Source organism: Panthera leo, chromosome F2 (genome assembly GCF_018350215.1).
Source record: "Panthera leo isolate Ple1 chromosome F2, P.leo_Ple1_pat1.1, whole genome shotgun sequence".
NCBI classification, from domain to species: Eukaryota; Metazoa; Chordata; class Mammalia; order Carnivora; family Felidae; genus Panthera; species Panthera leo.
This window is the reverse complement of record NC_056695.1, coordinates 49,866,954-50,011,132: the sequence shown is the minus strand read 5'-3', so window position 1 is coordinate 50,011,132 and position 144,179 is coordinate 49,866,954. Positions and strand designations below refer to the sequence as shown.

General features: G+C 38.1%; 1 protein-coding gene across 2 annotated transcripts; it reads left to right on the top strand.

The window, feature by feature from the left end:
- The first annotated feature begins 68,139 nt into the window (after positions 1-68,139).
- Positions 68,140-143,437, top strand: LRP12 (LDL receptor related protein 12). Of its 2 annotated transcripts, XM_042923604.1 has the most exons (7): positions 68,140-68,258; positions 104,229-104,285; positions 121,553-121,688; positions 131,183-131,385; positions 133,516-134,620; positions 136,319-136,451; positions 140,539-143,437. In XM_042923604.1, exons 1-7 carry the CDS (start codon positions 68,180-68,182, stop codon positions 141,403-141,405), a joined length of 2,580 nt encoding a protein of 859 aa, XP_042779538.1. In that variant the 5' UTR covers positions 68,140-68,179; the 3' UTR covers positions 141,406-143,437. The 2 variants fall into 2 exon arrangements, with proteins under 2 accessions (XP_042779538.1, XP_042779539.1); XM_042923605.1 differs by lacking the exon at positions 104,229-104,285.
- Positions 143,438-144,179: the final 742 nt, after the last annotated feature.

Sequence of the window (144,179 nt, the reverse complement as noted above, 5' to 3'; positions counted from 1 at the left end):
TTCTCATTGCTTATTAGCATCAAACCATAATGACGCCTTTAATGACTGTTTTGGTGAAAGGGTCACATTGATCAGCCCACGCGTTTGCTTGTTAATTTTTTGTTTTGCCAGTGAATCAGTTGATATGGAAATGTTCTTTCATTTAAGTAGCTATATCTCAACAGTGTACTTTTAAAAAATACCAAGTATTCACACATATCATCTCTCTCTCCCCCTTTCACACATGCACACACACACACACACACTTAAATGTTCTATGTGTCTGTGTATGTATGTGTGAGAAAGATTTATTTCTGAAATGAGGGTGTGACATTGGGTTACAGATATCAAACAAGTGGTGGGATATTTGGCTCTGGAGTCAAGGGGAGAGATTCAGTATGGAGACAGAGGTATGAGAGCCATCTGTATAGAATTAACAATTGAAGATGTGTCAGTGAGTAAAATCATAAATGGAAGAGAAAGTGCCTTGGTGAGTGCCATTATTCTAAATTTTATGTTACTTTCAAATAAACAAATTGAGTTAATAATGTAGTGAGCATTCATTTTTGTTTTTACTTGGAGGGGGTGAGGCTGTTCCTTTATTTTTGGTTTTGTCTGCCCAGTATCCAATCTCATTTGAGGATCGAGTGGGATAACACCTTCCCTTTCCTGGGTGGGCACACCTGCTGGCTCCAATCTGTGCCAGTAAAAGTCAGTCCAAAGGTTTGCTATCAGGAAAGAGCATCCGCTTTTAGCTGCGGCTGCTAAGCTGGAAGACTGTGAAAGTCTGAAGCTGTCGCTCAGTCCCATCTTTTCTGCCCCTTGGTGAAAGCTTCCCCTGGGATGATGTTAACACGGAGGGAAAAAGTTCAGAGAGGTGAAGAGATGGCTTCCTGGGGGCATCATTTGGTCTGTCAGATCAAGTTGTGGTCAAAGCTGAATGACCTCTGCACTTTCCCCTTGCAGATGAAAAAATTCTAATTAATACACGTACTTGTGGAAAGAGTCAGCATCAGAATAGGAGGAAAATAAATGTGCTCTCATAGATTCATAACTGTTTAAAGAACAAAACAGCTTCTGTACAAAATGCAAGGTTTCCAGCCAGTTTTTATTGTATGGTTTTGTTTGTTTGCTTGCTTGAGTATACAAGCATTAGTCTTCCTAGATCAGAGCTATAAAGACACAAACATTCAGAATTGTGGAGAAGTAACAAAAGATGTCATCTTCCCAGAGAAGCAAAGGAAACAATGAATTGGTGATCTACTGTAATGGCCCCTCGTTTCTCAAAAGGACTCGCTCTCAGTAGCCTCCATCCAGCAAGCAAATAATCCTGGTTAGTTAACTTCTCCCAAAATCTTTAAGACGTACTTAAAATAAATACGAAATTTTTTCCAATTATCAATTTCTCAATTAAGACATTTCTCCATTCTCAATCTATCAATCTACATAATCTCTCAGGCAAAATTCATACACTACTTACAAAGTAAAGTAATGGATAAGAAATTTGAGCTTTTTTGGTACTTATAATATATAGTAAATGTTCAGAAGAGAAACATCATCAGCTTAGTTTCACAGGCCCTGCTACCAATTTGGAATCTTTACGAACCCAGAATAACAACTGCTGTCACGCAATGAGCCTTACTGTGTACCAGGCACCATGCTAAGTGTTTTCATCCCCATACACTAAGGATATATGGGATATCCTCATTCCATTATACAAGTATGCAAAATGATTTGGATAAATTGAGTGACTTGCCTAGGTCATAGACCAGTGATATAAGCCATATCATCATGTGCTGCATCTCAGACTGACATTCATAACCACTCTGTTATTTGCCTCTAGTGAACATGTCTACCTGAGGGACTGTGAGATGACCATCTTTCCTACTGGGACTTGATTTGCAAGGCTTTCCCCAGGTCTTAGGCAAAAACAAACAAACAAACAAGCAAAGCAAAAACAAAAACCAAACAAAAAAAACAAACAAAAAACAACAAAAGAAAAGCAGGAGAAACATGGGAAGAGAAATTTAGAATGCTTTCCAAGCCCTTAAATTATTGGAGCTTAAGACATTGCAAAAAGGGAGTGATGAGCTCCGAATTCATCCCCTAAAGTACAATGTCATATCTTTACTTTAGCATGTATCATATAGTTCAGGAATTAGTTATTCCCTTGTTTCCCACCCCCCCGCCGTAGGCTGTGAAGTCTTGGAAGATAGCCTGTACTCTATTCATCTCAGAATCCCTTGACCCTGACTAAAAAGCTCCCACAAAGAAGGAGTTTAATATACCTTCATTGACTAAGTGAACATACCCTTAAGAGATCCCTCCGTAGCATCTGCATGGCAGATACCCCTCGAACAAGGGTGAGTCAGTGAAACTTTTCCTCACCATGAGGCCCCAAGAACAGACCTCTCAGGCAGTCAAAGCTATGATACCATGTGGTTTTGAGTAAGTTGACTTATCTGCTGCAATGCCAAATGAATCAATTTTTTTTAGATTAGAGAAAACCTGTTCACTGTAGGAAACAAAAATAAAAATGAAGAATTTTTAAACTACCCATAATCTTACTAACCAGAAATAGACACAGTTAACATTTTAGTGTTTTTCCTCACAATTTTTTCCATATATGCATACATACAATGATATATATGCTTATATAACTTATATTTTCTCCTGACATTATGAGCATTTTTAATATGTTTACAAAATAATTGGAAACAATTTTAGCAACTCCATTAATCTAACTTGTGGGTGCTTCAGAACACATTTAATCTCTCAGCAACAATAATAATCAACAAAATTTATTGGGTACCTACCTACATAGAGAGCACCAATGCTAAGCTCTGGAGTGATACGACAATGAATGCTGTAGATATGTGCCTGAAGCTTATAATTCCCCCTTGATGAACATTTTGGTTGTTAGTGATGTTTTACTACTTTAAGAAACACTATGATGGCTGTCTAAAAATCTTTTTAGAAGCTTTTTAATAATTGTAATCTAAGTCAGTAAGGAATATGTTTTTCACCAGAAGTACATACTTTCCTACATGTCTGTGTGAGTTTGTGTACGTACATGTGCAGGCATATACAAGCACATATGTAAATAAGATAATGGAATGAAACTTTTATAAAATAATATTAGTCCTTTCTATATACAATGTATTCTTATTTTTCTACCCTATAATAGTCTACTCTTTTAAAATTTCTTTTTCAAAATGACTGATCTTGACCCACAACAGTTTTTTACCCCACTAATGAGTAAGGATCTGCAGTGGAAAACACTGTCTTAGAGGGCAGTGAAGCATCATGGTTTCACTAGAGGACCTAATAAGGACTCTAGCACCAACCAAGCACAAAAGTCAGTTATTAGCTCTAGAGGAAGCATGGAGCTTCCTGAAAAAAAGCAAGACTCCAGAAAAATTTTTAAAAAGCTGCCGTTAGGAGAATTGTTACCATCAGCCAAAGAAGCCACCAGAGGCAACTGCTGTCTCTTGAAGCTGTCACAGAGAAGAGGATCAACTAAAGGGAGGAGCCCAAAGGGAGGAGTCCTTGCCAAGAAGAACGTGGCCGGGAGCCTTCACCGTCAGGATCCTCCTCTGCTGAGAGAAACTGCCAAAAGCAGCTGAGGCATCCCTGACATGATTTGAGGTTAACAGGATAGTGGGATTTAAATGCTCAGAAACCTTTAGCTTTCTTCCTCTTTATAGACCTCGTCATCTTTGAAATTACGGCAATTGTTCAGTTTCTCAACACAGGGTCACCAGGAGGAAGAATAACAATTCTCTGCCTGGAAATCCAATAGGGTTAGAGGCCCAGGAAGCCATCAAGATGCTGAGTTGTCAGCCTTTCGATTTCCTGTGGTGCAGAAAAGAGTGTAAATGGGCTGCAATTTACAATGAATGCAATGGTGAGCAGTGGGCCGATTTAACTAGTAGAAGAAGGTGCGGCAGCAGGTGGGGGAGGATTACAGGAGGAGATGGTGGGCTAAACATTTTAGGGAGAGCTAAATATTTTAGCCTTCTAAGCAAAATGATGGAGTATAGAGTTTCTAAAGTCAGAATGACCCAGAATGACCACCTGTCCTATTTTGCCTGGGACTGTCTTCATTTTAACACTGAAAGTCCTGCATCCTAGGAAACCCCTCAGTCTTGAGAACACTAGCACAGCTGGTCACCCTGAGTTTTACTCCAGTTAGTTTGCAGCTTACTGACCACGTGACCTATTTACTCAACATCTCTAATTTGCTCAGCATCTATGTGCTTCAGTTTCCTCATCTATAAAATGGAGGGAATAGTGCTTACCCATCACCAATCAAAGAGGATCATAAGTACTTTTTACTAGTTCTATTCTTACAGGGGCTTTCCTCAGAGCCTGCCTTAACCACAGCAATGCCTAAGATAAGGAGCAGAAAGCTGACTGAGGGGTACATCTTCAGGCGGTACGAGGTGCAGAGGGATTATGGTATTCCAGCGCTAGCACCCATGGCAGCCTTTTGCACTCCTGATAAGTTAGGAGTGAGTTGGGCAGCACAAAAATGCCTTGCAAGCCAAGCTTTCAAAAACAAGGGAAAGACAGAAGTTTGTGAAAAGAAGAGTAAGTTTATTATAATTTTATACACGTGTCCCGAAATCTGTGACAAATGAGCACACTACCCAGCTTGTTTTGCCTTAAACACAGAATAAAAATTGTGGATAACTTCATTAGATGTCACCTGTCAAATATAAAGAAAATCATCTCATTCCATGGGAGATATTACAGACAGTTCCCATTGTCTTGTTCATGGTGGAGGTAGCTTCTTGCCTGGCTTGGACTCGGAGAGCCAGCTATTTTTATCTGAATAGTTTCACTCTCAGATTCCTTTGCTCCAACGTTAATGGCCCTAGTTTTCATTACTGAGATAGGCCGTGACCAAGCTTCTGCATGCTTGTATTTCTACTTCTTACCACAAATGTTTCTAAACCATGACTATAAAAATGATTCAAAATCAACTCAAACTTGCTAAGGTATTAAGAACATTCTCTCAAAGTCTTATGCCTCAACTTTTCAGAAGTATGGTTTGAGAAGGACCCTTCCAGGATAATATCAGAAGAAACCATGGCATTGATTTATGAAGGGTTAAGAGTGATGAAATGTAAGCCATTAAACAAAGACTATGGTCAGGGATGAAGTCTGAGAAGATTCAATGAAGAGAAAATGTGAACCTATCAGCCATTCTGTGGCCAAGAGATTTTCCAGACCAGTGGTGCACAACTCCTAGGAAATGAATTAGGATCTTAAACTGTACCTGAGGCAAGAAATGAAAAGACTAGAAATAACAATTTAGCACGAACACTGGAAGAACATCAAATTTAGGAAAAAATAAAACATCATAACCAAAAACTTCCCAAGCATAATACTTCAAGTAAAGGAAATCATCTTTTGCCCTGCATCCCATGTGCCAGGCACTGAATTAGCCACTCTCCTTGTAAGAATTTTACAAGATAGGTATTGGAATCCATAGTAGTCTTCAAAGGGTAAAAAACTCTTGAAGGTTACACAGGTGTTAAATGGCTATTAGGCTTTGAACCAAGTTGGTCTGTCTCCAAGGTACAGATATAATTCAAAGTTATAATCAGCTAAGATTAGCTCTTTTCAAAAATTGATTTGCATAAGACTTGTATTTATCAGGAGTTGAATATGAGGATTCAAAGCTTGACTTCTTTCTGAGCTTCCAAACCGAGATCCGCCCAATGTCCCTCAGGTGCATCCTCCCACTGAGCAGTCATTCTTGGCAGATAAACCCGATTTCCCTACAGGTCATAGGCCACATCAGAATGGGGTATCTGATCATTGCCAACTTGACAGTGAGTATCAACTTTGGGAAGGATCAGCCTGGGTTTGCATCTCTTCCCCACTAGCTGTGGGACCCAGCCAAGACACTTAACCACTGCAAGCTTTGGCTTCCTTGGCTGAAAGACGAGGATGATGGTAGCAACTACTTCTAGATGTGTTTGAAGATGAAATTAAATGGTATTGAAATAATTAGCATAGTGCCTGGTTTTATAGGGTTGTTTCTTTTTCTCGACTGGTATGTACAGTTATTTGCAGGGATCCAGAAGTCAGGTCATTGTTGAAGCAATCTACAAATACCTTCCATTGAAACAGAAATGCCCAGGATTAGCTCAGGTCGATTTAATGTCCTGGAGTTATGAGAACTACTGAGAGTGCTTGGCTTCATACAAACCAGCAATGCCTGTGGGGACCTAGCTAAAAAGATCTCTTCATGTTGGGACTTGGGCACCTGTTTAGACGAGCACTACAAGCTAATTATACCCATCTTAGTGGGCTGAGCTGGAAGAACAACACAGCAGGTGGCAAAAAGGGAGTGATGCCATATATCTTCTATCTCTCCGTGACTGGAGCCACCAGCATCCAGCATCATGCCATTTACCTAGTATGTAGCTTGAAGAATATGCAATAATTCATCCAGGCACTGTTCTAGGGTGTGGGGATGCAGAGATGAGTAAGACAAGCAAGGACAGCTGTCCTAAGTAGCTCCCATTCCAGTTAGAGGTACAAATGAATAAAGAATCTAATTTGGGGAATATAGCCAATAATACTGTAATGACTTTCTATGGTGACAGATGATAACTACATTTATCATAGTGAGTATTTTGTAATGTAGAGAAACTTTAAGTCACTATGTTGTACTCCTAAAATTAATATAGTATTGTACATCAACTGTACTTCCAAAAATTTTTTAATATTATTTTGCATAGCAATAAAAGTTATGAAGGAAACACAATAGGACATTGGGACAGAGAGTGATGGAAGGGTCTAAAGTCATCTCAGAAGGCAGATCAGAGGGATAACAGCTGAGCTGACACTGAAATGCTTTAGAAAGTAAGTGGTGATAAGTGATAAGTGGTGGTAAGAAGAAAGGAGAAGTAGGCATTAAAAGGCCAAATTACACAAAACCACTGTAGAAGATCCTGAAGTAACTCAGGGGTAGTTATAGGACTACAAAATAAATGCATTTAAATATATTCATAATGAACCATATCATCATTGGAAAGTTAACCATAATGATGTGTTCATTTGCGAAGTATTTTGTCCAAACATAGCACTCTGTCTGCTTATATTTCCATGCAGTTCTGTTAAAGACCAAAATACTGCCCTTGAGTAAAAAGGACTTTAAATCTATAAACCTCTGTATTCTTATCTGTAGAATGGCAATAACAATCCCTCAAATTGTTCTATGAGCTTCTGGTAAGGATTAAAAGAGAAAATGTATCCAAAATGCCTAGCCCACAGTAAGTAGGTCAACAATGGTAGCCATCTACAGATCCTATGCTTCCCAATCCACCCAGAAAAAAAAAAATGACAAAATTGTGTGGCTTTGAATAGATATAGGAGAAACTCAGAGTGATGGTTTTTTAAGGTTTCTATGTGGAATTTTTTTTTCATATTAACAAAAATAAAGAACCATAGGACCAAATAAGAAAAAAAGAAATTGGATGAACACTAGAAGGTCAGGAAAGAATGGGGAAAATAAAAAAATAGGGACATCAAGCCTCCAGAAAAAAGAATGCAAGTCCCAGAAGGATCTTGATGCTGTCTCACATCCAGGAAAAGCACCATGTTTCTGAATCACAGAGTCTCACAGGACTTGTTCCTGAAAGATACATCAAAGGGCCTTACTAGAAAAACTAACAGGCCTGGATTCATGTTTTCTCATATACAACATTACTTTCCATCTCCTCCGGATTCAATCGATTTGGATGTTTTGCAAGCAGAAACATTATGACAGAGAATTGCACTGGTTGTTTTTCATTCATTCCACAAACATCCACCGCGCCTCTCTTCTGTTCTAGGTATCACGGAGGGCTCTGAAGTCGGGAGGGCAATGCTTCAGGATGCGAATTCCCAAATTCCCGGTAGAATGAAATCAGCGTACACAGTGCTTGTGCACAAGTTACTGAGTGCGTTGTGAATTAGAAGAAATGGAATGTTAAGCCATTGCCGTAAAGTTAATAGTGAATTAGCGTATTCCCTTTGGAGTGTGAAAAAGGGAGTAAGAAGCCTGGTTAATTCTCAGCCTCCCAGAGGAGTGTTGAGAAAACTAGTCAGTTATCTAACAACCTAACATTTTTCAATGCTGTTTAACATTCAACAGCTGTAAATGACAGCCAGCCTGGCTACTGCTTAATAAAACTAACAGAGCACTATCGACCAAGATTTATGGTTTTAGCATCATCAAAACATGCATTTACAACAAAAATAAAAATAAAATGAAAAGAAAAAAATGCTATTTGGGGCCTAGCAAATGCTTTGGTATCATCTATAATTCACATTACAAAGGCTTTAAAAACAGAGCATATCAAAAAGCAAAACACCCACTCAGTAGTAAAATCGATATAGCATATACCATTTCAATATTATGCATTACAAATACCTTAGCTTTCTTTTCCGTGGCCTTAGTGTCTGCATTTTAAACGGTTGTATTCTCAACCTAAGTCAGAAGTATGCATTTTTTCCCTATTAGTCTTTGGTAAACACCAATTTCCCATTGTTGCCACTTATTTTGCTCAAATAAATCTAAACTCTCATCGCTACTAAAAATGTACCTGTTTGGGGAGAGAAGGAGTCTTATGGCAAAAGATGCAACAAAAAGATTCATTCTGGGCTTGAATGAGGGAGTCATTTACACAAAATCATAACAGGTAATTTCTGAAACTTTATTTATAGCTAAGTCACTTTCATACAATGTAAAGACAAAAGCTGGAATTCTATGCATCAACTACATTAGATTTAGTATATGGTATTTCAGTTGGTCTTTAATAGTGGAATAGATATTGCTATCCTCATTTTACAAATGACAAAACTGAAATGCTGAGTGGTTAAGAAAAATTTCCTAGGTCATGTAGCCAGAATTCAAATCCATGTCTGTCTGGCTCCAAAATCTATGTATATTGTACAATATCACATCACTCATATTGTCTCTGGCCCTCTTTTAATCCTCCCCACGTGAGAACACTATGGCACAAATTGAATCATGCCCCATTGTCTACAGTTTGTGTAGAATAAAGAATTGGAAGAGACTCTATAAATAATCTGATTAAACACCTGATCTCAGATAAATTTGTGGCATTTATCTTCAATGCCCAAAGGCAATAATAATACACTGAAAATTGCAATCATTTTAGTGTATCATTTTAAATGTTGAAAGGAGCATTGTGATGTTTTTAGCTCTGAATTCTTTTCATCTTAACCACAGACAGGAACTACATTCATTCCTCATATTTATTATTTGGATTTTTAGCAATTTAGAGGAGTCTTCATTTCAATAGCATTGAGTTTAGTTTTGTACTTCAAAAACTTCAAGGACCCATCTACCTTAGTCGGAAATCTTTGACTGCAAGTGACAGAAATACCACAGAAATTGGCATAAGCAAAACAAAACATGTAATGGCTTGCATAACTACATAGTCCAGAGGCGGTGTGACTTTTGGCACAGCTTGGCTAAACAGGCTTTCCCCATATCTTGGCAAGATGACCACTAGTATTCCCAGGCTTATGTTCTACAAGTTTAAATAACCACAGCAGAAGGAGAAAGTCCCTTTCTTAATAGTTCCAGAAAAAGTCTCAGGATTGAAATTCATTGGATCAGTTCACTGTTGAACTAAGTGCAATGACAACAACTGAAATATGCCAATTGGCTAGACTTGGGTCACCTGTTCATCCAACGGACTCTGGACTGGGGGTAAGAGGGGGCCTCCAAAAGGAAATTGAGATAGTTTTTTAGAGAGGAAAATGGATTTTGAGCAGACAAAAATAGCAAGTATGTGCACTGCCTGATTCTCACTTTCATTGTTGTTATGCCATTGATTTTTTGTTTGTTTGTTGTTAACATAACAAACCATAGAAATTCATAAAATACTTTCCTGAGAAATACCTTCTTGTTCCCAGGACATTATGGTCAACTCAGTCTAACCAGTTCAAGAAATACTTGATATAACTTTCAAGCAATGAATGCCAAGTTACAAACACTGATATTACCAAGCTCTGAATGGTTCTCAATGTCTGTGAGCCTCTAAGTGATAGGCTCAACCATGTCCTACCTGAGGACCAAACAAGACCATTAGGCAAAACAATTTTCAGGGATATGGGTTTAACACTCTGAAATTCAGCATCAGAGTCTGGCTTTGGCTCTGTCTCCTTCCTGGCCCAGGTCATAACTCATGTATGCTTGATTGGGGAGCATTTTGAGACTTCTTGATAACAGGTCAATAGACAGACCAGAACTAAGTACTAGGGAGAGAAGGAGAGTACTAGAGAGATTGAAATAGATATCCAAGAAGGGGCAATCCAGCAAGTTAGCCCCACATCAGGGCTTTCCAGACACTGGTGTTACTTGAATCAGACAAATGGCAACCTCAAGGTTTCCTACAGTCTTTCTAACCAACCACCCAAGAGAACACTGGCAGGAGGTTCCAGGAAATGTGGACTAAGATTTAGATATAGTTCCACTTCCAATGGGGCAACAGGAATGCGACTCAGGAAGACAAGGTATTCACGGTTTCCTGGAGCCTGGATTTGCAACTGTCAGCTCATTTCACACACCACCTGGTAACATACCCTTTGTCAAAGGAAAAATTCAGCAGTCTTTAGAAATGCCAACAAACACTGTGTATGTGTATTGCATGTGCTGCACACTAAACCAAGACCTTCACATACAATATAGGTAAAGAAACTGAGACCCATGAAGATAAAATAATTTATTCCAAGTCAAAGAACTAATCAGCATCAGGGCCAGAAGTTGAAAGTAGGTCTCTCTGATTTAGAGAACCTGAGCCTCTCCAAGGGATTGCTGGTTCCCTGCTGCCTAGTCCTGTGACTGGGTCTTTTCTTCTTCCCAATAGTTGTGTCCAATGCCAACCACCTGTCTGCTGCTTTCCTGGGTCTCCGAATATCCTCTACTCCTGAGTTGCCTCTTACTGGGCTCAGCCTTGGGCCTCCCTGGAGCCACCTGCTCTGACTACCACTATTTTATTGAATGAGACTCCTTATTCCATGACTTATAATATGGACCAGATTTTCTTCTAGAGTTTGTAGTATCTCTACACTCTCATATCTCCCAGTCTATCCTATTTTTCTGAAGCTAACAAAATTACCCTTTACCAAGTTCCAAGGTGATCACTGTAATCCTCTGTTGGCTTAATGGTTTGTCAATAGAAAAAAAAAAAAGGTCTTGAGGTTTCCTTTGTAGTAAAAAGTTTCAACTTTACGCTTTTGATCTACAAACATAAAGTTTGAGCACCAGTGCAAAACAGTAAGATTGAGACCTATGTAATTTAAAAGTATATTCCGTTATTGAGAAAACATCCAAGAAGAGAGAATTGCTGCAGCTACTCTGGAGAGTAGCCTGGCAACAGAAAGACATTTGATATACACATGGCCTTTCACCTCTCACTCCTGCTTCTGGGACTCTACAGAGACAAGAGCTGGGAGCCTAAGGATAAAAACAAGGATGTTTGTTACAGTACTAGGTAAGCTGGAAAAAACTTACAACAACCTACACAGGGGAAGAGTTGAATAAATCACATCACATTTAAGCTAAGAATGCAGCCCTTTAAAAGAAATGAGTTATATCAGTAACTATTAGGCTACAGAAATGTCTGGTTCCTTAGGCCAGCCCAAACCTGCAATCATCATACACATCCACTGACCAGCAGACAGAAGCCATGGGCCATCCTTGTATGTTCTTTGCCTGATCTCGCCCTGACCAAACTCTACCCAGCTCTAAATTCCTGGCCCATCCCTTCCTTTGATTGTATCCTTGGCCCTTTGCCCTCTGGTACGTGGTCATCTTAACATTGAACTCTCAGTGCTCTCCAACAAACTCTGAAGGTAGCCCTTCAAAAGAATGACTTCTGTCTATAGACATTGAGCTACAGCAAAGTCAAGGATATTGTAGAGAAGTTTTATTAGACAATCTCATCTTGGGAAAAATACACAATGGCCACAGATATAGATATAGCTATAGATATAAATAGTTATATTTAGGTATTTGTATGAGTTTGAAAAAGTTGTTGGAAAAAATTTTTTGTTTGTATCAGGTTGTTTGCACTGACAATCTCCAATGGTGAGGATGGGAGTGGAAACATCCTGAGGGTATATCACTGTGTTTTCTAAAAATTTAGAAATGTTTGGGGCACCTGGGTGGCTCAGTTGGTTAAGTGTCGGACTTCGGCTCGGTCATGATCTCACGGTTCATGGGTTCAAGCCCTGTGTCAGGCTTTGTGCTGACAGCTCAGAGCCTGGAGCCTGCTTCAGATTCTGTGTCTCTCTGCCTCTCCCCCACTCATGCTCTGTCTCTCTCTCTCTCTCTCTTTCAAAAATAAATAAATCACTAAAAAGATTTTTTTTAATAAATCAAACTTAGAAACCTTTGTCTCAAAAATTAAGTAATTACATATCATTAATATGATGATTTTGGAAGAGGACTTTAGTAACAAATTTTTAAAGGAAAAAAAGATACACACACACACACACACACACACACACACACACCCCTATGATGGAAAGGAGCCATAATGAAAAACACCTGTTAGTACAATTTCAGGGATACGGTTCACCTGTGTTAATGCCATCTTCCTCCCACCTCCCAGAGAACAAGTCAAGAATACAACATGCATGGTGCTCTCTGGAGTTAGACAGTATAGCAGCCCTGGATTAGTCATTTTAGGTAAAAGGAAGGGCATGGGAAAGCATGGAGAGGTCTGGCACACCTGAAGGGAAAGAGAAAGGTAAGGCTGTAGAGGACAGTACAAACTACTGAGCTTAGATTTTGCTAGCAGATTTCAACATGTTTTTCTGCAAAAGAGACATGGCAGATAACATTTTTGTTCACAACACACACCTATAGATACACCACAGTTTGTTGAAGCCCAGCACTGTAATAATTCATAATCGTGTTTTGTAATAGCTATCAGCACATTAGGAAATGTAGTAGTTCACGCAGGATTTCAGCATACCCAAGACTCACCTCAGATTATATGTAATTTCCCAAGACCTACTTGTAACACTGTACCTTTCATTTCTGCTCAAGAAAACACCCCCAAATGCAACAGAAACAAAGTGTAAATTAGAGAGTCAATCTGCTCTAATTCATATTGAAAAAAAATGTTGCATAAACTCCAGCACTTTATTATAAGCAATAAATTACATGACACATACCTACATGTGAGTGCACACACCTAGTTGGTTGCAACATGCCAAAATGTTGTGACTCTACATTGGAGAGCATTACAACAAGTAGCGGGGTTCTGAGAAGAAACCTAAGCGTGGTTTAGAAAATCCCTTTTAACAATAGTGAAGAGAACAACATATATGCTGCCCCAGTCCCAGACAACACTCCAACCACTGTCTGTTCGCACACCCATTGAGGAAAGACACGACCCATGGACCATTCCTGCATGTCCCTCACGTGATCTCACCCTGACCTAGCTCTACCCAACTCCAAATTCTTCACTATCCCCCAGCTTTGAACCTATCTTTGGCCCTTTGGCCTTAGTATATGGACATTCCAATACTGATCTCTCCACATTCCCCAATGGACTCAGATTTCAACACGCCTATTTATTTCCTCCACTTCTAGACCACCTTTGGCAGGTGAGTCTGTCTCCACCACTATGCCTTGATGCAAATCCCAACCAGGCCAGCCCCAGTCCCTCCCAAAGTAAGTAGCTGGAAATGATAAGTTAGCAAAATGGAAACTGTAGGCAAACAAGACAAAACTGATAAGAGCAAAATTCCGAGAATTCCAACCATAGATGATGGGGAATGAACTAAACTTGGAAATGTAACACTACACAAGAAAAAGCTAAGATGACAATGACTGATTCTGTGCTAAGAAATGAACTGTGAAAAGTTCAGTGAAATGCTAACTCAGGCAGATATATACCACACAGACACATGGACACACACACACACACACACACACACGATAAATAACATAAAATAAACTTGTAGTATTAACTCCAATCCCTCCACACTTGCAACTTATTGGGGAAAAAATCTTTTAGCCATACACACTTTTCAAATATGGATTCTGATACACTCTTATCTTACTTGCCTCCATTAGAAGGAACAATTTCTGATTTGGGGGCTTTTACGGTCATTGTAGAAAATTCTCTCATGCATGCAATTGCTCAAGTCGAAACTCTAAGCACAGTGTCTTAGGGGTCACAAATCAACCCCTATATATTATAGGGCCATTTTTTTTTCTTTAATCTCAAACTGTATCTTAAAAAGCATCATAACTTGATGGGTATTACGCTTGGTGGCAATAAAGACACCAGTATCTTACTTGCAGGCTGCTTCCCATTTTTATAGGACCCTCCTGGTCTCTGTTTACATTTACGTTATTTCCTTGGCTCCTGTGTACATTTCAGTTTACTGTCTCTTATATTTTCATAGCTTTACCTATATATCTTTCTATCTGCTACTACTCAGTTCTAGACAATATGGGATTTAAAGTGGCCTCACTCTCCTCCAGTATTCATGCTCCAAAGTTGTCTGCTGCTGCTGCTGCTGCCTGTTATCTCGAGTCTTTCCCCTCACCCTGTCTTTCCTCCCTCTGCATTTCTCCTTCCCTTATTCCTTCTCACAGCTTCCCCGAGGACTGTAAATAATTCAGACCAGGGACTTCCTGAAAAGCACCCCCACAGTACCAAAGTCGTGACACCAACTCACTGGCTGGTTTAAACTGTTAGGTACCAGCCTGGGTCCTGGGCTGAATGAAACTACTTTTCAAAGAGGCCAAGTCACTACAGCATTTGAAAAGTCTTTCTCCCAGTTCATCTGATTGTAAATCATATGACTGCACAGGATTAGACACATTTCCAATCAGGCATCTAACCTCACTGTATCACAAACAAACCATCAGCATCACAAATGGCTTATATTACTTATCTTCATACATAACCCATCTTTTTTTTTTTTCTTAATTCCCAATGTTTTACATCTTTCTACCTAAGGAAAAGAAACGTAAGGGCACTAAAATTTTCAGTTTGTGCCAGGGTGGAATGGAGACTGTTCTATGGCAATTACCTTACTCTCCCAGTAAAACATGTAATAATCGTAAAAATCAAAATTAATAAACTGTAGTTGCAAACCTAATGACTAGTCACCAGCACATTAATTTCCCTGTATGCCAAACTAGCCGTGTTGTTATTTGTTGGTAACGCTGAATGAAATGGGCTGCATTAAGATGGCCATCTGCTCTGTTTGATTTGATAAGTGGAATTAAGACAAGAAGCAGCCAGCTTATAGTCAGTAAGACTTAAACTTATGTAACAGAAGGTAAATGATCTTTCATTTGAGGGACTGAACAGAATGTTCTCCAAGGATATAACTTAAATTAACACTTGTTCCCACAACGATTTAAAGTGGATTTTTCATTCGGATAGTTTGTCTCCAATGGGCATAATGAAAGTTGAATATTCACACTTTTGTGACCTGTACACTCAATTGCTGCATTTTATCACCCTTTCATGCTTCATCTGTAATAAGAAGCAACAAACATTATATAAGATTTTCAAGGCCAATTAGGTTATTCGATAATTACTCTTACTTTCTGTTCTGTGTAGGCTCTTGATGGCCTCTTGTCTAAAGAGCTTCCCATTGATTATGGTATTAGAGAATTCTTTCTTTCATGGCAGGAGTGAGGCTATCCCCAGTTTTTAACATGGATGGCCATCCTTCCACAAGCTCTTTAAATAGATTGTCAGTAGTCATTCTGGCAGAAGTGGAACTTAAAAGCACTAGGAACTAACTGGAAATAGCCGCTTTGCTGAACCAAACAATATAGAGCTCTCAGAATTAAAACAACACCGGACAAGATGTGGTGTTCTTCATGATACATTGTTCCATGAGACCTGACAAATTCTTAGAAGCTTTATGTATGTGCACACAGATTTTCACTATTCACATGGCTTTATTTCTTAACTAGATATCATTTTTCTAGAGCTTTAAAAATTATGTCTTATGGGTAATTCCGTATTATTGCCTGCAAGAGTAATCAAATTATTTTTATCACTTCTTCCAGGTCATTAGGAAGGACATCCAGTGTAAGTGGCCTCATAATAATAATCCCACTAGCATTCTCCTAGACAACCTCTTGCTCTCTCAAAGCACAACAGGACCATCTTTCATTATGTTTTATGTTCCTTACCCACCCCCCCCCCAATCCATTCTCCACATGGCAGTTCAGAACAATCTTTTAAAAACATGTCACTCCTCAGCTTAAAACTCTTTATGGGCCTCCCATTATATTTAAGAGAAAGCCCAAAATCGTTAACTTTCTGAAAGCCCCTCCCTGAGCTTCTCCTTACCTAACTCTCCAGACTCACATTCTGCCAGTTCCTCTCTCATTTAATAGTCTAGACACCTGGGCTAGTTTTAGTTTTTAAAACATGCCACAGTCCACTTCACCTGAGGGTCTTTATGTACACATGGGGAAAGGAGATCGGATCCTAAAGCTTAAGCTTTATTAGCAGCACATTTACTTCCTCCTCTTCGCCCTGAATTTCTCCATCACAGGTAACACAGTTTAGGTAATTGTTTGCTGACTCTCTCCCCAATCTGACTGTGAACTCCATGAGGGCTGGTCTGTGCTTATCATCTTTCCCACAATAACCTCTTGTACAGATCCCAGGCACTCAACAAATATTCGTGGAATAAGTAAGTGAATAAGTATTTTCATAATGAGCTTATATCTGCATCATTTAGTATTTTCCTGTAGATTTTTTTTTTTTAAGACAAAGAAAACACTGTCTCGGTAACAGTAATGATGAAAGCTCTACTTCAGAAAAACACAGCTCTTTCTCCTTTCCAGTCATCTCAGTAGAAAGTGCCTGCCAAATGGACAATCTAGAGGGAATATGTTTAGGAACCAAACCCGGGCGATATTTCTATTGTGCTTGAAAGTTTTGAGTTTTGGCCACATCCTAAGGGAACTGTCTGGTTCTTCCAGGCACGTGCCTACATATATGACAGATTCCATTATCTCCTCTTTCACTTCTCATGAGGTTATGAAGGACATAATGGTTTGTACAGTCTTTGAGCATAAAAGTACTACTGAGTAAAACAGAACTGCATCCATTGATGAACCAGTAAATATTTACCAAGCAGCTGGTTATAGGGATAGAAGGGGTGTGAGACCAGCAGCGTCTGCAGGTTTATGAGATATAAATACCCCTGCCCTGGCCAATTTCAAAGTAACTGTGTTCAATAACTGGATTGCAAAACTCCTGAAAATTTAACAATTGGTTCTTATGAGCCCAGATGAGCATCTCTAGCACACCACTGGCTGTGTCATTTCACAAAATTATCCACATGCAACTGTATGGGATACAGAGTAAATTAAATTCGCATTCAAAAGATACGCTCTGTGCAACATAACACGGAAGAAAAGAAAAATAACTTGCAGGTATAAAGACTGTATTCTGTCACTTTATTATAATAAAGGTATTTTGCAGTCACTTGATTTCTTCATCCCATTCCTGTCCAGAGTTCACCCCAAGGCAACTTCACAGCCTAGACCCCATGAGTTTCGCTTTGTTCTAAACTTTTTAGTCAGATTGCAAGTGTTAAATATCACAGCAACACTTTCCTCCTAGTTACTAGGAACAACAATAACTTAGCATTCTTTATCCCCTCCCCCTGTCTTACTGTCTCGCTATAACTCATTCATTACGGGGTATACAGGAGTGCTTACCATGAACCACTTACTGGGCAGATGGGCTCTGGTATTCAGACAGACACAGCCCGGGCTTTAAGTCACTTATAGCCTGATAAGGAGATGGGCAAGGACAATCCGAGGCAGAAAGTCTGAGGACACAGGCAACCACAGGGGCCTGGAGGATACACAGAAAGTGTGTGTAACACCCCCAACACTGAAGATGCCTACAGTGAGGCTGGACTTGAAAGATAAACAGGAATGGACTGTGGAAGAAATGAGGGGAGAAACATTCAAGTATAAAACTGTGTGTGGGAAGGTGCAATTGTGAATGCTGTAACTAAAGCACAGATTGAAAGGAGGGTGAGAGGAATCCCGAGGCTGCAGACTGACGGTGGCATGCGTGGGGCTCCATAAAAATCCTCCTGTGCCATATAAAGGAGCTTGACTTTTATATTAAAGACAATGTATCACAGAGCACTGATGGCTACTAAGTAGTGGGACTTTAGAAAGATTATTTAGATTATTAGAAAGATGCTTTAGAAAGATTATTCAGGGAGGACACTGGGTTGGGGGGGGGAGAAGTAGGGGGAGAGACCACCTGCTGGGTGGTAACCCTAACCACCTCTACCTTCTCTATTGTTCTCCCCTGAGTTCTCTGTTACCTAATTCTCTGCAGCTCCCAAGTCACTTCTTTATATATTGAAACATGGTGCCACTCTGTTGTCTCCTTTGGTCCCTAAATCTGTCAGGCCTAAAAAATTATTCTCTTAAAAACATTATTCAACAGGAATCAGAGGGAGGAGCCAAGATAACCGAACAGCATGGCAGTTTTTTGTGTGTGTGTCTCGCATCCATGAAATATAGCCAGACCAACACTAAACCATCCTGCACACCTAGAAAACTGATTTGAGGATTAACACAATCTGCACAACCTGAACCACAGAATTCAGCAGGTACCGGCGCGGAAAGGTGAACTGGGGGAGAGAGAAGAACCTCGGAGGGCAGGGAGCTCTTTTTGTTTGCAGAGAGAAGATAGAGACGGGGCGGGGAGGGGGAGGAGAATAAGGGAAAAGCACCCCTCCCCCGGCCAAAAGCAGCTGGAGAGAAAGTGGAAAAGTGGGAACAGCCGCAGGGACTGAACTAAAATGGGAGAAAGGGGAGGGCTTAAATTCCATTAAGACTCTATACAGGGGGAGCACAGAGTCTGAAACGCCGCAGCTCGATACCTGGTGGTGCTCTGGTGAGAAGGGCGAATCCCCAAGAGCAGAGACAAGATCCATTGTCCTCGGGCCACACGGGGAGCGGCGGTTCCCCTGCTGGGAGGCCATCTGGTAGAGGCTGTGTGGCCCCCCACAGGCAAAGACCTCAGCAGACCCCAGAGAGCAACCACATTCACTAGTGCTGGAACAAGGTCGTTGGGGATGAAGCCTGGTGCCAGATGTGTGTTGTGATTTTCCATAATCCCTGAAATGCTGCTGCTACATGATCACATGAACTTTTTCTGGGACGGGCTGGCACCTGGCCACAGTCTCTGAGCATTGGCAGTGGCATGGTCCCGCGAATGTTCCTGGGTGTGGCCAGCACCCGGCCATTGCTCGATGAGACCCTCCTGCAGAGGGACAGAACAGGTCAAAGCCGCAGTCCCTCAGAAGTGAGGGGTCGGGAAACACAGCCGCATCGGAGATAAAACTCAGGAGGGAGGTGCCGCCTGGCAGCCTGATGGCTCGGTCACAGACAGTGTAGAAGCAGGGAATGGACACAAGCCGGAGACAAAGGAGAGGTGCTTGGTTTCCTGTCGCGGAGAGGACAGAGTTCCAATACTAGAGACCGGTGGCTGGGCGACACCATTTTCACTGCTCCCGCACATGCGCATACACCTACAAGCGCCGCAAGAATCCACCCCAGTAAGCTAAGCAGCGCCATCTAGTGGAGAACGGAGTCATTACACTAAGCCCCGCCCAACTGGGCCAACCTCGATCTTCAGGAACACAAATCTCTCTGCTTGCTTAGTTTACGGATTATAAAGTGTTTCATAGTTTAATTTCTAGGGGAAAACGAAGTAATTTCAATCGTATTTCAGTCTGTTTGCTGGTCCATCTATTTAATTTTCTTTTGTTTCTCTTTTCTGTTTTTTTTTTCTTTTTCTTGAATATAGAAAGAGAAAACAATTATTTTTATTTTTAATTTTTATTAAAAATATTTTTCTTTAGTTTTTCTCTACTATATTTTTACTTTTGTGTAAATTTTTTCAAATTCTATTTTACTTCCATCATTTCATTTTATTCTATTCCAGTGTATTCATTTTTTCAAATTTTCAAATGATTTCTTTTTTTTTTCTCTTTCCCCTTCTTTCTCTAATCTATCAAGCCCCTTTCAACACCCAGACAAAAAAACACACCTAGGATCTAGCATCATTTATTTGATTTTGTGTGTGTGTGTGTGTGTGTGTTCTTTTTAATTTTTTTATTTTAATTTTTCTTATTTTAATTTTTTTACCTCATTAATTCTTTTTCTCCCTTAAAAATGATGAAACAAAGGAATTCACCCCAAAACAAAAAGCAGGAAGAAACGACAGCCAGGGACTTAATCAACACAGATACAAGCAAGATGTCTGAACCAGAATTTAGAATCATGATAATAAGAATACTATCTGGAATCAAAAATAGATTCGAATCCTTTCTGTGGAGATAAAAGAAGTAAAAGCCAGTCAGGATGAAATAAAAAATGATGTAACTGAGCTACAATCTTCAATGGATGCCACAGCAGCAAGGATGGAGGAGGCAGAGCAGAGAATCAGCAATACAGAGGACAAGCTTATGGAGAATAATGAAACAGAAAAAAAGAAGGAGACTTAGGCAAAAGAGCATGATTTAAGAATTAGAGAAATCAGTGACTCATTAAAAAGGAATAACATCAGAATCATAGGGGTCCCAGAAGATGGAGAGAAAAAGTGGTAGAAGGGTTATGTGAGCAAACATAGTGGAAAACTTTCCTAACCTGGGGAAAGACACAGACATCAAAACCCAGGAAGAACAGAGGACTCCCATTAGATTCAACAAAAACCGACCATCAACAAGACATATCATAGTCAAATTCACAAAATACTCAGGCAAGGAAAGAATCATAAAAGCAGCAAGGGACAAAAAGTCCTTAACCTACAAGGGAAGACAGGTCAGGTTTGCAGCAGACCTATCCACAGAAATTTGACAAGCCAGAAAGGAGTGGCAAGATATATTCAATGTGCTGAATCAGAAAAATATGCAGCCAAGAATTTTTTATCCAGCAAGGCTGGCATTCAAAACAGAAGGAGAGGTTAAAAGTTTCCCAGACAAACAAAATTAAAGAAGTTTGTGACCACTAAACTAACGCTGCAAGAAATTTTAAGGGCGACTCTCTGAGGGGAGCTAAGATGAAAATAAATAAATAAATAAAGACCAAAAGCAACAAAGACTAGAAAGGATCAGAGAACACCACCAGAAACTCTAATTCTACAAGCAACATAATGGCAATAAATTCATATCTTCCATTACTCACTCTAAACGTCAATGGACTCAATGCTCAATCAAAAGATATAGGGTAACAGAATGGATAACAGAATGGTTATGTTAATGGTAACATCCATCCATATGTTGTTTACAAGAGACCCACTTTAGACCAAAGACGCCTTCAGATTGAAAGGAAGGGGATGGAGAACCATCTATCATGCTAATTGTCGCCAAAAGAAAGCCAGAGTAGCCATACTTATATCAGACAACATAGAGTTTAAAATAAAGACTGTAACAAGAGATGGAGAAGGGCATTATATCAAATTAAGGGGTCTATCTACCAAGAAGATCTAACAATTGTAAACATTTATGTGTCAAATGTGGAAGCACCCAAATATATAAATCAATTAATCACAAACATAAAGAAACTCATTGATAATATTCAACAGGCATCAGCATTTTGCATCATAAACTTCAGAGTGGTAAAGGTACAAGCTTAACAGAGTAAGACAATCAGAAGCTCGGCATAAACTGAAGACTTCCCAAAAAAGTATCATAGCTGTCCTGGTTATCTATTCCTAGATCACGAACCACCCCAGTTTTAGTGATGCCAAATTATACCAGTCATCTTCATTTTATCTCTCCTGGTTCTGAGGGTTGACTAGATTCAGCTACCCCACTGTAGTTCCAGTCTGTCATACAGTTGTAGTCAGTGGCTGAGGGTAGTGACACTCCAGAAGCCTCCTCACTCATGTCTGGTGGTCGTTGCTGACTATTGGTTGGGATCTCAATAGGGGCTATCAACTAGGTCTTTGAACATGGTGCTGAATTCCAAAGGGAGTGTTCCAAGAGAGAAACTCGGGCCTGTTCTAACCTCTTAGTTATTCACATAGTATCCCTTCTACTACATTATATTGTTTAGAAGTGAGCCCCTATAGCCACTCTGTATGCAAGGGCAGAGGAATTAGAGTCCACCTCTTGATGGGAGAAGTGTCAAAGAATTTGCAGACAAGTTTTAAAACTCTTACAGTCACTTTAGTGGTTTTGACCAATGCAAGGGATATTCCATTTTCATTTTGGTGCACCAAGCAGAAAGTGACAAAATATAACCATAACCAACAATTTCTAGAATACGTTCAAAAGGAGAAAAAACCTCTTACACATTTTCTCTTATAGACATTCAGGTCTTAAGAGATTTGACTAAAAGATGAAAACATAAGCAAAAGCTGAAACTAGGTCAGAAGGGTTCCTTTCAAGAAACAAATATGTAAAGGGCAATAAGAAGAGAATCCAAGACTGCTCCCTTAGCACTATGGAAAAAGGGCTAATTCAATGTCCATAGTGGGAAGAATCTGAAGACTGGCAGCAAAAACCTCTCGCTTTGAAGTATATACATATGTATGTATAGCACGTTGTACGTAGTTGTCAATGTAGACTGTGGGTTACAGAATTCTCAAAAAATTCTTTTTATTATCTCACAAAGGTGATAAATAATGCCTCCAGCTACCAGATGTATAGTTACCTGGGACCCAGAGTGGACAACACTAGGGAAGAACCTTCCCTAACAGAATTTTCTCTTACGAAGATTTGTTTCTGTCCAGGTGTGATATACTTTACACATCTACCTTATATGATAGGGACTATTTGAAATTCACACAGCTTGCAAGTAGGTTAGGCTAATGTAATTTACAGTACCTAAACATCAATAGTTTTGTTTTATTTTGTTTTTAATTCTCAATACAAGAGCAAAAGAAAAAGTGAACACACCAGTTATAAATGTTAAGAGAAAGCTGGAGGGAGCTGTTCTTTCTATCTGGTTTTGACAGGACTATTGAGAGATGAGAAAAAGCACTTCTATTCTTACCCCTTTATAGATTGCCCAATTTCTCAGTCTATTCTTCAAATAAGGCAATCTGGGTTAAAAGAATGGAATCTGAAATCAGAACTATTCTCCAAATGCAGCAATACTTAGTAACCTATGTGTAATGACCTGGTAATGATCATTTTGATAAATGGTTCTCATATTTTAAAGCTCATAAGAATCACCTATGGGGGGTTATTAAAAATGCAGATTCCTGTGTACCATCACAGAGATTCTGATTCAGCAGTAAGTTTGAGGTGAGAATTAAATTTTATTTGAGTGCCCGTTGTGTGCCTGTTCCAGGTGCCAATTATTCTAGATACAAGGGATACAACTATGAACAAGAAAAGTCTTTGCTCTTATGGAGCTGACATTCTAGACAGGGAGGAAGACAATAAACAAATAAATATATGATACAATTTCAGGCAATGAAGTGTTATTAAAGGAAAATAAGCATTCTAAGTAGGTATGGAGTACTGAGTGATATTTATTTTAAATGGATGTGTTATTGTTTATTGGAAATGTAACACATCTAATGATAAAACACCATATGTATAAGATAGAAGGTGGAAGTCCCTTGACAGATAAAAATGACTAAATTTTTCTCTCTCTCTTTTTTTTTGGTGCTACTTCTTGAGAAGAAAATGATGGGAAATATTTGAATATAATCATGCAGAGATCCTAAGATTTATTTGTTCATTTAACAAATATTTATTGAACATCCATATATGTCAGACACTGTTCTAGGAGCTAGGGATGAAGCAAGAAGGGAGATAAAGACACTGCTGTCTCACAGTTACAGTCTTTCTAGTGAGATAGAAAGGCAAATATGAAATAAATAATATAATTTCAGATTGTGATCAATGCTATAAGGGAAGATTAAGCAGGCATAGAATAATGTGCAAGTTTGGGTTTGAGGTGTGGTGAGCTATAAATGGAACCAAGAGTGAAAAGAGTTCTAAGTGAAATCTTACCTACCTTATAAGATGAGGAATATTTGAAATTCACACCACTTGCAAGGAGGTTGGATAATGGAACTTACAAACCCAACAGTGTCAGCTGCCCCTGTCTTTCTCACCCCAGCAGAAGGTCTTGTCCTTGGCAGTTGAAGAAAACTGGAAAGACACCTGGTTGAGGGGAAAGTTTTGAATGGCAGCAGTGGACAAGCTGACTAAGAGTCAGGATAGGAATTAAGAGATTGCTAACTAGCAGAAAAGTTCTGGAAAGCATCTCCAACCCAAAGACTTTGGTCCAAGCTCCTGCCCCCTCTCTGAACTATTCCTACCTCATCTCCCCACATCCTCCATCCCATCCTCTGCCCTCAACTGGACGATGTGTCTTAGTGTGGGTCCTTTTCTGACCCATGAGGCTGATTTCCCCCTGAGCCCCTCCAGTATGGAAACCCATGGCTGTCAACTCTAGGGAAATTTTCAAAAATAATTCTTTGATAGTTGCCTCCCTTCCATTTAATACTATTTTTCACTGTGAAATGTAACATCAATTAAAAAACCATAGGTTTATAGTGTAAAATATATTTTATAAGTAATCATGTCTGTGTCCACCACTTAGGTGAAGAACTTAGGTGCTAGAACACCAGCAGCATGTTAAGCCTGGGAAGACTAATCAGATAGCATAATCAGGGAAGGCTTCTCTGAGAGATAACATTGGATGAGAGACCTGATTTAAACTTGAAGATCTGGGAAGGATGGCATTCCAGACAAAAAGAAGAGTAGAGGTAAAGTCTCTGAAATAGGAAAAATCTTGACATGTTTCAAGAACCATAAGAAAGCCAGAAGACTAGAGCAAAGTGAATGAGAAGTGTGGTTGAAGATAGGCTCAGATATAAGTACAGACAGATCATGGGGCATCACAGACCATGGTAGGAGTTTAAATTTTATTTTAAATATAATGGAAACAATTGGAAGATTCTGAGTAGAAGATTATTATCTGATATGATATACCTTTTGAAATTATCATTTAAAGCATTATGTGGGAAATTGACAGAAGATACAATGAGGAAGTGAAGAGACCAGTCAGGAAGCTATTTCAATAGTCTAGACAGGAGATGGTGGTGGCTAGGGTGGGATTGTTGTAGATGAAAAGTGATTAGATAAACCAGTAGGACTTGCTATTAGGTTGGCTATGGGGTATGTAAAAAGAGAGAGAGAGAGAGAGAGAGAGAGAGAGAAAGGTCAAGATGACTCTAAGGTTTTCAACCCACGCAATTAAATGCTTAGTGGTACCATTGACTGAATCAGGGTACCCTTGGGAAGGAGCAGATTTAAAAGGAGACATAGACAGAAAAGTTAAGTTTGAAGTGTGTATTAGATATTCAGGTGGAAATGTTGAGGCAATCAAATATTAAAGATTGGCATTCAGGGAAATGATCAAAGGGACTCAATAGTGAAAATGTTCACCCAGGAAGTGAGAATCCATTAAGATAGCAGAGAAACAAGACCTCTGGTCCTCCACAATTTATAAATGGGGAAAACAGGGGAAAACAAAGAAAAATAAGCCACTACAATAGGAGAAAAAACAAGTCAGCATGTTGTCTCTGAAAACAGTGAAGGAAGGTTTTCAAGACTAAGAAAGTGATCAACCAGGGTGAAAGGCTGCTGGGAAGGTAAGAATTGACTGCTGGGTTTGACAAGACTGAGGCTGTTAGTAACTTTAGTAATCCTAAAAAGATCAGTTTCTTGGAGAAGTGGCAGGGAAAAGACCTGAGTACAGTTAACTAGGGAAAGAATGAGAAGAGAAAGTATAGAGAGTTTTTCAAGTGGTTTTGCTAAAAGGGGAGCAGAGACACAGGTCAGTAGTTACATGGGAATAAGGAGTCTAGAGAATTATTGTTAAGTCTTGCGATAATACAGAATGTTTGCATGCTCAAGGGCATGGTCCAGCAGACAGACAGAGTTTGATGATTCAGGAGATTTAAGGATAATTGTGAGGCATAGTCCTTGGGTGGGTTAGAAGGGACAAGACCCAGTACACAAGTGGAAGAATTGCCTTACATGGTAACAAGGACAGTTCATCTATCATAGCAGGAGGAAAGGCCCAGGAATACAGGTTTTTCATGACCCTATGTAATTCTTTTTTCTTTTTTAAGTTTATTTTTTAAAAAAAATTTTTAATGTTTATTTATTTTTGAGAGAGACAGAGAGAGCGTGAGTGGGGTAGGGCAGAGAGAGGAGTCACAGAATCTGAAACAGGCTCCAGGCTCTGAAATATCGGTACAGAGCCCAATGTGGAGCTTGAACCCACGAACTGTGAGATCATGACCTGAGCCGAAGTCAGACACTTAACCGACTGAGCCACCCAGGTGCCCCGTGACCTTACCTAATTCTGATGTGGGTGGGCCCCAAACACATTTTGAGAAATACTAATTTAGATAAGCAAGGAAGGAAATAAAATAGATTCATTCGTGTGCCAACATGAGATGAGGAGGGAGAAGGCGATGTGAAGAAGAGAGCAGGACTCCACAAAGGGCTGCTCCACTTTAGGGCCACCTGGACTATTGGCATCACCCCTAAAATGAAGATACAACTCAGAAGCAGGAATGAGGTTTTGCTCCCACCACTCAAATTCTATAGAGAGCACATTCCAGCCCTCTGCCCACCGTCATCTGTTCCTAGAGCAGTGCCAAATCCTTTCCCATCTGCTCCAGACCTGCAATGCTTAACATTCTTGTGGTCACCAATTGAACTAAAGATCCGATAAAAGTTTTAACCCTTCTTTCCAGAAAAAAAGTTATACAGTCACTAAAGCTCTTGTTTGCAAGTCACAGGCCACTTGGATTAAGCAAAAATAATTTATGAAAATATATGGGGGAGTTTACAAATACAAAGGGGAAGCTGATAAATTGACTGGAAAAATAAGAATCAAGCAACTCTAAAGGGTCCTAGTTATAGGAATTGCTTGGGGCACCTCTGCTAGAATGGATAAGCTCTAAATGATTTCAGTCTTGTATTACCTGGTTCATGATTTAAATTCTAAGTGACTATTTAGTAAGCTTAACATGGGTCATATGCCTAGGCTAGGGCTGCAGATGTATTGGGCACCTTCCTTAATAGCCTACCAGAGTATATCCAATGAGGAAGAACTTATACTCCAAAAAACAATCAGTGTATGCTATTATTAATGTGGGATACAGCATTCTAGAGTACCACAAAAACCCCTAATGTTTCAGCCCCACATAAATACAAAATTTTGCATATAATTTTGAAAGGTTCACAGACCCTCTGAAACCCATATATGTATCTTCTGCGATTCTTGCACCCACCCAGTAGGGAACCCCTAGTATCAACATAACTAATGTATATTCTTGGTTATCACCTCACTAAATGCTTAGGTTATTCTGGAAGAAGGAAAGAAAGTGATGACTTCCCTTTCTAATAACCTCCTACTCCTCCCAGTCTCAAGAGGTTGGGTTCTCCATACTCTCCTGAAGGAGAAAGATCACATTTAACTGGTGGCAAGATGTTATTACAGCATCACGTGATACAGGAAAAGAGCTCAAGCACTGACAGAGGAGGATCTGGATTTGAATCTTGCTCCTACGAATTACAGACCAAGAGAACCTCAGCTTGAGACCCTCCTTGAGTGTTAGGTCTTTGTCTTTAAATTTCCTTCAAAAGGTTTTGTGAGGCTCATTAAATACCTCAGATCACATTTTGTAATCTGTAAAGTTATGAACAAGTTTAGGATATAATCTATATGGGGCATCTGGGTGGCTTAGCCGGTTAAGCATTCAACTCTTGGTTTTGGCTCAGGTCATGATCTCATGGTTTGGGGGTTTGAGCCCCCCATCAGGCTCTGTACTGACAACACAGAGCCTGCTTGGGATTCTCTCTCTCCTTCTCTCTCTGCCCCTCCTGAAGTCTCTCTCTCTCTCTCTCAAATAAATATCAAAATAAATAAATAAATAAATAAATAAATAAATAAATAAATACTTTAAACAATAAAAAATAATAATCATATAGATATATATCAATAGATGATAGAGATAGAGAGTACTTCATTGGTTGTCAAGCCTGATTAATAATAGAAACATCTGGGAATTTTTTTAAATTCAAATTCTCAGCTTCCTTCCTAGATCTATTAAATCAAAATCTTCAGGAGTGGGGATATATATCCATGCATATGTGAAAAGCTTCTTGCTTATTCTGAAGTTATCTAGATCTGGGATCCCACATATTTCGGATCAGAATTATTCATAGTGCTTTCCTATGTGTTGATGATTCTAAGAAAAATGTCAATATTACTTACTACTTGTGAGACCATCTAGACTTTGACTGGATAAAAAAATACACAATTAACTTATTTCACACCATAACATATAGCCAATTGTATACAGCCAGAGAATCCAACAACCTTACTGAATAAGTGCCAGTGTAGCAATAACTTACTTAGAACAAATTCTGCTCTCATTTATATGCTAAGAACCATTAAAGTACGATTTTACAGCTTGTGATCATTTTACGCACCATCGATTTATGAGTATGGCTGTTTCCACAGTTTCAAAACTTTGCAGAGAATCTATAGCTTCCTGCCATCTTTTAATATGGAGATGATGTAATGATTTCCTCAGATGGGGGAAAATGAGAGAAATAAATAAGAATATAAAATATAAAATAATGGTGCTGGGCTTAGCCATAACAACATTCTTTAACATCAGATGTGGCTTTATAATTATAGTATGAGAATTTTTTTTCTTCAGTCTTCCTTAAAGGATAAAGAAATTACAAAGTATTTAAAAACCAAGGCAGAGGAGGCCGTCCATAAATACCTTTAGTTTTCTCAATCTTCTCCAGTCTCAGCTCTGAGAGACTGATGTGCTAGATTTTATGCTGGATCTTAATAATGTCTTCATGCTATTTTGCATTTTCTAAAATGTTGACTCTTATAACATGATCCATAGATAAGCATGACCTGTCAGCTTTCTTCTGATGAGTACTAAGTTTTATTCCTGAGGGCAATGTTGACTTTAGTTCTATTTTCCTGAGAGAATAAAGACAGCATATCTGCACCAAGTATTTTGTCATAGTCTTCCAAATGGCTACTTCCCGGGGCGCCTGGGTGCTCAGTTGGTTAAGCATCCGGCTTCGGCTCAGGTCATGATCTCATGGTTGGTGGGTTCGAGCCCCATGTCAGGATCTGTGCTGACAGCTCAGAACCTGGAGCCTGCTTCGGATTCTGTGTCTCCCTCTCTCTGCCCCTCCCTTGCTCACACTTTATCTGTCTCTCTCTCAAAAATAAATAAACATTTTTAAAAAAATGGCTACTTCCAAAAAGGAGCACCGATTTCTCCCTTGCTAACATCTACTAAACAGAAGGCCATCTTAGAGATACCAATGTGGAGTCAAGAATACCATAAGTCATAAGTCAAGATGTTGATCCTTGACTTGATCAATAAAAATATTTCAAGTTTTAACATCTTAAACAAAACTGACTGAAAATGTAAATTAATAAATTAAAATACCTCTTTGCAGAACTAGGACTACCCCCCTTATAGATGGAGGTGTAAAAGACAGTCCCCGATACTGCACAATGCAACAACGAGGCCTCCTCACCAGAGACTAGAAAGAGTTCAGTCTCTCCTCTGCTTGGATCCCCCTTCCCTGAATGTTCAAAAAGCCCCCAAGACTGCTTTCTAGAGTCCAAAGTTGTAACTGATCTACTCTCAAATCACACAGAGGCCAGAACTGCCTTCAAGCTACTGGAAACCCAGCAGTCATGAAGGTTGGGTTTTTCCAGAAGTTAACACAATGTTGCTTTGCCCCCATCAATGAGACAGCACGTTGGCCCCTGATGTTGATACTAATTGTTGATGCTGTTACTGGGACTAGAGCTCATAGTCACCACTGATAGAGATGCAAAGGGCCACTCCTGGTGGTTGTCACCCTGTTGTCAGACCCTTGACGCTTCCAGGGTGAACTGGAGGACTTGCTGAAACACAAAATGCTGTCTCAGACTTTGATTCAGTAGGTCTGGAGTGGACCTAACAACATGCATTTCTAGCCAGTTGCTAGATGACTCTAATGTCGTTCTTTTGTGGAAATCTGTACTTGGAGAAGCCCCTTCCCAAGATAGTCTGAGGAAATTTTCCATTTGTTTCTGCTGTTGTTTCTCTAAAGGCATAAACCCTTGCTGGTCTATCCCAAAGCAAGAGAGCTGGATTGAGCCACCACTGTGGTGGAGACTCCTGGCTGAGCCGGACTAGTTCTTCTTGGGATGAGGGAGGAAGAGCCTTATCTGGCCTAGCTTCCCTGCATTGCGATTCTTAGAATCAGCTGCTCAGCCACCTTCCCAGGACCTAAGTCTGTTACCTGGATGTAGGTATAGAGAGGTTCTGATGTCTACTGCCTCACAGACCCCAGAAAAATTATGGTTCTTATCTGTCTTGTCACCCAAGCCAATCCTGTTTGTTTTGTTTTGTTTTTGATGTCTATTTATTTTTGAGACAGAGAAAGAGAGTGAGAAGGAGAGAGATAGAACATGTGAGTAGGGAGGGGCAGAGAGAGGGAGACAGAGAATTCCAAGCAGGCTCCACACTGCCAGCACAGAGCCAGACGTGGGGCTCAAACTCATGAACCATGAGATCATGACCTGAGCCAAAATCAGGAGTTGGAAGCTTAACGGACTGAGCCACCCAGGTGCCCCACCAATCCTCTCTTTTAAGTCTTTCCACCTCCAATAGCAATTTTTCTCATAATTTGTCATTGACATTTTTTTGCCTACTCTGCCCTGGACCTTACTCAGGACCAACTAGGCTGCTTCAGCCTAGGAAGTTTTTATAACACTGACTTTTGTGGCATCTCAGTCCCTTCTGTCCTAGAGGATCCTTGGGCTCTTAATGCAGTTAAGTTCACCCTTGTCATAGCAACCTTCAAGCTCCATGTTTGAGGTGCCAGAAAGAGACACAAATGATTAAGAGCTGTTAATAGATTTTATCACTTTGGGTGATAAACTCTAGTTTAAGTACAGCACATGTTATTTATGAAGACACATGTGCACGTGCACACACACACACAGGAAAAAAGAAATTACAGATTTTATAGCAGAACAAAGAAAAAACATGCACAATTTTCCTTTGTAATGAGATTGCTATACACCTAACAGTTCCATGCAGAATAGTGGATTAAGCATTAAGTGATTCAGGAATCAATAGTTGTTGGTAACATTGTATAATACATTCTAACTCCTGACACTTAGTAGTATGCACTGTGATGTTAGCACAAATGTGAGCCTCATTACCAAGTAGGTAAGTAGACAGGTAAATCTTTTTTATGAGTGTTGACCTTTATTATTTCAGAATAGCATTGTATTATATATAGACCCCAAGTAGGCTTGGAAATAAATATTAATAATAACAAAAGCCTTCCATTCCAGCCAACATTTCCTTATTTGATATGTATAGAGTTTTAAGTGCATAACAATGGCAAAATTTGCTCAAGGTTATTCACTACCAGTGTTTACTCTGCAAAGTGCCTTAAGACATTCTCAGCATAAAGGGTATCACATAAAATATTAGTTTCTATTTCTGTTATTAACCTAATAGCTCAAACACTTTCTGACATGGTTTAAGGTGAGAATAAATCACTCATTCAGCATCTTTCACCGGTAAACAGCAATGAAGTGGCAAATAAAAAATTAATAAAATACAAGACTTTTCTACTGCAGGTAAAAATCATATTTGTATTTAATAATTTAAACATATGAATGCAAGATAAAAATCTCATTAATAACCTTTAAAATTTTCACCTTCATAATTCTTTTCATTTTTTGTATATTGACTAGTAAGCTTTGATTTGTTTTCATTCTTTGGTACAAGTAGTATTCATTTACGCATGGGTTGTGCTTTTATGAATTTTTTTCTTCTGTGAAATACAGCAAATAGTTATATGCATAAAATAAAAATGTGGAGTTCGAAGAACTATCTGACTATAGTCCATGTAGACTATCAGGATGGGGCATTATCCTGCAAGTCAGGACCCTATCAGCACCCAAAAGCCTCCCAGCTTCTGAGCACTAACCCCCTCTCCTCTAGAGGTAAATACTATCCTGGCCTAGATAGTAATCACTTCCCTGCCACCTAAGCTTGCATCCCCTAAACCCTGGAGTTTAGCTTGCCTCCTTTTTTGAGCTTTACATAGATGGACCTATACACCACGTATTCATTTGTGTCTGGTTTCTTTCACTTCACATTGTGTTTGTGAGATTCATCCATGATGAATGTGTAGATGTAGTTCATTCATTTTCATTGCTGTAAAGTATTCCATTGTATGAGGAACACAATTTATGTATGCATTCTATTGTGGGTGGACATCTGGGTTGTTTAGAGTGTGCAGCCATGAAACGGTGACACACTGTAGGTGTTTGAACAATATATTTGCCAGTAAATCAACAGCGGAATTTACCGCACAGCCCAATGTCAGGCCCTGTGTGTTGAGAACTATGAGGCTGGCACAAAGGCGAGCATCACTACTGAGGATAAAAATAGACAGACAATATTTGTACATAATTTTTGGCACAGACGTGATAGAATTTCTATTGAGCATATACCTGGGTGAGGAATTTCTGAGTCACAAAGCATGCGTCTTCAACTTTCCATAGATTATACCAAAGTGACATATTAATTTACACCTTCACCAGCATTAAATAAGTGTTCCTCCTGCTCTACCTCCAGGTCTCAGCTCAAATTTTATCTCCTGCGAGTATTCTTTCCTGGCCATTCTAGTTAAAGGAGCTGTCCAGGTTAAAGTACCCAACCCCCTTACTGTTTAGACTATTACTCTAATTTATTTTCTACAAGCCACCTCCCACCATCTGAAATTATCTTACTTGTTTCTGCTTTCCTCCAGTAGGAAGTAAACTCCACGAGAAAAGGACTTTATCTTGCCCATGACTGGCACATAATGTCTGGAACAGTCTTGATAAATATTCGTGGAGTGAATAGTTGGGAACTTCCTGGATATCGTAAATATTCACACCAATGCCAGTAGAAAAGACTTTACAGAGTGTAAACTTTGAATCTCCTCTTTGCGACAAGCAATGCTTTTTGAGTAAGAGGTTCATGCTCCATGCAGTATATTTAACAGCCAGCATTTGGGAAAATAATTATCCATTTAGCTTTTCCTGTAATATGACCATCATGACATGTTGAATAATTTTTCCAGTCTCATGAACACAGTGGACAAAGCATTTCATATTCTCTGTGAGAAAACAGGTGCCTATAAATCAAGCCTTCTTATTTTAAGTACAGTCTATAATAATCGATCGACATGCCTGCTATAAATAATAATGCATGGTTTCTCAAGGAACCTAGCATGTAATTGGTTCTCTGATCTGAAGAAGCTATAGGTCTGTGATTTTTTGATATCTATGGAAGCCCTCAACCAACTTTATTGTTTTGTTTTTAGCTAGCACTTGAAATAAAGGTTCATGAATCTTTATTGTGCATCTAGCCTCTCTTGAATAGAGAAGTAGTAGTGTGTGACTCTTGGAATATGCTCAGCCTTTATCTTTGCATTTCCACTGTAAGGTCACAGTGACAAATGCCCAGTGAGGTACCTGATCGTGTGTTCCTTTTGTGTTGAGAGCCATCCCTGAGTGAATTCAAATACTTGAGAAAGACAATCATATATTAGACTGTATTTTCACAGTAGGCTTTAAAAAATAAAAAAGCACAAGAGGCTATCCTGAAAGTTCCAAGTCACCAAATTCTAACATGGCTACATAATAGAGAGGTATATACATTCTAAATTCTTGACTGGTGCATAGTTTTTTGTTTGTTTGTTTGTTTGTTTGTTTTTAAAGGAAGCTGACCATATGACCTTACTACTCTGGCCACAGTCAATTGGAATGAGGCTGGATGCCTGATTGAAGGCAGGCTACAGCATGAGAAATGGCATGAGATCTCTGTCAGCCTGGCTACTCGACTTGGAAAAGTGACTAACTGAATAAGTCAGATTATCTCTCTTGGAGAGTTTAAATGCAGGACATGTGTAGCATTATAGCTGGGGGAAGATGGGGGAAGATGGGGGAAACGTGATAGAATTGGAGATTTTAATTACATAATCTGGAAAATGTAAATCACAGTTTTATTCAATAATCATGCAAATATTAAGATTGTTCATGAAGACTGAAAATAAGAACAAATGAAAATTATGAGCATTATCCTGCTCAAAGATCACCGAATCCCTGATTTAAGACCTTGTGCACCAACCTTCACCTGGATGATGACACAATGATCACTTGAGAGAAAAGGCAGAGCAGAAAGAAATCCAGAGAAAATGTAGGGAGCATGAGCCATGAGGGAGTAGAAGCTGTAAGGTAGTGGAAACCATGACTGAGCAATACTGAGGACGTAAGTAGAAGGCAGTGCTCGTCTTAAGAGCCAAAGAGACTGTGAGTGAGAATAAAAAAGCAGAGTCATAATGGTGAGCTATTAAGATAAGTAACAATACTGCTAAAGAGACAGAAACTATCACCAGACTGACACTGCAGCACAAAAGCTCTTAGTTTTTACATGAAGCCTGATGGTGTGGCTGTGGTGTTTATCAGTCTTCCTTTCATTAAAAATTCAGTGTGCACAAAAAAATAAACACAAAACAAAACAAAAATTCAGTGTGCACAACAATCACTTGAGATGTGAACAAAAAATCTACTATCTCCAACTCCAGAAAGTCTCTGATCTAGTAGATCAAGGGCATGATCTAGACATCTTCATTTTATATATCTGAGCCTGATATTCCAATGACTCACCTTGTAAGAAACATTAATCTAAGTTATCCTAAGGTAGTAAACCTTCCTTGAAATTGGAAAGAAAAATCTTCTTAATATAGATCCCATGTATGACTTTAATATTGCAAACATAGCCCAGAGTTGGAGCATCTAAAACACATTGCTGAACTGGTTTTAGAATTATTTTCTCATTAAATCTTATCACGAGAAATGCTACATTTCAAATCTTTCAAGCTAAAAGGCCCTCCCCATCTTGATCTCCTTAAGGGACTGTACCAAGCTCATCTTCCTCTATTCCCTCAAAGAACTCTGCTCGGGCTGAACTCACTGATTCCCAAATACACAGCACATTTTTTTTCACATCTGAACCCACCCACATCCCCACCCACCATATCCCACTATTCGGGGAAATAGTGAGGAAGCAGGCCTAAGGTTGGCATATGTGGAATACTGAGTGAGGCCAGTCACAAGACTGAGTTTGGGGGTTGGAATGGAAACTAGAACTTCCTGCTGGAGACAGTCTGAAAGGCCAAGAATCAAGACAAAAATCAAGTCAAAGTCCACTGGTAAACACATTTTAAGACTGGAAAGAGCAAGTCCAAATACGAATGCAAAAGTTGGAGGCAGCAATGAAGGCAGAGTCTCAGAGTTAGGACAGAATAGGCAGAAATAAAGTCCAAGTAAGAAAGTCTTGGGCGATTTCAGGCCAAATGGAGCAAACACTACTGGGTGGCTGTGACTTAAATTCATGGGCTGGTAGGTACACATTAAGTAGGTGATTCAGGCCAGATTAAAGGTCCTTGTGTGCTAACCCATCTCCTTCCTAACAGCCTTTCTAATTCTCAGATCCTTATGGGGCTGGAAGTTTGCCAAGATGGACTTTGTGCAGATACCAGTGCTGTTTGTGGACAGAAGTTCCTTATGCCATTTGACTGGGAAGTACCACCTCCTTGTGGATCAATGTCTCAATATCTTCATCTGTAAAATGGGAATTATAATGTAATTAATCTACACATTAGTGAGGACTAAAAGAATGAAGAGATAATGGATATGTGCCTGGCAGTTAGCACTAACACCCCAAATTGTTAATTATTGTTGATTCCATTGCTGGTGTTGTTGTCTGTCATTGTTGCTGTAATTAGTATCTATGTACAATGGATTATCTTTACATCTTTCTCCTTTATGCTGGATCTCTTAATACTGACTTTTTGCCAATACCATGTCACATGTTGGATGTTCATTTCCCTCTAGATGCTGTAGCACAGACTGAACTCCCTCCCAGCAACTTCCCTGTTTGAGCCTGGTGTTTGATCCACACTACGGTCTGAATATTCATGTTCCCCAAGATTCATGTGTTGAAATCTTAATGCCCAATGTGATGGTATTAGGAGGTGGGGTATTTGGAGGTGATTAAATCATGAGGGTGGAGCCCTCATGAATGAGACTAATGCCCTAATAAAAGATGCCCAAGAGAGCTCCCTCACCCTTTCTACCACTTGAGGATGATACAACCCATGTATCTCACAACCATGTGAGAAATCCACAGTCCAGAAGAAGACCCTCACCTGACTCTGCTGGCATCCCAATCTCAGAATATCCAGCCTCCAGAAATGTGAGAAGTAAATTTCTGTTGTTTATAAGCTACCTAGCATGTTGTGTTTTGTTACAGGACAGCCCAAATGGACTAAGACAACCCACAACCCACTACTTCCTGACAGTGTTACCTGTCCCACCAGGTAACAGGTCATTCACACTTATGTCTCCTTTCCCCTTCCCAGACACTTTTGAAGGCCTAACTGAAACATTTTCTTTTTCATAAAGCCTTACATAACCCAAAGGGTTCTCTCCACTCTCTGGAAGGTCTAACTACATGTAGTCTGCATACTTAGTCTGCCAGTTAATGACTTAACCACCCTATAAAATCTTTTTAAGGAGTCTCTTAGATTGTATTTAAATCATGTATTATTATTTAATTTATCTGCCTTGTGTTTCCAATAAGATAGTACCCTCCTTGATGATAACAACTATATCTTATTCATCATTGTATGCCCCATAGCTAAGCACTATGCTTTGCATAGAGCTCAATAAATATGTGCGATTTGATTTGAAATGCTTAAGTTAGAATACCATAAAAGACTATACTGTTCCACACTCTGAGAAAGTCATTAAGATTTAAAGAAGCCATTAAGGACTAATCCTATAACCGAGAGAAGAGTAAATTGCTTACTTTTAGGCAGATGTGCTAACTTTCTAGGCCACTAAGGTTCTATTTAAGCAATTTACTAAAAGTAAATTACTAAATGGATCCAGGTAGCTCAAAAAGGTTAATACCTGTCACTTCCTCTTAAGAGGTAAGCTATGCCTCTCTTTCTCACCCAGCCAAGTTCATCTACTGCTTAGAAGATATTGAAAATTATATTTACACAGACTAACCATTTGGACTGCACTTCTAGCGCTGGAAAAAGCAGTCCTGTAAACTGTAGGACAGAGTGCACCGCTGGTGCCCCGTTGCTACTGATTTTCCAGGATATTAACATCGCTCTTCCCCTTCTTCTTACCTTATTTTCGAAAAGGCTCATATGTAACATTGGAGAAAAGAAAAAACAGTTCATTCAATTGCATTCCCTGTTGATGCTAGAACTTCACTCAGGAATAGGGAGATAGATTTAAAACATGAAGGCCTTGCACCCGCTTCATGGAATGGCAATCCTAGTTGCAGGCGAAGGGGTGGGGAGGGGACTGGGATGGAAAACACACCAGCAATTACACACAGTGTGCCACGTCCCATCACAGTGACACTTGCAAAGAAAAGTGAGGAGCCCTGCCAGCTTTAGGGGAGAAGTGGGAGCAGCAGCTATCTGAGCCATGCCTTAAGGGGTTATTAGGAGTTCTCCAGGGGAGACAAGAGGACAAAAGGCATTCCCAAAAGAGAAAGGACAAAGAAATGATTTGATTGGGAAAAGGCAAGAATCATGGAAATCATGGAAGAATCTTTCTGCAGGGCAGAAAGAGACCTTAGATGTATGTTCATCTAAGCTCTGAATTTTATAGACGAGGAAACAAAAATGAGAATGCGGCCAAGGGATGTTAGGTGACACGTAGTCACACAATTAAAAAGAAAAGCAAATCTTGAACCTGCATCTCTCTGACGTATGTCAAATACGGTGTTTAGCCTACCTCGATAGATGTATATTTAATAGATGTTCAATGAAAGAGGGAGGACCGGGAAGAGAATGCTGCCCAAGTTCCCCACCAGTTGGGTTCATTCACTCACTCACTGGCTCGCTCACTCACTCAACAAATACTTATTGGCATCAACTATGTGCCAGGAACTCTACTTAAAGAGGTAGGAAGCTAGGACTGCAATAGTGACCAAGACAGACATAACCAGGATCTCTCGGAAGTAACAAATTTATGGAGGATATGCACTAGTAAATAGGCAGTTAGAATCAGGTTTCATTGTTGTGGCAGGGGAAACAGAAGATGTCATGGAAACACAAAGCACTTGGGAGAAACCTTATCGCAGAGAGCATCAGCTCTCTGCAGGCTCAACCCTAGAGGTTAAGAGGAGTTAGCAAGTGTTCCAGGAAGAGGTAATAGCACATGTAGAGGCCCAAAGACAAACATTTACAAATTAAGGGAGTGCAGTGTGCATAAGGAAAACTAAAATATGTTCATTTTGAGGTACATATAAAGCAGGAAAGTGTGGTTAACTTCCTTCCTCCCATGGCACCCCTTAGCCAACTCCCACTCATCCTTCAAGCTGCAAATGACATGTTGTTGCTTCCCTTCCCTGACACCCTCAAAACCAGGTCCCCGTAGTGCCATGGGCTTCTCCTCCCTGCAGACTGCACCTGCTGATTTTTACCTGCCTTTGCCACCAAGCCATAAGCTCCTTGAGAGCAGGTACAATCTCCTGGCCCACCATTGCATCCCCATACCTTGTACAGGGTCTTGCACAAGTATTTGTGGGGGGGCTGATGCATACGTTGTGGGAAACTAAAAAAGATCCCCCCAAAGATATCCGAGTCTTAATCTCAGAAACTTGTCAATGCTACCTTAGGGGGAAAAGGGGTATTCACAAATGTAAATCAATTAAGGGTTGTGAGGTGGGGAGATTATCCTGGATTATCCAGGTGAGCCCTAAATGCAATCACAAATGTCTTTATAAGAGGTGCAGAGGGAAATTTGACTCCAGGTAGAAAAGAAAAAGCCATGTGACCACAGAAGTAAAACTTTGAGTGATCAGCCATAAGCCAAGGAATACCAGCAGCTGTAAGAAGTTGGAAAAGGTGAGGAAAGGCTTTTCCCCTAGAAACTTCAGAGGGAGCACAGCCTTGCTGACACCTTGATTTCAGTTCAGTAATGACTCTGGACCTCCACTCTGCAACACTGGGAGAGAATGATTTCTGTTGTTTCAAGCCACCAAGGTTGTGATAATTCGTCCTAGCGGCCACATATACTAATACAAACACTGATACACATCTTTTCCCATAGACATTGTTTTGAGTTTGCTTTTAGCAATTAGTTCCTTTGTTTCTGTTTATTTATTTTGAGAGAGAGAGAAAGCACAAGTCAGGGAGGGGCAGAGAGAGAGAGAGAGAGAGAGAATCCCAAGCAGGCTCCACACTGTCACCGCAGAGCCCGATGTGGGACCTGAACCAACAACCATGAAATCGTGACCTGAGCCGAAGTCGGATGCTTCACTGATTGAGCCACCCGGGGGGCCCCGTTTTCATTTTTTTTTACATATTGCAAAACTTGGACCCTTTTTTCTTTAATTAGACCCTTTTAAGATTGAAATATAGTTGACACATAATGTTACATTCATTTCAGGTGTTCACTACAGTGACTCAACGACTGTATTTGTTACGCTGTGCTCACCACAAGCATGGCTACCATCTGCCACCACACAAATGCTATTGCCATACCATTGACTGTATTCCCTACGCTGTACCTTTTATCCCCATGACTTATTCATTCCATAACAGCAATGGATTCCTTTGGACAGAGTCCTAGAAGCAGAATGATGGGTCAAAATAGATGCTCATCTTTTGAGGCTCAATGAAGATTACTAAATTGATTTCCAAAAACAACTTACATAATGTAACAGAATGTCGACTCACCATACCCTCTTCATTAAATATTTTCATTAATTCTAATGTATGCTATTTTGATATGCAAAACTAGTACTTCGATCTTGTTTTAATTTACATTTCTTTCGTCGCTAAGGAAGACAAATATTTTGCCATATTTATTTATCAGTTTTATGTCTTGGGTGTGTGAACTTAATTTTTTAAAGAGAGTTTTGTATATATTCTTCCTATAGTAACGATATTAGCTTCGTTTCTTAAATTTGCTGAAAGTAATTTCCTTACTCTATTGTTTGCCAGTTTATTTAGGATGGATTTAGGTTTTTGTTTTTGTTTTTTTAATTTTTTTCAATCTTTATTTATTTGTGAGAGAGAGAGAGACAGAGTGTGAGCAGGGGAGGAGCAGAGAGACAGGGAGACACAGAATGCGAAGCAGGTTCCAGGCTCTGAGCTGCCAGCACTGAGCCCGACACGGGGCTCGAACTCATGAACCGTGAGATCATGACCTGAGCCGAAGTCGGACGTTCAGCCAACTAAGCCACCCAGGCGCCCCGTAGGTTTTTGTTTTTTTAAAGGGACTATGCAAAACTTTTATCCGAAGGAATAAGACAAAGTTGTTTATTTTTCCCTTGGTGCTTTCTTTTGCTTTTAAACTTAGAAAGACCTCCCCTTCTAGAAGCTACATAAAAAGCCAATTCTATCTTCTTTTAGGTTGTCTTTGGTTGACCCTGTTTAACTCTTCATGCTGCCTGAAATTCACTTTTGTATATGCTGCAGAGCGAATAATTAAACTGATTGTTTTCACTATACAACAATGCCAATTGTTGCACTGTTTCTTGAGTAACCAGCTCATTCCCCACTGCTCTGTAACGCCTCTTTTGTTATGTATTAAATTCTCATATATAATCGGATCTGTTTCTGGTCTCTACATTGCGTTTCTCTGATCCTACCATCTTTTACAGTAACAGTATTGTACAGTTTCAAACACTGAACTTTGACATTTTTTCAAAATGGTAGGTCTTATCCCCATCCATATTTGAAGTGTTGCTTTGCTTTTTTAATCTTCCAACAACTTTTCAAAAATTGTTTTAAAATAAGTTCATATTCTTTTAAAACAAATTTACTCCACAGCTTTCTCCATAGCAGAAGTAGTCGCAGTTCAAGAAGTGTTTGTAAATAGTAACTATTATTAATATTGCTCAAGAGCAACTCATTTAAAAACCACTTTTTGTCTATTTAGTGTCTGTGTTAGGTAGAGTAGTTTTTCATTTTGCCAGTTAAAAAACAACCATGTGCAAGGGGTTGCCTTGGTGGCTCAGTCGGTTAAGCGTCTGACTTCGGCTTAGGTTTTGATCTTGTGGTTTGGGGGTTCAGGCCTTGTGTCAGGCTCTGTGCTGACAGCTCAGACCCTGGAGCCTGCTTTGGATTCCGTGTCTCCCTCTCTCTCTGCCCCTCCCGACTTGCATTCTGTCTCTCTCTTTCTCTCTCTGAAAAATAAAAATTAAAAAAAATAAAACATGCCCAAGAATTGTAGCCAATCTTCTTTTAGTGAACAAAATTATTGCTAGCACCCCTGCACACACCCCCCCCCCCCCCCGCCACCACACACACTTGATAAGTGGTATGTTTTTAAAGACTTTAGAATACATGATTCAATGGGTGGTTCTTCTCAGAGTAAGCTGAACGGACCCAGGGTCTTTCACGGGTCTCATCAAGTTCCCCAAACTGCTGAGCTGTACTTGACTTGTAAGCCCTGAAACCACATGTGTACTTCAATAACAATTAGGTCAGTAGTGAGCTTTGTTTGACTAGTGTGAGAAACTGGTCACTTCCACACATTCCTAAACTTCTCATCATAACTTTCAAAATACAACTGTACAACCTTGCCTATTAGAGTTAGCCGATCTACTTGGCTCTGGCTTTTTCTTTTTTGCCATATACATGAACAAAGGTAATCCTTCGGGATCACCTATGCATGCAGCTAAATGTTATTAATTCTACATCTATTTGTTCTTCTATGAGCAAAACCCTGGGAATATAAAAATTAGTAAGACATGGATCCTGCCATTAAGAAGCTCAGACACAGCAAGAGAAAGAGATAAGTAAACAACCACAATGGAACCCTGAGATAATGGCTCACTTCCTTCAAATGGAGTCAGCAAAAGTTTTTATCTTGAGCACAGGGTAGGGTAGAAACCACAGGAATCCCTTCTCCTAACCCCATTTCATGTTCTTTAAAATGACAACTGGCAACTCCTATAACAACCTAATAAGATGAAAATTACAACAATACACTATGGGAGCACGGAGAAGATATTTAAACTGTGCCCTAAAGAATAAGTAGGAGGTTGTTGGTGTTTTTTTTTTTTAATTAAAATTTAAAAAGTACAAGAATAAATGAAAATAAAAATTTTAAAATTTTAAAGTTCATTTATTTATTTTGAGAGAGCGAGAAAGAGAAAGAGAGAACGCACAAGCAGGGGAGGGGCATATTGACAGGGAGAGAGAGAATCCCAAGCAGGGTCTGTGCTGCCAGTGCAGAGGCTGGCGCGGGGCTTGAACCCACTAACTGTTAGGTCACGACCCAAGCAAAACCAAGAGTTGGAAGCCTAACCGACTGAGTCACCCAGGCACCCCGTTAAAATTTTTTTAGATTAAAAAAGAGTAAGTAGAAGTTTTTTAATGTGGAAAAAGAAGGAAGGCATTTCAGGAAAATCAGATATGAGTATGAGAGAACATGGAATGTTCTGGAAAAAGAAACTGCTTTCTCCTAGTGAGTGTAGAATTTCAGTTATACACTTAAGTGGAAAAGGTAAAATACAGTGTAGGGGGTCAAGTCTTGAAAAGCAAGTTGGAGACAGATTGCAAAAATCCTCAAATGCATTTCGTCCCCATAAATTGGTGGAGTAAGACGATTCATTAACCCAGTCCTTTCTAGTTTTTGCCGCCACCACTCCACTAAAACTATTGTTGTCCAGGCCACACAGTCTCCAGGTTGCAGACAAGTATTTTTTAAAGTGTTTAAAGAAGTAATGTGCGTGGACACCTGGCAGGTTGATGGAAGAGGACCTAGACTTGTGGCAGCAGTACCAGTGGCCTTGTTGCCTCAAAGAAGGCAAGAAATGCTGAGGGTCTGAGCGAAGCAATTAGCATTGGTGTACTGGTTATAGAATCATCTACAACATAGAAAGAAGAGAAATCCGTGAGTTGGAAACGAAGGAAAGAAGGAAAAGAGGGAAAGAAGGAAAGAGGGAGGTGAGGGAGAGGGAGGAAAGGGAGAGAGGGAGGAAAGAAAGGAAAGAGAGACTATAGGTGACTAGAAACTAAGGGCTTTGATTTTCAGGAAAATGTCAGAGCAAATTATATAAGAAGAATAGCTTCAGTTTCTGTAGTTCTTAAAGACCAAAGAATAAGAACGTCTGTAGGCAGACAGTTGGGAATTGCCTTATGACACCAACGCTCATGCAACTGAGAGAATTAAAGCTGGTAATTAAGGCTGGCAATCAGGGTTTTCCAGCTCTTGTGGATTTAATAACCCTTAATTGGCAAATGCCTGTGCCAGAAAGACTGCATCTTCAAAAAAATTAAAAAAAAAAACAAACATGAAAACGCAACTAATAAACACCAATGTTTGATTAAATATCAGAGGAAGGATGAAAACCTGAAGAAAACATTCCAGTGATTCAGCAAATCCGAACAAAATAATAAGGAAAATGTGGACCAGAATACTTTGCAGGATGTTTGGACGATTTGGGGAAGAACGGTGGTTGTGCCAAATCTCACTCTGTCCCCAAAGTCTCAAAGGAAGATGTGTTGCTCTGGGCAAACTCTCTACCCAGGATCCTGAATCCATTTCTTCTCATCTCTACTGGTAACTTGCTACAAGACTTCTTTCTTCTTCCTCCAGTATTTCAACATCTTGCTGTCTCCATAGGCTCCATTCGGAAGCCTAAACAAGTTCAACTTCCTTTGTTTGAAAATACACACTTTTTGGATTTTAAGTCCCCACTAGCAATTCCTGTCCCCTCACTTGTTCACTTCGGTGAACTGTAGTCAAGACTCTGCTCTTACTACTCCCTGGACACAGTGCTCTGACAAAGGTCACTGTTGACATCCTAACCCACTGCTCTCTCTTTATTCAGCATCTTGAACTCTCTGAATCAACTGACCATGTTGACATTGCCCTGCTTAGAACAACTCTTCCTTGGTTAACAGAAAATAGCTTTCTTGAGTCCCATGCTACCAATCTTTTCACTCCTTCTTGGTGCTTTTTCCAGATCCCCTTCCTTCCCAGTCCTCTAATGTTAGCAATTGCCAAGGATGACTTCTCCACTGCTTTCCAATATTAACATTCTCCTTTGTGTTGTTATCAATCCCTGTACCTTCAACAGCTAACACATGTCAGTAACATCCTAGTCCATGTCTCTGCCTCAGACCTGTCTCCTGCGGTTCAGAGTATTTATTGTATTGCCTAGTTACTCACAGACATCTCAAAGTTCTCTCCAATCTGTACTTGCTCCTCTTCGGAAATTTCCCCATCTTAGTGAATGACCCACGATGGTGGGCCATCCATCCAGTGATCCAACCCAGAAATCTAGAATCATCTTAGACTCTTCCTTGTTCTTTATTCTAACCCACAACCAGGTCCTGGTGATTCTACCTTTTCAAAATTATTTTTCCAATCTGTCTTCTTTCCATCCTTCTGGCGACTGCCGTATTTAATTCCATAGGAACAGTATTCTCAGGCTCTCTCTACCACACATCTAAAACCCCTTTTATCCATCCACCATGTTCTTGTCAGAATTTTTTCCTCAAACTAAAGTTCCTGCTCCACACCCCACTTATTTATACTTTTGTGTCCTCTCATCACATTCTGTGGCCTGGAGCACCTTAGTGCTTGTTTACTGACAGAGCATTTAGTCACTTATCAGGTGCATTTTAAGGACATCCTTCTCCATGGAGATTTCTTAACCTTCCCAGGCCCATAAAATTGATGACTCATACTTCTACTCCCCTTGTATTCTCTGCTGACATATGTCATGCCCCCCAAACACTTCACTGCACCTAAAAACCATTCTACTCTATTCTAAGTTCCTCCAACTCTATTTTAGGTTCCTTAATGTCAGAACTGGAATTTATTCATCTTTCTACTCTCAGCACAATCACCGTGTGCAGCACACAGCTGACAAGAAAATAAGCCTGCTGAATGAGTGAGTAGCCCTTCCACGGTCAGGAGAATAAAAACCCTATCACAAAAGACAGTCAGCCCCTCTGGTTTAAAGATGGTAGTAATAGAGCACATTAAAAATTGACTATATCAACACTCATCCCTACTTCAAAATTTAATTTTCCTTTAAACTACAATCCTAACTATAATAATAATGAAATATTAAATACTCCCTGAATGATACGTTCCAAGGCAGATGGACAGCATGGGTCTTCATGATGGCCTGGAGATTTGCCGTACAGTCTACTAAGATCCTTCCATTGACCGCAACCCCTCCGCTCCTACCCTCTGTAGAAACAGTGTGCCCCGGCTGACCTTTGAGAGTTCCCTCGGGCTACAGTTACACCCCTGTGAGCCCTGAGCCATCTATTGCTTCTGAGAGCAAAGAGCAAACACCCAGAGCAGCGTTGTTTTATTGTATCGTCGCCCTGTGCTTCCAAAGGCAGCCTTGGTCTGGAACCAAACTCACACTGGGGTTCTACTGAACACCTTACACGGCGCTCATGACCTCACCTTACTTTTAACTTTCTCTTCCTTCCTGAATCTACTTTGACTATCTGAATCCGACCTACTTCTTGCGCCGAACTTTATTTAGTTCTTTCTCAGAGCTAATTCCAGGAGGATGTACACTACATCCTACAAGCAACGGGAGACAGCAGCCCAAGTAAGGCAGAATTCACTGAAATTTGGCAGAAATAACAAAACAGAGCCAGAAATGGGGTCTCCAGTGGCAGAGGTCAGAGACCAGGATTATAAGCTGCTACTTGCAGATGCAGTTCAGTCTCAGATCTGGTTCCTTGAAATGAAAGATTACCTGATTCAAGGAGGAGTTCGCTCAGTAGAGCTTCCGAAGTAGAGGTAAGAGAGTGGACGAGTCAGAATCAGAGACAAGACATTTTGGGAAGTGGCCTAGCCCCCAAGAACAGGTAGGCGTGGAGTCATACAGGAGGCCCACTGTCAGACTCCCAAGCCTGTGCTGATGGGGCACGTACTCTGAACCATCAAAGGTTATTGGTGAAGATCAGACCCTAACATGTAGGATGTGGTGACTGTTCATGCTGCCATCAGTATCTCTCACTTGACCCCACAAAGTCACCAGCTACTTTTCCCCCTGATATGTACCTTAATTGATTTAAAATTTCACCATCTGAAGAAACTTTTCATACTCCTCAAGCCCTGCACCTTCCTTATGAAGTTTTAAAAGATGCTGGTGGATTACTGTCATGACTGTTTCCTAGGGAATTCTACTGTGAATCTTTCTTTGTGCAGAGGATTTTCTGGTATACTCAGCACTTATCCAGTATATTTAAATAATAACTGTGATTTTAAAATGTCCTTATTCTACGGTGACTCCGTTCTGCTTTGTTTTGATGATCAACTCCGGCACTCTCTCTGGATACACCTTCTCAGTGTCCTCAACAGACCTCTCTTCCCCTACTTGACCTTGAACTCTTAGACTTCCAACACGGATCCTCCTCATACTCTGAAGAGTTGGGATATGATGTTTTGTCAGAGGCTTAATGAAGTTCTTAAATACTGTTTCTTAAATTGCTAAACATCCAGACGATCAATTCCTACACCTTTCTTACTAATATGCTGATAGGGTAGTAGCTGTGCTTTGGGTCCTATACATATACACCAAAAATCACACATAAAATCTATCTTATTAGCATATTCAATAAAACAAAGAGATACATTTACAGGATGAATAATCTTACAAAAAATAAATGTCCTATCATAAAAACCACATAAGGAAACAAAATAGCCTTGAGAATTTTGTCATAGTTACACAAAAGACACATACATGCATTTTAAAGGAACTTAGACAGGATCAACAAGAACTTTTGTTCGCTTCTGTCATATTTGTATTTAGAATTTCTAACAATTGATTCCACATAGACACTGCAAGATCAGAGATCTTAAAATACATTCCATGTTACATATACTGTCACTCAATAAGACCCAAATATAAATTTAGCAACACAGAATCCTTCAACTGCATTAATATTTTACCAGACTGATCAATTTCTTTTTTAATGAAATTCCTTATAGGGGCTCCTGGGTGGCTCAGTTGGTTAAGCATCAGACTTCAGTTAGGTCATGATCTCATAGTTCATGGGTTTGAGCCCCACATCAGGCTTGGGGTTCTCTCCCACTTCCTCTCTCTCTACCCCTCCCCTACTTGTGCTTTCTCTCTCTGTCTCAAAATAGATAAACTTTTTTAAAATGCTTACAATACTTGGAGAATTTTAAAATGGAAATCTGAACCATCATAACAGTATAAATTTGTTATTTTTCCTTTGTCTCATTTTGTTGTTATTGTTCCATGTGACATGTTCGTGAATGGGTACGAATTTCCATGGCTGCTGGAAATTATGAGAGATAATCAAGACTGAGATCAAGTCCTGTCTGAATGATAATTTTCTTATTGCTGAAACTTACTGATTTCTTATTACTGAATTTTCTTATTACTGAAACTTAGTAAATAGTTATGCTAAATCATTATACCTACCTCTAAAAAGAAAAAGAAGCTAAGAAGAATTTGGAGTGCAGAAAATGGACTCTTTTAGAGTCTTAAACTTTGGGTTACAAACTTCACAGCATTACAGGGATGAAGTCAAGATTGCTTGCATTTCAAAAGTTGAAAATCACTGACCAAAGTGATTTGCCTATTAAACACTGAGAAAAGAGAACAAGAAAGATGTGGGCTTAAAGGGTTATACTTATTTCACAGATTAAAAAATATCTTTGCAATTGCTGGTGACATTTGTTTCCAAAGAGCAATCCAATTTCTGATTTCTGCATGCTTGGTTGGATTCTCTTTTATTACTGTTTCTCAGCGGTCCACAGTTACTCTTCATGGTGTGAAATGGTTCTTCAGTGTTCTTAATGTGTTTCCTCTGCACCCCTATGTGCATTCACTTTGCTGAAGTTTTACATACAGTAAATGCTTAGAGTTCTCATTACATACCTCTCACATCTTCCAAGAGCCATTAAGAACTCTCTTTTTTTTTTTTAAAGTAATTTTTATATTACTCTTGTGAAAGCCATGAAATTTGGACCCAATTTTGCCACTTATCACCTTTGTAAACATGAACAAAGCATTGCTCTCTCTGAATCTCAGCTTCTTCATCTATAAAATGGGAATCATAACATCTCCTTTACTAACCCAGCATCCACCAGTAACTAGTGGTTTGAATGGGCACATTACTTAACCACTCTGTGCCTCTACTTCCTCTTTACAAAGTGCGGGTAGTAATACTACCCACCTCTTAAGGCTGGTTAAGAATTAAATGAGATAGGGGGTGCCTGGGTGGCTCAGTCGGTTGGGCGACCGACTTCGGCTCAGGTCATGATCTCGCAGTCTGTGAGTTCGAGCCCCGCATCGGGCTCTGTGCTGACAGCTCAGAGCCTGGAGCCTGTTTCAGATTCTGTGTCTCCTTCTCTCTCTGACCCTCCCCTGTTCATGCTCTCTCTCTGTCTCAAAAATAAATAAACATAAAAAAAAAATTAAAAAAAAATTAAATGAGATAGTACATGCCAAATATATAAAATATATTTTAAATGAGATAGTACATGCCAAATATATAAAACAGGTGCATGGTAATTGTTCAAAACACTCTTGTGATTGCTGAAAAGATACAATGAAACTAATATGTGTGGAATGATAGAGTAAAAAGAGGAAGGGCTTCACAGTTCAACAAACTTAGCTTCAAATCATGCCCTTTTATTGGCTGTGATATCTTACATAAGTCACTCCACCTCTCTACACCTTGGTTATCTCTATTGTAAAATCCAAAATTATGAATATTAACAACAGCATGCATAAAGAGTAGAGTGAGTATTCAAAATATAGTGGTTATTATGAGAGTAAGCGAAAGTAATTTACAAAAAATATCATTACTCAAATAGCATTTATAAGACATGAGTAATATCAGAGATATATGAAATCCCTATCGCAATCCTTATCAGAAAGAGTAAGAAGAAAGCATATTCTAAAGAAATAGGAGAAACAACGATGACAACAGTGAAATGGAACAAATCTATGACCATTACAAAATAATGAATGTGTCAGCAAAATTTATAAAATGAAGGGAAAGGCCACTGGACTCACAGCTACAGTCATCTGCTTGGTAGGGTTGCCAAATAGCAACTGGTAAAGTATACATAGATTTCTTTCTAAGAAAATCAGACTTAGTCGGTGGGTGGTCCTCACCATAATCATAACAAATATACTCACTACCCAGAGCTAAAAGGGGAAATACATATGTAATATAACATAATTCCAAACAGTCAGGATGCTAACTTTCGGTTGGCAGTCTGACATGGTAGGCTAGGATGGAGATTATATAGTAAGACATCAAGTCTATTTGCTGTAGTAAAGTTGATGGAATAGGACCTCACTTTGGAAATGGCCCATCAGGGGTGCCTGGGCGGCTCAGTTGGTTGAGCAGCGACTCTTGATTTCGGCTCTTGATTTCTCACGGTTCATGAAGTCGAGTCCCCTGTCCAGCTCTGGGCTTCCTTCTCTCTCCCTCTTTCTCTGCCCCTCCCCTGCTCATATTCTCTCTCTCTCTCTCTCTCTCTCTCTCAAAATGAATAAATAAAACCAAGAAAGAAAGAAAGAAAGAAAGAAAGAAAGAAAGAAAGAGCCCATCAATTAATGCATAATGGAATTCTTTGTGACTTGGGAAAACTGCTGATAATCATTACCATTGTTGCTATTATTTTTTTTAACTTTATTTTCTTTTTATTTATTTATTTTTGAGACAGAGAGAGACAGAGCATGAACGGGGGAGGGGCAGAGAGAGAGGGAGACACAGAATCCGAAGCAGGCTCCAGGCTCTGAGCTGTCAGCACAGAGCCTGACGCGGGGCTCGAACTCACGGACCGTGAGATCATGACCTGAATCGAAGTCGAACGCTTAACCGACTGAGCCACCCAGGCGCCCCCCATTGTTGCTAGTATTAAAATCAAATGCCCAGTATTCATTATCACATGATGATTTTCTAAAACTATTTTTTTAAGTTTTTTTAATGTTTATTTATTTTCGAGAGAGAGAGAGACATAAAGTGTGAGCAGGGGAGGAGCAGAGAGAGAGGGAGACACAGAATCCCAAGTGGGCTCCAGGCTCTGAACTGTCAGCACAGAGCCCAATGCAGGGCTCAAACCCATGAGCTGTGAGATCATGACCTGAGCTAAAGTTGGACACCCTATCAACTGAGCCACCCAGGTGTCCCTAAAACTATTTTTATATTTTAAAAACAGAAAGTAGGAAAAATATGAAAATACACATTAAATAAAAATAAGCCTAAAGGATTATTTTGTTCTATTCCATAGGATATACATTTTTTTTTTTTTTTTTTTTTTTTTTTGAGAGAGAGAGTCAGAGCATAGGTGGGTGGGGGCAGTAGAAGAGAGAAAAAGAGAATTTTTTTTTTTAAGTTTATTTATTTTTGAGAGAGAGAGACAGAGACAGAGTGCGAGCAGGGGAGAGGCAGAGAGAGAGGGAGACACAGAATCCGAAGCAGGCTCCAGGCTTTGAGCTGTCAGCACAGAGCCCAACGTGGAACTCAAACCCATGAGCAACAAGACCATGACCTGAGCCAACTCATTGCCCAACCGTCTGAATGACCCAGGCGCCCTATTTTTTCTTTTAGTATTTTTAATGTTTATTTATTTTTGAGAGAGACAGCATGAGGAAAGAGAATCTTAAGCCCCAACATGGGGCTCAGTCTCATGACTGTGAGATCATGACCTGAGCAGAAATCAAGAGTCAGATGCTTAACCGACTGAGTCACCCAGACGCTCCATGGATATGTGTCTTATTTTATGTTTTATGGTATGAGAAGAAATGAGATAAAGTGCCATAACTTAAAAACAAATTTTTTTTAATGTTTATTTTTGAGAGAGAGAGAGAGACAGAGACAGAGCGCGAGTTGGGGAGGGGCAGAGAGAAAAGAAGACACAGAGTTCAAAGCAGGCTCCAGGCTCTGAGCTGTCAGCACAGAGCCTGATGCAGGGCTCGAACTCAAGAACTGTGAGATCATGACCTGAGCTGAAGTCGGATGCTTAACCAACTAAGCCACTCAGGCACTCAAGTGCTATAACTTTTAGACAAGTATATCTAGCATATTGGCTAGAATGTCAATGACCACAGTAATCATGCCCTAACTTGCTCTAATAATTGCAGACCATGCAATGCCTACCTACTAGGGTACCTTGGTTCCTGACTCTAGAACCAGTCCCATTCCTATGGGCACAGTAAAACTCTGTAGGTAAGTAGCTAATTGATCCAGCATTGAGTCAGACTGAATGTGGTATGGATGTCCTCCTTGCTTCCCATTGCTCCCTCCACACCATTCACCCTCTCTCCTCCATTCCCTGTCCTTGTCACATTGATTCTCATTTCTTCAGACTATACCACTGTGATGCCTAATTTGGTAAATATGGTTATTCAGGGATGGTTAATTTGGTTAACTCAGACAGTACCGCTACGGTGTGTCAAATTGGCTAGGCATGGTGCCCAGTCTTCACAGTCTAGACATTGCTGTGAAGGTATTATTTTTTAGACGAGATTAACATTTAAAACAGTAGACTTTGAGTAAAGCAGTTTACTCTTCATAATGTGGGTGGGCCTCATCCAATCACTTGGGGGCCTTAAAAGCAATAATCAAGTTTCTCCAGGAAAAGGGAATTCTGCCTCTGGACCATCTTTGGACTCAAGCTGCAACATCAACTCTCTTTGGATCTCCAGTCTGTCAGCCTGCCCTGCAGATAGACTTCCAGACATGCCAGCTCCCACAGTCACATGAGCCAATTCCTTAAAAATCTCTGTGTTGATACAATTATATATATATAGCCTGCTACTCTGGAGAACCACGACTAATATGGCCAGCTGGGGGCCCATGATTAGGTCACATTTAATTTTGCTTAAAACCAACCAATTCAGATCCCTATCTTCACTTATCTCAGTAATGCATTTCCTTCCTCAATAGGAGGCTTCTTTCCCACTCCCAGCCACAAAGTAAGTCAAGAACTCCAATAGGCTGGAAGATGAGTCCTCCCTCAGCTGATATCTCACTTCCTATCTCACCGAGAGAAAACAGAAGCAACCAGAAGAGAAGTTCGTCAGGCTATGCCCACAACCTACTCACCTATCTGCTGTTGGCCCATATACCCTGCCTTCCTCCCATGTACTCCTGTCTGAGAGCAACCCTCCACTTACCCAATGACCCCGTCCCTTCTCAGCTATTCCAGAAACTCTCCCCCTCTCTTGCCTCATCAGGCTCCTCCCCTCCCTTAGGGCTCAGTGGCAACACTATAAAAATATGGTGTCACTTTTCCCATCTTAAAAAAATAAGTTTAAAAAGCCTCTCTAATTCCACATCCCCTTTTACCTTACATCTCGATTCTCTGTTGCCCTTTACAAAAAAGTGCCTCCAAAGAGTTGTCTGCACTCACTGTCTCCCACTCCTCGCTTTCTATTCTTTTAAGATCCACTCCCTTCTGCTTTTCATCCTTACCATTCCACTGAATCTAATCCTCTCAAGGTCACCAAAGACCTTCCTGCTGCAATTCTAATGATCAATACTCAGTCCTCATTTTACTTGACTTACTAGCAGCTTGTCAGTTCATTGTTTTCTACAACTGGAAGCTCTTTCTCTTGGTTTACAGGATGATGACATCCTCCTGGTCTATTTCCATTAGCTTCTCCCTCTCAGTTTCTTTTGCTGATTCTTCACAATAAGAAAGACCCCAAGGCCAAGGGGCCCCCCTTCCTTATTTCCCTCACTTCCTTGGTAATTTCATCAAACCTCAGGACTCAGCCCTTTTCACTCTTCCTTCAGATGTCCATGTGGCTCACTCTCTCCCTTCTTTTCAGTCTTGGCTGAAATGTCACCTTCTCAGTAGGACTTTCATTGCATAAAATTGAACCTTCCTCTCCCCTATTCCCAGCTCTGATAATCTGTTGGCTTGCAACCTCAAGAGCTTCCTGGGTGAAATCTGAAATGAAGCCCCTGTACATGGAGGCCAAAGAGAGGCCAAAGAGAGACACAGACCACCCCAGATGTTAGGTGGCAGGTTTAAGAAGCAAGAGAACTTACATACAAGGTTCGTCTTGGGTGGTGGCAAGACTAACAGATCCCCCCATCCACCCTCTAGAACCTGAGAAGCTTATATAGAGGGCTTAGCTGGGTTCAGTTATATATTCAGTCCAGATAGTCTCAACACACCTTACTCTCTCAAGGCTGTATCCTTGAGAAAGGGCCGCTAGTGTGGGAATAGTAGAAAGAACATATATTCTAAGGATGGGGATGGGGTTGGGGAAGGGGTGAGGAGCCTCTGATTGCCCGGGTCCAGCTCTCAGGTCAAAAAGCGACTACATCCTCTTGATGACCTCCTCCAACACAATCCTTATCTCGCCCTTCCTTCCTATTTATTATTCTTTATAACATTCATTGTGATGTCACAAACCCCATTTACTCATCTGCTTTATTGTGTGTTCTCTTCCACTTAGGACCTACATTCCCTAAGGGCAGGAACTGCAGTCCTCTTTGTTTACCCCTTTATGCCCAGAGCCTAAAACATCTGACAAATTGTAGGTGCTCAGTACACTTGCTGAATCAATGGTCTTGCCTAGCTTTGTTACCCACTTGACGTGTGGTAGAGAAACTAAGATTCTTTGTTCAGTTTTCCTATGAATTGAGGTCTTCAAAATGTATTGATAGATCTCCCTGATTCTGAACATTCCTCTGTTACCTCCCTAATTGCCTTCCATCTGGATTACACCACATATGGACACCTTTTCTGTATTAATGGGCTCTCCTGAACATTTTATTAACAGTGCTCATCTCTGTCCTGAGGTAGGAGAGTCATCGGTCTGTCCAAGGAAATCAAAGTGGCCAAGGAACATCAAAGTGGCCGGTGTGAACGGCTGATACAGACTGAGCCAGGAAGACAATGGAAGGAGATGAGGTCAAAAGTGGTAACCAAGGGGTGTAGAAGGAAGATAGAGATCAAGCAGTGGCTTGAATAACTTGAAAAGACTTTGGCTTTTTCTCAGAGTGAGTTGAGAAGTCCTTGGACAGTATTGAGTAGGTGTAACATGATCTGATGTGTTTTTAAAAATTCACTCTATCTGCGGGTTGAAAATAAATCACTATTCAAGGTCATTTAATTTTTCTGCACCTCATTTGCAAAGTGAGTAGGCTAGATTAGAGATCCTTTTAGGTTGCTTCAACTTTTAAGAAATCATACAAATATGAGTGGAAAAAGGATTTTTTTTTAAATACCTGGTTAATTAAATGTTTTGTGATTAACAACAAACAATACATCAATTGCTTCACTTGACACTATTTTTAAAAATCAGTGCATGGGGCACCTGGGTGGCTCAGTCGGTTAAGCGGCTGACTTCGGCTCAGGTCATGATCTCACAGTCCGTGAGTTCGAGCCCCGCGTCAGGCTCTGTGCTGACAGCTCAGAGCCTGGAGCCTGTTTCAGATTCTGTGTCTCCCTCTCCCTGACCCTCCCTCGTTCATGCTCTGTCTCTGTCTCGAAAATAAAAAATTAAAAAAAAAATGAAAAATAAAAATAAAAATCAGTGCTTGGCAACAGTGAAGTCATGATGATCTAGGCTGCTCATCAAAGTGCCCTTCAAATTCTCACATTCTCCTATTTGCCACGGTCTCAGATATTTCCACATGTCACTACTAAAACTTGGCTTGGAGAGACCCGAAAAGGAAACATGGCAGAGATTTGTCAGATGCAAGATTTATTGCGAGTCAAATTTGCAGAAAACTAATCAAGTCTTGACATGGGAAATTGAAGTTCAATGTATTGAGATGCGTTGTTTTCCTGACAACATTTTTAGAGAATGCAAACTCTACTTGCCTAACCACACCAAGCTAGCTACCTGAGGTATTTAAGGTTTTCTGCATTTCATGGACTGTAGTCAAGGTTCTCCAGAGACAGTGAATTAATAGGATAGCTAGCTTGCTAGATATTTATTTTAAGCAATTGTCTCATGTGACTGTGGGGGGCTGGCAAGTCCAAAATCTGTAGAGCAGACCCACAGGCTAAAAATCCAGGCAAGAACTAATGCTGAGGTCCAAATTCCCTAGGGCAGCAAAATGAAAACTCAGGCAGGGTTTCTCTGTTGCAGTCTTGAAGAAAATTCCTTTTTCAAGAAATCTGTCTTTGCTCTTAATGCCTTCAACTGATTGGACAAGGCCCACCATTACAGAAGATAATCTGCTTTTGTCAAAGTTTACAGACTTAGATGTTTAATACATACAAAAAACACCCTCAAGGCAACATCTAGACTTGTGTTTGACCAAACATTCTGGTACCATGACCTAGCCAAGTTGACAGCCTCAGTAAAGGCTGAACTGAGTAATACCAATTCTTTTTAAATTTTTTTTAATGTTTATTTATTTTTGAGACAGAGAGAGACAGAGCATGAATGGGGGAGGATCAGAGAGAGAGGGAGACACAGAATCAGAGGCAGGCTCCAGGCTCTGAGCTGTCAGCACAGTGCCTGATGCGGGGCTGGAACTCACGGACCGTGAGATCATGACCTGAGTCGAGGTCGAACGCTTAACCAACTGAGCCACCCAGGCACCCCAATACCAATTCTTAAGTAACAGAGATTATCCCACTCTCTTGAAATGTTGCATGCAATTCCAATTATAGTGTTCGTCATTTTCCTCTTTTTGCTAGTAACAAAAGCAAGAGCCACAATTCAAAGCTCTATTATTAAATTCATCCATGAGAACAATCAGTATTATTAATGAGGAAGGAAAGGGCAAGTTTTCTTCTATGTTTCCATCCCTATGTTGCTAATAATATCAGTTATATGTGAGAATTGCGAGGGTTAAATCCCTAGACCAGATTCATCAATTAAATGTGAAAAGTAAACTGATAATGCACAAAAGTATTCCAAATGAAGTTGGGTCCGCAATGCTGGAAGTGACTAAATGTATTTTCATGGAACTGCTACAGCCATAGCACCCTGGATGTGTGCCATCTCATCTGTATTTTCATGGGACTTGAAGCCCTCTTCTCCTCGCAGTTGGAACCACTGGATTTCCACATACTAGAGATGCTTAGAAAAATCTTTTCCTTAAGAGGAACTTAGGGAGTTCTATCCTAGCATCTTGGAACACACCATCTGTCTACTTGGCTTCTATCAGCTCCACCCTGTGCCCTGGTGGTAGGAATCTCTCTTGCCCCAGGGCTGCAAATCCCCATCTTGAACATCCAGTCCAATTCAAGGCTGATTCTACATTTTTAGCCGAACCGGCCCCCTAGTTAGGTATCTTTCTGAGATTGGAGCCCTGTTTGGCTCTTGTTAGACTTCCCTTCTTTCCAGGGCAGGATGGGACACCTGTGTCTGAACTGGAGATGAACCCCCGGCGCCGAGCGCAGACTGAGGCTCAGGGCGCAGGTGGCCCGAGCGAGCACGTGCGCGCGGGTGGCTGCGTCGCCAAGGCCCAAGTTACCGGCTCAGGATCCGCTACCCGCTTAGATTTCCCAATCCCAACTGCTGGCCTGCCATTACCACCTCCGTGCTATCGTACGTGCTGTCCAGCTGCCAGAATGATCCTGCTGCCCCAGCCCTCCTAGCTGAGGATACTCATCCAGGATAAGACTTTCTCTTGGGTGCTGTATCCTTGGTTGCATATGCCATGCTTTTTTCATGAGATTGGGCTTTGCTTTTGGAAGGCAGTCCCTCTTTCTTGCCCCCTTCCCCCCAAGTGTGAGGTCTAGTTCTGGTTCCCCATTTCTCCCAGAATGCCTGTCCTCTAGCAGAATTCACAGAGTATTAGTACCCTTGTACAAATGGGCCTGAGTTTTCTCACCTGTAAAATTAGGAGATTGGACTAGAAATGACCCTTTCAGCTCTGACAGGCTTATGATTCTATAAATGCCTCCTCTATTTAATGGTCCTTGACAGCACCTCAGAGAAAATAAAATCACACCAGGTCCTGAGTAGATTATTTTTATTCTGACATGTCTATGCCTGGCTCTCTTTTCTGATGATAAGTTTCTCATCATTGAGTAATGCTTCTATTTCTTAGAGAGTGCTTTTCCTTAAATACTATAGTTATTATCAGTTCACCCAATTTATTCTAGTCAGACCATTAAGGGATGTGCTAGAGATTTTCCTTCGGTTTCTTACACAACACAAATGGAATCTAAACAGAAGACCTCGCTAATCTCCTGCTTCCGGCCCCTGGGGGCTTGTCACTGAACTCTGGCCAGGACCCACACAGGCCTCTGGTACTTGGGCCTTTGCTGGTGAGAATATGCTTGGGCAGTTCCACTTCCTCCTCTCTTTTGGTAAAAGAATACTTTTACACCATGTGTTTATTAGGAACCGTGTTCCCTCAGGCTGAAGTGTAAATAGAGGATTAAGAGCATAACTAATTTACATGAGAGACAAACATACCCATGAAAGCAGAACACATTGTAAATGATACACTGAGAAAAAGTTAATCTCGTTTTCCATTGCATGTCCGAACAGGCAAATCCTCTTGCCATTTACCTTTGCTTTTAGAAACAAAGTGCAGAACGATAAAATTTTTCACTCACGGAGCCATTCTTTATTTCCAATCAAAGAACCTCAGCAGAGACCCTTGCAGGAAATGCAATATCTAGGCCACACACATAAACGGAATCTTAAAAAAAAAAATGATGAATGAGATTGTTTCCCTTTCCTTAAAAACTGAATTAAATTAAAAGCATGATCAAGCTACTTGGCTGTACAAAAGCCAGTCATTAATATTGCTTTTAAAAACTCAACAGGAAGCAGCTGATTCAGTGGACATGGACACATGGCCTCTGCAGAGTTGAACCTGTCTGTCCCAAACCACATTTGAAGTTATTCCAATAGCTCTGAGCAAAATAGTGACAGAGTAATTGGCAGTAAACAAGATAAAGTGTATGTGTTCTTTGGCTATTATGTTAGCAACTAAGTACATTGAAATACTATCAGCCAAAAATATAATTTCCAAAAAGAACATTACTGATATAATAAATGTTTGTGACCTTTAAATCTTCTAAAGGTTTAGTATGGTTCCAGGAGGAAAAATTGGGCATTCTTGCACAGCCATATCTTGGGCTGGGTACCCAAGGCAAGGATGCCCTGGATACCTCAGGCAAGGATAGCCTTGTGTTAAGAGGTCACCTGAGAGGAGCATTGGGAAAACTTCCCAGGCCCCAAATCTCTCCGCCATCCACTGACATTCCACCCTGAAATGTGTACTACAGATGTTTAATGTTTTCTCCCCTGAACTTGTCCTCCTGGGAGAGAAACCATATTTGACTTCAACATGGATTCACTTATGAAGGTGTTTCTCGAGAATTATTTCTGATGCAGAAAAGGTGAGGGTTGGAAAGCATGAACATGTCAGGAGTCTGAGGTCAGAGGAAGAGAATGTGAGCAAGGCTGGGAAGGAAGAGGGGACATAACCAAACAAGGAAATACTGCATGAGGAAGACAAACTGGGTACTTCAACGTCACGTCCAGGGCCAGTGCTGAACTTGGAAGTTTTTAAATTTGAACTTAAAATGGATTAATACTGTGACATAAAGTCTGAGGCAGGGAAATGCTAAAATGCTGGATGAAGCAAGAAAAAAAAAAATATAGATCATCCAGAATTCATCTTTGATCTAAATTCAAGGCCAAACAGTTATCTGTAGAAGGCTTCAGAAATGTACATTGGACTTTCTTGCAGCCGATTCTATTCATTCCTTTTCAGGTCTTGACCTTTTATTACTTGAGCTCTTTGGCATCTATGTTCTTTGCCCCTCCTTTGTTCTTAACATTCTCTGTGCTTGGTTTCTGTGACATCGGCTTTTCTGCATCTCCTCCTACCCTCTGGCCATTTGTTTTCCCTCTACTACCTCTATTCCCTGAATGCTGATGCTTTTCCTATTAGCTGTGGGAAAACCCATCTTCTCCAAAAGTAATCTTATCAGTGCTGGTAGTTTTCCATCTGGAGCCCATTGCTCTCCTCTGGGATCTACAGTGTATCCAACTGCTTATTGGACTTCTCCATCTGAATGTGCTGGTCCAAAGTTATACTCCCCATTTTCTCAGTCCTCTTCTGCCCACCTCACTCCCTCTCCCATATTCCTCATTATGTGGAAAGATGCTGCCATCCAGATGCTGAGACTACAAAGCATGGATTCTCATCTTCCAAACAACTGTTGATTGAGCTAACAACTCCCCATTCCTATGGCCGGTGAGCACTCACCACTCTGCCTCATTCCTCCCTGCTCTGATATCCTCCCAACTGGTCCCCAAATTCCCTCCCTGTCCCATTCCAGGCTCCATCGGAAATGGAACAGGACTCCATTGCTCACAGTTTGTTCATGACTCCCCACATCCTGCATCTTACAGAATAAAATCTACACATATTTGCAGCCATTTAAGACCCCTTATGATTTATGATTATATTTATTTCCTCCCTACCCCCAACACACACACACACACACACACACACACACACACACACACACACACACTTTTAAGTCAGCAATACCAAACTACTTACATTCCCATATTGCATCTAACTCTCCCATTTCTACTTGATGTTCTTCTGCCTGGAATGCTTTTCTGTCAACCCTGGCCTACCTCCTTTTTTATTATCGTTCTCACACTAAGGCTTCCTTTCTCAAAGCAAGTGTTTTTTCTCCATGAGGACCTCTCTAACTCTCCCCTGTGGTATATCTTATGTGTGTGCACCTCTACCGTGGCAGGTACCACGTTTGTTCACCAAGCAGGCCCAGCATCTTAAAAAAAAAAAAAAAAAATGACTGGCACATATTAGGTGCTCAATAAATACTTGCTTAATGAATGAGTGTTGTTTATATTTATTGGGATATCTGTTTCCCCACTAGATTATAATATCCCTTGTATCTGCAATGACTAGCCAGATAGAGAACCCCCACCGTTAGGTGATTGAGTTTGGCAATGTAAACTTCCACATTTTACAATCTTTAGCATATTTCAAGGATTCAAAAATATAAATGAGTTATTATTAAAATCCCAACAAGATTCTAGTTCTTAGAGAACTGATTTTATTTTGCCTAACGACCAACTTTAGCAAATTCATAGTAACGGAGAGAATATTGAAAATAGCAAATGATACGTAAAAAAAGATAACTTCCTTTTGAATTTGGAAGTGGAAAGTGCTCTTTGTACTTACATTTTAAAGATTTTATTTTATTTATTTATTCAGTTATCTCTATACCCAGTGCAGGGCTCGAACTTACAACCCTGAGATCAAAAGTTGCAGCTTTATCAACCGAGCCAGCCAGGCATCCCTGTACTTACGTTTTAAATTGGGAGTGACTGAGGACCCAGCAATTCATGATCTATTGAATAAATCTTGAATTCATACTGCAAAGGTCTGGCTGTCTGGGTTCTCTTCTTTGCCCTCTGATCCTGACTTCACATTGGGCACTGATTTCATCACCTCTTAGACTGATTAACTCCGCTTAACTTCATAGACAGATGTTAGTTTACAGCTTTCTGAAGGAGGTTTTGAAAAGTCTTCTGAGGGTTTCTGCAGGGTTAGAGAACAAAGGTCTCGTTAATAATCAATAAAATCAGTAGTGCCCAACTTACAGATCTTATAAGGCCAGTTGAGACCACTAAAAATCCATTTAGGGGCACCTGGGTGCCTCAGTCGGTTCAGTGTCCGACTTTGGCTCAGATCATGATCTTGCAGTTCTTGAGTTCGAGCTCCGCGTCGGGCCCACTGCTGTCGGCTGCTCCCCTCTCTCTCTGCCTCTCCCTGGCTCAGGCTCTCTCTCTCAAAAATGAATAAACATTTAAAAAAATCCACTTAACCTGTCATATACTAGAAATTTTAGACAATGTTCAAAACTAGAACTTAAACACCAGAATAGTTTTTTAAAACCTCTTTGAGAACTATCTTGAATATCGGCACACAAGGCGATAGGTTCTTCATCTTGCAGTGAGGTCTGCTGGCTCTTCCTAGAAGCCCAAGAACCGATGGTTCACTCCATTGTGCTTGGGCTCCAAAGCAAGCAGGCTTCTCTTCAGGCCATCTTGGACACTGATGTCAGAACAAACACAGGTTCTCTCTGTAGGACCCTAACAGCTCTGCTTCTCCTTTTCCCCAGGGATCTATTTCATTCCTCATGTCTCTTATTCATTCACTCAATACACGTTTCCTGAGCATCCGCTGGGAGATGAGCCTTCTTCTAGGTGCTGAGGATACAGTAGTGAACAAAACAGACAAAATTCCCTGTCTCACTGGAGCTTTCTCTCCCTTTCTTTATCCACCTTCCTCAGTGAAGATGGGGGAATCTGAATATGCTAGTCCTGCTCTTCAGATTAGCAAATGCACATCAGTCCATGGATTCAAAATGCTTCTCCCATTTCCCGAGATGGGTCCGTGTCTCAATTCTTTTTTTTTTTTTTTTTTTAATGTTTATTTATTTTTGAGACAGAGAGAGACAGAGCACGAAGGGGGGAGGGTCAGAGAGAGAGGGAGACACAGAATCTGAAGCAGGCTCCAGGCTCTGAGCTGCCAGCACAGAGCCCGACATGGGGCTCGAACTCACTGACCATGAGATCATGATCTGAGCCGAAGTCGGATGCTCAACCGACTGAGCCACCCAGGTGCCCCAGTGTCTCAATTCTTAACACACTTTTTCTGAGTTAATGAGGAGTGCCCATGAACTGGCTCGCCAGAATGGGTCTGAAGCCTGTGCTAGAAGGAGACTCCTGAGGGAACAGGTTAACTGATCTGATGAGGGTGAACATCACTGAGAACAGACTTCCTGGAAGACATCATTGACTGAATACAGAGAGGGGAAGAGAGTGGGAAGAAAAAGTGTGCGTGGTATGCAGCCTGGCTCTCTGCTCTGCCTGTGCGAGGCAATGAAAAAAAAAAAAGGGCAAAAAAAAAAAAATGTCCTAAGGAGCCTCATTCCCACAGATTCTAGTCCCTGGAGTACTGAAGGTTAGCGCTGCTGGGAATGTAACCCAGAGACAGCAAAGTCAGCACAATGTGCTCTGGGACTGTCCTTTTTCTCATTCACGGGCCAGCTGAAGCAGCTTCCTCATAGCTGTTTCGCCACTTGCTAATTGCCAGTAATTACCCTTAAGCCCCGCGTTGAAAGGGCTAAAACTATTTCATGAAATTTTGTACAGATGAGTATTTATAAATTGGGGTTTCCGTCTCAGCGGTGTCAGTACTTAAGCAGAGCTAATAATTGACCTGGAAAAAAAGTTTTGGTGGCTGCAGTTAAGCGACTTGGTGACTAGAACCAACCGACACGATGTTCCGAGGTGCTTAACTTTTCTTCAGTTACTTAATTCATTTCATTGGGTATGAGAATAAAATTTTTATACTGAAATGCTTTTTGACACTATTTCTTTCACGTCCCCTGCTGTGCAAGTGAGGCAGTGGACTACAGGAATCGAAAGGATTAGACTGTTCTTTTCCATCACAGCTGGTACATATTCAAAATGCAAACCCGCCTGGGTATTTCCAAGGAGAACATTCTTTTCATGATCAAGCTGGAGTAATCTATTCTTTAGTAGAAATGACCTCTGTTTTCATGGCCTGATGACTGAGCAGTTTTATATGATTTGATGTACTCTTTGGGATCAGAAAAATCTGTCATAGATCTTTTCTAAAGATTAGGGCGATAAGCAACCTAAGGTTCTCTGATCTTGAAAGGAAACTATAAATAATGACTACAAGGTCACCAAAAAAAAAAAAAAAAATTAGTACAAGCATCAAAAAGTCAGACTTATGCTTCATCTAACTGATACTCACTTGATGTTTTCCAAAATTCAAGGAAATAAATTTTTTAAAAATGACTCTTCTTTTTAAAAAGAAATCTAAAAGAGGCTTAAGTCTAACTTAAACCAAACTAACAGTACTATCAGCTACTTCCAGGAAATAAAAGGAAGACAGAAAATTCTCTGTACATTTTATTTTAAATTATATGATATTAGAGAATAAGCATTTTTTTTTTTTTGCTTATGTCATTTATATGTTTAATAACAGTAACTGCCATTTATTGAGTATCTACTAAGTGCCTAGCATTCTATTCAGTGCTTTACATACAACATGGTAGAAGGATTAAGATGGCATGCTCTGGAGTTAGACTGCCTGAGTGTAAATACTGATTATTTACTATCTGTGATCTTGATAACATTACTGAACTTTTCTGTGCCTGTTTATTCATTTGAAAAGGGGGAGTCAATAATAGTATCAACATCAGAGGATTGTTTGAGGATGAAATGTGTAATATACCATGAGCACTCAACATATATTAGCAATTATTATTATCCCACTTAAGGCAGGTACGTAATTTAATGATGCCCCATTTTTTCTCCTGATTTTGTAGGTGGGAATAAGAGACACAAAGGGTTGGGTTACTTGACCAAGGTTAACTCAGCTCTGTTAAACTCTTAAGATCTACACTCTTAACAACTATAGTCTACTACAAATACACTGGGGATCACAAATCCTTTTTGGACATGGGCAAAATATAAACAAACAACTTATACATGTCTGAAATTAGCCTATAAAGAGCCATTGTGTTGCCATTACAATTGCCAAATTCACTTCTGATGGGCTCATAGGGGATAAGATTCTATTCTATGAGCATCTCCAGCTCACATCCTCAATCAATCATAGGAAGAGCTTAAAATTAACACATCTAAATGCATTTGGAAATCTAGCAATTAAACAACAAAAACACTCAGAGTATCTATAAGTACCAATGTCTGTAGTTAATTCCCCCTTCCCTCCTTTTTCTTGGTAGGGGCAACCGCTACATATGTCTACGAGAGAGATGTTTAGCACTGTAAAATCACGCATGCTCTACAGTTGGGTTTTACAATTAAAAAGTAGGTTTACGAGGGCAAAACTAAATCTATGTGGACTGGGGCTATTTAATTTAGAGCCAGGATTATGTCTTTGACTACTTGGTACAATGCTGGGTATGCTGTCAGAGCACAGAACATAATAAATAATAACCACAATAAATGTGCTAGGGAACTGGTATAGAAGCCGCCTAGATTGATGGATCTCATTTGCTATCCTGTATTACTCAACTCCGATGGAAATTACAATTTGCTTGTAAAGTTACCTTATTTATGTAACTTCAATTTGAGAATTTTTTCTTTCCCTTTTAGTTATATGTGTTTATCAAGTTTGCTTTTCTTTTTTAAACATAATATTCCTTTGAGGAGGAGATAAAAGATTTAGCTTTGCCTGGCAGCATGCCAAGTAGAAAAACCACTATCATCAATTTTCTTTCCAATAAAAGATGATGCTCAGAGTGGTAGACTTAAATTCCCAGTCTAACCTCACAGTGTTGATGAGATTTTCAAATGCTACTAAATGGAACAGGGTCTACACTAGAAGGAATGAATTTTTATTGGTGACAAGAGTGAAAATTAAACCATTATATACGGTGATAACCGAATAAGGAAGAAGAAGTTTAAAATCAAAACAAAAGGATTATTTAAGGGCATGTCTCCATAAAATGAAGGACTGTGGCCCTTTTCAGAATATGCCAAGGGAAAAAGAAACAGTCTATATACTTCTCCACTCCTGAATGCATGCCTTTGAGGAGTTTGAGAACCATTGGAAAAGGATTATGAAGCAACACAGGGGCCCCTGGGTGGCTCAGTCGGTTGAAGGGCTGACTCTTGGTTCAGGTCATGACCTCATGACCTCATGACCTCATGGTTTGAGCCCTCCGATCGGCTCCAGCTCACAGACCACAGCCTGCTTCGGATCTTCTGTCTCCCTCTCTCTGCCCCTCCCCACCCCTCTCTCTCTCAAAAATAAATACATGTTTAAAAAAAAAAAGCAACTCAAATAGTTGCTTCATTTAATCTTTCTTAAACGTTTTAAAATGGTTGACACACACTTTAAGAATCTTCTGAAAATAATGAAACTTATGCCAATAGGAAGACATGCGCACAAAATTTTCATACACTTTCAGGAGGATTAAGGGACCCCTTGAAACCCATCTGTGGATCCAGGGATCCAGATTAAGAACCATATGAGTCTCAGGAGCACACTTTATGTTTTATAGGGTGTAGATAGGAACACTGGCCAAGCTAAACCGTCAATCCAACTGCAATAAAACTGTTAACTGATACTTAGTACTGTACACAGTTTTTATAAATTTCTAAGTGCTTTTTTTGTAGAAGTTATTTGATATATTAGCCCAGTAGACACTTAGATGCCAGGTTAGATAGATTAGGTAAGAAGGGGTAATACTGAATACGTATTCTGTGCTGTGTTGCTTACCAAATGTCTGGATAGTCTATCAGAATTAGATTTTGTATAAATAAAAATGTTCCTTCATGCAACATAAATATCCTTGGCTGGTGTACATTGAAGCACTATTCTTCTAATCCCTTAGAATAGATATTTATTAATTCTTTGCAACGAGAAACAAAATACTTAGGTTTCAAAGGTGTTAAGATAGACACCTAGATCAACAGTTCTCAAAGTTTTATCTGAGAATCCCGGAGAGGGACATGAAATCTTCCCTTTGCCAATTGTGTATCTGTGTGAGTCTGAATTCTCTTCATATACTTCAACCAAAACAACATATTGCAACAGATTGAATGCAGAAGCAGATATGAGAATCCAGCTGTCTTCTATTAAGCCAGACATCAAGGAGATTTACAAAGATGGAAACAATGCCACACTTCTCACCAACTTTTGTTTTGTAAAACGAAGTTAACTTGTAATTTTTATTTTCAGTGAATTTACAAATATTTTAAACTTCTGTTTTAATTTCTAAACGGTAAATATCCCTAGATATGAACTACATAAACAAACACTCTTTGGAGTCCTCACCAAATTTTAAGTGTTTTCAAATGGACCCTGAGACAAGTTTGAGAACTTGATACATCCCAGAAGACAGGTCTGGGTGGAGGACCAAGTATAGTTGGTGGGAAGGGTGTCAATGCATGTGTCACGGGACTGATGACACTGTGTGCCCTGTCTTGGGGATACTGTTCCTTGAATGGGAATGGTACTAAAAGTGGAGAGGGGAAGATGCAGTCTAGGCTCTCTTCGTTTTGTGTCCTGTCCTATGCACATCTATCATGGCAGCGCAATTTCTAGAAAAAGGTCTAAAGAAACAATGAAATAGAATCCAGAATCCTAAAACTAGGACAGACAACTGCTGGCTGTTTAATGAAAAACAAAGAAGCTGCTGCTTCTTCTCCAATGAGAACGGAAAACACTTTTTGGATTTCCATTGTTTTTTGTTTTTTCTTTTTGTCAGCTTATACAAAATTTATTAGTTTTTGGATTTTCTATTGTTTTCTAATAAGCTTTTTTTTTTCGAAATACCATTTCCTGGAAAAAAAAATTTTTTTTTTTTTTAAGGGGACGAATCGGTAGAGGATAGAGGCAAAGCCTAAATGTACCTTCAAAATGTATATCTTAAAATTTAACATTTACCTCCTATGCACTAAGCATTGTGCTACAGAGTAAACTGTGACACAGGGGAAACAGTCTTGAATTTGGAATGAGAAAAATTGTTTCAAACTATTTATTTGCTGTATCGTTTGGGGTAATTTCACTTCTCCGAGTCTCATTTTCTTATTTATAAAATGTGGGTAATATTATTTATCTCACGAGGCTGTTGGGGGTTAAAAAGGGTTAACCTGTGTCTAGGAGACAGCATAGCGCATTGTAGGTCTTCAATGAATAGCCAGGGGAGTGCATGTAAAGGCCAATGATATCAGTAAGGGAGAGGAGACGTATAGACACTTTAAAAATAGACAAACACTTTAAAACTACACGGCGGAAGGTCTGACGTGCCAGTGTCACTACAAAAGTATCTAGAAAGTGCTACGGAGTGTCAAGGGAAGGAGTCGCACTCGCTGTGATTGGGAGAAGATGCTTAGGGAAATTAGGGAATGTAGAAAGACACCCCACGCCCCCCACCCTCCGCACCTTCTCCAGCCGCGCATCCCGCCCTACCCTGCGAAGTCAAACTGCTTCCCGCGGCTTCCACGCTAGACTGGAAGAGCACCGCGCTCTAGGCTTGCTGGACTCTCGCCGGGCACCTTGAGCGTGGGTGTCCAGCACGAGCATCTCAGCACGCGTGCACACTAAGCCGGCCGGAGACGGCAGCACTAAGGCACCCACACACCCTGAGCTCTGCGCAGATAGTAAGCGGACGCAAGCAGGGGTAGGGGAGAGGAACTCCCAAGTTCCTAGCCGCCGTTCACCCACTCTCCCCGCACGCACAACCATCCTCAGCCTCCCAACTTGCCCTCACACCACCCGTAGGGGCAGCGAGGAGGCCTCCGACTGCGGCGGAGCTCCGCTGCGGGGCCCCGCTCCCCAGCTCGCGGGAACCTAGCGGCCGGCGTTCGCGTGCTCGCTCATCGATTGGCACTGCCTTACTCCTCTGGCTCTACTCGCGGGGAAACGGTCCCCGAGACTTGGAAAGACCGGCTGAACGCGGGGCGGGAACCAAGACAGGCGGGCCAGGTGATTGCCGATCGCACGGATGAGCGCGGGTCCCGGCTCGCGCTCCGTCTGGCGGGTGGCGGCGCCGGCTAGCCTGTGCAGTGCGAGGCCGGAGTCGGCGCTTCCGCCGCCCCCTCTCCCAGCGCCTGTGCGCGCTCGGCCTGCCCCTGCCCCGGGGAAAGCGCCCCGCGTAGGGCTGTCGCGCCGCCGGAGGTGGGAGCTGGCGTGCTGAGGAGGGAGGGCCGGAGGGAGGGAGCGCGGGCGGGCGACGGCGGTGGCCCCTCCCCTCCCCCTCCCGCCGCCGCGCAGCGCGCAGGGAGCAGCCGGGGGCTCGGTGGCGGCGGCGTCTGGCCCCAGCTCCTCCTCCTCCTCCTTCTCCTCCTTCTCCTCCTCCTCCTTCTCCTCCTCCTCCTCCTTCTCCTCCTCCTCCTCCTCCTTCTTCTCCTCCTTCTTCTCCTCCTTCTCCTCCTCCTCCTCCTCCTCCTCCTCCTCCTCCTCCTCCTCCTCCTCCTCCTCCATCTCATCCTCGCTCCCTCCATCTGCCGTGGTTATGGCCCGTCGCTGGAGCACAAAAGAGTCTCCGCGGTGGAGGTCTGCGTTGGTCTTGCTTTTCCTCGCGGGAGTGTACGGTAAGTGTCCGCGTCCCTGCGCCCCGCTGACCGAACAAAGCTGGGGCGACCCTGGGCCCCGAGGCCTCCAGGACAGGGGTTCCCCGGGAGAACCGGGGAGAGACCCCACCGCCGACGGGACAAAGACCCGGCGAGGGGTGGATGCCCCGGAGGGGTGTCCGCACACGAAGATGCTTTCGTCCGCTCACCACCTCTAGACCCTCGGGGTTGTCGGAGAGGGGTTTGGGCGTCCCGGCCGGAGGGAGTCCCTGTGGAGCGAGGGGGTGGTGGGCGGACTTCCCGACCTGGACTCGAGGGCCCCTTGCACAATCCACGCACACAAAGATGTATGACTGTGAGAAGGAAGAGGAGGTCGCCCTCGCCGCTCTCGGGACGGTCCTGCCACCCCCGACCCTTCCGGGGTGAGGAAGTTCTCTCCCCAGTGAAATTCCCACCGCACCAATTCCCCATTCTCCCCACTCCCTGAAAAAGCAGCCTACCGCTCTCGTCCCACTCCTGCACCTCGGAGGCCGAGGCTCCGCTGATCCCGGGCGTGCTGGATCCTGTCCCTTCTCTGGGAGCAGTACGCGGGAGAAGGCCAGAAAATAGTTTCCAACCCCACCTCACTCTCTCCCTTAGGGCGTAGATGTCTGCCCCGACTCCTGGTTCATTTGTCATTTCATCCATCATTGGCCGCTAATGTTGTCACTGTTGCTTCATTCCAGTCTGTGGATTGCGTCGCATATACACACTCCTTTGAGGTTGAGAGAAGGCTGGAGACTGTGCGAGGTCTAAGCTTTATGTTACATCAGGGTCTGAACTAGAGCTGAATGGAATTAATTAGAAAGAACATTCATTGCTTGAGACTTTGAGTTCCACTTCTGACTTCACCGTTCTTAGTTTATCAGTTGAACGCATTGAAAAGGTGTTTCTGTGAACACGCTTAACATTTACTACTTAGCGTGGTGTTTTGATATCTTCAGAAGGAAATACTGTAAATAAGAGTTGCCATTCCTTGAGAAATTTCACTTATAAGACATCTAAGTCATTTGCCACGAACACTAATTCCACTAATGGTATGGTGATGGGAGTTCAGTCAGTATGTACTTCATGAGCAATATTACCACTTTTGAAGCATTTATCTGTGGAATCGAATGCGAAGGTAACTGTTAGAACCTGAGAAATTACTGCAAATGAATTTAATGACCGTAAGTTAACATTTACTAGCAACCGAAATAGTTTTTCAGTGTGATTCAAAATGTGTTGCTCTCTGCCTGATCTGATTAATGTATTATTATACTGTATTATATATATTATACATTATATATAGTGTGCATTTTCGTTTGTTTAGGGCGGAGGAAGGTTTGCATTCGACGTGGTAATTGTAAATGGTATGCCTGTGTGTGATCAGAAAACCCTGTGCGTGACTTTTGAGTATTAGTTGCACCGAGTAGCTGTGATTCCCACTTGCATGATGACTTGTGGGTTTGGGTCTACACCAGAGATCAATAAGCTATTATGTTGTTTCTTCTAGCCTGAAGGTGGGTATAGTTCTGCCCTAGGTTTGGTGTAATGGCCCAGAAGAGAGAAGAAAGCAAGAAGGCATCTTTAATCTGGGGTGATTAGAAGTGTCCTGCTTTGTCCTCTGCTATAGTCAGAATTGAATCCTAGTGATGTCTGATCAGAATAGATAAATAAATGAGCTCTTTTAGCTCTTTCATGAAAATCTGTGTCATTAGTGTTTGAACTAAAAGTCTTTTTGCCTCCAGGGATAAGAGGCTGTGAACCTTGTAATTTGTCTTGGTACATTCTTTTGCACTTGTACACAAAACGACTTTCTAGTAGGTGCTTATCAAAGATTTATCTTTTTGGAATTTATGTTTAGTGACGAACTGTTGGTAGGCAAAGAAGGAAACTCCTTTTCCAGCAGTGTGGGACCATGTTATGAAACTAGCAAGTAATTGTGCCAGGGTTGATGTCTCCAGCCACAGCAAGTTTCAAAGTATAAGAAAAAAGGAGGTAGTGAGCCAGGCAGAATATTAAAACTATGTGAGCAGAGACCCTTCACCCTGCAACTGGGGAAGTTCTCTTTACAGCTATACTTTTGTCCTCTTTTGTCTCTCCAGCCGTATGTGGGTTTATATGAGGAAAAAAAAAAAAAAGCTATAACAATAATATGGGGGGATGTGCTTCTATATAAATAGTGGGGTTTGTTTAACTTGAATATGCCTAGTGAGGAGTATTACTGAGAAATACTCATCACACTGGGCCTTTAGAACAGATATTAGGTGTAATTTATGAAACTGCACCTTATGCATCAAAACGTGTTTTTAAATGGCTTCAAAAATAATTAGCAATTATTGTTAAAACAACTGAGTGTTGAGAGTAACTCTTAACATGGCTCAGTGAAAAAAAGCAAGTTGCTCAATATGTAGGCAGTTCCAAACTAACTCTTCACAGATAGAGTCTTCTGCATTAATGGCAGTATTAAATGGCTCCGGGTTGTGTCTTGAATCTTGGAACATTTCATGTATCTTTTTAAAAAATCTGGGGGCGCTTGGGTGGCTCAGTCAGTTGAGTGTCGTACTCTTGATTTTGGCTCAGATCAAGATCCCAGGGTCGTGGGATGGAGCTGAACGCAGAGCCTGCTTAAGATTCTCTCCCTCTCCTTCTCCCTCCCTCCCTCCCTCTCTCCCCTTGTCCCCCTCTCCTCCCCCACCCCCCCACCTTGCTCAGGGCTGCACTCTTTCTCTCTCAAATAAATAAAATAAATCTGTTTATTTTGGCTTTTATTCTCTTCACATGGCCATTTTAGTGGCCTGTGTTTGTGACTGTTAAATGTGACCATATTAGTGGAATGGTGTGACTGTTTGACTTCCAAGTTACTTTTCTGAATGTTAAGGCCTTACTTGAAACTCTAAATTGTGATATGGAGTATAGTAATGTTTTTTAGAAGAAGCTGTTTGGTGGGGTGCCTGGGTGGCTCAGTCGGTTAAACGTCCAACTTTGGCTCAGGTCATGATCTCACAGTTTGTGGGTTCGAGCCCCGCGTCGGTCTCTGTGCTGACAGCTCAGAGCCTGGAGCCTGCTTCAGATTCTGTCTCCTTCTCTCTCTGACCCTCCCCACTTGTGCTCTCTCTCTCAAAAATAAATAAATGAAAAAACATTAAAAAAAAAAAAAGTAGTCGTTTGAGAACCAATAATTATCTTTCAGGAGCTGCTCTATCTTAGGTGCTATAACTTAACTATTGAATGCCCCTGAGAATCAGTAAAAGTAAAAGTTGACTTCTGTCTTTGGAATTTGGAAGGAATAAGAACATTAGTGGAAACAACTGTGAGCTTTGCTGGGCACTGTCCTAGGCCGACTATAGGAGAAGGTGCTTTTTCAGATCTCACATAGGGATGTCTGGCTTTTGCAAGTGCATGGAGGTTTCCAGAAACTGTCTCCTAGTCAACAGAAGCTGTTGGTTGGCTCATCTCCCAAGCCATAAGTTGGTAATTGTAACAGTTCCATTGCTTTATCCTTTTTCCACTTCCCGATCAGTGTTTTCTAACTTTTTTTCTCCTTACTGAAACCCACCCTTAAAATACATTTTATGTTACTCCCAGTACACAGAACAAAACGAAGACCATGAGAGAACACTTTTACTACCTGTGATGCACCCAACATTCTTCATTTGCTGGTTGGACTCATTATTTTGGACCCATTAATAGATTGCAGTTCCTAGTGTGAGAACATGGCCCTAGATGAAGTTTTAAAATGTAATTTGAAATGTTTGTGGTATTTGTATATCATTTTACAATAGCCTTGGAGAACTGCAGGTGGTTAGTTTGTGGCTACTTGCTGCCAGAGCATTTGATAGCAATAAGAACTCTTCTTGGCATACATGACTGGCCTGTGATAAAATTCTTCTTTGAACTGGTTTTCGGCTAATTATAGTCAAAAGTCTTTGCCATACACAGTACTGTTACAGAGGGTTGTGGTAACATAAAATACTCTTTTTACCTTGCATTTTCTATCTAATGGTAAATCTTTTCCCATGAATTTTGTGGAACATTCAACAGCATTTTATAAATTTCCAGTTTAAGGATAGACTAGAAGTTCCAATTTTAGAAAGGTTGTAGAAATAACTGGAACGTGAGGAAAAAAATCTAAACCAGATTCCAATTACTTCTAAAAAAGTCAAGCTTGATTACATAAAATATGTTGAATAAAACTGAATTAATTGCTTAACATAAACCCTTCCTTGGGTTTAGAATCTAAATTATATCCATATCCTGGGGAGAATATGAAGGTATACAGCACATTTCTTAAAAATTATTAGCAGTTATCGGGCAGAGACTATTAAATGACCACTTTCAGAGGGCTAGCTATGTTCTAGGAAGAATATGGTGGAGATTTGAATGATGTATCATAAATGGTTTAGAAGGTTCCTAGAAAGTAAAATCTCTGACAAAAACATAAAAGTGATGTCAGGCTGAAAAGTGAGCAGCAGTTAAAGAAAATGGAAAGAAAAGACTGACTTTTGTGGTTAGACCATTTAAAGCTTATCAAGAAATTAAGGGAACAGTGAAACCTTTTTGTGTGTCTGATTTTTGTAGTTGAGGTTTTTTCTTGTTTTTTTTCTTTTTCTTTTCTCAGTGCTCTTACAGTTTAAAGAATGAAAGGTAAAAAAGGGAGGTAAGTAAATATAGATGAGATTTGTATAGATTTAAGCAAATAGAACATGTTTTTATTTTAGAATAAGTTATTAATCTTGTTCTTTCTGCAAGTCTTTATAGGTAAGTGGAGGTTGTTCTAAACCTAGGAATTGAAGTTGAGTTAATGATCTCTAATTTCTAAGGTCACCTTTCCCTCTTGTTTTCTTTTTCTCCTCCCCCTCCCCCACCCCCACCGTCTTTTGGGGAGAAGTGAGTAATAGATGTACACTACTTAGTCCCATTTTCTAAAGCATAGGATTAGATCCTGCAAGTACAAGTTACCAGTCCATCTGTTGAGATGCATACCATCAGTCTTTTAAGTATATGCAACAATAGGTTTATATATAGATCTATCTTTCTATGCATATTTTCAATACTGAATTAGTTTCAATACTGAATTAGCTTAAGGAATTCTCACTGTCTAAGCAAAAGAAACAAGGGAAGGAAACTAACGTTTATTAAATTAAGTTTGTAACATTTATTAAGTTCAGATTCTGTGCTTGGTTTTTATTTATTGCAGTTAATCTTCAGTAGGTCTTATTCAGCAGTCCTATCAGGTGTTTGCCCCTTTTCTTTTTTTTTTTATTTTTTTTTATTTTTTTTTTTTAAAGAAAGGCAGACTGCCACGTGCAGCGCCTCATTTGGATGTGTCTGGAGTCTTGGAAGCTTGACTACCCTACGTTCTCCTACAAATGGACCTTGAGAGCTTGTTTGGAGGTTCTAGCAGGGGAGCGCAGCTACTCGTATACCCTTGACCGAAGAACGGTCCTCCTCTATCGGGGAAGGTCGTCCTCTTCGACCGAGCGCGCAGCCAGCGCGCAGCTTCGGGAGGGACGCACATGGAGCGGTGAGGGAGGAAGGGGACACCCGCCTAGCCAGCCAGATCAGCCGAATCAACCCTGGCGATCAATGGGGTGACAGATGTCGCAGCCAGATCGCCCTCACATCCATGTTTGCCCCTTTTCTACAGAAGAGAAAATTGAAGCTCAGAAAGGTTGTGCCTTATCTAAGATCCAACCACTAGGGAGTAGTAGAGCTGGGATTGCAACCTAATCCTGTCTCTTTACTCATTGTTCAGTTAGCAAATATTCCTTGAGCGTTTGCTTTTGTCTGGCACTGTGTAAGGCACAACAAGCTGACGGACCTAGTTTCTGCCTTCATAAGGTTTATAGTCTAGTGAGTAAGTTACAGTAAGAAACTCACAAGAGGCTGAGATAGTGAATAACAGACACAGGGTAATTAGAAGACTTCCTTGCGGAGACATTTGTAAGACCCAAAGGATGGCTAACCATATTATGATTGGGAAAAGAGATCCTTGCACTTGGGAACCACGTTTGAAAGACCCAGAATCAAGCAGGTGCTGATGTAGAAGAGCTGATGTGTTGTAGGTAAATGAATAAAACCAATGTAGATGGAGCACAGTGGTCATAAGGGAGACCGACAAGGTGAGCTTAGAATCTTAGGCAAGAACTCAGGGCTTTGGAAACCGTGGTAAAGAGTTTGGGTTTATTTTAAGTGTAACTATATAAGAGGTTTAAGTGGACCTGGTGTGATTTACGGTTTGAAAAGAGTCACTTTTGCCCGCTGTGTGGAGACTTGTGAAGTAGACAAGAGTAGAGATGGGGTGATCAGGCTTTGGCTGTGATCCAGGTGAGAGACATGGGAGTTTGGACAAAGGTAGTAATAGTGCAGATAGAAGAGTATGGATTGGCTTTTTGCTAGGAAAGAAAGGGATGCTTCCTCTCTTGTCACAAGAGGGAAGGAGGAAAATACCGGCTCCAGTGTACTTAGGCCTCTAAGTTTCAGGGTGGGAAGATAGAGATTTCTTAAAGTAACATGACATGGGATCTGGCGAGTGGAGGAGAGAGGAGAGGTTCCACAGTTCATTAGAGCAGTTTAGGTCATTAGGAAGGTAAGTTTCTGTTATTCAGTCTAGAAAAGGGAAGGCTAAGAACACTCAGTGCAAGAAGGGGTATTGTGGTGAACAGCTCTACAACACATGACAAAAAGGAATGAGGATTTCAGTTAGGGGAGAGGCTTAACAAGTGGCCTGTGGAGAACCCAGTTCTAAAGACCATCAGTTTTGTCAATGAAATAAGTATAGAACGTAACTTTCTACAGTGTTTTAAAAGTATTTCATCTCTCTCTCAAAAATAAACAAACATTAAAAAATAAGAAAAGAAGAGTATTTCAGGTAAGAAGCAAAGGATAGAACAAAAGTTAGATTTCAAGGACCTGTTTGCCCAAGTTAAATGCTTTATATTAAGTGGTCAGTTAAAGATTGCTTTATGTCTTAGAAAGGGCAACAAAAAATTAAGTGACCTTTTTTGTCTTTATTCCCCCGGGTTGCAGTTTATTTACAGAGGATACAACTTTAGAAGGTCCCAAAATTTCAAAATAAATGAAGCTGACAAAGTAGTTTTATAGTTGACTTTTAAATATTTGATAACTCACTGCCCTGCTAGTATCAGTTTAGTGAAGAAGCGAAATGGTTTGACACTTACGTTTGTACCACTGAATGAGAGTAAATTGGTATCTACCTTTAATTTACTTACATTTCAGTTTTTAGAGAAACAGGAAATTGTGCTAGTCTTTTAATGCTGAATACATTACATAGCGCACAGTACCACATTTAGTAGTTGAGATTTACCTCTTAAGTAAGAAAGCAAGCCTTTCCTTAACTTAATTTCATTGATTATTAAAGCATCATTTAGGTGTTAAGTTAGCAAATTGGAGAAAAGAAAAATCTTTGTATCCTGTATATTCTGAATTAAAAATCAGTTTCTTGAAATTATTATTGCCCATTCTAGTGGCACTAAAACTTTTCACCAAGACTTAGAATATGAGGGTAGGTATAGAGGAAACTGAATTTGATAGCAGTGATTTTGCCTAAGGTTCACATACCTCTACTGCTGTGTTCTCTACTCTTTGTGTACAGGCCCATCATTTTTGTTTTCTTTTTTTTGTCTACGTTATTGTAACAGCTCCCAACTAATCATGACTCTAGTCTTGTTCAGATTTTTTTTTTAATTTTTTTTTTTAACATTTATTTATTTTTGAGACAGAGAGAGAGACAAAGCATGAACAGGGGAGGGGCAGAGAGAGAGGGAGACACAGAATCTGAGACAGGCTCCAGGCTCTGAGCAGTCAGCACAGAGCCTGACGCGGGGCTCGAACTCATGGACCACGAGATCATGACCTGAGCCGAAGTCGGACGCTCAACCGACCGAGCCACCCAGGCGCCCCTAGTCTTGTTCAGATTTAATCAGATACACAGCAGCAGCCAGAGTGGCTTTTCTAAAGTACAGATACAGTTATGTAACTTTCTTGCTTAAAACCCAACAGTAGTTCCCTGTTCTTAAAATACAAGCATAATTCACTCGGTCCTTCATAATCTGGCTAGTTTTTACCTTTTTCGTCTCTTGTTACTTCCCTTCACCACTCCCTACCTTCCACCATGTTTCTGCTATACTGAACACAGTTCTCTTATCTCCTGGCCTTTGCTCATTCTGTTCCCTCTGCCCCTTCCCTTCCTTCCTCTATCACTTTCTTTGCTAAGCTAACTCCTGCATGTCCTTTGGCTTTCCTTTAGATACTCCCTCCTTTGGGGAGTCTTCCTTAAAGGTGCCCTTCTGAGAAGCATCTCACTTCTTCTATATAGTATTGTTATTGGGCTCTTTTACCTCTGTTTCCTCCTGGAGCAGCACTGTCCCACAGATAGATAATGTGAACCTCAAATGTAAGTCATATACCTAGTTTTAAATTTTCTAGTAGCCACATTAACAAAAAAAGGAACAAGTGTCATTAATGTTAATAATTATTTAACTCAATACTGTATATCTAAAATACTATCATTTTAACATATAATCAATAGAATAGAATTACTGAGGTATTCCATAGTGTTTTTCATATTAAGTCTTCAAAATCCAATGTAAGTTTTATACCTGTAACCCATCTTAATTAGAGTAACCACATTTCAAATGCTTATTAGCCACTTTGGAAATCGTATCTATTAAAGTTGTATATAAACATGCCCTGTGATCTAGCAATTCTCCTCCAAGGTATAAACTCAACAGAAGTGGGCACATAATGTCTGACAAAAGACAGGTACAAGATTATTCATAGTATCCTTATTTGCTATAGTCCTGGACTAAACCCAGCCCCTCTGTCTGTGGGCAGTAGAATAGATGAGTTAATTATGGTGTATTAGCATAAGGGAACATTGCAGAGCCACAGTTCTCAAACTTGTAGGTTTCAGGACTCCACAATTAAATCTAAAATGACAGTGAGAAATCCAGTACATGTGACCATAAATAGCATACATTAAATAAAAATACGTAAAATGACAACTGTTTTTTTCCAAACAAAAATTAGTGAGAAGAATGGCATTGCTATACATTTTTGCAAATTACGATCATGTCTGACTTAATAGAAAACAGGTGATTTCCCATGTCTGTATCTGCAGTCAGTGCACTGTGACATGTTTTAGTTGAAGTGTAGGAAGAAAGCTTGTCTCACATAGATGTGTTACGATAAAAAGAGAAGTATTTTAATAGCCTTTTCAGATAAATGTGAATATTCTTTGATGTGCCACCAGAATTTGAGAAGTAGTAGTTTCTTAAGTTTAGTTGCAACATGGAATCTGAAACCATATCTAAATGAACTCTGAAGGGGTTTTGGGGGTTCCCAGGAATCCACTGCCCATATTTTGAGAATAACTTTCTACAAAGTAATGAAAAAGAACAAACTACTGATACAGGTAGCATGGGTGAATTTCACTTGTTGATCAAAAGCAGTCAGACACAAAATTGTAGAGTATTTACTATATGGTCACAATCTTAGAAGTTAGGGGGCACCTCAGTGGCTCGGTTGGTTAAGCATCCAGCTCTCTGCACTCACAGCTTGACATTCTCTCTATCCCTACCCCTCTTCTGCTCTCTCTCTTTCAATCTCTCTCTCTGTCTCTTGGACTCTCTCAAAATAAATAAACATTTTTAAAAATTAAAAAAAACTTCAAGAAGTTAGAATACAAGGAGAGTAGTTCCCTGTCAGTGGGAAGCAGGGAGGTTGTGATAGGATGAGCAGGGTAGCTTTTGAGCTGCTGGTCCTGTTCTGTTTCTGGACCTAAGTGAGAGTTTGCACAGATTCGGGGTTCTTTGGTGATAACTTGTGGAACTGTAAACATTCAATTAATGCACTTTTTTGTATGTATATCTCCGTTAAAAGCTAAGTACTTTTTTAAAAAATAGAATCATGTTAGATAATAGTATGTATGGAAAGTTCTCTGGTAGTTTATATTCTCTCTAGCGTTTTCTGCTTTTGTTCTTTAATTTTTTTCTTTGGGTTTGATAATTAAAAAGAGTTTTAAAACTTTGGAAAATTCTAAACATGTTCAAGAATAGAGAAACTACTGTAATTAACCGGATATACCCAATATCCAGCTTCAAAAAATTATTATATGGCCAGCCATGTTTTATCTAGACTTCTACTCACTTCCTAAACACAAATGATTTTGAAGCAAATCCCAGCTAATTTATTCATATTTCAGTATGTATCTTTAAGGTGCGAGGGCTTTAGGGGTGCCTGGGTGGCTCAGTTGGTCGGCTCAGCACCTGACCTTTGATTTTGGTTCAAGTCAGTTTGAGTCTCGCGTCTAGCTCAACACTGACAGTACGGAGGCTGCTTGAGAGTCTCTTTCTCTCTGCCCCTCCCCTGCTTGCTCTCTCTCTCTCAAAATAAATAAACTTAAAAAACAACAACAAAAAAAAAGATGTGATGGCTTGAAAAGAAAAGCTCATTACCATCCTCACACTTAAAACATTAACAATTCCTAATTATCATCAAATACCCAGCCATGTACATATGGCCCTGGTTGTCATATAAGCATGAATTTTTAGACAGTGTTTGGACCAGGATCCAAATAAGGTCCCCATAATCTGCAATTGTTGATACCTATTAAATACCCCATTTTTTTTTTTTTTTTAATTTTAAGTGTGATATTTGCTATATAAGTTTCTGGTATTTTTAATCACATTGGAGATTTTTAAAAATACCGACATTAATAAGTTTTTGAGAATTGGTATTGATTTTGTCACATAGTTTTTTCATTTCCAAGATGATCGTAAGGTGTTTATGAGGGCCAGTGTTAGGCAAAGCAATCATATCTAACATAATTACAGATAGTACTTGAGTAAGTGAATTCCTATGAATGGAGTAAATTGAAGGATGGAATAGGCCATAACAAGTTGGTAATGATGTATTTTCTTTTAATCTGCTGGAATACACTTAGTATTTTTTTTAAGACTTTGTGTTCGTATTTATGAGATCGATACATAATCCTAAATTTCTTCCTCCCTCCACTCCTTTCTCTCCTATAAACTTTCTCTCTCCCCTTTCTTCCTGCCTGATTTTCATATCTAATCCCTAATCTCTTAATCCTTTTAGATATGTTTGTAAACTTTTTTTTTATTTCAGTGGTTAGGAAGAGGATAAAAGATTTTAGCATTTCAGTTGTGATTATTTTCCTTTTTAAGATTAGGAAAGGAGTATGTGTTTATAATAGGAAAGCAACAATTAACTTTGTCCTGCTGACAGCAGAAATGTTTCTCATTCCTAGTATTGTTAAACTTTGTGTCACTAAGTAGGATAATACAGATGGACCTATAAGAAGTAGATCCCTTCTAATGAATGGGCCTGAAGACTAAATAAGCCAATAAGATACCTTAGTGGAGGTGGATGCACATCTGAAGAAGGATGAGGGGCAAATGAGAAGTTTTTGAGTTGATGAAATTCAATTTATCAGTTTTTTATTTTATGAATTGTGTTTTTGGTGTCATTTCTAAAACTCTTTGCTTAATCCCAGATCATAAAGGTTTTCTCTTATTTTTTTTTCTGAAAGTTTTATTTTTATGTTATACATTTAGGTCTAAGATCCATTTTGAGTTTATTTTTTATACATTGTAAATTTTAAGAAGAGGCTCATTTTTTGTATGAAAAGTAGTTCTAACACCATTTGTTTAAAAGACTGTCCTTTTTCTGTTGAACTACCTTTGCACCTTTGTCAAAGATTAAGCAGTTATATTTGCATGAATCTATTCTGATTTTTTAAATGACAATTTTATATACTGAAGTCCAGACTTTTTAAGTGTATAATTCATTTGTTTCTTGTATGTTCACAGAATTATCCTATTATCACTATCTAATTCTGAAATATTTTCATCAGCCTGGAAGGAAACCCTGTATGTATTAACAATCACCACCCTATTCCCTTCCCCCTAGCCCTCGGCAACTGTTAGCTTTATGTCACTAAAGATTTGCCTTTTCTAGACATTTCATATAAATGAGATCATACGATATGTGATCTTCCATGTCTGCCTTCTTTCATCTGGTTTAATCTTTTCATGGTTCATGCATGTTATTGAAGTATTGAATCAATACTTCATTCTTTTTTATAGTCAAATAGTATTTTATTGTATGCATAAACTACATTTTGTTTATCTCTTTATCAGCTGACAAACATTTGGGTGGTTTCCACTTTTTGTGAATAATGCAGCTGTCAGTATTTGTGTACATTTTTGTGTGGACATTTGTTTTCAGTTCTCTCGAGTATATACGTGGAGTAAAATTGCTGGATCTTGTGGTAATTCTTCATTTACCTGTATGAGGAAATGCCAAACTGGTTTCCAAATGGCTGTACAATTTTACACTCCTACCAGCGATGTGTAAGAGCTCCAGTTTCTCTACATCTTCACCAATGCTTGTTATTGACCTCTTTTCATTACAGGCATCCCTGTAGGTGTGAGTGGTATCTTATTGTGGTGTTGATTTGCATTTTTCTAAGGAGTATTGATGTTGAAGTTTTTTTCATTATTGGCTGTTTGTGAATGTCTATCCAAATCCTTTATCATTTCTTAATGGGTTGGATTCTCTTTTTGTTGAGTTATAGGAGTTCTTTATATATTGTGGATATTAACCCCTTATCAGGAATTCGGGAGGATGAGACATGAGAACTTACTAAACTGTTTTGTGTATTATTTGATAGTTTACATAATAAAGCCAAAAAAGAAGATATTAAAATACTTTCCCAAATTAATTACATTAAAATTTGCATCCCCATTCTTAATTATTTTGATTTCTTAAGTTTTCATCTCCTCCTCCCTTATCATTTTCTTTATCCCATATTATGTTTCTTGAAGTCTTTGATTTTTTAAATTTTGCTAAAGTACATTCTTGAATTGTATTCTCCTTCTCCCTAAGAAATATGTATTGATTGTATATATACTTAGGTGTACACAGCTGAAAATGTTTCTTTATTTTGTTTTCACACTTAAATAATGGTTTGGCTGAGGGGAGAATTCCAGGTTTCAGTATTTTTCTGTTCAGAATTCTATCCAGAATTACTTTATCATCTTGTAACTTTAGGTTGCCATTTTGATTCTCATTCCTTTGTTCCTTTGGAAGCTTATAAGAATTTCCTTTTTATCTTTGTAGTTTACAGTTTTCACCAGTATGTGTTTATGTATGTATCTTATGTTATTATTACCGTTTGGTATTTGGTAGGCATTTTACCTGAAAATACCTAGATGTGTGGTAAAAAGATAGCTTCACGCATATGTTTTGTATATTGTGTGTATCTGTATATGTGTTTTAACTCCATTATCCTATAAGTTGTCTACTTTAAGAACTGCTCTTTAGTGAATATTTTATGTCTTGTCCTTATCTTTCTCATTTCTTAGAGTTTTATATCCTTGTGTTTTTATTCTCAAATGTAAAGATTCTTCAGTTTAGTCTTCTAAGTTATAATTGTCTATAATTTAGATTGGTCTATGATTCTTCAGTTAGTCTTCTAAGTTTTTTAATTGTTATACAAATATAAAATATTTGTCTTTACAAATAACTTTCCTTTTTCATAGTGACAGTATTGGTTTTTTTCAATTAGCTTTGGAACTGACGTGTGTTTCTCACCTCTCCTGTGAATTCTCTTACTCTCTACCTGCCCTATCCCCTACTTGCACCCCCACCCCTGACAGTGTGGTAAGAACTGTGGGTCCTTTCCTCAGAAAATAATCCACATATACACATTCAGAGAAAATTTTGTATGGTATTGTGTAATTCCAGAACTTCTGAAAGCTCATTCATGACCACTGATGGTGTTGTTCTTGAGCCAGCTGCATTGGTGCTACCTGGGAACTTGTTAGAAATTGCGGAATCTCAGGTCCTGTCCCTGACTGAATTAGCATCTCCAGTTTAACAAGATCCACAGGTGATTTCTTTCATATTCAAATTTGAGAAGCGTTGCTGTAGAAGATGAGGGACCTCTATGGTATTGTGTATCTCATCTATATTGATTTTTTTTCCCTTTATATATATGTGTGTGTGTGTGTGTGTGTGTGTGTGTGTGTGTGTGTGTGTGTGTATGAATGATATATTGTCAGGGTTACTTTTTAAAAAGTCATATTGCAATCACCCAAATTGCACACAGGTTATTAAAGTAGAAATATTTTTAAATAGTTACAATTTAGTCTTTGAATACCAAGCTATGCTATACGAAACAGCAAGAGACAAAAAGGGATTGTAAACTCATGTTTGTATCAGTAGCAAACACGTAGCAGTTACTATGTGCTGAGCAGTGTTCTGATCATTGTGTATGTGTGTGTATATATGTGTGTACATGTATGTATATATACACACACTCGCTTTCTTATAACAGCCTAATCAGCCTGGATACTATTATTATTTCCATTTGATAGATAAGGAACCTGAGACACAGAGAAGTTAAGTATTTTAGCCAAGTTCACATAATTAGTAAGTGGAAGAGCTAGGATTTGAATCCAGAAAGATTGGCTCTAGAATCTGTGCTCTTAACCACTACTCTCTACTGCTTCTTTGTATTTTTACTTAACAGATTTCCGTAAACTCATTGTTACTTATATGCAAATTGATTAATTACTGATACATTTGCTCTTTTAAATTCATTACTGGGACTCATCTTCTTGTGGTGCTGATAAATGAGCCACAGATACCAGATCATTAGTGTTTTCTGAATTAATTTCGGTTTGCTGTTAGTTGAGATTTTCAAATGGCAGGATATTGGGTTATTGGATTTTATGCTACCTATCTTTAAGGTTTGTTGTGAGGCTATTAAATAACTTAAGCAAATACTTTCTACATAAAATATTCATTTTCTTCCTTCCTCAGTAGATGGACAAAAAATAATTTTATAGAAATAGTAATTGGATGGCTAATAAAATTAGAAACAAAAATTAGCTTTAAAGAAGAAATGCCAGGGCACCTGGGTGGCTCAGTCGGTTGAGCGTCCGACTTCAGCTCAGGTCATGATCTCACACTGGTTGAGTTCGAGCCCCACATCGGGCTCTGTGCTGACAGCTCGGAGCCTGGAGCCTGCTTCAGATTCTGTGTCTCCCTCTCTCTCTGCACCTCCCCCATTCGTGCTGTGTCTCTCTCTGTCTCAAAAATAAATGAAAACATTAAAAAAAATTTTTTTTTAAAATGCCAAGTAAATGCCACATACTAATTTAATAACTATGTAAAAATCAAACTTCTGTCAAGTGTTCCAAGTGTTCAATGAAGACATAAAAAAATCAACACGTGGTTAGGGTATACTAAAATGAGCATTCCTATTTGACTAGTAGAAATGGTAATCTTTGATTGATGGGTTTATTGGTATTGCTTGATGTATATCTTTGGCATTTTTCCATATCACTTTTCCTCATAAACTGTTTCCCTAATGTTGAACATTAGATTATCTACAGTTTTGTTGACATTTATAAATACTGTAATAGACATGCTTTTATGAATATTTATCTTAATTTTTTATTATTTTCCTTTTAAGTCATAAAAGTAGATTTACCAGGTCAAAGTTTGGAGTACTTTCAAATTTCTCAAAAATAAACAAAAATAATACCTAATTTTTATTGAGTGCCATATGCTACTCATTGCTTTAAATACTTTATATATATATTCATTCATTTTAAAAATTTTTTAATGTTTACTTATTTTTGAGAGAGAGAGACACAGAGCATGAGCAGGGGAGGGGCAGAGACAGTAAGAGACACAGAATCTGAAACAGGCTCCAGGCTCTGAGCTGTCAGCACAGAGCCCAAGGTGAGGCTCGAACTCACAGATTGTGAGATCATGACCTAAGCTGAAGTCGGACGCTTACTCGACTGAGCCACCCAGGCACCCTATATTAATTCATTTAAATCATTATATCAGAACTATGAGATGGGCCTGGTTTTTTACTCCATTTTATAGAAAACTAAGCCATAGAGAAATTAAATAATTTCTCAAGGTCATATAATTAGAGACAGAGTTTGCTTTCCATAAAGAACATACTATTTTAAGCTTCTGCCCATGAAATTTAAAATTACATACCTTTTGTTTTTTCTTGAGAGAGAGAGGGAGAATGTGTGCGCATGAGAGAGCAGGGGAGGGGAAGATAGAACCTGAAGCATGCTCCAGGCTCTTAGCTGTCAGCACAGAGCCTGATGTGGGGCTTGAACCCACAAACTGTGAGATCATGAGCTGAAGTTGGTCGCTTAACTGAGCCACCCAGGTGCCCCTAAAATTATGTACCTTTTTATACCCTCATCAGTGAATACATCGCAATAAATGGTACAACAGCAGAGAGCACAATTAGAACCCTAACTGTCATCTCTAAATACCATTCTGAATTGAAAGGATCCTAACTAGGGTCATGGATAGGCAGCTGATTCTGTTCTGGGGCAGAAAATATAAGAGGTGAGCCTGAGACAGTCTGATAAATCAGAAAGCAAGGAGACTCTCAAAGACTGGTTCATGCCAAAAGTCACAGGGGCCAATCAGTGTAAAAGGGTTGCCATTGGCCAAAGATGAGAGAACTTTTAAGTATCAGAGTAATGAAGACATGAAGACAGTTGGTTGAAATTCCCTGAATATTCAAAACAACAACAACAACAACAACAACAACAACAAAAACCTTGGTTTCTAATAACAGACATGTAATAAGAAACACACACACACCACACTACAATAACAGGTTACTGGTTACCAGTGGTAATAAATGGGGCACTACCTCCATACTCTGAAGGTAAGCAATTTTAAGGGAAGAATTAAGTACTTACGCTTCCTTTTTCTGTGTGAACTGTGTTTTAAGGTAAGCAAATAACATTTGTTGAGAGAAAAATTTTTTGCAGAATTTCAGGTAATGAATGTATAAAGAATGGCAGGATTAGAAAATATTTTGCAACCCCTGATGAAATAATTTATTCAGGCTGTAATCATCAGTAAAGGAAACTATTAGACGGTTATATGTGAACTTTACGACGGAGGGATCAGGTTGCCCTACCTATACCTATTGATTAATCTCAATCTTATGAAAAGCAGGGCATGGAGATAGTGCGTGCCTCCTAAGATTATACCTGTAAAGCATCCAGCACCAGCTCTGAAGTAACCCAACCAAAAATGTGGAAGCTTCTATAGCAGGGGTTACAAACCACGGCCTTTGAGCCAGAACCAGCCTGCTGTCTGTTTTTTGTTTTGTTTTGTTTTTTCCTAATGTTTTATTCAAATCTAGCCACTCTGGTGCCTTTAAGTATTGTCTATGGCTGCTTTTATGCCACAGTGTCAGAGTTGAGTAGTTGTAACAGAGACTGACCCACAAAGCCTAAAATATTTACTATCTGGCACCTTTTACAGAAAAAAGTTTGCTAAGCCTTGAGCTAGATGAACAAAGTCAAGTGGCACCCAGAGGAAGTGACACCACAGAAAACAGCCTCTTAAAGGACAACTGATCTAGTTTCTGAAACCAGTCAGTGCAATGGAAAATAAGGGAGTATCACTCTAGACTAAGAGGCATTTAAACACCAAATGAAACACTGAGACTTTGTGGATCCTGCTTCAAATGTAAAAAGACATTTATGAGACAACCAGGAAAATCTGATAATGGCCTGGTTAGATAAAATAATATCAAGAATTATTAATTTTGTTAAAGTAATAGCATTGAATTTGGGCAAGAGAATGTCTGTCTATACTTTTAGAGATGCATATTGAAGTATATAGAGGTGAAATGATACGTGGCATATACCTTAACATACTTCACACACACATACAAGAGAAAAATAAGTATCAAAGGCAGAAAAGTCAAACTCAGGATTCTGATGTCAAGGCTCATGTACTTTGCACACTGTATCCCACACCATTATATACTGACTCTAGTAGATTTTAGTATTGCCTTCTGTGTTGCTTTTAACTACCCCTGATCTACCTTTTTAAAATTCCCTCACCTCTTGGAATCCTTGTCAATGTATGCACAACCTTGGTTTTCTCCTATTCCACTGTATATAGACATCATTGATGGAGGAGCATCTGTCAAGGATGGACCTACATCTCCTGGTCTTAATAGGAGAAGAGCCTGTATTCCATACAACGTTCTGCTTCTCAGTAGCTATGAGACTTCAGTCCTGTCAGTTAAATTACTGAGTCTCAATTTCCTGGGCCATGAGATGGGAATAACAATTATTCCCAGGATTGTTTTAAAATTAAAGGATGTGTATTAGGGAAGTGCTTTGTACATGATGAAATTATTATCCAAAATATGACCCATTTATATTTTGGAAAGTGTAGTGGAGGAATTAAATGTATGATCTTTTTAAGACCTAAGTTTGGGTACTATTTCTTAGCTGTGACCCCATAAGCAAGTTTTTTACTCTTTCTAAAATTTAGTTTCTTCATTTGTAAACTAGAGATAACACCTATCTTAAATATTTGTTCTGATGATTAAGTAACTTAAAATTTGTGGAAGTACATAGTGTAACCACTAATACATACTAGGTAGATAAATACTTTTCTCTTTGTTCACTTGTAGAAACATACCAGTATAGTAGAGATAGCTATATTTACGCTGGATAATTTTTTAGTTATGTGAAAAAGGAGAATCCTCAACTTCACGTATGATACTTCTCTAGGGAAATGCCAAGTTGACAGCATAAACTGCAAGGCACTATTTTAAGATTCTGTGAAAGAGTAAGTGTATAAGATGAGCTTATGTAGAGTTAAGTAAAGAGCTAGCCATTTGCTCAGAAAAAAGGAATGCTTTAAACATATTCACTAGATTGATGACCTTTAAGCTGTTAAGAACCCAGGAGTCATTAAAAATCAAAAATGGCAAAAGCATCACGTTTTTGGCTTGGTGTCTTCCCCTCACTCTCCCCAATAAGTTGCTAAAGCTGATGCTGAGTAGACTCCCTTGCAGCCTGAGCACTGAAGCTGCTCAGGAGCTTTGAACAATCTTTTACCGAGTAGTTTACATATCAAAGGGCAATGATGTTGGTGAGGATGCAGAGAAAGGGGAACACTTTTGCACTGCTGGTGGGAATGCACACTGGTGCAGCCACTCGAGAACAGTATGGAGGTTCCTCAAAAAATTAAAAATAGAACTACCCTACGAGCCAGCAATTGCACTGCTAGGCATTTATCCAAAGGATAAAAAAATGTGATTCAAAGGGACATGTGCACCCCAGTGTTTATAGCAGCACTATTGACAATAGCCAAATTATGGAAGGACCCTAACTGTCCATGGACTGACGAATGGATAAAGAAGATGTGGTATATTTACACAATGGAATATTATGTGGCGATCAAAAAGAATTAAATCTTGCATTAGCAACAATGTGTATTATGCTAAGTGAAATAAGTCCAACAGAGAAAGATAAATATGATTTCACTCATATGTTGAATTTAAGAAACACAACAGATGAATGTAGGGGAAGGGAAGGAAAAATAAGATAAAAACAGAGGGAGGTAAACTGTAAGAGACTCTTAAATACAAAGAACAAACTGAGGGTTGCTGGTGGAGTGTTGGGTGGGGGGATGGGCTAACTGGGTGATGGCCAGTAAGGACGCTTGTTGGCATGAGCACCGAGTGTTATATGCATAAGTGATGAATCACTAAGTTCTACTCCTGAAATCATTATTATACTATATGCTAACTAAAAAAAAAGAAAAAGAAAAAACAAAAAAAGAAAAAGGCAGAACTCTAAGGGCAGAAATCCAATCTGAGGTTGCCAGGGGCTGGGGGAGGGAGGTGTGACTGGCTTCTGAAGGGTCACAGTCAACTTTGGGGATGATGTAAGTACTCTGTCCTTACTGAGATGATGTTTGCATGACTGTATACGTTTGGCAAGTCTTACAAAACTGCACATCCTAGTTTTATCATATATCGTTTACATTCTCAACAAACCTGACTTAAGAGGAAAAAAAAGAAAGAAAGAAAGAAAGAAAGAAAGAAAGAAAGAAAGAAAGAAAGAAAGAAAGAAAGAAAGAAATAGCTCTCTAAAGCCCATAATCCAAGTGAACAATGGATCTGAAATCTTGCTTTCCCCTTGTGGCTTTCTGACTTCATTCTCTAATGAAAAAATGCCTATCTTTCTATTTATATTTCTCTCGCCGTTTCTTTCCTCTTAGCATCTGAGCAAGCCGTAACATGAAACCAAGTTATTAATTACAGAGGGTGTTTCATGCTTGATTTCAAAATCTGATCATTTTGATTCATTAAACCAACACATATTTACTGAGATCTTAATTCTTTCAGAAACTGGGAGAGAGTTGTTAAGGAATGGGAAGGCAGGAAGAAAGAGTGAAAATGAGAAAGAGAGAAGAAAGTGGGGGGGGGGGGTGTTTCTTTGCCCTTAAGACACTCAAAATTTGATGTGGAAAATGAACAATTAATAACCCCAAACAAGATAATAAGGACTGTAGTGGTAATATGCTCATAACTCAGTACTAGTATGATGTACTATGAGAACATCAGGAAGGACTCCTAACTCATTCTACGATTGGTAGAGATCTGTTGAGCTGAGTTGAAGGAGTTAGGTGAGTAACCGGTGGGAGTGCACTGGACTGTTTCAGGGAGAGACAACATCATGTTCAAAAATACCAGTTTCAGAAACTACCTCAGCAGCGTTAAAACCAGAATATGTATATGTGAGGCAAAGGTAGACAAGAAGCAGTAAAAGTTGAGGGTGAAGAGATAAAGAAGAGCCAGACTATAGTGGGCCCTAGAGGCTCTTAATACATATAAGGATTTGAACCAGTTACAGTTTTATAAGCTGAAGATTAATATCAGACATGCCTTTAAAAAAGGTCTCCAGTAGCATTGTGAAGAAAGGATCAGAGAGCTGCGAGACCAAAAGCAGGAAGCTTGCAAGCTAAGCCGTTTATTCATACATTTAGCAAACACAGTTGACCCTTGAATAATGCAGGGGCGAGAGGCATCTACCTCCCCTCGCCCTGCACAGCCAAAAATCCATGTATAACTTTTACTCCCCCAAAATATTAACTACTGATAGCCTACTATTGACGAGAAGCCTTACTGATAACATAAACAGTTGATTAAGATACATTTTGGTACGTTATATGTATTATATACTATATTCTTAAAATCTAGTAAGCTGGAGAAAAGAAAATGTTATAAGGAAATCATAAGAGAAAGTACAGTTACAGCATTGTACTGTATTTATCACCACCCCCTCCAAATCTGTGCATAGGTGGGCCTGAGCGGTTCACGGTTGTTGAACTACAGCCTGTCTTGTTCAGGGGTCAACTGTATTAAATGTCTGCTGTGGGCCAGGCACTATTCTTTGTTTCTGTCCTCGTGGAGCTTATTTAATGCAGTCAAACAGGAAATAAATAGCAGTAACATGAAGGAGGTTTGAAATAGCAGGACTGGAAAGAATCAAGAGAACTTAATATGTAGTGCCTGAGCAGAGGAAGGGGATGGTAAAGAAGAGATCTGGAATGACTTCCAGGTTTCTGTGTGGACAACTGGAAGATGCTGGTGTCATTCACCACGATGAAGAGTATGGGAAGAGGGACAGACTGAAGACAGATGAAAGGAAATCAGTTTTGGACACGAGTTTGAGTTTATATGTACTATTAAGGTAATACTGAATTCCTGTTCAATAGGAAGTTAAAAGACAACTTTTATGATGGAAATAATAATAGCAGCCCCTTTGTTAGGTGATTATGAAGATTGAATGTACTGAAACGTGGAAATTGCTTAGACCATCATCTGGCAAATAGTACTTCTCATATTAGTCGTTGCTGTTATTTCAAGAGTATGGTCTTTGAGCTAGACAAATCTGTCTAAATCCTGGCAGTGCCACTTACTAGCTGTGTGGCCTCCAGCAGTTCTCTTAAACTCTTTAATTCTCAATTTCTCCACATGTGAAATGGGGATAGTATCTATTTTACAAGGATGCTGCAAGGCTTATTAATAGTGTATGAAAAACACCAACCACAGTGACTGGCACAAGGTAGTGAGTATCAGGTAAAAATTTGCAACTCAAGAAAAAGATGCTGATTAGGGGTAGAAATTTGAGATTTATCAACATGGAGGACTTGAACCTTTAAACATGTATGTTGAGAAGGAGTGTCTAGAAACAGGGAGGATAATATGCCGGAAGATCTCTGAATGGTTGAGAAGGGAGATGATTTGCTAAGAGTATTGGTTGAGGAAGTTGTTTGGAGACTCAAAAGGGAATAATGAAGGATTCCTGTAGGTTTTGAGGGAATAGAAGATAGAGCTGACTAAGGCTTTATTAAAAGGCTATGGTCCCAACATTGAGTATCCAGAAGAGTTGAAACCATGAATTTATAGTGACACTGTTCCTCACAGTTAGGTGATTTTCTCCATCTATCAGAAAACTGGATTTAGATAGAGTTCATATTTCTGAGAATAAAGTGTTTGATAGATGGAACATTGGTGATCTTTGCCTTGAGTTTCAGAAATGCACCAGGGGTAAAAGCTAGATTGAGAAAGTGTTGGGGCAATTGGTAGGTAGGGTAATTCCCTTAGTGAGTATTCATTCTTCTTTCAAAAAAGTTTGGCTGAGAAAGAAAAGACTAAGATAGGGAAGCAGAAACAGGGAGGTGAACCAGCAAAAAAAGTTTTCTTTTATGGATGAGGAAGACCTGAATACATGTCATCAGGAGGAGACAAAGGAACCAAAAGACTGGAAATATCTGAAGGGAAGGGAAAGAGGGGAACTAATGAGTGACTCCAGGATCCAGAGTGATTTTAGACTTACTGTGTCCTTGACTCCTGTGATAAAGCCTCTGATAAACTTGAGAACAATCTTCCTGAGAAGTGAAATGCCATTCAGAATGTCATGTTCTCTGGTCATTGATACTACCACAAGTAGAAACAAAGTATTTACTGTTTCATCTTGCACAAATAATAAAGGTAATAGAGACAACAATATGGATGTTTGATGCAAAAAGAAAAAGCATGGAGTTAATGTCAAGAAAAACTTAAATTTACAAAAGAGACTATGATTTTAACAATTTTGTATCCTTGTATACATATCTCTACACTGTAACTTGGACTCACAAAATACACCAGAGGTCACAAATTCAAATTCTAACAAAGACCAAGAAAGTAATACAAATGTACTGAGAAGGTAGGGTATCAGGTATCGGTGTCAGAATGACAGTAGAAAGTCATGGGGCAGTTGGTTACCTTAAAAAAAAAAAAATGCATCCTTCTCCTGAAAGAGATCAGCTCAGTACGTTTCCATTCAGGAATACATGTAGACAGATGTTAATTAAAATGTTTTCAAGGGAAGACAAGAAATTTATATTTAGTATTTTTAGATGAAAACTCAGTCTTTAATGTTAGAATTAGGTAGATACGGATTTGAGCATATCCCTATGTGGAAGAATCTTGCACAATTTGCTTAATCTGAGTCAGTTGCCTAGTCCATAACATGGGGGATAACAGTATCCTTAGGAAGAAGATTAAAATAACAACTCACGAGGTCAGTGCAATGCATAATGCTTTATGGACATTGACTGGTGATCAGTAGTTGTCTGGCTTTAGGAGCGGAAAGGGAGTTGACTGCAAAGGGGCCCAGAGATGGGCCCCTTTGTTTGGATTTTGGAAATGTGTGTCTTGGTTATAGTGGTGGTTGCAGAACTGTGTGCATTTGTTAGAACTCCTCAAACTGTGTACCTGGAATTACTGAACTTTTTGCGTGTAAATTAAACCTCAACAAAGCCAATTAAAAAAAAAAAACACATAACTACCTTTTCCTTCTCTCTGCACATAAGTTTTCACCGACTATTAAAATAGAAATGACATCAGAGGTTTCCAACCTGTTTATCTCCTAGTGTCCCTTTGCAACCTCAGTCACAGGCCCCTGCATTGCAGAAGATTTTGCCTGTTGAGAAACAAGAAAGAACTACCTTTATTTGTCTGTTACACTTTTCTTTTGTACTAAGCTTACCATGTACTGAACTCATCTATTTGGGTACTGTGCCTGGTACATTGAGTGAAACAAGTCACTAGTCACTCTTCAGAAATGTTATAATGTAATCAATAAGTTAATTATCTGCTGTTCAGTAATCTATGAAATTTAATAAACCAAGAAACAATTAGAAGCAAAAACAATATATTGGTATTTTTTTAAATGAGAATAAAACACATAGTAGCACTCTGTGTGTGTGTGTGTGTGTGTTTGTGTGTGTGGGGGGGGGTGGGGTACAAACTCATCCCAACCCATCCTATGAGGTCAGTATTACCCTGGTACCACTAAAGGAAAACTACAGACTAATTTCCCTTATTTATATGGATGCAAAAATCCTCTAACAAAATACTAGCAAACCGAATCCAGCAGTATATAAATAGGATTATAAACTATGACCAGATGGAATCCTTCCCAGGAATGGGAAGTTCAGCACAGGAAAATCAATGAATGTAATGCACCATATTGATAGAATAAGGGACAGAAACCATAGGGAAATCTCAGAGGATGCAGGGAAGACATTTGACAATAGCCAACACCATTTCATAATAAAAGCACTCAATAAACCGGAATAGAAAGGAACTTTCTCAGCCTGATAAAGAGCATCTATGAAAAACCCACAGTTAACATCATACTTAATGATGAAAGACTAAAAGCTTTCTCTCTACAATCAAGAACAGGACAAGGGGGCACCCAGGTGGCTCAGTTGTTTAAGCATCTAACCCTTGGGTTCAGCTCAGGTCATAATCTCACAGTTTCATGAGTTTGAGCCTGGCATGGACTCCACACTGACAGTGCGGAGCCTGCTTGGGATTCTCTGTCTCCTTCTTGCTCTACCCCTCTCTCACTTGTACTGTCTCTGTCTCTTTCAAAATTAATCGATAAACTTAAAAACAAAACAAAACAAAAAGATGTCCACTCTCACTACTCTTATTCAGCATTGTATTGGAGGTTCTAGGCAGGGCAGTTAGGTAGGGGGGAAAAGGCATCTTATTTGGAAGGAGAGAATTAAAAACTTCCTCAGTTTATAGATGTGACATGCTTGTACATAAAAAAGTTGCAAGGAATTCATAAAAAGCCTATTAGAGCTAATAAACAAGTTCAGCAAGGTTGTAGGATGCAAGAAAAAATGTATTACTATATACTAACAATGAAAAACTGAAAATCAAGTTAAGAAAACAGTTCCATTAATAATAGCACGAGGAGCACCTGGCTGGCTTAGTCAGTAGAGCACACAACCTTTGATCTCAGGGTTGTGAGTTTGAGCCTTATGTTGGGTGTAGAGATTACTTAAGAATAAAATCTGGGGTGCCTGGGTGGCTCAGTCCGTTGAGCATCTGACTTCAGCTCAGGTCATGATCTCACGGTTTGTGAGTTCGAACCCCACGTTGGGCTCTGTGCTTACAGCTCAGAGCCTGGAGCCTGCTTCAGATTCTGTGTCTCCCTCTCTGTCCCTCCGCCACTCGTGCTCTCTCTCAAAAACTAAATAAACATAAGAAAAATTTATTTAAAGAATAAAATCTTAAAAAAATAGCATGAAAAAGAATAAAATACTTAAGGATAAACTTAACAAAGTGCAAATCTTATACTCTGCAACTACAAATTATTGTGGCAAGAAATTAAAGATGTCCCAAATGAATGAAAAGATATCCTTTTTTAATGTACTGACGTAATATTTATTAAGAATTAGTGGTGTTGATACTTCCCAAGTTGATGTACAGATTTCACACAGTCCCTATCAAAATCTCAATTCTCTTTGAAGGAATTGACAGACCGATCCTAAAATTCATATGGAAAAATAAGGAATCCAGAATAATAAAAATCTTAATGAGGAAGAACAAATTTGGAAGATCCGTGTTTCCTGATTTCAAAACTTACTGCAAAGCTACCAAATGAAGACAGCGTGATACTGGCATAGGAATAGATAGATCAGTGAATAAAATTGAGATTCCAGAAATAAACACTTACATTTATAGTCCGTTGATTTTCAGCAAGAGTGCCAGGATAATTCATTAGGGAAAGAATAGTCTTTCCATCAAATTGAGATGAGACAACTGGTTAACAATATGCAAAAGAGTGAAATTTGACCCTTCCCTCAACTGCATACAACACTTAACTCCAAATGGACAGAGACCAAATGTAAGTGCTAAAACTATAAAACTTTTAGAAGATAACATAGGAGTAAATCTTCATGACCTTGGGTTAGGAAACGATTCTTAGATATGACAGCAGAGCAGAAGCAACAAAATTAAAAATAGTTGAATTGGACGGGCTCAAATCAAAAACACTGTACTTCAAAGGACACCATCAAGAAAGGGAAGAGTCAAACTATAGGATGGGAGAAAATATTTGCAAGTCGTATATCTGATAAGAGGTTCATATCCACAATATATAAAGAACTCAAAGAACTGCTACAACTCAACAACGATAAAAAGACAGATCCAGTCAATTATGATATAGATATTACTCCAAAGAATATGCAAAAAAAGTAAACACACAAGAAGAACCTCAACATCATTTCTCTAAATTAGGGAAATGCAAATCAAAACCACAGTGATACCACTTCATGCTGATGAGGATACCTAATAAATGAAAAGATAGACTATAACAAGTGTTGGTGAAGATATAGAGAAATTAGAACTCTTACACATTGCTGGTAGGGGTGTAAAATTGCACAGCCACTTGGAAAACAGTTTGGCATTTCCTCTTAAAGGTAAGTGTAGGGTTACCAAAAGACCAAGCAATTCTACTCTGTATATACTCAGGAGAGCTAAAAACATATGCACACAAAAACTTGTACACAAATATTGATAGCTGGATTATTCACAAAAAGTGCAAACAACCCAAATGTTTGTCAACTGACCAGTGGATGGGTAAGCAAAATGTGGTTTATCCCTTCAATGGAATTCTGTTTGACCACAAAAAGGAGTGAAGTACTGATTCATGGTGCAGCATGCATGAACCATGAAAACATTAAACTTGGTGAAAGAAACCAGACACATAAAATCACATATTCTGTGACCCCATTTATGTTAAATGACCAGAATAGGCAAACCCATAGAGATAGAGACAAATTTGTTGTTAGGGGCTAGAAGAGGACACAAAGAAATAACTGCTAGGGGAGGGTGGGTGATGGGTATTGAGGAGGGCACCTTTTGGGATGAGCACTGGGTGTTGTATGGAAACCAGTTTGACAATAAACTTCATATATTGAAAAAATAAAATACAGGCAGAAAAAAAAAAGAAATAACTGCTAATTGGTATAAGCTTCCTTTTGGGTGTGATAAAAACATTCAGCCATGAGATAATGGTAATGGTTGCACAATTTTTGAACATTGTAAAAACCACTAGATTGTATACTTTAAAAAGATGAATTTTATGGTGAAGTATATCTCAATCTGTTATAAGAAGTATAGGTGTATAATTTCTTCCCATTTTTTTCCTGGAGTTCTGAATCCCTTCATATTTTCGTATTTATTCTTGTGACCCACAGGGGTCACAGTTTGGAACCTTTGAACTCCTATACTTTAGTGTTCCTTTCTGGTGTAAATTGTGACTTCCTACATCAGTGATTCAAGCTATTTTAGAATAAAGAAAATTATTTCCATGAACAGTGTTGCTGAGCATCTCAACAGTAGGATTCATAATTATCTAGCACGTTCTTTAAGGGATTGATTCATTCTCTGAATACGGAGAATGTGTATTTGTTTAGTATTTTTAGTTTGAGTAATAGTTCATTGTCATCATACCCTTATTTGAAGACATTTTAAATATAAAATCTTACTAATATAGTACGTAGGAAGTTTATAAATAAAAACATTGACTTTACAAAAGTCTGTTAAGAATGTGGTTTGAAAATTATGAAGTACATTTTTATAAAAAGTAATGTTATAAATAATTATTTTACATTTATTTTTTTAAATTGTTTTTTAAGGTTTATTCATTTTTCAGAGACAGAGACAAAGCGTGTGTGGGGAGGGGCAGAGAGAGAGAGGGAGACACAGAATCTGAAACAGGCTCCAAGCTCGAGCTGTCAGCACAGAGCCCCACGCAGGGCTTGAACTCACAAACTGCGAGATCATGACCTGAGCTGAAGTCCACGCTTAACCGACTGAGCCACCCAGGCGCCCCAATTATTACTATTATTTTAAGTGGCAGATAGGTTTAGGCCAGTTCATAAAAGTCTATAAAATACATAATGAATGGCTATAATTCAGATTGAAATAATAGTTTCAAAATACCAGTAATTAAATAAAGCAGGAAAAATAACTCTATCTCCCAGGGGTTACTTAACTTTTTTTTCCATGAAACATCTCATTATAGGTATTTGTTAAACAGAATGGAACCTCTCTTCAGAAGAATGTACTGAATTTTTCATACACTTTCAAGGGATTCACAAACATCTTAGTTCAGCAAACCTTTGGGAAAAGTGTGTGTATTAGTCTACTTGGGCTGCCATAACAAAATACCACAGACTGGGTGGCTTAAACAATACGAATTTATTTTCTCACAGTTCTGGAAAACTAGAAGCCCAAGATCAAGGTACCATCAGTGTTGGTTTCTGATGAGATTTGATTTTCTTCTTGGCTTGCAATGCCCTCATATGACGTTTTCTCTGCACAGATGGAGAGAGATTTCTTACACCTCTTAGAGAAACCAGTGTTATTAGATTAGGTCCCCACTTTATGACTTCTTTTAACCATAATTATCCCCCTTGTCACATTGGGATTGGGGTTTTAACATATGAATTTTAGGTGACACAATTCAATTTAAAACAGTGTGCTAGTCTGTACCTTACTTTGACCAGACCAAAAGACGTAATATGTTGTAATAGCTTAAGAAAAAAGAGGAGCATAGGGCTGGCTCAGTCAGTACAGCATGTAACTCTTGGTCTTGAGGTTGTGAGTTTGAGCCCCATGTTAGCAGTAGAGTTTACTGTAAAGAAAAAAAGATGGGATTGAGTACAGTCAGAGAGCTTAACACCTAAAGATTCAGAAGTAATTAAAAAATATTAATATGCCTTCACAACATTGAAATCTGGAAAGAGAGATAGTCCAGAGAGGTTATTAAGATCTCAGAAATAATTTCTGGTTATTAAAATTCCAAACGCAAAAGGAATGAATGGTGAAGAAATCTAAAGAAATTAAGTGGTTGCTCAATGACTTCATACTAATTAACATATTCCCAAGATAGAAAGGATATTTAACCAAGAATAGATTATAAATATTACTAATGTAGAGAAAATTCAGGATTGAGTCGAACAAAAAACCAAGAATGGCAAAATGATCTTTGAAACATTTGTAAAATAAAGAATAACACAAAGATATAGAGAACTATTGCTTGGATAGAGAGTTAATACTGGTAATGTTTATGTCCCTTCTATCAAAATGTGCTTTTCAAACTGAAAGGATAAGAGTAACCATTTTTGAAAAGCTTCTTGAAGGACAGAGGTGCAAAGATTATAGGAGTTGATTCAAGTATTATGAATAACTTCAAGAATCCTGACTTAGATACTAAAATAATTCCAAGAAAAGAGAGAAGAAAGGTCAGAAGACTGGAAGAGGAAATGCAATTTTGATTTTCCAAACCAGGGAGTGAGAAGCATTAGAATTCCATAAACCAACAACTACCAGTAGTATACCCTAGGGCAGATGATGAATAGAGAATAGAAGAAATAGGAGAATATAGAAGAACATGTAGGAGAGGAAATAAATCTATAAGTTATATGGATTTGGTAGGAAGAAGGTTGGAGAAACTATTTCCTTTTCTGATTGATAATCACACTAGTAGAAATGTTAGAGACAAATGTATGTTAACTTCTACAAGGGTCCAACAAATTGTCTTGTAGCCTTTGCACAATTCAGAAAAATTTGGTCTGGATACTAGAACAATGAACTTGGGTTGTCCTTCAATGTAGCAGGGTCCAGAAAATCTCTAGGCAGAAAGCTAGTGCTATAATAGAGCTCATCTTAATTTGTTTTCCTTTTCTCAGAGATCATAGTCTTATGTTGCCTGTTGTCCAGGTGTCTGAATTTTTTTCACATGTTTTTTCCACCTTTTTTTGGTTGTTATAGCAGATTTACTGATCCATTACCAATTGCTCTGTCATGAGGAACAGCAGGAGTTCTGTGTCTGAGTTTTTAAATATCTTTTTTTGTTGCTACTAAAAATGGGTCTCTATTTTCTGACTGGCTGTTGTTTGTATTTACAAAGGCTTTTGATCTCTCTATGCTTATTTTATATCCTGCTACTTTACTAATTTTTCATATTTAAATTATTTCTCTGTTGACTGCTTTGGGTTTTCCAAAAAGATACACAATTATATCATCTACAGATAGATGCAGTTTTACATCCTTTTATGTTTGTAACTGTTTTTCTTGTTTAATTGCATTAGCTAATAGTAATAACTATAGCGGGCACCCCTGTCTTCCATTTCCATTTTTGGCAGAGAAAGAAGTCTCTAGCGCTTCCCACTTGAATAAGAAGCTTGCCAATTTTATTTTGTTTTTGTATGTTTGTTTCTGTTTCACATGTTTTTTTTTTAAATCATTTTCTCAATAGATTGTCAACTCTTTGGGGCAGGGACTATGCCTCTTATGTACTGACCTACCATTCTTTTATTTGAACAGATATGGTCTAAGTATTTCTTATGCGTTATGTTCTGTGCTAGTCACTTGGCAAAACAAAACAAACCTAGCTATGTCCCATCACCATATCACACCACCTCCCCCCGAACCCTGCTGCCAAGATTAAGATATGATGGGAAATACAGACATTACGCAGAAAACACAAGTGTGGGAAATTTTCAGAAAGTGACAGTATTAAAAACTATAGGAGCCTATAGCAGAATGACCTAACCTAGTACGGGAACATCAGGTGATACGTCCCTAAAGAAATAATATTAAAGGAAAGTCTAAAGAGAAGAGACAGCTGACACTTTTCTAAGAGAAATCCAGTATTTCTGAACAGAAGAAAAAAGAGTGGATCACAAGAGATGAAGCTTTTGCAGTAGTTAGATAGAACTGGACTGTGGAGAGTTTAGTAAACCCTATTAGGATTTTGGATTTTTCCCTTTCATATGGTAGCAAAATAGGAATGATGTTTGCTTTTGTGTGTATATATATATGTATTTATGTTTGATAACTGCTCTCAGTGCACATAGAAAATGAAATTGTAGGATGCTGAGTAGTATATAAGTTACTTGTAAATGCTGCTCATTAAATTTTAAACCAGTGACTTTCCAACATACAAACTGGAATTGCTGTGGCAGGCAGGTTTTAACTCTGAAAGCTAAGTACTATTTTTTTGTAAACAAGAAATACGTTCATTCTGAATTCTTTTTAAAAAGTTAAGGAACACAAACTTCTTAGTGTCTGGATTTGAATTTTCAATTCATCCAATTACTAGCTTTTTGAAAGAATTACTAAATTGCTAGAAGCTTTGGTTTTCTCATCTCTAAAAGGAAGTATTGTTTTAAGGATGAGCTGAGGGAAGGCTTGTAAAGCACTTAGGATTTGGCTGGCACATATCTGTCAAATCTTAGCTCTATTTATTAGCTATTCTTTAAGAACTTCAGTTCTTAAATATAAGCACAAATAAACAGAAAATTACAAAGCAATAAGGATGCAGACCGTACATTTAGGCATTCTCTTAATGATGACATCCTGCTTATTCAGGTGAGGAAAACACATCTTAGGAGAAGTAGTTTATTTAAGGTTCATGACTAAATAAATAGTAGAGTTGGGGATGATTGCGGGGAGTCTGGTTCCACAGCTCCAACTCACCTCCTTATGTGGCCTCTTTTCTAAAGCAGGATCACTTTTGGAAGATTCTTTCTCTTTCATTTGACTGCAGTAAAAAACTACAAAACCATGTTTCGTTTTGGAAAGAAAAATAATAAATAGAGGAGATTGATAACTTTGGTATTTGGTTAGTGGGGCTAAAAACAATTTAAGCCGTAATATATTATTTCCTGATTTAGGTGATAATAACTTTTTCCTGCTTGAAAACTCTTTATTAGGAGTTCTAGTTTATTAGCTGATCCATTAATTAATTAGCTATTAATGTATAGTTATAGAAGTAATGATTTATCAGACCCTATGTTTTTCTAGTACATGTTACCTCTAAAAGGGACTGCTGTGAGAACATCTAGCATGGCTGCATTTGAACACTGTGGTTATAGTGAGAAGATAGCATATGTACATTCTTCTATGTGTGGAGTTTTCTTCTCTTGGGGACTGATGAGGGGCATTAGGGAGAGTGCAGTTTGATTTGTGGGAGCTGTCTGTTTATAATATTGAAATAATTGTGTTACATAACTGTCATCTTTGTAAAAATACTTTTGTAGAATGGCAGTATATGTAAAGTAGCTCACTTACTTCTAGTGTTAATTGTAAGAAAGGGGAGGGGTGAGGATCTCTTTTGCATGGCTGGTGGGAATGCAAACTGGTGCAGCCACTCCGGAAAACAGTGTGGAGGTTCCTCAAAAAATTAAAAACAGAACTTCCCTACAACCCAGCAATTGCATTACTAGGTATTTATTCAAGGGATACAGGTGTGCTGTTTCAAAGGGACACATGCACCCCAGTGTTTATAGCAGCACTATCAACAATAGCCAAAGTATGGAAAGAGCCCAAATGCCCATCGATGGATGAATGGATAAAGTGTAGTCTGTGTGTACACACACACACACACACACACACACACACACACACACCCAATGGAGTATTACTTGGCAATCAAAAAGAATGAAATCTTGCCATTTGCAACTACGTGGATGAAACTAGAGGGTATTATGCTAAGCGAAATTAGTTAGAAAGAGACAAATGTCATATGACTTCATTCATGAGGGATTTAAGATACAAAACAATGAACATAATGGAAGGGAAGCAAAAAATTAAGGGGGGGATGGGGGATGGGCTGAATAGGTAAAGGGCATTAGGAATCTACTCCCGAAATCATTGTTGCACTATATGCTAATTAACTTGGGTGTAAATTAAAAAGTAAGTTAATTAGTGAATTAAAAAAATTAAAAAAGAAAAAGAAAGGGGAGGAGCCACCTGGGTGGCTCAGTCAGTTGAACATCTGACTTGTGATTTTGGCTCAGGTCATGATCTCAGAGTCCTGGGACCAAGCCCCACATGGGGCTCCACACTCAGCATGGAACCTGCTCAAGATTCTGTCTATTTCCCTCTGCCCCTCTCCCCTGCTTGCACTCTCTGAAATAAAATATAAAATAAAATTAAATTAAATTAATTAAATTAAGTTATTTATGTTAACAGAAATAATCATTGATTTTTTTTTTAACTTCTAAATAGGATTTTTTTAAGGTAGAGTAAATGTATGAGAAATTAGCAGTGTCATGTTTTATGTTTTCAGATATTGTTTATCAGTTTTAAAATCATTAATGTTTATGAAATTAAAATATTTTATAATATTTCAAAATATTTATCAGACTTCCATTTATTTACAAAGGTGGGAAATGAACTATAATCTCTTCACCTGTGTTTTTAGGAATACTCCTAAAATTTTTAAAGAAATCCACACCTGTTATAACAAATTCAGTCAATGCTGAAGGATAGAAACCGTGTCTTCCTCCTTAATTCCAGTCCCAGGGGTTTTCTTCCACAATTTATATATACCCGTAGACTCTTTAACATATATATAAGTATATATACATATGTATATCATATGCTTATGTAAATATATACATTTAGCTCTGCATACATCATTTTTAGTTAAAATTAGATCATATTTCTAATCAGATCATATTTTAATCTTATTCTGAAACATGTAACTTAATGTGCATATCTTTCCAAGTTAGTACATATAGAATTCATTCAGTTTATTGAATATTTTATTATAAGGTTATATTAGTTTATTCATTTGCATACTGATAGAGATTTAAATTCTTTTTTTTCTATTTTAGAGAAGTTTACTAAGCATTTTGAGATAGGTATTATCTTCTCTATTTTAGAGATGAAATTAAGACACAAGGAAGTTAGGTAACTTGGCCTAAATTGCACAGCAAGTAAGTAAGTAAGCTGGTGTTAGAATCCTGGCAATCCAGTTCAGAATCCAGTCTTAAATACTACATTATGTTACTCTTTTCTTTCTGCCTTAGTCTACCTACCGAATTGAGGGGGAAAAAAAATCAATGTATGAAATATATTTAATATGAAAACTCTCCTGAGGATAATTTAATATGCTACTTTAAGGATATTGGAAACCTAGGGTCACAGATTACACAGTTATAATTTGTGGTTGTTTCTAATATACAAGTAGAAGGTTTGAACCAGTGCTACTCAAATGTTAATTTACATAAAAATCTCTGGGAGTGGGGGAGCATCTTGTTAAAATGTACCTTCTGATTCAGTAATCTGGGGTGGGGCCTGAGCCTACATTTCTAGTAAGTTCCTGGTGACGCCAGTACTGCTGACCTGTTTGTGAGTAGCAAAACTTTAGGCAATTTATACAGACCTTTGGCAAATCTTATTGATTTTATTGAATCAGTTTTTACATCATTTTATTTATGGTACCTATTTTTATAAGTTATAAGTGTTAAATAGGTGGGGGTTTCTAGTTTCAATTCTATGTCTGTAGCATTTAACATTGCTGAAAAAAATAAATCGTGGTTTCTGTAGTATTAATGTACAATACTTAAATAACTATAATCAGATTTATTTTTGTACTAAATACAGCTTACACACCTTTGTCTCCATTTCCATTGTATCATTTTTAATGGAGGGAAACATTTATTTTCATTTTGAAGGCTATCGCTGTAGTTGAGCTGAAAGGTTGTTTTCTGACTATTATTTTCTCCTTTGATAATAGCATATTTTACACAATTACAAAAGTGAATACTTGTTCAGTGCTATGCGCCACACAATATATCAAGTGCTTAATTGGTATGATTTGACTTCATCATCATGACCTCCCTCATTTATTCATTCATCAGCTCTTCGAGCACCTGCTCTATTCCAGGAACTGTGCATGCAATGGTGAGCCAAATAAGCAGATTCTGCTCTCCCAGAGCCTAGTATATTGCAGGGTGCTATACAATAATCAGGCAATCACAGGAATGTGATGGTTGTGAAAGACAAGTTGTTAATTACCATGCTTGCTATTGTCTCTACTCTTGTCAACCGTCAGAATTCTACCTTAGCCCTCTAACCTTCTCCCACCTAGCTTCCTCCTCTACCCCACTGCAAGAATTCTTTCTCTTACAGCTGGATTCCTGAGCTGTTGTGATGCCAAATCGACCTAATGATTAGAGAGAGACTAAACTTTACAAGTAAAGATGAGCAATAGGTACAAGAAAAAAAAGAATACCTGAAGGGACACTGTTCACATTAATTGAAGGAGTAAATATCCTCAGCACTTTAAATGGGAGTTTGAGGTGACCCTCAGCAACTTAATTCAGTTATTTTAATGCTTCCATGTGCCCATCTTTGTGGTAAGAAGTGCAGGAAATCAGCAGATACCAAAATAGGGTGTAATTCTGTCCCTACTCTTAGAACCATTAGAATTGTTGATAAGAAGAGGTTGAAAGATTTAGAAGACAAGGCAAGAAAGACATTATTATTTTTTAAGTACCAACACGTATGACCATTAAGCAGTAAGCGCATTGTGGACTAATTGAGCATGCTCTTGGTGGGATGCTGTTTTGAAGAAGTATGTGATTCTCTTTTCTGATAGTAGTTCTGAGTTCTCTTTTGATAGAATTTTTTTCCTGATATTAATCAGATCTATAAATTTGATCTTCATGTATATAATACCACATTGTTGTGATTTCCAAAATGTTCTGTTATCCCTACTACGGTTATAATTTGGGGCTTCATTGTATTGTTTTGAAGATTATCATAAGAGATTTTAGTTCCTGAACACTACAAGTAGCTCTATGTAGTTGTATTTCTTTTAAAGGTAGAATCCGAAAAAAACTTTATAAATTTTATCTTGGAAATTAGTTTATTATTGTGTTTAATTTTAGGAAATGGTGCTCTTGCAGAACATTCTGAAAATGTGCATATTTCAGGAGTGTCAACTGGTAAGTCATTTTTTTGTAATGTTTAAATTTCATGCATGACTTATATGGTAAATATTGAAAGCCACCTGGTATCTTACAAAGTGATATTTGGCTATAAAAATTATTACTGCTTTTTGCAGCATGTAATAAGGAATGAAGTAACTGGAACATGGAGAAATTCTCATAAGATAAAGTTGATACTTGCATGCCCCTGGATTGATTATACTCTTCCATACAGACGGCATAATTATTTTTTCTTATAAACATTAAACCAAAAAAAAGTTAGCTCGACTTGCATTAGTATTTTCTTTCCACACAAAGTTACATGAAATGAAATTTATTAAAATGTAATTTTGAGTCTGTTTCTAGTATTAGAGCCTTAGAAAAGCATTTTTCTTTATTTTTTTGAGTTACTACTATGCATAAAATTGTTGTTCTTAAGTGCACAATTTATGTTCTTAAAAAGCAACCCAACAACATGTTTGTATCCGTGAAATTCAGAAACTTGTTGAAGCAAATGCACTTTCTCCCATTCATCTAAGCTTTTATAACTTAATAATTACATAAAGGTCTATTACTATTATAGTTTTCGTTCTTAACATCATTTCCACAGCCTTGTTTTCTTTTTTGCTGTGTCAACTATAATTACTTAGGAGAGCAAAATCTTTTATTGTTGCATTTAGTGAAATAGAATTTCTTACCATTGTATTAATTATATTATTATTTCCTTTTAGTCTTGATAAGTTTTATGTGGTTAAAAAAATTATACTTTGTGTATTTATCAATCTACTGATTGATTTCCTCATGTCATCTTGTCCTTTGGTTATTTTTTCCTCAGATGAAGTAAAACTGACAGTTTTCTCTTTGGTTTTATGTCTGATTTTATATTCGAAAACTTTAGTAGACTTAGGAGCTCTAAGAGTTAGTTTGCAGAGCCAAATGCATTGACAAGTGTGGTTTTCTGAAAAATGGAAGTGAGTGCCTTAGTTTGTTTCACTGTTCTCTTGTCTTTGAGTTCTGTATGATTTTCTACACATCAAGCAAAAGTAAACTTATTTAAAAAATAACTTCGATTTTGTCCCTTTTTCTATTTTGAATAGCTAATGAGAATTACGATTATTTTTCCAAAACATTGAGGACCATGTTAATCTGCCTGGGCTACCATAACAAAATACACAGACTGAATGGCCTATGTAACAGATATATTTATTTTTGCATAATTCCAGATGTTATAAGTTTAAGACCAAGGAGCTAGCAGGGTTAGTTTCTGGTGAGATCTCTCTTCCTAGCTTACAAATGGCCACCTTCTTGCTGTGTCCTCTCATGGCATTTCATCTGTGTTCAGAGAGGTCCCTAGTGTCTCTTCCTTTTCTTAGAAGGACCCTAAGTCCTATAGGATTACATCCCACCCTTATGGCCTCATTTAACTTCATTTTACCTCCTTAAAGGCTCTATTTCCAAATACAGACAAATTGTGCTTAAACAAATGAGTTTGACGGGGGACCCAATGCAGTCCATAACAAGGACTTCAAAGAATTTTTTTTTATGTAGGTTCTAGCTACTGATATTTATTGTATTTGAAATTAAAACTGAGAAATTATTTTAAAATGCATTAATTTACTTGCAAATAATAGTAATGAATCTATTGCATGTTTACATTAATAAAATAATTCTATAAAAAAATGAATTTTCAAGACAAACATCAGTAAGAATTTATAATTTTGCAGTCTTTCAAGAATAGCTTAAGGGAATATAGCTGGATTTTTAGATCTGTAGAAAAAGATCTGTAGAAAAGACTGCCTTCAGTCTTGTAGTATGTTATTTTGTTTGACATATATGAAGACAGTCCAGTCTCACACTGATGTGTAATTGGTAAAAGGAGGAGTATTTTTAACAGCCTTGTCAGATAATTGTGACAATATTCTTCTTTGCTATTATACCAAAATTCAACAATTTGTAGTTCAAAGGTAGTTTCAAGTGGAATCTGAAACCATTGTAGTGAACTTTTTATTCTCTATTACAGAAAAACCCAGTTGTCCTTTCTTGCCCTTGGGATGGGATTTTCTTTTACCATGCATTATTTTGTAATATGCAGTAGTAATTTACAAAATAATTGTTTTCTGAGTTTTGCAGATTCATATGGAGTATGAGAGCTATGGAAATTTCGACAGATTTAGTATTAGGCTCAGAATTTTGCTTCATTTCATCAAGATTAGATTCTACTTCATAATTTTTATGTTTGCTTGAAATTAGACTACGAAGCCACCAAGCTTTGATGTTTGTTGGACATCAAAATTACCGTTAAATAGATTCCTATTTGAAAAAAAAAATCAGCTTAAAAATTCAGCACTTAGAATATGTAGTTTTGCATATATTAATTTTGTTTATTTTCTTTTTATCTTGTTTATTTTCTACTTCTGTATTTCAGACGTATATTTAGAAATGTGTATTCGTTTGCTGGGGCTGTCATAACTAAGTACCATAAACTAGGTGACTTGATAGGTTTATTTTCTCACAAATCTGGAGGCTAAAATCTGAGATCAGTGTGTTGATAGAGTTGGTTTCTTCTGAGGCCTCTCTCTTTGGCTTGCAGGTGTCCATCTTCTCCATGGATCTTCACATGGTCTTTCCTCTGTGTATCTGTGTGCTAATCTCTTCTTATAAAGGCACCAGTCATAGTGGGGCCTGGGTGGCTCAGTCAGTTGAGCATCCGACTTCGGCTCAGGTCATGGTCTCACACTCTGTGAGTTCAAGCCCCGCATCGGGCTCTGTGCTGACAGCTCAGACCCTGGAGCCTGTTTCAGATTCTGTGTCTCCCTTTCTCTCTGACCCTCCCCCGTTCATGCTCTGTCTCTCTCAGTCTCAAAAATAAATAAATGTTAAAAAAAAATTTAAAAATAAATAAATAAATAAATAAATAAATAAATAAATAAAGGCACCAGTCATATTGGACCAGTCATGAGGGCCCACCCATATGACCTCATTTTAATTTAATTACCTCTTTAAAGATTCTATCTCCAAACCCAGTCACATTCTGAGGTACCAGAGGTTAGGACTTTAACATAGGAGTCTGGGGAGGGTGACACAATTCAGCCAATAGCAAAATGTGTATTTTAATGAAATGTTTATGCATCAAATTTATACATCAATAAAATGCTTAATTTCAGAGGTCAGTGAAACCTTATTAATGGTTTATTGTTTTTCCTGAAGGTTGTTCTTATAAAATCTTTCTTCTATGTAAAAAGAATAATATGAAATCTATTCCAGTTATCCCATTAAAAAAATAAATGGATGCTGTCTCAAAAGGTGCCCTCAGATACAGATTCACTGTGGTTTTGCTTTGGCCAGTGTGCAGCTATAGAAGATGTAATACTTGGTATAGTATAAGCTCTCTGACTTCTGTGCATCTCTAGGTGAAATGAGAGCTCCTTCAGCACTGGTCTAAATGGAGAACTAGCCTTCGGAAGAATCTCTAAATGTAGGACTTGCTTCCTCTTGAGACCAGCAAGCAGCAGAGGCGGCTTCTGCTTCATCCCTGCTCTCATATTACCTCTGCTACTCTCTTTGATGGTGCTCCGTGCTCTTGTCCAGTCTAGTTCTGTGCTTTTTGGAAATTGTACTGACAGTTTTAGAAATAATTTTAATTTGCCTACAGTTAGTGTTTCCACATAGTTAATTGTCCAAATCAGAACACTTTCAAAGTGAAAAGTAACACTATTTTTATTATTCTAGTACTACAGACAAAACCAGGACTGTCCAGGACTGTGCAGGATATAAGGTCACTCTGTGTGTGGGGCGCCTGGGTGGCTCAGTCTGTTAAGCATCCTACTCTTGATTTTGGCTCAGGTTATGATCTCATCGTTAGTGAGATCAAGCCCCATGTTGGGCTCTGGGCTGACAGTGTGGAGCCTGCTTGGGATTCTGTCTCCCTCTCTCTCTGCCCCCTCTTTCCCCTGCTTGCTCTCTCTTTCTCTCTCAAAATAAATAAACAGCTTTTTTAAAAGTCACCCTATGTGTAATGAATTAAGTTTCATTTAACATGTATTAAAGCTCCTGTGGACCTTGTGCCAAGAAGGGTGGGAATAAGAAATGAGTAAAACATTCTTATCTGAAGGAACTTATTTTAATGGAGGAAGTAGGTATGTGCAAAATGCACCTGTAATGTTGTCTTAATGTAGTATCCTATAGTGAATAATAAGCATATTAATTGAGAAAATGAGTTTATGAAAGACCTATTTACAATATGTAGTGAGTAGTAAATGACACTATTTTTCATATTTCATTATGAATAGCACTAAGTACTTAATTTTATTTTATTAATATGAATTTTGAGAATTCATATGAATTATAGGAATGATTAATTTCTGATTGACAGTGTATTTTTGGTTCTTAGGCTTCGGGATAATTTGTTTCTATTTCCAATAATTCTATTCATTTTTGTCTTCCCCCTCCTCAAATCTTTGCCCAGAGAGAGAAGTCTTTGTCCTTTTGCTGGTTCTTATAAGTATTGGCATAAGAAAACATAAATTATCAAAAAGTATATATCAGATGATTTTAAAATGGGGAAGCATTACTGGATAAAATTTTATTTTCTATACATGTTTTATTTAGAACTTTTCATGGTCCAAAATTTTAAATCTGCTTTCATATATACAATAGAGGAAGGAGAAAGACAAATGGTATTTTTGTAAATCTAATAATATGTGAAAATCATGAAATTATATCATATGAACTGTCAAATAATTTAATTGTATATGTTGATAGAGTAGAAATACTATTTCAGTGTTCTTTTTAAAAAATGTGTAAATCAAATGTCTCCTGTTCTCCTTTAAATGTCTAAATCTTTAAAACAGCTAACTTAACTGCTCATTTGCATAGAATGAGACATTTCTTAGGTGAGATTGATTAATAACAAGATCTTTACGTAAGTTAAACCAGTCTATTTGACTTTTTAAATTTATCTACTTTAAACTTTATGATCTGTGATATTTATTTCAATCAGAATAATTCTACAAATAATTTGGTTATGCCCTCCCTATTCTTAATTACTTCCAAATCAAGGTTTTTACTTGTTTTCATAAATTTTACTTACTCATTATGCAAGGTTCATCAAACATTTAGAAAAACATGGAAAAAGAGCAAGAAGATTTAAAAAGTCACCCATTAACTCTGCTTATTAGTATAATTAATAATAGTATTTTATTTCATCTGTCCTTTTTCTGTACATATATTAAAAATAATTGTATATGCATTTGAATTATAACTAATTTTGTCTCTTGCCCTTTCTGTTGAACATTTTATAGAATACATTTTTTCATAACCATTATTTTGATACCTGTATAAAATTCCCTTCAGTGGCTATGTTGTAATGTTCTTAAACATATCGGTGGATTGTTTCCAATGGTTTTTTCCTAGTCTGGGTCATGGTGCAAGCCTTTTTTTTTTTTCTAAGACTTTTTTTAGCATAGATTTCTAGAAGTGGGATTAGTGTATTAAAGGTCATAAATAATTTAATTTAGAAACTTTTTGACAGATTTCTTTCAAAAAGGACAATACCAGTTTACACAGCTGTCTGCAGTATATGAGAACACTTGTCTTGGGTGTGATCATGTTTTTCTCTTTAAACTTTTTTCTTATCGTATTTCTTTTAAAGTCCCAACCTTTTATTTTCCCCAGACTGTTCGGAAATGTAATTGTTTACTTCTCTTTTTGATTCATGGCTGAGAGTTGTGGCATTGCATAGAATGAGAGAATGAGATTGGCTTTCTTTTATAGTTAGGCAAAACTACCCTGAATTTTAAAGAAGATTTTCTGGTTGCTAATAGGAACAGATGTTGGATCTTGCTGCTTTCTCAAATAGAACGTTTTTACATATGAGGATTAACACATTATTCCCAAGTCACTAGTGATACAGCTTCTAAATGCCTACCTTATAACATCGGTAGCTGAGGTTAGCTTTGTCTTGAGTCTACTTTACATTTAACTTGGATTTTTTTTGTCTTGCATTTCTGGGAGCTGAGAAAGAGAATATCTACTTAGGAAATTTCTTTTTTAAGCCTTGTTCATATTAACTGAATTACCAGAGTATATAAAATAGACTTCAAATATTTTTTTTAACATTTTTAGAAAATTTTTATTTATTTTTTTAATTTATATCCAAGTTAGCATATAGTGCAACAGTAATTTCAGGAGTAGATTCCTTAATGCCCTTTACCCATTTAGCCCATCCCCCCTCCCACAACCCCTCCAGTAAGCCTCTGTTTGTTCTCTGTATTTAAGAGTCTGTTAATTTTTGTCCCCCTCCCTGTTTTTATATTATTTTTGCTTCCCTTCCCTTATCCTTATGTTCATCTGTTTTGTATCTTTAAGTCCTCATATAAGTGAACGACTTCAAATAGTTTTTAAGTATTGTCCTCCCTTTATTTCGTCAGAATTTTTATTCTATTAAAGTCATTACCTTTGTGTTTGTATATTTGCATTTTATAGTTTCTGTTATGGTATTCAGAGGCCTAGCATACTGCTGATCCTATAACCCTTTTAAAACAAATAATTAGTTGTGGCCTTTTTAATTAGGATATATTATTTTCTAAATTGCAGTTATTTTGCCTACAAATTAATTAGTAATATTTTGCATTAGTGTTAGAGCACTGTTGTAAAGTGACTTTTGTTTTTAGCTACCATTTTGGGCTTAAATACTGTAATGCAGTATTTTGAAGTTTCCCTGGAAGAACATCCTGTCTGATAACACTTTTATTATCCTAGAATTTTCAGATCTTCTGAAAGGAAATAAAGCCTAAACTCTAATTATTTGATAGCAGTTTATAATTATTTTTTTAAATATAGAGAAGTTGCATGAATAAAGCAGCAGGTGTAAGTGGTCTTTGTACCTTTCATTTGTGATTTTAATATTATTTTCAATTATTCAAGCAAATACTGGACTTCCTCCTAAACTTCCTAAAAAGAATTTCACCAGTTCTTTTGACCAGTATTGTATGGTGTGTCTTTTATCCATGTTTCAAATGGAGAAAAGAAATAAAGTTTATTATATTTTAGGTGATACTGAACCCATTAGGGTTTTTAGGATTTCAGAATATAAAAAAAATAGAACTTAATGTGAACCCAGGAAACCATCTTTCAAATGAATAAAGTGAGTCGAGAATACAAGACAGAGTTCATTTTTTAAAAAATAATGGACATGTTTTAAGATACTGTTAATTTTTAAAAGCATTGCCTGCCTTCAGAGTATTTATTCATGAAATGCTTTAGCTTCTGGAGTAGAGCATTCCTTGAAACTTTTAGAAAAGAAAGTAATGATAGTAATATAACTTTATGTATTGTACTTTTATATGTAGCATTACATAGTATATAATTAAATATTATTTATGATGTTTTATTATATAATATTTTGTGTGAAGCCTGTTTCTGTATTATGTAATAATATTTCATGTATTATCATGTCTTTATTGAACAATTGCATATTTATAGCAGATTATTACATAGAATAATTTTATATTATATTATCATAAGAAACAGTGTTAAAACAGTAAGCGTGGGCACCAGGACCATAGATAGAACAGGTGGTAATGTGACAGAAGTGTGTGACACTTTAGACGATGGAAGTGAAACTCAACCACTTGAGTGAGCGAGCCAGATCCTGTGAAGATGTAACACATTGCGTTCAAAGGTTTGATGTTTTCTCTACTACTCTGTAACTTTGAGAATAATTCTTTTCCTACTTGGAGAATAACTCTTCAAAGTGAGATAGCATGTGACTTATTTGTGATTTTGCTGAGGCATGAATTTGAATTAGAGGCACTGTGCAGCGGTTGTGCAAGAGCCAGTCACTTGGTGGATGAGCAGAATGGACTTGGGATTCCAGTTGACTAATAGCTCTGTAAAACGGGTGGTGCGATCTTAAACCGCAGTACTGGAAATACAGTATCCAGAACAAAGTAGGTGGTAGTTCTTCTTTCCTCCTCTCTTAAACACACTCCGGGTAGTATATTTATTGCTGGGTGTCACTCTTGACAAGACACTAAGACACTCCTGGAAAAAGATGTGAGTATATAAAAAGCCCTGTCAGAGCTGAGAGAGGTGGCTTAGAACATCACGAGCATCAAGGCCAATATGTGTTTGCTCGGGTGCTGATTTCTGCTCTGCTTCTTCTATTTTTCCAGCAAGAATCACAGTAAACTTCAAAATTAATGTTATTTCCCATTCAGGAAATAGAAGTAGCTTGCTTAGCATTTGACTCTTCTGTAGTACTTAAAATTGGGAAATGTAGGTACCATATCAGTAGTTTTTATGCCCATACAGGAGAAAATTGCCCTTTTATGCCCTTAAAAAAAGGTATAAAAGTTTGAGTCTTCTCCATTTACCTTATCTTACACTTTGCTAGCAAAATTCAGAATTATTCTTACTACTTAGAAATTTTAGGGTAAAGCTACTTGGATAGTTCTATTAAGGGTACTCTCCTTATCTTATTCATATTGTGCTATGACCATTTTGGAACTGGAAAAACTGTATGGTTTTTTTTTTTCCTATTTTTCCTCCTTTTTCCATATTTTGTGCCTCTTGACTTTTTAAAAAAATATATATATGTGTGTGTGTGTGTGTGTATATATATATATATATATATATATATATATATTTTTTTTTTTTTTTTTTTTTTTTTTTTTTTTTTTTACTGCGATGTTCCCTTGATCATTGTTTGTTCTGGACAACCTGCCTTGTTTAGAGCTGAAGACCACATGAAATATTTTGGTCCTCAAAAAACATATTTAAACTAACATGAATAAATATATTGCTGCACTCATTGTTATGTATCTACATTAATGAAAAGGAATATTCATTTAATTATAAGGATTCTACTATAATATTCTACTCATAGTAGAAATATTCTACTATAATATTCTACTTGTAGTAGAAATGTGTGATTTCTGGTAATAGGTTTGAAAATAATGAGAGTCCTGAGTGTAAGCGATAGATTGATACAAACTTTTCTGCCTGTACTGATTCTTACCTTTCAAATGACAGTTAAATCCTTCCCATCTTAAGCTAGTAAATATTGCTGTTAGGGTGCTAGTAATTGTTTCCATAAAAAAAGAGAAGTTTAGTTTTCTGACTTTCTGAAAACATTGGAATGAAGCGTGAAGTAATTCTAAGGGAATTCTACCCATGTCCAGTCTCTTTCTTCTTCCAGTTCTGTCCATCCTCAGTGTGTTGACTGTCCTGACATTTATGTTATGTGAGAGCTCAGCTCAGATACCAGGTATTCAAGGAATCTGCGCAACAAAAGGTCAAAGAAATCAAAACACGGATGGGCAACACACCCAGTCAAGTTGTAAGAAGAGAACTTTCAAACTAAAGTCATTTCTTCCTGACCATGGGCTCCTAACCATCGTCTTCTGGGGAGGTTGCAAGGGCTTAGCTGTGTCACATGGGACTGTCTGAAGAGGGACCCTCTTGTACTTCATTCATCTGCAGATTCTGACGCTCGCCTGGTACTTGCCTGATACTGGGCTCAGTGGCCCATAGACTTCCTACTCAACATGCTTGCTTCCCAAACTCTGACTGTCCAACATTAAGAATATTACCACCTTCCATTAGTCCCCCAGCCTTCCCTGCTTTTCCCCTTCTCTGTTCCTCTTTCCTTTGAAATGTCTCCTTCAGCCTTCATCACATCCTCTTACTGCTGTTTTATCCCATGCCCTAAACATCTTACCTATAATTAACCCCTACATGTATATTTTTCTTATTATAAAAGGTAGGTCCTAGAATAGAGTTTATAAAGTCTTAATTCCAAAGAGACTTAGAAGCAGATTAGTCCTGCCTGCAGTCACTACATAGATTTGTACTAAATAGGAATCCATCTTTAGGTGCTTTAAAACCTTTTCTGTCTGCTAGTACAGGACCAAAGTTCTTTTTTCCAAAATAGACTACTTTTATCTTTACTAGAATTCTGTTGAGGCAGCTCCCTCCACCTCCTTGATAATTATTTCAAGTATCATAGGAAGCTCTAGGGCAGGTGTGTGTCTTAGTGGTTAAGAGTGTGTCCCTCGAAGCCTGTTGCCTAGGTTCAAACCCCAGTTGTGACACTTACTAGCTTTTTTGTGATCTTGGGAAAATTAATTTCTCTCTGCCCCCATTGTGTTCTTTTCTGTTAAATAGGGATAATAATACTAAGAGTTAAAGAATACTAGGAATTAAATACTAAGAATTAAAAGGAAGTACCCGACAGGCAGTAACATTATCATTAGTCATGTGATCCACAGGCCTGACCACACACTCCTCATTTTGATTGTATTTACAGGCCTTCAACTCATGAACCATAAACTTCTGACTTGCAGCAGGAATCTCATCTTCAGCCTTGTGCACCATAATTAACCTTTAAGTTTCAAACTGCTGCCCTTCTCCTAAATTAACTGGACCAGCAGGTATCTGGTTTGCATGCTAATCATCTATCTACATATCCTAATTTTCCATGTCCTGGTGCCTTGTACTGCTTTTGCACTGGCACACTCGTTTCCACGTACCCTGTGATTCCCTCGTCAGCTTTCCGGATCATTCTTTTCTCTCATCCCATGCGCCCATTTAGTAGTCACCATTTGCTTACCACTTTTCTTATTTTGGAGATGGCATTTTTTCTTAAGTACATCTGTTTCCATTGGAATTAAATTCTTCTCAGTAGTGTTTTCAACATTTGGCATTGCTTTTGTATTATCAGACATAATGGAGCTAATCTTTATAAAATACTGTACTCTGAAAATGAGACAGCCAAATGATAGTGACCACCATTGACTATAAATGCTGTCTTTTGCTTATAAACAGAGTGAACCTGCTCTTGTTAGATAATGAAACTTCTGTAAAGTGAAATTTTACAGGTTGGAGGATTTGCTTCTTAGCTGATTTCTATGCTTCACCAGTTTCTTTATTTGCATCACATCACTTCTTTTCATAGTAGCCTACCTTGGCTTGACTAGCGTCTACAGAATTGAGTCATTAAATTTTTCTAATTTGGAATGTGCTCTTTCATTACTCTGGCTCTGCCTACTTCTGTTCTGTGAAGGAAATGCTGTGTTAATAGTCAAGTAAGCCCTCCCTGTTTTATACTTATGTAATGCAGGTTTTTTGTATGTGTGGGTCTTTGCGTCTGTTTAGTAACACTATGTCCTCATGATACATTGTGTGAAATTACTTTAAAATGTATTATATCACTTAGGACTACGTATGTTGTTTTGTATGTTCTCCTGGCTGTTTTTATGTTTCTTGGATTATGAATAAGCATATCTCATTATTGCAACACTGCAGTTTCCATGAAACCATGAATTCTCCTCATGCTCTTTTGTGCCTTTCATATGTATTTTATCTACTTTGGTGGTCAGTGAGCACAGTTGATTTTTATTTGCTTTTCGGTTTTGTGATTTATTAAAACCAAAGGCACAAAGATTCCATGTCGCTTTTAGTCTCTACTTATTGTCCTAAAATGTCAACCTTTTTCAGTTTTGAAAAGAAACCCAGCTCTTCATCTGTAGAACAGGAAATTGTAGTTTTCATTTTCTTTTACAGGTAGTTCAGCTCTAATCATAAATTTCCTTGCCTGCTTCTTTTCTCCTCAGGCTTTAAAACCATGAAATCTCAAGTTGAAGGGCAGTTTATTTGACATTATTTTGAAATCATCCTATCCTCTCCTCTGCCATGTGTCCTGTAAAATAGAGGTTGTTTGAATACTTCCTATTTAAAGATGATAGCTATAGTACATTAATCTAGCTTAAAAACCATAATTCTTTGCTTTTCTTTGAGATTATTGGAATAGTATCAGGTTAAACATGAAGAAATCTTGAGTATTTTCTCAGTTTTGTCATTTTCTAAACTATACAGTAAGATCTTTGGATTTTAAGCCTGAAAACTAATATCAAAATCTTATTGAGAACTCCCATCAGAGAATCTCTGCCTATTCATTCCCTAATTTTCCCTTTCTTATTTGATAAGCAGTCAGATAACCTCTTCACTACATAATCTTATGGAGAAGATGCTGTCCAAGTTGAAAGCTGCCATCCTTTGAATGAACATTTGGGACCTCTTTAACTTGGGAGTTTCTGTTTCCAAATTTATCAAGAGTAGAGAGAATGGATTATCATCATCCAAAATTCTTGAGTGCTTCTTTATATCTAAAAATACCGACCAGAGTAAATTAGATACACATGTTTTTTGTGGATGTTTATATTCTAAGAGAGTTGATACTGGTTATTAAGAGATCAATTAAGGAAGCAAAATGAACAGACTAAAACATAGTCATTTCTGCCATAATGCTACATATGTGTTCTTAGAAAATCTCACATTCTTTAAAATTAAACATTAAACTAACAGGGCATGTGACAGAAGTAGTGTTGATACAGATCACTTACAGCTTTGTAGCTTTGCAAAGTATAGCCCTGATGAAATATCAATCCAAATGCTAACACAGTCAAATACCCCTGGCATTTATACCTAGAATCAGTCCAGACTTTGCAGTCATATCCTTTAGGCTTCCTACTTACTCCTTGAAGACATTTTCTTCTAATGGAGAACAACTTCATCAATAATAAGAATATAATTCAGAAATACCCTTCATTAAAATGTTTTGTTTCCGTAGCAGGAAAATGTCTTCATGTCCCCATTTGTACGAGCAACCTCCCAAGATAGATTAAAATAGAGGAAAGTCAAGCAGTTCTTTAAGCTTGTAAAGTAACCACTTGGCAATAAAGGAAAGCCATTCTATAGAGTGTTTATATTTTTTCTTAAACTGTGAAAAACTCCTGCTTCTGATTACTTCAGATCATTAACATGCTAGAAATAAAATCTGTCACAACTTTGCATTATACTCACGAGATTCTTCTATCTACTAGTTACGTATAAACTATTTCTCACTGAAGAATCGGTCAGATTGGGGCTAAAATAATTATGATAAGCAGTACAGAATGAATGGGTAGAATAAACATGGGTAAAAGAAGGTCAGGTTTGGTATATCCCAAATTGGGAATGTAGTCAAAATCTGGAAAGATGAGCTTCAGACTAGCAGAAATATGTAAGCAGTGTGGTTCAAAACAAAATTAATTTCCTAAAGCATTATTTTGTGGGTATGTATCCTAACCTCATCCTTACCCTGGCTTCTGCCCATGTTAGATAACCAGTTAATTGCGGCATAATTTCTCATTCTTTCTAGAGCATAATGGTGCCAGTACATACTAAATGAATAATCTGTGTCTCTTTCCCACATAGTCTGAACACAGCCTTAGTAGCCATCTCAATACAGCATTCCAAGGCATTACTACCAACCAGTCTGACTTGGTAGATCATGTGCTGTTATTTATTGACAATTCACTGCAATCCAAGCACTGTGCTAAGTCCTTTACCATAATAGTTATATTTAGCCTTTGTAGCATTCTAGATGGTAGTAGTGTTTAAATCCCCATTTATAAGTGAGAGGATGGAGGCTTAAGTATTATGAAATTGATTTGTAACAATAGGTCACCCCAAATCTTTTAATATAAGGATATAAAATTAACAACATTAATATAAATAAATTTAAGAAAAAATGATATTACAGTTGATGGTAGGTACTTGAGCTGAAGGGTTACGATGAATTAGAAATGGGAAATCATTAGAAGACCCTGAAATAATGAAAAAAATTGAGGACTCACAGGAAGTCAGTTGGAAGATTGGGGTGGATGTTGGGAGATAAAGCAGGCCTAAGAGGTGATAAAGGCATTCTCAGAGTTTGACTTGGAAATCTCTAGTTTTAGTCACTATTAGGCCTGACTTACTTCGTATGCTTGGAAATCCTTGAAGTCACCTGTAATACTAAAGTAAATTTCCTTTCTATTTGAATTAGATGAAGTGACTATTCCTTTAACCAGTTGATGCCTAAGAATAAAGATTAAGAATATAGGATAGAAAGAAAGATTTGTGAAATATACCATCCTGATCATGTTGAATTTGATGTTGGAATGTCCAGCGGGCATTTGACTAATGCAGAATCTCTGCATTAGAGATTTTAAACCCATGAACTGTAGATAATAGCTGAAATTGTACGATGGAATGGGACCCTTCCCTAGAGAGTGAGGAGAGCAGAAGGCTTGGAATGAACTACAAACACCAGCATTCCAGGAGCTGGCTGAAGAAGGAGGCCCTGGACTAGAGAGCTAACAGAACAGTCAGAGGGAGGCGGAGAGCCAGAGAGGCTGTGTCAGCAAGTCAAGGTAGTAGTGTATCAAGAAGAAACAAACCACTATCATATACTCCAGAGAGATCAAGGAGGATGGGAATTGAGCATCCCTTCAGTACGGCACTGATGTCTGTGATGGTTTTGCCAGCTGGCAAGATTTTCATGGAATTCAAATTGGAATCAGATTTCAGTAGGTCAAAGAGAAATTAAAAAGTCAGAAAATACGGAAAAATGTATGAGTTCATCCTGATGAGCCATCAGAAGGGTAGTGGAAATAAATCATCATGATGGGATATGGGGGTGGGCATGAGTTAGTGCTGAAATAGACCTTAGAGATATTCAAATAGCAACTTCTTATTTTAACACATAAAGAAATCAAGACCCAAAGAAGTTAAGTAGTTTACAGCATGACAAAGCCAGTAAATGGCAGGTAGAACAGATAGCATCTAGGTCTCATGAATCCAAATCTACCCAGATATATATGTAAATTCCTAGCCCAAAAGGGACAGAAAACTTTTTTAGTGGTTTCTAATGTTAATCTTACTGTTTTAACATTTGAATTTACTCTTTCTTAGAGAAAGGTATGTGTTATGGCTGTTCTAGATTATATTTATCTATATGCCCAACGTACTGTACATGCAAAAAATGTGTTGATAAAAAACCACCAGCTGGATCTGAAACAAAATGCCAAACTCAGTCATGTTGCAAATGTGCAAAATTAAATCAAAATATGTATTCATAACCAATTAAGGGAGAAACATGATACTACAGTTTTGTTTTTAAAGTACTTATTGAATTAGAAATGTAAAATACTGAATCTCAAAATAACCGTTCTTATGGGTGGTGTGTCTTATCTTCGGGCAGTCGTATGAAAATGAAGTATTTTTGAGCATCCATATCAGAACATAACATACTTAGTTTTTGGTATAAGAGCACCACCTATGGGTGTCTCAGTTATTCAGGGGGGAGAAATTTAAAACCAAAACCTAATAAAATTCCAGCTTTTCACCAATAACTGGTCCATCCACTTATATAAAGGCTAACAATTGTCTACGTTGCCATAAATTCTCCCTACCTGGTTTTTGCTTTGGCATACTACTCCAAAATGCTTTGGCAAGAGATAATGAAGAAAGAAAAAGTTCTTATAAATGACTTTGGATGTCTTTCTTTAATTATTGTGATAACTCATTAGAGCAAAGTTAAAAGCAAAACTCTGACTTCATGTTCAGTAAGCTCACATGCGGATAAATTTAATCATTTTCTAGAGTATCATTCATCAAAATTTTTAAAAAATTTATAAGGGAAATTTTACTCAATGAAATTTAACAAAAAATATTGGAAGCTTTGACTATGAATGGGCAATAAGATGTGTACTAGGCTCTTGATATATCCTTGTATTCTATGCTGTGAAGGTTTTTTTTTTTTTTAAGTGATTAAAAACAAGATCCTTTTGGTGCAGTGTTCCCTAATTCCAGGGTAGACCCATTTTAGGCATGAACATTTTTTTCTTCACTAAAGTACATTTTTAAAACCTAGATTTTTCTTCAGAGATTGGGTTATTCTATAGAAATAAGGATTGAGTCTTTAAGCAATATAGCTTGCTTTATTTTGATCATTATAGATAAATTTTTTTTAATTGCATAATATACTTCTTGGCATTCTAACTTAAGTTGAATGGATATAACCTCTGCTATCAAAAAAATGACCATTTTTACAAATTATAATTGTAATAGGGATTCTTGCCTATCTACAAATTGGGTTAACTAATTTTTAAAAACAGCAGAACTCAAAAACGCATGAAAGTTCAGGCCACCTATTACACCAGGCACTTTGCTTACAAAGATTCATTTATTCGCTCAACAACTCTTTTAGCTACGAATGACCACTAATTAGTATGAAAGGACAGTCCTCTCTTACCTTTTGGAAGATAGGCAGTACTATGCATATTCTGAGCTGTCGTGGTTTTTTAGTTCAGCACGTACTTTATTCTGAAAATTGCGTCCATTACTTCTAATAACTGTGTGTACCTCTGGCCGCTGCTCTCCTCACTTCTGATTTGCGACTTCTTATCTGATTTTAAAAATCAGATAATCTAATATATTGAAATTACATCAAATAAGAGGTTTTAGAGTTTTAAATCTTACTGAAAGCTTAAACATTCATCATGTATTTTTTGTAGCCCAGTGGCTATTTTTTAAATTGAGGGAGAATAAATTGTCACATTATCTGCTGACTTCTGGATAGGTAAAATGTGCACTGTGTCACTGTGAGAGTTCAAGATAATGCAAGAACAAACCAGGAAAGTGTTGGTAGTAGTTTGACTTTATTCTGTATTTCTTCACGATACTCAGATCTGATCACATACTGATATTTTAATCACTATTTCAAGCCTTTATTTTTCACATAATTTAGGAATCATTTATCACCCTGTAATAAAATTTAGAAATATTCATAGAATAAATTGAAGACTTCCTTTGCAGTAATTTTGAAGTATACTCTTTTGCTGTCTTTATCCAGTCATCCACTAACTTCTTAATGACCCAGGATCTTACTGTTGTGTTTATATGTGCTTCCCCTTAATTATTTTGTCCAGAAGACTATTTATATACATACATATGTATATAATAGTTTTTTAATTTAAAGTATCCAGAAAATAAAATGGTACTTTTAAGGATCTAAACACAGTAGTTTGGCAAACATTGAACTTTAATAGGTGGTTTATAAGAAAGAAAATGAATTTAAAAGGTGAGTTTTGAAAAAAGATAGATGGATCACTTGATCAGAATCCATGGCTAAAGCTCGTAATCCTGACTCTTAAACTGTTATTCAGAGATCTAATTTGAAAACTTCCATGCCTCCCCAAAATGTGTACTTAATTAGCATAAGATCCTTTGACTAAGGGGAAGAAAATATCTTATTAGAATAATAAAAACTCTTTAAGGTTGATAATACCATATTTTATTGTATATAATTTGATCTCTAAAGTGTTGTGGGTTTTTTTGTTTTCTAAATAAAGACTGATTTACTTAGTGCTCTGTTTTAAAGTATAATAATTAGCTAAGATTGCTTTGGCTTCTTACAGCTTGTGGAGAGACTCCAGAACAAATTCGAGCACCAAGTGGTATAATCACAAGCCCAGGCTGGCCTTCTGAATATCCTGCCAAGATCAACTGCAGCTGGTTCATAAGGGCAAACCCAGGGGAAATCATTACTATAAGGTAATGCCGATACCTTTCTGTATTATGTATAATCTTTTATTATGTATATATATTTATATATATATAATATAAACATATATATGTTTAATATATAATATTTTATTATAAATATAAATATTACTGTATGTTCTATATAATATAAACATATATATGTTTAATATATAATATTTTATTATAAATATAATATTTTATAGAATATAAATTCAGGTTCCAAGTATCATCCCTCAGCATGCAGTTATATTAAAAGACAATTTTCTAAAAATGTAATAAACTGTAGTTACCAGTACCATATTAAGAGTAGGAGTAATGGCCCATTCTTCCTGTACTGTATGGGTATATGTTTTGAATGTTTTCTGATGGTGGTAGTGGATTTCCACTGAGCCATCCATATTCTTGTAGGTCATTTTGTAACAAAAGGTACACACATTTGAGAAGTAGCTTATTAGGGTCAAGAGTGTAACCTTTAGCTATGGGACAAATAAACAAAACTCACTAATCCACTTGGACACCTAGCCCATAACCTTAGTCTCATTAGTAGAATCCTCTATCTTAATAAGCTAAAACATGACTGTAGTGTTTATCTGTATACATGTACATATATAAAACTTGAAACAGGCTGATAATGGATAAACGTTGTATCTAGGAAAATCTCCTTTTTTGTAACGTTGAAACAAAAGAACTTCTGTTAAGAATATAAAATGAAAGATACTCCTAGAAGAAACATAAGTTTAAGTTTCTAAGAATAAATATAAATAAGGAAGATTAAGATTCACTTTAATAACATTTAAAATTGCAGAGAAAAACCTTGAGGATAAGATACTAAAGAGAAAATATTCAGTGGAACTAGATAATGCTTGCTTAAGGAAGTTATATCAAGGCTATTAAAAAAAAAATGCCTGAAGAGGAGAAAAAGAAAAAAAATAGTGTGCTTAAAGAACTGTGGTTGGAAATGAAACACAAATAAGAAAGTCACGCCCACCACGGAGGCAGTGTCTGCAACAGCACAAAGGCCAGCATCCGCGTCTTCAACATTGTTTCATTAGGAACATTTTTATAGGCAAGAGTATGGAATTTTAGATTTAGAAGAGACCTTACACATCAGACTCAAATCCCTTCTTTACATTTTTTACAAATAAGATTGTAAATTTAGCCTACTTTTGTGGGGGTTTTTGAAGTATAACTAACATACAATGGTATATTCGTTTCAGGTGTACAACATCCTGATTCAACAGTTCTCTACATTATTCAGTGCTGACCATGATAAAGTAGTCACCATCTGTCACCGTACAATGTTATTATAATATATTGACTACGTTCCCCACACTCTATTTTTCATCTCGGCGACTGACTTATTTTATAATGGGAAGTTTGTACCTCTTCATCCCCTTTATGTTTCATCCAGCTTCCTTTTCTATATCCACTAACTAATGAGACACCCACTGTCTCTTGAGAAACACAACTGTGTCCTATCCCCCTTTGTCTGTGGAAGCCGTAAAACAGGGGCCATCTGGTTTGCTTTCCATCTGGTCCCTTCTGCCCCAGGCCAACATCTTCTGGAACACCAGAGCTGAGCTTCTCTGGAAACCGTTCTGCTCTGTGAGAAGGGTGAATGTCTTGCTGGATGGATTGATAAGATGTGCTACTAAGGTTATCCTTCTGCAGCACTGCCCGAGCTGGAACCCAGACGATACACCTATTTTCTATTACTTATAATGTGTTTACAAAGTAGCATTTTTACCATAGGAATTCCAAGTATAAGATTTCTTTCCACATAAAACTAGAGTTTTGGGAAATTTTTATCTTTTAACCTAAAAGTCCAACCCCAAAATTAAATTTGCCACCTACCAGCTCAGTTCCATAAAACTTGGCAATTCTTGCCAGCACAGAGGAGGCTGCATGGAACACTGCCACTTGGTTCTTTTATTATTATTATTATTTGAGAGACACAGAGAGAGCTTGAGCAAGCAATGGAGAGGAGCAGAGGAAGAGAGAGAGAGAATCTCAAGCTGACTCCACGCTTAGTGTGGAACTCAACACAGGGCTCAATTTCATGACCCTGGGACCATGGCCCAGGCCAAAACCAAGATTCAGATGCTCAACTGACTGAGCCACCCAGGTGCCCCTGCCATTTGGTTCTGATCGTGTGTTGGACCCTTTAGATTTTACAAAGATACACCAAAACCAAGCACAATGCTGAAATGCAGAACAAAATTAGAGATGGACCATACATCTAATGGAAAATTTCCCAAATTCCAGACAAAGCTAGTGAATTTGGATTTACCCAGCCTAATGAGATCGGAAAGTGATTTTAGTAATTGTCCTAGTTCTTACTGAAATCATTGTCATGGTAACAGCAAACTTGAGAAGGGTCACATACATACAAAGACAACCAAGTTTCACTTGTGAATATTGGTGTAATCCTAAATTGTTCAAAAGAAATTTATACCATAATCAAATGCGGCTCATTTAGACATACAAGTCAGTCACTATTAGAAAATTTTAAATTAATTTACCATATTAACAAGTCAAAGAAAAAGTATATGATTATCTAGAATAGACAGATGTTTTAAAGCATTTGATAAAAAGAAAACATTCATTCCTGAGTTTAAAATAAAATTAAAATCTAGATAAAGGAGGGAAACTAAAATTATAGACTATAAGCAATATTTAGAGCTGTCCTTGTAAAAACTGGTTAGGGGTGCCTGGGTGACTCAGTTGGTTAAGCGTCTGACTTCAGCTCAGGTCGTGATTGCACAGTTTGTGAGTTCAAGCCCCACATCAGGCTCTGTGCTAGCAGTTCAGACCTTCGAGCAGGCTTCAGATTCTTTGTCTCCCTCTCTCTCTGTCCTCCCCCATTCACGTTCTGATTCTCTATCAAAAATAAACAGACTTCAAAAAAAATTTTTTAAAACTGGTTAAAGATGGTAACGTAAAGGCATTTTTACCTTACTCCTCTCCCTTGAAACCTACCAAAATCTGGGGCGCCTGGGTGGCGCAGTCGGTTAAGCGTCCGACTTCAGCCAGGTCACGATCTCGCGGTCCGTGAGTTCGAGCCCCGCGTCAGGCTCTGGGCTGATGGCTCGGAGCCTGGAGCCTGTTTCCGATTCTGTGTCTCCCTCTCTCTCTGCCCCTCCCCCGTTCATGCTCTGTCTCTCTCTGTCCCAAAAATAAATAAAAAACGTTGAAAAAAAAAAAAAAAAAAGAAACCTACCAAAATCAACAAAGGCCATCTTATCAAGAAAAGATAGAGGATTAGATTCTAATTGCTTGCTTGAAGCCAGGGACTGGAGTCAGGCTATTGTGCTCAAGAAAGAAGGCTGAAAAGAACTTCTACTAACCACTGCCTGAGTTTGTATGGGGCTGAGAACTTAAAGAAGTGGGAAGACATACCCTAACAAATAGGAATTTAACCAGGCCACCTAATGACTCCGTGACAGGACCTATAATGCTGTGAACCACCATGTTAAGACTGTTCTGGAATGCAGACCCAGTTGGAAGTAACTATAAAACACAGGCTGTGGAAGAATATAGAGAGAGAATGGATTAAAAGGAGAGAGAGTAAGCCAGAAAAGCGTCTAAAGAATAAGCCTTATTTCCAAAATGTATGGAAAATGTTAATACTGACAGAAACAGCCACAAAATGCAAACACAAATTTACTCCAGACGTGAAAAACTTACTATATCAGGGTGGTTTTTTTTTGTTTATTTTATTTTAATTCCAACATAGTTAACATACGATGTTACATTAGTTTCACCCAGTGCTCATCACAACAAGTGCATCAGGGTTTTTTTTTTCCTTACATTTTTTATGCTGTGAACATTTTGGTAGTTAATGAAATCTATAGATCCTTTCCCAGAATGTTTTAAACTCATAAATCATAATACACACCATTACAAAGGGAACCAATTATATTGAACAAAGCTATCTGATATTTTTTACAAATATGTAATATAGTAATACATGCTTATTTATTAACATATTAGTAAGTGATGGTTCTAACAACTACTGTAATTCCAAGGTGATTTTGAGTGTAAATAGTGATTCTAGGTATCTATTAAAACTGAAATGTAATGTGTAAATATCTGTGATTTCTGTTGGTAACAGAGTGACAGGTACTGTAAATACTATAATGGTTTGTTTATATTCATAAGTGAAATTTCAAATTTCAGTTAGAGATTAGTGAAAATAAGGTTGTAAATTTTTCCACCAAATTTGACATTTTGAGAGGAGAATAGAAACACTGAATACTCTTACTTGGACTTTATTAGAACAAAAGTATGTTTTAGTATTTGAATTACAACATCAAAAGATAACTCCTGAAACAATAGAAAGCAGTCTTGAGTAAAAGTAAAAGAAACTTAAAAAAAAAAAAAACCAAAACCTACGAATACAAAAGAAGAAAGGAGGAAAATTAGAACTCTAATAGAAAGGCCATTCAGGAAAAAGCTCATTTAACCTTTAAAAGATAGACCATCTGATCGGGTTTATTGGTTTGTTGATTGGTATAATCCCCCTATAAAGGGCTTCTAAGAACATACTAAAACAAAACTAACACAGAAAGTTTAAAAAGGGGGGTGGGGATAAAAAAAGAAACTTCAGAAATACTGAGAAAGAGAAAGCTAGTGTAGGAAGATTAACATTAGATATAATTGAGCTTAAAACACAAAATATTAGTAACAAATGGAATAAGCCACTAGGAAGATATAATCTTGGTAAACTTTGTATACCTCCTAACACAGTCTAAAATACAGTCAAAGTAGCAAAATATGGGGAATTATCAAGCAAGTTTGACTAAGCCAGTTAGTGGAAGTTTATAAACATACCTTTAATTAGAATTTAATAGATTAAACAGAAAAAAAATTAGTAAAGATAGAAGATTTGATAAACAAAATTAACAAGCTTAATCCAGTAGGAACATGTATTATATATGTGTATAGTGATTCTACTTATTTCAATGAATAGAGAATATATATATTCTTTTCAAAGACATATGGAACATTTATAAGAAATTGATAATGTATTAAACCACAAAGGAACTCTGAATTCCATTTTTTAAGACTTTACATCATTCAGAATGTGTTCTCTGACCACAATGCAATTAAATTAGAAACCACAATAAAAAACCCATATGTTTGGAAACATATTCCTAAATAACTCCTGCATTAATGCTGGAAATCACAGTGGTACTGTACTCATAAAATATTTTGAAAATAACCATAATAAAAGTATTATATATTAAAACTGTTGGAACACATTGGTAGAGTACCTTGTGAAAAATTTACAGCCTTTAATGCATTGAAATAAGTAGGATATGAAATAAATGAGCTCCCCATTTACTCAGGAGTTTAGAAGGAAAATTCCAGGTGAAATCTTAAGTAGAAAAAATAATATGATCAGAAAAAAATAGAATGAATTAACAATAAGATTCAATAAAACAAAAAACAGGCTTTCTGAAAACTTGGGGAAAATAGACAAATCTGAAAGCAAGACTGAAGAAGAAAAGGAAAAGGTACTAATAAAAGTGAGCAAAAGTGTCTATAACTACAAATACAATAATAGAGATTTAAAAAAAAATTTTTTTTTAACGTTTATTTATTTTTGAGACAGAGAGAGACAGAGCATGAATGGGGGAGGGTCAGAGAGAGAGGGAGACACAGAATCCGAAACAGGCTCCAGGCTCTGAGCAGTCAGCACAGAGCCCGACGCGGGGCTCGAACTCACGGACCACGAGATCGTGACCTGAGCTGAAGTCGGACGCTTAACCGACCGAGCCACCCAGGCACCCCCCCCCTTTTTTTTTTTTTTTTTTTTTAATTTCTTGAGATTTTAAAAGTCATACAGGAATATTACAAGTAGTTTGTGGTAACATTATTATACAGTTAGATGAATCGGACCATTTTCTGGAAAATGTATATTACCAAAATTGGTTCAACAAGAATTAGAAAGCTAATTAAATCCGCTAAAGAAATCGGATCAACGTTCAGAATAAGATTCTAAACCTGAGTAATTTTACAGGCAGGTGTTACTAAATGAATAGATAAGGAAATCCTTAATCTGATGAAAGGTTATCTGTTAAAAAAATTTTAAATCAAACTTAATATTGAAGTTAATTTTAGTGCCAAGGGCCAGAACGATGACGCATGTTTTCACTGCTTGTACCAGAACCCTCAGAAAATGCAACAAGATGATAAATAGAATTAGTAATACAAAAAATGGGAAGGAAGAGATGAGTCTCTCCTTTTTTTTCCAGTACTGTGCTATCTCCACAGAAAATCTAAGCAAATATAAAGACCACAAACATGAAATTTGTTTAATGTAATAAAGTACGATTTACAGCTTTGTACCAATAAATTTTACTGTCAAGATAAAATGGTAATTTCTACAAAAATTTAAATGATCAAAGTGACTCAATACCAGTTTAGAAAAAGCTGATTAAACCAAAAAACAAAGAAATTAAAATTTTCAACTCTAGATCTATACTTGAAATAGATGGCCCAGGTATGTGAACAGTCTTTGTTATATAAACTACTGTGAAGCATTAAAAAAAAGAAAACCGAAAAACTAATTTTGCTTTTAAATGGATCTTTTAAATTCTAAATGAAATATTAGCAAAATTAATCCAATAGCGTATGCATGAATAGATATTTCTTTTGTTCTGGACAAGGATCCAGCTTTCCTCAATCTTAAACATTTTAATGGATAAAAACATACTAACGGATTCCTTAGCTTGAATCTGACTAGCCCTCCCATAAACAGTTATCAACTTTGGATAAAAGTTTTTTAAAAACTACTCAAAGGCACTGGAGAGTAATCAGAAGCTGGAGGAAACTGGAGGGGATTAAACTCTTAAAAGAAGGGATCCACACTGGTGAGATATGTTTGCTTCCTGTCTGTTCCCTAATCCGTGCAGAATGTAGTAACTACAACTCAAGCAGACTGCCACAGTCTTGTCAGCTTGTGGTTGTATCACAGGGTGGAGTTGAGGCTGTCAGAGTAGCTGGAAATTGAAAAGGCAAATCCAAAAAGGAGAGAGCTCCAATGTAGGAAGTCCTTACATCTACATATAAATTCTTCTCAAATTCCTTGCTGTTTTCTGAACTGTGCATGCTTAAGAGACTCCCAGGAGCCTTGTAGAAAGCTACGCAAGGATTTCAGTGCCTGTGTGGTGTAGCTGAGACAGAGTTTGGAGTCTGAAACTTGCTGAGTTTGACGAGCTTGTTAAATACCTTGGGATTTCATTGAAACCACAGAAATGTCATAGGTAAAGACAATGTCCTAAAATAAAGAGTTCACCTAAGACTAAATAAGGGCAAAGCTGAGCCAAGCCTCCCTCCACAAGTGCAGGATGACCAGACCAGGATGTTCCATGCATGATAGAAGAAAATAAGTGTAAGAATCTTGACCTGCCTCTGAGAACACACAAAAATTAATTCAAGATAAATCCTAGATGTGAATGTAAAAACTAAAACTCATATAAAACATTAGGAGAAAACATTGTTGAATATCTTGGGGTAGGCAAAGATATTTTAGAGAGGACACTAAAAACACTGAACATAAAAGGAAAAATAGGCTTCATCAAAACTAAAAATCTCTGCTCAGGGAGCTTGGGTAGCTCAGTTGGTTGAGAGTCCAACTCTTGATTTTGGCTCAGGTCATGATCCCAGAATCATGGGATTGAGCCCCCTGTGGGGCTCCGCACTGAGCATGGAGCCTTGCTTAACAGTGTCTCTCTCTTTCTCTCTCCCCTCTTTCTCTCCCTCTGCCCCTCTCCCTGCTCATGCTCGCTCTCTCGCTCTCTCTCTCTCGCTCAAACTCAAAACAACTTTAAAAATTTAAAAAAAAAACACCCTCTGATCATTAAAAGATACAATGAAAGGGCAATTTATATAGACTAGAAGAAAATTATCAATACACATATCTAACAAAGAACTTGAATCCAGAATATAAAATTAATTTTTATAACTCAAGAAGACAACCCAATTTTTTTAAATGGGCAAAAGACTTGAACAGACACTTCACAGAAGATGTAAGAACGGCCAATAAGCACATGAAAAGATGTTCAACATCATTAGTCTTCAGAGAAGTGCACATAAAACCACAATGAGAGATGTCAGTTCATGCCAACTAATGACTGAAGTTAACAGGAGTTACCTCACCAGCTATTTATTGAGAGAATGCACGTGTGGATATCAGTACATACGTCTTGTGTTACAGACATGCCCCCAAATAGGGACGTGTTTGTTCAACGTAAAGAATTTTTAAATGAATAAGAAAAACTTCTGATGGGTAAAGGATGATATAGCAAGGCAATTCATAGGAAAAGAAATAGTAAACTGGAAAAAGTGTTTCCATCTCGGTAAATAAGGAAATGTAAAATGGAACAATGATAAATATTTTATCATTAATATAAGGTACTTTCACATACATTCAGTGGGAGTGAGTTGGTATAAATATTTCTGTCAGTGTCTATCAAATTTAAAGTGGAATTTTGTGTTTTGACCTAGCAATTCTACCTCTAGAAAAATTTGCCCTAGAGAAATATTTGCTCGTGTAGAGATACATGTATAAGGGTTCTTTAAAGCATTGTTCATAATAATGAGAAATTAGAAACAATCAAATTATCTGTCAGCCTTTGTTGTAGTTACTCAGAATACTTAAAGAGGAAATATCCTCATGTAATAATCCTTGGATAATTAACTTCTTTATCACTTGGATTAAGGCAGAGGCAAGGAGGTAAAGTCAGATACTCCCTTTTTGGTGGAGACATGTTATTGGAAAATAATATTTTAGTTTCTCTTTTTTCATAGCAGTAGCTAATTTTGTGTGTACTTTTTGATACCTTTTAATGCATGCCCATATTTTGTGAACTACAAGACAATGTTTGACTATAATGTAACTTATGTTAAAAAAAAAAAAAGAAGTCTTTCCAAACTTAGGGGTTTTTCACTGATAAAGATTTTTTGTTTGTTCACTTTTAACTTTTTTACTTTGCTCAGATTTATGTTATTTGATCTCCTGAAAGTGTAAGCTATAAGCTTCTCACTAAGCAAGCAGACGAACCAGTCTAATCTAAGAGGAGGCTGACTTTCTCTTTTTCACTTTAGCTTATCAGATTAGGTGTGGTGTTTCTGGTTCAAATACAGAATAATTTAGGATATTCTGAATTAGAAGTGGTCCTTCCTAAACACACACAAAGAAGAAAAAGGAACAAGGTGCCAACTATTACCTACGTTTTTTTAGCATTATTTTGGAATCTGGTATTTTTTGTGAAGAAGTATTGTTCAGGAATCTGAGAAAGAGATACAAACATTAGGAACATAGAAACAGTATTATTATTTGCTGATGATATGGCTGTATGCCTGGAAAACCCAGGAAAATCAATGAATATTGAACGAAGGCTTATAATAAAGTCCTCAGTTATTAAGTATTATTAAGTGAAATTTTTCCCCCAAATTACCCTTGTTAATAGCCTTTTCTGACTTTTTACTTGTAGCTTTCAGGATTTTGATATTCAAGGGTCCAGAAGATGCAGTTTGGACTGGTTGACAATAGAAACATACAAGAATATCGAAAGTTACAGAGCCTGTGGTTCGACAGTTCCACCACCATATATTTCTTCACAAGACCACGTCTGGATCAGGTTCCATTCCGATGACAGTATTTCTAGAAAGGGTTTCAGACTGGCATATTTTTCAGGTGTGTTTTTAAAAAAAAAAAAAAAGAAAATGAACAGAATTCTGTAGTGTTAAGTACGAAGTCACTTTGGGGCTAGTCTTCTAAACAATATCTAATTGTGACTAGACCTTAAGAAGCTTGAGATTGAAGGGGCGCCTGGGTACCTCAGTCGGTTAAGCATCCGACTTCGGCTCAAGTCATGATCTTGCGGTTTATGAGTTCGGGCCCCATGTCGGGCTCTATACTGACAGCTCAGGCCTGGAGCCTCCTTCAGATTCTGTGTCTCCCTCTCTCTCTGCCCCTCCCCTGCTCACACTCTGTATCTGTCTCTCTCTCTGTCTCTCTCTCAAAAATAAACATTTAAAAAAAAAAAAGGGGGTTGAGATTGAAGAAGGTTCAGGTGCCCTAAAGCACAGCACGGCCTCATACAGGTGTTTTGTATATTCTAATGAACTGATTAATTTTATAAACTAAGGTCAATTTTGTTTTCAAATTTTAAATACATCAATTACTTTAATTAATTACTTTAATTAAATACTTAATTTTAAAATTAAGTCTTTTTGGGGTGTCTGGGTGGCTCAGTTGGTTAAGCATCCGACTTCAGCTCAGGTCATAATCTCACAGTTCATTAGTCAGAGCCCCGCATTGAATTCTGTGCTGTCAGCACAGAGCCTGGAGCCTGCTTCAGATTCTGTGTCTCCCTCTCTCTCTGCCCCTCTCCAGCGCTCGCTCTCTCTCTCTCTCTCTTTCTTTCTCTCAAAAATAAACACTAAAAAAATTTAAGTAAGTCTTTTTTTCCCTCAAGTGTTTACTGACATCCTGAAAGTTACTTCAGAATATGTTTTTGTGTGTCTGAATTACCATGGTCTTCACAGCTTCGCAAAAAAGACCGCTCTGTTCCACCTTCCTAGTTTGTAGTATCAAATCTTCTTTCACCTCTTTAAATTATATCTACTTTTTTGCTGAAAATCATTTTGTATCTTCTGAAATTTGTACTTGTCCTTTAGCTTTTTTTTCTTAAAAACACAGTCTTTGTAATACTTATTTAGCTTTCGAAGCACATTTTCTGTCACCTGCTTACCAATAAATAAGAAGTTAATGGAGATGTATTATCCCAAACACTGTCAGTTTGGGGAACTGTCAGGAGCTAATGTTTGATTTTCTTTCCATGCCTCACTATTGGTGTATATTTAGCATTGTACACTACAATAATTGGAATTCTGTAGGTATTTCAGGTTTTTTCCTCTCTCCTTGCCCCTGCTAATTTGATGAATGAATTTATAACATAACTCAAATTCATGCAGTTGTGTAAAACAATAGAAATATAAAGTGGCAGTGTTGTGTTATGGTCACATGAATCATTATGAACCGTGTATAAAGTTAATCTTACAATAATCTTAGCAGAAATTTGGTTCTAAAGAATAGGATTACAAAATATACTGTAGGACACATACAGCAAAATATTGTGTGTATGTATATAGATATAGACATAAACAAGAACTAGAAAAGGATATGAAAAATAGGAAAAAAATTGATTTGAAAGGTGATTATTGTGGGTAAATTTTTCTTCATTTGAAAATATTCTAATGATGTTTATGCAATAAATTATTTTCAAATTTTAGGCAGTGCAGTCTAGTGGCTCAAGTGTCTTGTATCATATCAGTAAATGTTCTGCAGTAAGAGAGTTCTCTACAAAAGCAGAATTGTTCTTTGTTCCCCCAAGATTTTATTTAAATTCCAGTTGGTTAACACCCAGTATAATTTTAGTTTCAGGTGTAGAATTCAGTGATTCATCACTTACATATAACACCCAGTGCTTATCACAACAGGTGCCCTCCTTAATGCCCATTCCCCACCCACCTCCCCTCCAGCAACCCCTCAGTTTGTGTTCTCTTCGCTTTAGATCAAAATACTAAGGTCTTCATGGAACAAACAATAAGTGTTTAATGAATTGGACTGTTGAGTAATTAGTGAGCCAATATTAGTTTCCCACTAGAACTGATCTATTTTGTAAAATAAGATTTTTTTAAACCCTATCACTTGGGCTTAGTTAATATTTATTATAAAAGTGTCACTTACTGTTATATATCTTTTCAAAGAGTATGTTTTTTTCTCCCTTCTTCCATCTCCGTCCTCCCCACATCCTCCCAGGGAAGTCTGAAGAACCAAGCTGTGCTTGCGATCAGTTCCGCTGTGGCAACGGGAAGTGTATACCAGAAGCCTGGAAATGTAATAACATGGACGAATGTGGAGATAGTTCCGATGAAGAGATCTGTGCCAAAGAAGCTGGTCCCCCAACGGCTGCTTCTTTTCAGCCCTGTGCCTACAACCAGTTCCAGTGTCTGTCTCGGTTTACCAAGGTTTACACTTGCCTCCCTGAGTCTTTAAAATGTGATGGCAACATTGACTGCCTTGACCTAGGAGATGAGATAGACTGTGATGTGCCAACTTGTGGACAGTGGCTAAAATATTTTTACGGTACTTTCAATTCTCCCAACTATCCAGACTTTTATCCTCCTGGAAGCAATTGCACCTGGTTAATAGACACTGGTGATCATCGTAAAGTCATTTTACGCTTCACTGACTTTAAACTTGATGGTACTGGTTATGGCGATTACGTCAAAATATACGATGGATTGGAGGAGAATCCACACAAACTTTTGCGTGTGTTAACTGCTTTTGATTCTCACGCACCTCTCACAGTTGTTTCTTCTTCTGGACAGATCAGGGTACATTTTTGTGCTGATAAAGTGAACGCCGCAAGGGGATTTAATGCAACTTACCAAGTAGATGGCTTCTGTTTGCCGTGGGAAATACCCTGTGGGGGTAACTGGGGGTGTTACACAGAACAGCAGCGTTGTGATGGGTATTGGCATTGCCCAAATGGAAGGGATGAAATAAATTGCACCATGTGCCAAAAGGAAGAATTTCCCTGTTCCCGAAATGGTGTCTGTTATCCTCGTTCTGATCGCTGCAACTACCAGAATCATTGCCCAAATGGCTCCGATGAAAAAAACTGCTTTTTTTGCCAGCCAGGAAATTTTCATTGTAAAAACAATCGTTGTGTGTTTGAAAGCTGGGTGTGTGATTCCCAGGATGACTGCGGCGACGGCAGCGATGAGGAGAATTGCCCCGTAATTGTGCCTACCAGAGTCATAACTGCAGCCGTCATAGGCAGCCTTATCTGTGGCTTGTTACTGGTCATTGCATTGGGATGTACCTGTAAGCTTTATTCTCTGAGAATGTTTGAACGAAGGTCAGTATCAAGACAAAATTGTAGTGGTTATGGCTTCTGCAATAAACATGGCCCCAGTATTTGCAACAGTACTTTAAGTGTGATCAGCAGTATACTTTGGTCTCATACTATTTTGGGAAATAGATAAATATCTTTTATGGTTTATAAATCAGTGTGAAAAGGCTAAGACTCAAGAGGCTAAACACATAAAAACTAATACTTAGATGGGGCACCTGGGTGGCTCGGTCAGTTAAGCATCCGACTTTGGCTCAGGTCATGATCCCGCAGTTTGTGAGTTAGAGCCCCACATCAGGCTCTCTGCTGACAGCTCAGAACCTGGAGCCTGCTTTGGATTCTGTATCTCCCTCTCTCTCTGCCCCTCCCCCACTCACACTGTTTCTCTCTCCTTCAAAAATAAACATTTAAAAATATATTTTAAAAACTAATAAATACTTAAGAACTGGTATTTACTAGTTTTTGTTTTCAGATTATTTTGTAGGAATTTTGCAAGCTGCAATATTCACTTGTAGTGTTTTAACCTGTATTTTTGTAAGTAAGAATTCAATTCTAAATATTTGAGAACCTACTAGGTTCAAAGCACAATACGGATGAGTAGAAAAATGAATAAGGCATAATTTCACAGGCACTGTACAGTTAGGAGGAAGGCATTGGTGAGTGGAATAAGATGGCAAAAATATAAATGGTAGAAAAGCTGTAAAACAAAGTATAGAAGAAAAGTCAAAAGTTAACCTAATCTGATGGGGGGGAATGGAAAGGCTTTTATTGAACAAGTGCCATTTGAAATCTACAAGTAGAATGTAGACAGGGAAAAGATATTGTAGTTGAAAAAAATAGCCTGGGAAAATGCATGAAAGTAGGAATGCCTAGCATTGCTTGGAGAAGTATCACATACTTCATTTCATCTGGAGCCTAAGATACATATCAAGGGCTAAAAGTTAAAACTTGGAACATGGGGCTAGTGCCTCAGGTCCATGACAGCCGTGTGTCAAGAGTTCTCAGTTAATTAAGAAATGGTTAAGTATTAAAAGGTGACCTTCAGAGAGGGTTTTCTTCCACATGGTGTGGGATAGATTGGACTTGGGAGAAGCTAATGGCAGAGAGAGGTCCCTTAGGACACTGTTGTAGAGACAGTGACCCTCAGTTCCAGGAGAATTACAAATAATAGATTCAACAAAAGACTTCATATACCCAACAGGTAAGCTAATAGATACACGCAGATGCACAGTATCTAAGTAATCATGCTGCCTCTTTGGCCAGAAAGCTTTTCACTACATTGCAGCATAAGAGCTCAGTGAAGAGTCTGAGGTCTTATAAGAACAAGCTATTCCAGAAAGTGTACTGGTGGCTCATTCACTCTTTTCCTCATCTAAAAACTAAATGTGTTGAACTTGATGATTACTTTCACCTAAAGTCTCAAACCTCTTATGTTCTTAGGGCTTTAAAGATCTAATATATTTACCTTTTACGGGAATTTCTAATTCACTCAAACTTAGTGATCCAGGCTCCTAGTGAAAGCCCCATGGCTTTTTGCCTTTGTATTCTCAGTGTCAGAATGCTATAGATATCCAATAAATGTTAGTTGGCTAAGCTTTAAAAACGGTCAAATATATTAAGGTTCAGCTTTTTTTCATTGTTGATTTAAAAAATTATTTTAGCTTGCCTTTTTAACCTTTTCTGTTCCCCTGTTTTCTCTAACAGGTCATTTGAAACACAGCTGTCAAGAGTGGAAGCAGAACTGCTAAGAAGAGAAGCCCCTCCCTCTTATGGACAGTTGATTGCTCAGGGTTTAATTCCACCAGTTGAAGATTTTCCTGTGTGTTCACCTAATCAGGTATGTTGCAATTTATGATTTCTGTTTCCTAAAATGAATTCTATATTTGTATATATGGTAAAGGACCTTTGTCATAATTCTTGTAGTCAAGGATTATTAAATATATGGAGGATTTGAAATTATGTTTCATTGTATTTTAACAAATGCTACAAAATACCAAATGGTTTCATTCTTCTGATTTTGTTATGTGATTCTTGAGCATTTTACTATTTATGATAATTTGGTGCATTAAAATTCAGAAGTAAAGTTTAGGAAGTTATTTTCTGTTTGAACTAAACATCTAGAAGATTTAAGAATGAACGTTAAAATTAATACATTAGTAATCTGCTAGATTAATGAGTTAATAAGTAAAAGTAAATTGCAATGAAGTTAACATTTCTACCTGACTAGAGGGAAAACTTTTGTTCACAGCCAGATTTTACGGTGTTTAAGAATTCATACCGGTTTTTTTAAAAACAGTAACTAGTAATATATCAATAATTAGATTAACTAGTTAACAATAAAAGTAATTGCAATGAAGTTAATATTTCCACCTGACTTGAGGGAAAACTTGACAGCCGGATTGTACAGTGTTTAAGAATTCATATCATTTTCTTTAAATAGTAACTCATTATTTTATTAATGTTTCCGAATTCTTTAAAGTTCTATTAACACTATTTTGGGGCTCCTTGGTGGCTCAGTTAGTGAAGCATCAGGTCATGAACTCATGGTTCGTGAGTTTGAGCCCCAGATCCAGTCAGCTTGAGCCCCTCTTCAGGCTCCGCAGTGACAGTGAGGAGCCTGCATGGGATTATCTCTCTCTCCCTCTCTTTCTGCCCCTTGCTCACTCTCACTCTCTCTCTCAGAACTAAATAAATTTAATAAAAATATAAAAAATTAAAATTAAATAAAGTCCTATTAGCATTTTTTTAAAAATTTCTTTTTCAATGCCTAAAGTATACCAGGGTTCATAAAGACATAAGGGTGTATACATTTAAAATGTAAATTCGGGGCGCCTGGGTGGCTCAGTCGGTTGAGCGTCCGACTTCAGCTCAGGTCATGATCTCGCGGTCCGCGAGTTCGAGCCCCGCCTCGGGCTCTGGGCTGATGGCTCGGAGCCTGGAGCCTGCTTCCGATTCTGTGTCTCCCTCTCTTTTGGCCCCTCCCCCGTTCGTGCTGTGTCTCTCTCTGTCTGAAAAATAAATAAACGTTAAAAAAAAAATTAAAAAAAAAATAAAATGTAAATTCATTCAGAAATATTTATAAAAATTGATAAACATTATTTTCCCAGTGATTTAATTCTGTGCAAAATGGAAAACCGTTTTCTTTCTGGTAGATATGATTTCTGACTACAGTCTGTCACCTTTATTTGAGTCTTTTAAGAAATATTGGTGAGAATTTATAGCTTTAAGAACATTTCTCTAGGTGTAACTTGCTAAGTAAATAATTCAAAAGTTCCACTGGTCAGAATTTTGTGTGCAAAATAAGAGAAAGCTATATATTCTCAGCCCTGCCAGGTGGCAAGTTTCTTTGTAGGTAGGAGCTCAAACAATGGTCAACTCCACCCACCTAGTCCATCATCTGCCATCTGTCACCTACCACCCCTATGCCCTGAAGCTGCCTCCAGGAGTTCAGCTAACTGTGGAGTTAAAGAAAGCACAGTCCATACCAAACAGGTCTCATCTTTACAGAAATTATAAGTTCTGAGGTTCCCAAAATGATTTTCGGTTTTGACTGTTCACTAGATGGACTCAGAGGTCACTGAAAGCTCTTATACTCAGGGTTATGGTTAATTACAGGGAAAAGACCTAAATTAATTCAGCCAAAGAATAAGACACCTGGAACAGGGTTCAGGAGGGTGCCAAACCCAGATCTTCCAGCTGTCGTCTCCACACAAAGTCAAGACAGTGTTACACTCTCAACACGGGTGTATGACAGTGTGCACAGAATATTGCCAACTAGGGAGCTCGCCCGAGACGCAGCCTCCAGAGTTTTTACTGTGGCTCCACCTTGCAGGTATGATTAACTGCGCATGTGGCTGATCTCAGTCTCTAGCCCCTGCGCACTGACTGATCCTGCCGAGTCCAGTGCCCACCCTACATCACACTGCTGGTGTGGCTTAGAGCCTCCACCTTAGACACAGCGTTATCTGTATCTGGCTGGCCCCGGGCCCCAGGCCCCAGGCTAGGACACTCCTGTCAGAGATGATGCTGTCAGGACTCAGAGATCACATCCCAGAAGCAGATGGCAAAGGTCAGACCTCACTCTGAATAACATTTAATTCTTTACTACATACTACACCGTTCTTTAGGTTTATAGTTTAGCCTTATGAGGGAATTATACTCAACAAAGTTTTAAAATAAAATGTTTATGAATAGTAAGCTAGATTTTATTCCATTTATGAGATTAAACTTTCAAATTTCAAACTTTTGGTAACACATTATCAATTTGTTACTAATTATCAATTATTATTTTCTTTAAAAAGAAAAAGAATATTCTAAATTCCCATCCCATTCAAAAATAGAAATGCTTTCTGAAGAATGCTTTCTTCTTTCATAAACTGAAGAAGTATGTAAAATTATCCCTAAAACATTAGGAATCTAATGTAAAATTAATTTTAATTAAACAGACTTTTAACTCTAAGTAGAGAACTTCACTATGACGGACTCTAATGTGAAAATGAGCATTGTTGATCTCGATGGGTAATAGCTGAATAAAAGGGAAGCTTATCTGAAGAGCCTTCTGTTCACTGCTGGGTATAACATAGTACTCACATGAAAGCCTTAGAACTCAAATGCTAAATGGGGAGGACCACATCTATGGAGAAATTCCTTAGGGATGTGAACCGGTTTTTTGTTTGTTTGTTTTTTAATATAAAATTAGATACTTCTTAATTGGTGAAAAATCTGACTCATTTGTATAGCAAATCTGTGTATGCTGATCTTCAGATTTCTTATTGACAGTCCGTGCCAGATTATTAAATATTCCTATGATCGTAGTTCCTTTGCTTTCTGTGAATTATATTCCTGAGATTATGTTCAAAAGGCCTATGTGGGACTTACAAGTAAGTTTAATACCCATCTTGAAGAGAGGTGGAGAACACATGCTATCAAGGGAAACTCTTTTCTTCTGTGAAGGGAAAGGGAGAGCCATTCGTTTTGGCAGGGTGAAATTATAGCATCATTGGAAAGGGAATATGTCAACTCACCATTTTTTCCTGGAAATACTGTATTTTAAATACCAAATGCCACAAATGAAAGCTGGGTTTGTTCCAAGTTTGAATACTCCTTTTTATAACCACTAGATGGAGCTTAAAGACTGTTTTATATAAATGTTGTATGTTTTTAAAATAACCCATTAATGTATTCATCTAGGAAAATGAGTAAATTTTCAAAGAATAAGGGTGTGAAAATTTATGCTTAACGCTATGCTGTAGAAAATAAAACCTAATCTTTAAAGATTGAGAAGAGTCCAAATGTCTCAAATACCGTTGTGTTGTAGTGCTATAAAAAAATTAATCTTAAACTTTGTTTCCTGTGCTGTATTATAAATTAATTAATTCTCTTATTTATGACAGTATAAATCAATCTTCACTACCCATTCATTCAACAAATCCTTGAGAACCAGCTGTGAAATATATATATATATATAACTTTACCATGTTTGGGGAAGTTTCAACCTTGTAAATCAAGTCTGACTTGTTCTGTGTTTAAAAACAAGAAAGGCATAAACCAGATAAAGAGCCTAGTTTACATTCCTAGCTAAAGCAGTGTCAAATAATTTTGTCCCTTTGGCACACTTTTAGAATTGGATTACAGCGTCCAGTTTTGAAATAAAATAGTTGTTGTAATTGATATGAAACATCACTCTAAAGTTGTATGTATAAAATGCAGTGTCAGGAAAATCTTAAGTGAGCAATGGTACGAGTTATAGATTAGATTCTGTGGTAGGTGAACCTTTACAGATGAGAGAATTGAATTCATCCTTCATATAGATTCTAACAATGAGTAATATTGTCTTTACCCACAACATGTTCTTGTTAGAAGCATGTTTTCTGTGTTAATACTTCATTGTTAGCGATCTTAAGATCTCCTCTTGTTTTCTGTAGGCTTCTGTTTTGGAAAACCTGAGGCTGGCAGTACGATCTCAGCTTGGATTCACTTCGATCAGGCTTCCAATGGCAGGCAGATCCAGCAATATTTGGAATCGTATTTTTAATTTTGCAAGATCACGTCATTCAGGGTCGTTGGCTTTGGTCTCAGCAGATGGAGATGAGGTTGTCCCTAGTCAGAGTACCAGCAGAGAAACTGAAAGAAGTCATGCTCACAGAAGTTTGTTTTCTGTGGAGTCCGACGACACAGACACAGAAAATGAGAGAAGAGATACGGCAGGAGCATCTGGTGGGGTTGCAGCTCCTTTGCCCCAAAAAGTCCCTCCCACGACAGCAGTAGAAGCAACAGTGGGAGCAAGTGGAAGTTCCTCAACTCAGAGTACCCGAGGTGGTCACACAGATAGTGGAAGGGATGTGACAAGTGTAGAACCCCCAGGTGTGAGTCCTGCGAGGCACCAGCTCACAAGTGCACTAAGTCGTATGACTCAGGGGCTGCGTTGGGTACGTTTTACATTAGGGCGATCAAGCTCCGTAAATCAGAACCAGAGTCCTTTGAGACAGCTTGATCATGGGGCAAACGGAAGAGAAGAAGATGATGATGTTGAAATGCTAATTCCGGTGTCCGATGGAGCTTCAGACTTGGATGTGAATGACTGCTCCAGACCTCTTCTCGATCTTGCCTCGGAGCAAGGACAAGGGTTTAGACAACCATGCAGCGCAGCGAACCCTGGAGCGAGGCCAAGTAATCGAGACGGCCCCTGCGCGCGCTGTGGCGTCGTCCACACTGCCCAGATCCCAGACACTTGCTTGGAAGCAACACTGAAAAATGAAACAAGTGACGATGAGGCTTTGTTACTTTGTTAGGTACGGATCACAGCGAGCGAGGCCATGTACGAGTCGGAGCAGCATCCGTTCGCTGTTTTGTAAACTTCACAATTAAACTAGTTTTAATTTAAAAGCAAAAAAGATGCAGGGCGATTTCTTATTATTATGTATTAGCCTGCATGGTTAAATTAAACAACTTGTAACTCTATGAACTTTAGAGTTTACTATTTTAGCAGCTAAAATTGCATTATGTATTCATGTTGTTCAATAATGTTCTTCCATTCGTTTTAATTGTTTTTATCCTGGTACTGTAGTTCACAGTAGATGTATGGCTGCTGACTCATTCAACTGTCAGTTTATCTATCCTATGTTAAAACATTTGTTTGTACAAAATAATACCTTCTTCTCATTGAACCCTTTATGCTTTTTGCCATTACATCTTGTAACTTAATATATCACATTTCAAGGTGGTTAATGTACAAAAAAAAAAAAAAAAAAAGCCCCTTATATTCACCTGAGTTTTTATTTAGGTAACATCTGTCTAAATATTATTGGATTTCATCATAATATGAGCTTTCTCAAAGGGAAAAACCTTTGTCTACAAATTTTTCTCTTACATTTAACATTCTGTGATGTGAAATTTAGATAGAGTTAGAAAAATTAATGGCAAAAGTGAAACTCTTTTATAGATTTTCTAATGTTGACTTTAATACTCTAATATGGTACAAACCAAATGGTAAAATCCCAAGTCATTTCTTTTTTCATCCCTATTTCGGGACAGAATTAAGCAGATGAAGATATTCTACTATGCATTAAATCTTGAACTTTATAAAAAATGTACAAAAATTGTACAAGATAAGTTCCAACTGGTAATGTCCTTCCCTGGTACAGGGTGATGCTTGTATTGGACCCTAGGGATTTGCACTAACGTCATGTCAAGGTCACAGATGAGTTCAGTGCACAAGCACTATCACTTTCAATACTGTCATTTGCTACCACAATGACTATATATTTCCATAGCTTTGGGGGGGGCGTTTTTATTACAACTTGAAATTGCTTTGCTGGTTTCATATTTATTTGTTGTATTTAAAGACTGCATTATTGTAAGAGTGATTTTCGATATATTTTATTCACTGCGGGGGAGGATCATGCTACACGTCAGAAAGCAAATTACGAAATCATTCAGATCCTCCCCCCTTTTTTAAGTAGAATGAATTGCAAACCCCGCATATTTTTTTATTGTCTATTCTTGTTTATTTATTCTTTAGCTGTCTGTTTTAATAGCTTAATGATTGAGTATGAAATATGTATTTGTGTGTGATTATTGCTATTTATTAAATTTTCAATATTTTGCTGAATGTCATTTTAAAGCATGTTTGAGGTCTTGTGTATTTGTCGTGTTATGCTGTCAGAAAGAACTGACTGAAATGTTTTAATATGTATCCAAAATTAAAAATCACTTTTTTTGTATTGCCTTGAGGTACTTTTTAAATCAGAGTTGCTCTTTATTTTTGTTGCATTTTGGTGCACGTGCAGATTGAGGCCGTAAAATACTGCGCTGTGTCTAGAAGAACATTGAAGGGCAGGCAGTCTTCTTCAGAATAAGGTGGTAGCTTATACCAGCACTTGAGGGTAAAAATTCCTAAGGAGCTGAATATATTTGCCTTTGAGAAAACTTCTTAATTAATGTTTCTTATAAGATGCAATAATTCAATTAGTTCTCTTTGTATGATTTTCAGATGCATTTCAGACCCGTATAGAATATTTTCCTAGCAGAATTTGTATCACCAAATTAATCTTATTTAGGTCCTACTAATAATATATTGTATAGGTTTCTTGGTTTTGTTTCCTGGCATTTCTATTTTAATTTCTTCCTATAATTAACTAATACATTTTCCTGGTTCAAACAGTAGAAGGTGAGTCTCTCCCCTTCCCTGACACCCATCTTTTAGTTCCCTTCCAAAGAGACAAGTACCAATACCAAATTCTGTATACCCCTCCAAAGGTACCATGTAAATCCATAAATGTGTCCATATATATATAAATGTCATATATAATAATACAAATTGTAACCTACTATGCATACTTTGTACTTTTTTTAAGAGAAAAATGTATCTATTTAAGTTTGAATATTAAAACTAAAGTTGGGTATTTCTTTTATTTCAATTTTCCCACTTAAATCACAATCAATCCGGAATTTAAGGCTCCATTTTTTCCCCAGTTAATTTTATCCTGCAGCTCTTTATTAAATAATACATTCTTTCCTTACTATTTGAAATGACACTTTTATCATAGAATTTATATACTGCTTGGATATGTTTCTAGACTCCAATTCTATTCTCTTCAATTGATCTACCCTTCTCTTTTTATACTAGCCCTATACTGTTTTAATAACTGTAATGTTTAAATGTTTTAAATATTCTTGCTTATTTTTCCATTTGAACTTTAGAATTGACCTACTCAAGTCTCACAAAACAAGTCCCATTAGTATGTGGGTTTTTTGAACCATTTTTTTTTAATGTTTATTTATATTAGAGACAAAACATGAGCGGGGGAGGGATAGAGAGAAGGAGACACAGATTTTGAAGCAGGCTCCAGGAAACAACGTGTCAGCACAGCGCCCGACGCGGGACTCGAACTCAAGAACTGAGATTATGATCTGAGTCGAAGTCAGACAACCAACTCAGCCACCCAGGTACCCCTAGACAATTTTAATTTTTATAGATTAACCTAGGGAAATCGGACATCATTATCATGTTAAAGCTTCTGTCTAAATCATGGTACCTATGTAAAAATGGTGCCCATTCATTCTT

Bases quoted from the DNA above. Each gene is read 5' to 3' on its own strand.
- LRP12 (XM_042923604.1), top strand. From the start codon at position 68,180: ATGGCCCGTCGCTGGAGCACAAAAGAGTCTCCGCGGTGGAGGTCTGCG. The intron at 104,286-121,552 runs GTAAGTCATTTT...GGCTTCTTACAG, and splicing joins TATTTCAGGAGTGTCAACTG to CTTGTGGAGAGACTCCAGAA. The intron at 121,689-131,182 runs GTAATGCCGATA...TTTTACTTGTAG, and splicing joins GGGGAAATCATTACTATAAG to CTTTCAGGATTTTGATATTC.